This window comes from Tachysurus vachellii, chromosome 26, assembly GCF_030014155.1.
Source record: "Tachysurus vachellii isolate PV-2020 chromosome 26, HZAU_Pvac_v1, whole genome shotgun sequence".
Lineage (NCBI taxonomy): Eukaryota > Metazoa > Chordata > Actinopteri > Siluriformes > Bagridae > Tachysurus > Tachysurus vachellii.
In genome coordinates this window covers 7,561,501-7,687,499 of record NC_083485.1, presented here as the reverse complement: position 1 = coordinate 7,687,499, position 125,999 = coordinate 7,561,501, and the positions used below count along the sequence as shown (strand labels likewise).

The following is a 125,999-nucleotide window of genomic DNA, read 5'->3' as shown; positions in this document are numbered from 1 at the left end:
AATTGAAACAGAAACGGCTGTGTAGGAGGTTTAAAAGTAGGTGAAGTACAGTCAAACTCTGCTACTAAGGTGATGTTGTGGAAGACAAGTCCATATAACTGGTCATACACCATAGCAAGTCTAAGTACAGCAACAAGACACAAGGTACTGTAGTAATAATGCAACCCCTCACCTCCCTTTATTTGATTTAGATCTCTCTACTGTTCATGGTTAGAACTTGTATGTCTTTAAAGTGAATACTACAGTATATGTCAGGTCTACAGTCAAATTGAAATAAAATACTAGTGGCACAAAATAATTCCAATTTTAACTTGTTACTTTTAAACAAACCAAACTAGAATTGCGGGTTGTGGAAAGCACACATCATAATAATGCCTTTATTCTTTGATCCGTCAACTTAAATCAAGTCTTATGCTATAAAAGTCAAATTGTTTTTGGCTTGCATGAAGAGCTTTGTTAATATTCAGCAGGCAGAGAGCTGCTTTCTTTCTTTGTCAGTTACATCAGCTGTTGCTAGATAGGAGTGGACATCATGTCCTTGAGCACTAAACCATTGAGCAGAATCTGAAAATAGAAGATTCATCATACTTCAGAGCACCTAATACTTTACATACAAGATGCCCTAACAAATAAAAAGAGACATTTCATTGACCCAGTCTCATTTGAAATAGATTGATTCAGAATGCCTCTGTATTCAATCTGTCTAAAATTTTCTAAAACAAAACTGACCTAAGAGCCAAATTCCCAAAGGCACTGCTGTCGTCGATTCACTAATAACTTTATTCAAAGCCATAAATATTAAACAAATATTCATGCTCTGTAGTAGTTTACAGTTGGTCCTTACTAGGTTCTTACTGATAAAGGTAATCCTTTGTTTTTATTACCTTTGACTGTGTTAAGTTTTGGTGTTAAGAAAGAATAGATGTTCAGAAACAATTACTGATGTTATAGGGGGAGCATGAAAAGTTGAACAGTAGTTGGAGCTGGAAGCCTTAAAAAAGACATATCAAATCTTGACATAGAATAACAGAATTGAATCTTAATTAAAGAAATCAAAGTGTCAGCAAAGAAACTGATTGACAGTTGGTCAAATTGTTCTTTTGGGTTTGACATATTTAATCACTGAGTATTGAGTATAGACATATAGGGTCATATTGAGGTCAGTTTCAAAGTTTAATAAGAACAACCCAGGCTTTTTTTCTTTTGCTGTAATATCTTTCTGATTCAATTGTATAGAATCAGCAACTGGAAGAAGGCTGATATGAGACTTCTCTCATATGCCAGTTCATTTGAAGACGTCCTGTACTCTTCTTGTACTTTAACAGTATTTCAACAGTCTGTGTCTGGGTACATTATTTCTTACATTTATGAGCAAAAACATAGGATCCCAAATGACATCATCACTACAGTACCTTCTGTAGAGTATGTACTAACACATAAACATAGTTTTGGTGGTCAAATGCAAAAACTGTCTAAGCCCACAGATAGAAAAAAGGAAATCAATTAGATGGGTTTGTGGTAGCCCGGGGTTAGGGTACTAGACTACTGATTATACTGTTGTGAGCTCAAATCTCAGGACCACCAAACTGCCACTTCTGAGCCCTTAAGCAAGGCCATTAACCCTCAATTGTTCAGTTGTATAAATGAGATAAATGTAAGTTTCTGTGAATAGTAGTGTCTGCTAAATGAATAATCATAAAGAAGGCCTGCCCTGCTCTTTTTGTCAGCCAGAGACGAGCAGACTGTAATTTAGGACCAGTGAAAGTCACAGGAACCACCACAAAATGTAATACCCTATGCTAGTTAATTAAGGAAAACCTAGAACTGCCACAGAAAAGAAAAATTATATGACTGGAAAGTTGAATCACACCAGTACAATTCAAGTGATTAGGTTTTGGTGTTGTTGCAACATACTGTAGCTAATTTTTGTTGTCCTTATTCTGCTGTTAAGAAGGTATCAGAACAGAGCTATATGATTGAGATGCCATTCTTAAGCCATATCATGCTTGTGATGTGTCTTTGTATTTTGAAGTTTCTTTTCATTTAGGTGAACCAACAGTGTCTGGTAGTCCCATTTTTTGGCCATCTGAGCACCATGCTACATGCTGGAACATGGCATGGCTAAGTCATCTTCTTCTGTCTGGACTTCTCTGTTGGTCAAAAAACTTTTTCTAGAAATGAGGAGTCTATAGATTATTTTTGTGCAGCTATATTTGTCAAAAGGTTTGACCACCTCTTAAGGTTAACAGAATTTTCTTTGTTCTTGGCTGGCATGAAAAACATCTGGTCATCTAAATTTGTTCAATTACTTTGCTTGGTTTATATTCATAAATAAAATATAATTCTGTGAAATAAATTTTCTAGCATAGTCTGCTAAGTCTGCATGGGGGCACGTGGCTTAGTGGTTAGCACGTTCGCCTCACACCTCCAGGGTTGGGGGTTTGATTCCCACCTCCGCCTTGTGTGTGGAGTTTGCATGTTCTCCCCAAGCCTCGGGGTCACACCCTGGTCCAAAGGCATGCATGGTTGGTTGATTGGCATCTCTGGAAAATTGTCCATAGTGTGTGATTGCGTGAGTGAATGAGAGTGTGTGTGCCCTGCGATGGGTTGGCACTCCGTCCAGGGTGTATCCTGCCTTGATGCCCGATGACTCCTGAGATAGGCACAGGCTCCCTGTGACCCGAGTAGTTCAGATAAGCAGTAGAAAATGAATGAATGAATGAATGAATGCTAAGTCTGCTGCCACCAACAGGTTAAAGGAAAATTTGCAGCATTTTAGTCACCAGACAACATACATTCTAACAGTGAAGCCTGAGCCATGCTTCTGAGTCTACCTTGCTGCTTCTCTGCACCTCCCGCACAAATCCATCACCCGTCACTGCCTCCAGCACCACTGCTGGCACCCTCACCAGCTTAGCTTGTGCTTTTTGCTCAACCCTGTTAATAAAAAAACACAGTTTTCCCGTTCCAAAACTCTGAGCATTTTTCTGTGCTTCCCTCACAGTGGCAAATGTCACGTGTATGCGGTCAATCTAGACAAATTAGACCTTGGTGGTACAGACGAACAACAAATGGAATTAAAACACTGTCGATTAGGTATACTGATGTATTGGCTATCGATGATGATGACCTAGGCAATGCTCTTAAAGTAGTTATATGAATATAAGATATGAGAACATGAGAGGTTTGCATGCATCTCCAGTGGTTGTTTTTAGGAAGACTGATGGAAGCCATCATTTCAAAAATGCTGTGTCTTAAAGAACAGCTGGATTTTTATCTAATAACTTTTCATGCTATAGAATACTGGAGATGAAGACACATGTGTGGGCATTAGCATGTGTGGGAGAAGATTTTGGTAGACAAATTTTGTCAAATACTATTTTACTAATTTTATTTATTTTATTACTTTTTTCAAATCCAAAATCCCACATTGGGATCTATCAGATAAATAAACCCAAATACTTAATTTTGTTGATTTTGTGTGTTCCCCACCAACATATATTTTACATACAGGCATCCCGTGGAACCCCGTAACGAAGATTCAGTGAAAAGACATACATCAAGGCTCTGCCAAAACATGCTTAGTTGCTGAGTAGTGAGAGTTTCATCACTGACATTATTATTATTATTATTATTATTATTATTACTATTATTATTATTATTATTATTTTAACAGAAGCATTGCATCTGTATGACAACTGTTTTTATAAGCATGAGACTTGGCACAAATATAATTGCAGAGAATTTGCTTCCACCAAATTTACTCTGTTCAGTTCCTTTCCTTGTAAATAAATCATGAGGTATGTCCCAGGGGTCACCTTGCAGAGGACAAAAACAGTCAGACTGCTTCCATAAATTCTGAATAATTATGGTCAATAAGTCACAGGTGAATTCTTGTCAGAGACAATTGGTCAAGGAATGTTTTAGGGTAATTTAATTAATTTAGGAGCAGATTTGGTGTCTTGTTTTATAGAGGCAATGTCAAGTTGTAAAGTACAAATCCTTTCCATAGAGTCAAATAAAACCATATTTCTAAAACAAGTCATGTTTACATGACTGCTATTACTAATCTGTGCACAGTGGTTGGCCACCATTGCATTCTCTGTTAATGGCCCTGTTCTAAAGCCGTATAATATTTTTTCAAACTTTGTGCATTCAAAATAAAAAAAAAGCACTAACATTATTTTTATTTTCCAAACTCTCAGTCAAGACTAAGACCTTATCTAACAAGACCAATGCCCAAGACAAAGTGCACATCCAGACTCTAGAGAGGGTTAGCAACAGTGAAAAAATCTGGATGCCTTAGGCATTAGTAAGTTAGTAACAAATCTGACATTAGAGCCCTCACTGCCAGGCAAATGGGTGATGACTCAGCAGCGTAGTCGCTAAGCCAAAGCTAACATTAGGGCTCACCCACAAGAGTACCAATCCTTTACACTTCACACTAACAGGTTTGCTCTCCTCAGTGAAGCACCCACTAAGAGACCTGAAAGAGCTTTAGTTATAAGAGATTATAAATGCCCCAGCAGCATTGACTAGGTGTATTCCAAGATTCAGGGCACATAGCAGGTAATTGTTGGGTATTAAGCAACCATTGGTTCTCTAAAGTAGTTGTTCATTTTCAGTTAAAGACTATCAGTGTAATATTGTAGATGTGTATAAATTAGCAATGGCAATTTCTAGTGCTGTAATATGCTTTGTCCCCATCACAATGTACTGTGACAATGTAGCTTACAACAGATTATGGTCACTGAACTGCTGGATGTCTAGGTGGTGCTATGAAAATGACAGATATGAGGTAGGGTGGAACAGTGTCCATCCCATTCAGAAAGTTAATGCTCACATTTCTTGCACGGCAGCACATGGTCTCAGAACAGACCCAGTCAGCAAATTTCCTTTGGCCCAGATTTGGGCCAGATAAACAGCTGAGCTGTGGCCCAGATTAGTTTGTGTTTGTCGGCCCAGAAATGGCCCACATCTCCTTTGCCAAAACTGAACCAAAGCAGTGCCATAAGTCCACCAAGCATGAGCCAAATGTAATTTATATGGCCCAAATATGGCACACCTATTCTTTGCCATAACTGAACCAAAGCAGTGCCATAAGTCCACCAAGCATGAGCCAAATGTAATTTATATGGCCCAAATATGGCACACCTATTCTTTGCCATAACTGAACCAAAGCAGTGCCATAAGTCCACCAAGCATAAGCCAAATGTAATTTATATGGCCCAAATATGGGACACCTATTCTTTGCCATAACTGAACCAAAGCAGTGCCATAAGTCCACCAAGCATGAGCCAAATGTAATTTATATGGCCCAAATATGGCACACCTATTCTTTGCCATAACTGAACCAAAGCAGTGCCATAAGTCCACCAAGCATAAGCCAAATGTAATTTTATGTGGCCCAAATATGGCACACCTCTTCTTTGAAAGAACTGAACCGAAGGAGTGCCATAACTCCACCAAACATGAGACAAATAATACAATTTAATGTGGCCCATATGTGAGCCTTATATGCAATTTTAGTATGGTTGAGTTCTGTTAAAATCTAACGGCCCATACGTGCCCCACATGCAGCTGACAGTATGTAAAAGTCTTATTAACTTAAAGGTGAATGAAACACTCAACAACAAATGTACTCAAAACAATTTACTTCAAAACAAGTGTTTAAATAATTACAGCTTTAAGAGTAAACATAAGAATACATTTAAGAATGTATTCAACTCAGAGTAATTGAGTTTTGATGTGCAGAGACGTTTTGATGTGGTTTTGATGTGCCCAATGAGGGTCGGCAGTGTTTTGTTGGGCCTTGTGTTTCTTCATTCGCTCCCTCCTACCCCCCTCTCGGTCTCCAGGGAGGTGCAACCATTTATGTTGATTTCAATGTCTTTATTTGAGGCTTTTGCAGTAAGGGGATTCTGCCTGACTGCACCTGCAATAAAGATGAATTTAAATAATGCTAGCAGCAATACAACCTGGAAGTTAGAGCTGGAGGATAATGGGGGGAAAAAAATCATTTAATATAAATTATTTCCTTTAATATTTTTAATTGCAATAATTCACCACCTCTGATTGACCAAAAAAAAAATTCCAGTATATTTTCGAAAGGAATTGCAAATTGTATTTTTAAATATGTGGGCCATAATAATACCATAATTTCTTATGACAAATTATTTAGATTTTGTTTTTAGAATATATTTTTAGAATACTTTTTCACCAACTGGTTAAAATTGACAACACTGGATGTATTCTGCTTTAAAAAAGACATGCATGACTTTCAGTGCATGAGACAGAATCCAAGGGACCGTCTGCAAAGTGCAAATCCCGAAAAGCGAATACTAAAAAAGTCAATAACGTCACTGTAATACACTGTACTGTCACCAGCTCACACATCACTGAAATACACTGTACTGTCACCAGCTCACACACCACTGTAATACACTGTACTGTCACCAGCTCACACATCACTGTAATACACTGTACTTTCACCAGCTCACACATCACTGTAATACACTGTACTGTCACCAGCTCACACATCACTGTAATACACTGTACTGTCACCAGCTCACACTCCACTGTAATACACTGTACTGTCACCAGCTCACACATCACTGTAATACACTGTACTGTCACCAGCTCACACACATCACTGTAATACACTGTACTGTCACCAAATTCAGCTCACACATCACTGATGTCCTGATAGTTATACTACAACACTTATTTGGGGGAAATGTGTGTTACTTTTGGGGGAAATATTTTCATATAAAAAAACATAAAAATTATACAAAAAGACATTTCTCCCAAGTTGACTGTTTTTAGTATTCGCTTTTCGGGTTTTGCACTTTGCAGACGGTCCCTTGGTTCGCACATAGAGACACACATGTGTATTTTGTCCACCACGGAGGAAAGCTGATTTTGAGGAAAATTGGGTTGTAGCTGTGTTTCTACATTACTATGATAGAAAAGAGGTGTTATTTGTGTAGTAACAGCGTTTAGCTCAGGAGTTATTGACTCGGGAAACTCCAATCTGTGAATATGTGCCAACTTTACTTAAGTACTGTTGATTTATAGTCAAAAACATCGGAATTTAAAACGGCAAACCAGCGGACCTAGCATACATTAAACTGTTGTTAAACTGAGGAAAATATTAGCTAATTTGACCCCTTCCTCAATTAAACTAATAACTAAACGCTTATAACATGTAATATTGACAAATAATGCTGAATATTTCAATTATATGACTTTAAAGTGTCAATCACTTACCTGAACGTAGCCTACAGAGTCGTGAGGAAAGCAGAAATGCCGCCCGCTGCCCGAGTCTCAGTAGAATTCGCGCCGTAGTCTCACTCCAGCAATAGGAGGGAAGATGCATAGCAACCTGAGGTGTGGAACGGCGGATGTCTGCCGCACTTGATTTCAGGATTCCTGTGTTTTTCCACGTATAAGCCAAATGTTTACCACAAGTCGTGTTTCTCACTGTGTGCCATAGCTCAACCACATATGGTTCTCATGTGTTCGTTGTTATCTGGGCCATATACCTCAAAATGAGTTGTGAACCAAGAGAGCATTTCCCGCCGATTTTAAAGTTATGGCAAAACAAATATGGCTACAATTTGGCCCATATCTGTATAGCCACGCCACATCTAGGCCATATGTTCCAGATAATACCCACATGTGGCCCAAACGTAATTGCTATCTGGGGACCTAGTTAAGCAGTGACAATCCTGGCAAGCAGGCAAAAACTGACCATCAGGCAAAACTGACCATCTTGATCATAATTTGAGGATATGTCTGTACCCAGAGCTAAGCATTAATGAAGAAATACTCAAAATGTTGTAGTCTGATGCTATCAAATACTATTATATGGTCTCATTTAAAATGTGTCTTAGACATGATATATGCACTTTCTCACATTACTGTGTTAAATATACATTTACATCTGTTACTACAGAGAGATTCACCAATAGATTCCCAAAATTATTATCCATAATTGGACCACCACCTAACCCCACAAAACAAGTTCAGGTGACTGATTACTTTAACTTAATTCTGGTCCATTCTGATGCCTTAATTCTGGTTTATTTGGCCACTTATTGCTGCTTAAGGATGGCCTCATATGGAGAGTGTGAAGATACATCTGAATGCTGTGGATTGAGCATGGGTGGCTTTTGGACTGCAAATGCTTTGATCAGTTTTGTGCTCAAGTATCAATCATTTATTTTTGTATAGCTTTAGTAGAAAAGTTATGATGAATACAGGAAAAACGTCAAACTAATATTTCATATTCATATGTTGCTCAGTACCTCCTGATTACACAATTGCACAAAAGGGAACCCATTTTTATCTGGGTGACAAATTGCCTCATTAGGGCTAAATAGAAATAGTAAATTTAAAATGTTATTTTCCTAATGAGAACTGTTATATAACTGAAAAAATGCTTTGTGAGAATGGCCAAAAGTGCTATATAAATACAATTGAATTGACTTCAATTGAGAACATGACCAATGAGAAAATGTTCAAAATTCTGGAGCAGGGTGCATTCTGGTGGTGTGGTGTTGAAAATTCTATAATAGATGTGATAGAGGTGTTTAATTTGATCATTGGGTGGTGAGCACAGACTGGCATACAAATGTAGATGTACATTTTAGGGTAGCAGTGCAGTAAGGTGTGCAGCTACATTACTATACTGCTACTTCTTAGTCTGAGAGAACTAGTGGCAGGGGGTAAGACCCCAGTGGTCAATGAAAGGCCACAGGCTGCAGCAGGAGGAGTGGACCGACGAAAAAAGCTAACTGCTAGTTCTTTTTCTATGCATTTTCCTATGACCTGGGTCTCAAGGATAGAAAGTAAATAAATCCAACTCAGTGGCTGAGGTGTTCGGTAACAAATCTATAGCACAGTCCCAGGGCCTATGTGGGTGTAGTTTTGCAGCCTGTTTCATCTCCGTAACATTGTATTCCTCTTTTGGTGGGGTGGTAATATGAGAGAGAAATACAAAATTCTACACTCATAAACCTTTATGCTTTGATAATAGATACAGACTATGCCATCCAGGATTGGTTACCCAGGAAAATACCAAAAGATAACCCCGTTCGACTTCTCACAACAAAGACCAGGAGAAGTGGATACTTGAATAATAAAAATATGAATCTTTTTTTTTTTTTTTTACAATTAAATGGTTCTAAATGGTCCAATACAATAAGGTAAGCATAAAAAAAATCAGACATAACACACCAACAAGCAGAGCTGGGGCTTATCAATAGAGAGGCAGGCTAGGCGCAGAGCTGCAATAATGCCTGTAAGGCTAGGTACTCACACATTCACCAAACCACACTCACACAAACACACTCCAGGCAAATGCACTACCACTACCAACAATGCATCAACAAAAACAAATGTCAGCATCAAAGCATTAGCCCGAAGCATTGGTACTGATTAGCAGTGGTGTAAAGTAATGAATTACAATACTCTTGCTACTGTAATTGAGTAGTTTTTCTTAGGAATTGTACTTTATTTAGTAGTTTAAAAACAGTGTACTTTTACTTGAGTAAATTTTAGGGCTGTATCGGTACCTTTACTGCGCTATTTTCCCTCAGCCTACCTGTCAATGAACTGGAAATAATAGAGAATAATCAGTCACGTGATTCCCGTCTAATCAAATTGCGCATAGAAACCTTGCATCAGACAGAATTCAAGACACCTGGTGCCGCGGTTGGTGTTAATTTAGTTTAATCATGGAGGAGGAGGGAGGAAGTGTGGTTGGTGATTCAGCGTGCAACACCTCAAATACAGAACTTCTGAATCCTTGACCTCACCTGAAGGAGTTTTATGCAGTGAAGGCAAAGTAGGGCAATTGTGTCATTATGTCATGTCACCTTTGCCTGCTAAACCAGTTGAAATATCAGCATTCAAAGTTGTTCCTCTAATTTTGGCTGCTCTTTCAGTGCTAGCTGGTGAAAATAAAACTGTTAGAGAAATATATATATATATATTTTTTTTTTCTGCAACATCCATAAAAGAGAATGCTACTGTAAGCATAATACTCACTACTCTTGAGTACTTTTATATGGGCTACTATTTACTCATACTTTGAGTAATATTCAGGACGGGTAATTTTACTCTACTCACACTACATTTTTTGGGAAGTAGTAGTACTTTTACATGAGTATGATTTTCCAGTACTCTTTCCACCACTGCTGATTAGAAACAGATCCACAACTAAAAGAACAGGATCAAAACAGAAGCAAAACAGCAGTGTTGAAGCTATAAAACAAGCTGTATGCTATGCAAAGCCAAGGCCCAGAAGAAAGGCATACTCACAGGCTGATTAAATACCAAAGAATGTAGACTACATCATCTATCTGGCAGGCAGTGCTTTTGCAGATACTGTACATGCAGGCAACAACAGTTGTCTATGTAGATACTAATTAATAGAGTGCGCATATATTCAGTCCAGACAAGTGCAATGGCAGCCAGATGCTTGACCATCTTGACCATCAACCTCTGATCATCCAAACAGAAACCACACAGGGTGATCAACTTCCAGAAATGCAACCTAGAAGTGAACTGACGCAGCACCCAGCTATTCTTGCAACAGCTTTTTATATCATCCCTAACTAGGGCCCAATAATACTGTAAGTAACGGTGGCATGGCCCGAAATGTAAGCGGACACAAACAGTGAGCTTCATTTCACCCCATTTAGATAATGTTTGTGGGTTCTGGATGGATCTGGTGTCACATGGGAGGCTGAAATTCCACTTCATACAGTGAATAACACAAAATCACTAAATCAATGGCTTAGCAGGAAAAGAGATCACAAACAGAACTACATCTTCCATGTGGAAGAGGCTGTCTGGAAATGTTATAGGGATGAGTAATATATAGTAATAGATGCCAACTTGCCCTTGTTTAACTCTGACAAGACATAAGTGCTTGTACTAGGATCACATGCAGCCGGAACTAAGTTTTCTGATTACAGAGTAATGCTGGTTAGTCCAGAATGGAGCCACTAGTGTCCTAACTAGAACTGGGACATATGAACAGGTTTTTTTTTTACAATGCCAAAACGTTTTTTTTTTTTTGTTTTTTTTTTTGATTTTCTTATGTAAAGGAACAGCTCTGGAGGTTTCATGGGCTGGGATGTTTTTCAGTTAAGTTCATTTTAACTTCACTCCATTTAGTGAAGTTTAGTTAAGTTCCATTTCAGTGTAAAGTAGCATTAAGAGTGTACAGTAGCAAGTAAGTGAACAAAAGTGAAAGTGTACAAAATTCCTCCTAACTCCTCCGCCTGTTTACTCCTCCCTCAACCGCCTTGTGCATCTTCCATTAGCTCAAGTCGTCTGATCTCCAAGGTAAATAATACACTTTATAGTAAAACCAGTTTATTTTTTTAACATTTATTACTGTATGTTTTTATACAATATTTGTCATTTATAAATACAGGTACGGTACATTTTTCATATTAAAAACACATAAACAAAACAACTGAAGTGGAATTTTGCAAGCTGGAACGGATTAATGGGATTTCAATCAATTTAAATGGGGAAAATTGCTTTGAGATACGAGCAAATTGAGATACGAGCAAGGTCACGGAACGAATTAAACTCGTATCTCGTGGTATTACTGTATAGCTGAAGCAGTACATATTGAAATAAGTCAATGTTTCTCCAGGACCATGGTGCTACATAGAACAAAATGAGAGCTACATAGAACAACACAGAGCTAAGGACTTAAGTAAGTTAATCCTAGCCACATAAAGTGCATCTGTGCAACCTAGTGCAAACAATCAATACAAAGCTATACAAGACAATACACAAAAGACAATACACAAAAGCAGCACTGACCAGTGTACATACTGTTTATTCTACAGTACATGTACAAAAATGAAAGGTATGAAAGCTTAATATAATAGCAGCAGTTATTGTAATGCATTGTGCAAAACAGCAATTGAATGAATGTGCAAGACAGAATGTACAAAGATTAGAAAAACAGTGAGCAAAAACAGCTTGTAAACAGTTTGATATGGGTGGTGCTGTAGACATGGATGTACTGTCTATTAGAGGAGTGTATATTTGGTGCAGATCAGTGCAGTCCACGCAGTTGAGTGTGTGGGTTTGTGTGTGTGTGTGTGTGTGTGTGTGTGTATGTGTGTGCTTGGTTCAGTTCAGATTTTGGGGGCTGTGTGGGGTCATCCACAATGCTGTTGGCTTTTCGGATGCAGTGTGTGGTGTAAATGGCTGTAATAGAGGGAAGAGTTGATCTTCTCAGCTGTCCTCACTTTGACTGTCTTGCGATCCGAGATTCCCAAATCCCAAACCAGACAGTTATGCAGCTTCAAAACTTGAGAAAACAGGGGGGCCTTGTAGGAAGCAGAGATGCTCCTGGGCTTTCTTGGTGATGGAGCTGGTGTTGAGTGTCCAGGTGAAGTTCTCCACCATATTAACACCAAGGAATTTGGTGCATTTGACGATCTCTACTGAGAATCCGTCAATGGTTAGAGGAGAGTGGTTGCTCTGTGCTCTTCTGAAGTCAGCAACCATCTCTTTAGCTTTATTAACATTCACACACAGGTTGTTGGCTCTACGCCAGCCAGTTAGCTGTTGCACCTCCTCTCTGTATGCTGACTCGTTGTTCTTGCTGATGAGACCAACCACAGTCGTGTCATTGTCAAACCTGATATGTTTTAAACTGAGCATTGCTACACATTTACATTTACATTTATAGCATTTGGCAGACGCCCTTATCCAGAGCGACCTACATAAGTGCTTAAATCTCTAACATTGACTACAATAATGCTGGCTCACTAGGTTACATACTTAAGATACCATGAGTTTAAAACATTTGTTCAAAGTTACAATGAAAAAGTGTCAAAGGTTGTGTGTTTGGTTTTTTTTTGTTTGTTTGTTTTTTTTTTTAATGCAAAAGATAAGGAAAGAAGTGCTAGTTGAAGTGTTTCCTGAATAAGTAGGTCTTCAACCGCCGCTTGAAAATAGCCAGTGACTCAGCTGTCTGGACCTCTAGGGGAAGTTCATTACACCACCTTGGTGCCAGAACAGAGAAGAGTCTTGTAGTATACTTGCCTCTTACCCTAAGAGATGGTGGAACCAGTCGAGCAGTGCTGGTAGATTGGAGGGTGCAGTGCGAGGAGCGATGAGGGCTTTGAGGTAGGAGGGAGCTTGTCCATTTGTGGCTTGGTAGGCCAGCATCAGTGTTTTGAATCTGATGCGTGCAGCTACCGGAAGCCAGTGGATCCACCATCATCCCGTCCCAAAGAAACCCCAAATTACCGGACTTAATGACTACAGACCTGTGGCTCTAACATCTGTGGTCATGAAATCATTTGAAAGACTGGTTCTGGCTTATCTGAAGGACATTACTGGACCCTTACTGGACCCTCTGCAGTTTGTCTACAGAGCAAACAGGTCTGTGAATGATGCAGTCAATAGGGGACTGCATTATGTTCTGCAGCATCTGGACAGACCAGGGTCTTATGTGAGGATCCTGTTTGTGGACTTCAGCTCTGCTTTCAACACCATCATCCCATCACTCCTTCAGCCCAAGTTAACCCAGCTCTCTGTGCCCTCCTCTGTCTGTCAGTGGATCACCAGCTTTCTGACAGACAGGCAGCAGCTAGTGCGACTGGGAAAACTCAAATCCCCCAGGGCTGTGTTCTCTCCCCACTGCTCTTCTCCCTGTACACGAATGACTGCACCTCTAATGACCCCTCTGTCAAGCTCCTGAAGTTTGCAGACGACACCACACTGATCGGCCTCATCCAGGACGGTGACGAGTCTGCTTACAGACTGGAGGTTGAACGGCTGGCTGTCTGGTGCAGCCTTAACAACCTGGAGCTGAACACACTCAAGACAGTGGAGATGATCGTGGACGTCAGGAGAAACCCCCCTGCTCTCCCACCCACTCACCATCATGGACAGCATTGTTACAGCAGTGGAGTCATTCAGATTCCTGGGAACCACAATCTCCCAGGACCTGAAGTGGGACATTCACATTGACTCCATTGTGAAAAAGGCTCTGCAGAGGTTGTACTTCCTTCACCAGCTGAGGAAGTTCAACCTGCCACAAGATCTGCTGAAACAGTTCTACACTGCTATCATTGAATCCATCCTCTGCACCTCAGTGACTGCTTGGTTCAGCTCAGCCACCCAATCCGACCTCAGAAGACTACAGAGGGTAGTCCGGACTGCTGAGCGAATCATTGCCACAACTCTCCCCACTCTCCAAGACCTGTACTTCTCCAGAGTGAGCAAAAGGGCAAAGAAAATCACTCTGGACCTCTCACATGCACATCTATATTTGAATTTGCACATCTATACTTCAATTTGCACATTCTTTTTTTCCACTGTACATACAACTGTCTATTATATATGTGTTCATTTCTTATCATTGCCATTCTGTTTACACTGTGGCACTCCTGTACTAGAAAAAATTCCTCGTATGTGAAAGCATACCTGGCAATAAAGACCTTTCTGATTCTGATTCTGATTCTGAAATGACAAGAGACTGAACAAGTACCTGAGTAGCCTGTGTGGACAAAAATGGTCGAATCCTTCTAATGTTGTAGAGAAGAAACCGACATGAGCGAGTCACATTAGCAACATGAGAGGAAAAGGACAGTTGATTGTCCATGGTTACCCCAAGGTTGCGAGCTGTGGCTGAAGGGGAGATCAGATCGTTGTGCAAGGATATAGCAAGATCATGACCTGGTGATGAATCACCTGGGATGAACAGCAGTTCAGTTTTGATAGGCTTTAACTGATGAGCAGTCATCCATGATGATATTTCTGCCAGACATGCTGAGATCCGATCAGAAGCTGTGGAATCTGAGGGTGGGAAAGAGAAGATAAGTTGTGTATCATCAGCATAGCAGTGGTAAGAGAACCCATGTGAAGAAATAACTTCACCAAGAGCTACACAGTGATGAGACCAGCAAAGTGAACAGCAGTGTACTAAGCATGCAGCCCAGATGCTGTTGCCAATCCGGACTGACTGAGATCTCCCAGTCAGGAAGTCCAGGATCTAGTTGCAGAGGGAGGGTGTTCAGTCCCAGCAGGCTCAGCTTCTGAATCAGGTGCTGAGATATGATTGTGGTGAATGCTGAACTGAAGTCTATAAACATCATTCATACTTAAGTGTCTTTACTGTCCAAGTAGGTGAGGGTTAAATAAAGAGCCATGGGAAGGGCATTGTCCATGGAGTGTTTTGGACAATATGCAAACTGCAGCAGGTCCAGTGAGGGTGGTTGCTTGGTTTTGATGTGCCTCATGGCAAGTCTCTCGAAGCACTTGATTACAATGGGTGTGAGTGTGACGGGACAACAGTCATTGAGTAGACACTGTAGACTTCTTTGTCGTGGGCATGATGGTGGTCAACTTATGTCATGTAGGAACAACAGCACTGCTCAGGGAAATATTGATGTCAGGGAAGACATTCCCTAGCTGTTCTGCACATTCCCTGAGCACCCTGCCAGGAATGTTGTCTGGTCCAGCAGCCTTCTGGGGGTTAAAAATGCATAGAGTTCTCCTCACCTTGGCCATGGATAGGCAGAGTACCTGGTTGTTGTGTAACGGGATGGTCACAGGCGTTACTGTCACAGGCAGGTATTTTGTGATCACCTGGATGCTCTGCCACATGCATCGGGTGTCTCCACAGTCCTGGAAGTGGATGTGGATTGTATCAGCATGGACGTACTTTGCTTCTCTAATAGCACGTGTAACCCAGGTCACTAACAAGATCATTAGTAATAAATAAATATATTTTATTTTATTTTTATTAATATATCTTTATTTATATGAAAATGCAGATTGAAGTTAATACATAATAAATCTAGAAAAAGGAAATCGCTAAAGTTGAGTAGTGAGGTGAAAGGTTAGCGCCGCCCCCTGTGAAAAGTTAGCGCACTAGCAGGCAGAATGAGAGTGAACTTGGACGAGACAGACGCAAAGGATTAAATCAGCATTTTTTCTTGGGAGAATCTATTTTATTTCTTTTGTTTTCTGAGTTATAATTTTCCTTGGTGAGTACAAATTTCATTGTAAGAAGTGTATTTGGTTGTTTTGACCATGAATACTGTGAATTGTAATGTGAAAAAAAAGGAATCTAAAGGGTAATACGTGATGTAAAAGTTAAAAAAAATTCCTTAAAAGTGTTTATATAGTGATGTTTGTAAGATGTTTTGCGTGCTCGACAAATAAATTCGTAATGTGGAAAATGCACCATGCGGTACTAGCTTTGCTAACACTGTGCATAGGCCATAGTGTTAAATTGAGCACATGGTGATTAGCATGTATGTTTTCTCATGTATGTGCAAATGATTGAGACAGAGAGTTTGATTTAATTTAAAATGCTTTATTTAAACAATGATACTAATGTTCAATTTGGCTTTGTTGTTACAAGGCCGGGTTTTTTCCCCTTTTGCTGGAGAATTGTGTTCCTGAATCGTGTCCTTGCCCGAATATTCATAGTCCGGCTTGGACTGGTGAGCCATTCCACCAACTCGTACCTGAAACCAAAGAAAAGAGTGTGAAATCTGCCGAACGGGTAGGATCAAACTATTTTTTTTTCCCTTTGAGTTTTTTCCTTTTTTTCAAGTTTTTCTGCCTGGATTTTCAGTGGATAGAACATTGTTTTTTTCTCTCTTGGATTACATTTTTCCCACCTGTGATGAACATTGGTTTATATTTTTGAACTTGAAATAGAGACACTGAGCTTATATTGAAACTCAACTGGACGCTAAGACTGAGCTGAACAAAAGAAAACTGAAGCCTATTGTGAAACTGGTTTAAACTTTTAATTTCTTTGAGGAACTAAATTCAAGACTGAGACACTGATCTTGAAATTTAGTGTGTGGAAATTATTATTGCTTTCTGTACTCTGAATTTGAACCTTTTATTTGGGTTTTTGAATTTTCATACCCTTTTGTTATTTTGAAGTCTTTATTATTAAATTTACTCATTGTTATCGTTGTTTTGGTTCTGTCATTTCATTGCCAATTTAAAAGTGACTGAAGTCAAAGAATAACTAATCAGAAAAAATACACCATATTCTTTTCATTATAGGCCATCTCTTTTTATCTTTATTTTAGTTTATTCTGTGATTTATTGATTATTTCCTATTCTAGATTACACTATTATACTTATTACTTACCTTTGCTCCAGTGAGACGATCTTCATCTTCTGATTCTGGTCCAAAAGCATCCCCGGTAAAAAAAGTTTTTTTTTTACAGTGATAATTTATAGAGTTTTACACATTATTAAGACCCCGTTACACATGGGATGAATTTGGCCCTTGAATTCAATTCAATTCAATTTATTTGTATAGTACATTTAACAATTCACATTGTCACAAAGCAACTTCACAGAAGTATAGAAACAGAAAAAAATGAAGTTTAAAATGAAGTTACTATATATCTCTAACATATATCCTTATCACAATTGAGCAAGCCAGAGACGATGGTGGCAAGAAAAACTCCTTGAGATGATATGAGGACGAAACAGGAGGAAATCCATGCTCATTTGGGTAACACTTGACAGTAAATAATGCAAATGTAAATAATGTCCTTTTTACAACAGTTTATAGTTGCACAACAGAGAGCTGCTAAGGAACTAATTTTCAACATTGACCCAACATTAATTGTAATTCTTTTTGCCAAAGTCTTTAAATGATTGCTGACTGATGCAGCTGACTGATGCAACAATGGTTCAAAGATGGCATGACAGTCTCTGGGCGGCCCTATCCACAGCAATCCCGTAAGTCACTGATTGAACATGCAGATTAATTTCTGGCAGTGTGCGCACCGGCAATGAGATTCCAGCAAGAGAATGTCAGGATTGATGAAGTAGGTCCGAAAGAAGAGGCAATCAGACTAGGAGCTTAGAACACTGGGAGCTTGGGAGTGGCATGTATAGCTCAACAGAGAGAAAGAAAAAAAGAAAAAGGTTTGGTATGAATGTAATAATGTGATGGATAATGTGCATTTTGTGCAAAGTGCAGATATGCAGTTCACCAAACATTCTATGCCCATGAACCCTCCAGATTTGCTCCTTTAAGAAAAGCTATTCATAAAAAGCTACAGTAAACAAATGTGTTTTGAGGCTGGACTCGAACAATGAGACTGTGTTTGAGTCCTGAACACTAATTGGAAATCTGTTCCATAACTGTGGGGCTATGTAATAAAAATCTCTTCCCCCCCCACTGAATCCATTTGTACTTGAGGTTCTACCAAATAGCTTGCAAGCTTCAGGTACTGTGCTGTAAGACCATTAAGTGCTTTTAGTATTTTATAATCAATGCAAAATTTGACTGGGAGCCAATGTAATGTGAATAAAATAGGAGTGATGTGTTCATATGTCCCAGTTCTATTTAAGACTCTAGCAGCTGCATTTTAGTTCCGGACTAACTAAAGCTTTTTTATGCTCCTTCTAGAGCATCCAGATAGTAAAGCATTACAATAATAACCTAGAGGTAACAAAAGCATGATTTCTTATCTCAGCACTATTTCTGAGATAAAAGAAGTCTACCCTTGTGATATTATTTATGAGCTTCAATGATCATCATTTCTGTAATCAGAAAGATCTGGCTGCCTGTGGTCCTAGTAAAAGCACTTCTTGTCAGAAAACGGGGGTGTCTTCAAGGATAAAATCCAGACCCAATTTCTGGGATAACAAGGGATTTATTAAGAAAATAATAAAAAAGGTAACTGAAATAAGAAAACAGGAACCAGGACAAATGACATGGCACAAGACAAAACAAAGCCGGCCAGAATGTTCCCCTGGTGTTCAGACAGGGAACAGTCCAAGCCATCCATGACAATTCAGTCTTGTCAGAGTTAAGGAAGTAAGTTAGTAAGCCTCCACTGTCTGATGTTCAACTATTATTCTGACCATTAAAGACAGATTCACATATAACCTGCCTGATCTGTCTCTACTTCTTACTATACCCTTAAACACAAACAATCTAGATGAAAATGCAAATGCAGCCTCTTCTGTTCTGCTGACTCATGGGGCAGAAGACAGTAGGAATGAGGATGACTGGACAACCCGCCATCTATGGACATGCCAGGGGGCGATTGACAGGGCCTGCAAATCTCCCAGCCTTTCGAGAGGGGCCAAGGCTAGGAACAGAGCCAACGTTAGGGTCAGAAACTTCTCAGAGGCTGACTAAATGACCACAGAGTGGTCCCAAGAAGGAAGCTGCGGTCTGCAGATAGGTCTTAGCCACCTGACACTGTGCAGAAAGCGAGAGACCAGAAGGTGCCTACCCAAAAAAGTCCAGAAGACAGGTTTATGGTTTGTAGTGATAGCAACCATCACTGCTGGAACTCCAGAACTGTAACGACTGGGCAGTGAACTGGATCCTTACAGCGTTCATCACACCAAAGCCTCCACTTCAGAGCATACATCTTCCTAATGGAGGGAGCCCTAGCATTCAATAGAGTCACTCCCTGGGCCTAAGCACCTGCCTTGACAGGAAGTCTGCCTCCCAATATACATGCCCTGGGATGAAAATCGTTCGATCGAAAGAAATCTGGTCTCTGAGCAGAGCAGAAACTGCTGCACCAACCTGAACAGGAGGACTGAACGCAGACCACCTTGATGATTGATCTAGGCAATTTATGTGCCATGAGAGATAAGGGCCCTCCCATTGACATAGGCAGGGCGGTCATCCAAGGTCACTCCCCAGCTCGAAGTGAGGCACCTGTCGAAAGAATCCTGCAATGGTGACATGCCCCTAGAGTGGGACCCAAGGCCAGAAACTGGGGTCTTTCCACACATAAGAAGGGTACAAATTCCAAGGCATGTAACCCTTATGAACATAAGGGGATGTCTGTGAGGATGAAAGCTAGCACCCCTGACCCAGGGTCCCATACTACACCCAGAAAGGTGGTTCTCTGAGAAGGAGAAAGCACACACTTTCTGGGTTCAACCTGAGACCTAGAGACATTATAACAGCAAGCACAGCATCTCGATGACTGGCCACCATAGCCTCCAACTGGTCCAAAATGAGCCAGTCATCCAGGTAATTCAGTATACAGATGCCCTCGAGACACAGTGGTACCAGGGCAGAATCCATACCAGGGCAGAATCCATTCACCATGCACGTAAATGTGCATGGTGAAAGGGCTAGGCCAAACGAAAGAACACAATACAGGTAAGCTTCACCCCCAAAAGCAAACCTGAGGAACTTCCATGTGTAATTAAGCATTTTTGAAGTCTATCATCAAACCAGTCCTCTGACCTGATCTGGGAAGCAATAAGTGTGAGCATGCTGAACTTGTAAGTTTTCACAGAACAGTTCAGAGCATGCATTTTTGTGCAAGGAAAAGGAGCAGGCATGGACCCCACTGCTCCCCGAAGCACCAGGAAGTAGGTCAAGCCTTCCTGAAAAGGACACTCCACATAAGGAGCATGGGTGGTAATATCTAATCCCCAAATCACATGATGTGGCCGGTTAAACAGCAGTAGATATGCCAAAAAGGGCATCCTTGGAAACCCTAGCCCTTGGGATTTAGGATTCCTTCTGACTGCAGATGAGCTTCTATAGCAGGTCAGCTTGGTACACCTGCAAATATGCGATTGTGTGCAGCACTGCACCAGCATAACCTACAGGATTGTACTGTAGGCCTTCTGTAAAAGGCTGAGGAGAATAAAGCAGGCAGAATATGGGTCATTCCAGAATATATGTCCAGTCTAAGCTAAGCTTAGTAACAGCACATGTGATCACCTCCAGGAGCTAGTCGAACACCAGAGAATGTGCTGGCAATCACATTGCCACTTTTTCCTCATTGCTCACATCGAGCTCCTCAGAGTCCGATGTAGAAAAAACGTATTAATGCTTCCACACTCGTATCAGGAGAAATCAACCAAGCTGGAGTACAGCGGTCTCTCGTTCCTTTTCCACTAGCTTAACCTGCAACCTCCATGACCAAAGCTGACTCGCTGCCTCAACAGATGTGGAACTCCAGCCTGGAATGCAGCCAGCGAGAGCGGAGACTGCAAAAAGCTTTCGCTCATTGGAGTACAGCCCACCAAGCGTGGATTGAACTTAATGAAATTGCACAATAAAATTTCTTTGTTCAAATCAGAGAAATCGCAAAGTGAGCTCCCGGGGTCGAAGCGAAGATATCAGAGTCAGCGGAGAGGATTAGAAAAAGGGCATACCCATCTCTCTTTCCTTTTCAACTAGCTTAACCTGCAACCTCCATGACCGAAGCTGACATGCTGCCTTGACACACACAGCACTCCAGCCTGGAATGCAACCAGCAAGAGCTTGAGATTGCAAAAAGCAATCGCTCATAATGCACGCGAGTGGCTCCCTCAAGGGCTCAGACACACTTTGTTTAAATGTGGATCAAAGATATATCTCTTTATTCAGGCTTTTGCTCTAGTACATCTGATTAAATGCACATTATCATCTAATTCATCTCCACTGCTTTTTTATTCTACCCATCCCGAGGCATAGAGATATTGTACCAGCTCCAATTGTGTTCTGTTTCATGAAGATTTTGGACATTCACTGAGATGAGGCCAACCCTGTGAGTATCCTGAGGCATCCTGAGATGTACCAGCTACATTTGGACTCGTGAAGTATTTGGGCATTATAAGAGGAGGCCTCTTCATGAAGTCAACCTCCTAATCGATACACAGTTGCGGGACTGTATATTTCAAATCAAATCAATCAAATCAAATTTTATTTGTCACATACACATACATACAGGGTACAACATGCAGTGAAATGCTTTTTGCATCTGTCTGGTATTTAAGCATAAAAGGAATGCAAGGGATAAAAAAAAAACCAAAAGGAGATAGATGAATAAAAAGTATAAACTATATAAAAACTATATAAAATATGAAAATCTGAAAAATATGTGAAAATATAATGTATATACTGTACAGATACACAAATATATGCATAAATGCGTATGGTTTTTAATGATTGTCCTAATGTTTAGTATGGTGTGTATAGAGTATATAAAGTGGCACTGTGCTGTGCTAGTCCAGAGTTAAAGTGACGGTCCAGAGTTAAAGTGTCATAGTGCAAAAAAGGTGCAAAAAAGATGTGCAGAAAAACAGTGAAGATGGAGGGAGAGGTCCAGTACTAGATCCGGGGTGTTTTCCTTGTTTAAACTCCAAGTGGCCTGCAGGAAGAAGCTTCTCCTCATTCTCTCTGTGTTTGCTTTCAAGGAGCGAAAGCGTTTCCCCGAATCCAACAAAGAAAAGAGTCCATTGTTGGGATGGCTGAGATCCTTTACAATCTTCCTGGCCCTGGTACGGCACCGCGTGCTGAAGATGTCCCGCAGGTCTGATCAGCTGTCACGTTCAGCTGGAGGGCTTGCCTGTCCTGCATGGTGCTGTTCCCGAACCAGGAAGTGATGCTACACGTCAGGACGCTCTCAATGGTGCAGGTGTAGAAAGTCTTTAGCACCTGAGAGGGTAGCTTGAAGTCCCTTAAGTGTCTCAGATGGTACAGACGCTGCCGGGCCTTCTTCACCAGGGTGTTGGTGTGACAGGACCAAGACAGGTCCTGTGTGATGTGGACACCTAGGTACCGGAAACAGTCCACTCTCTCCACTGGGGATTGATGTTTAGCAGTTGGTATGACCGCTCCTGCTTTGTACTGAAGTCCACTATCAGCTCCTAAGTCTTGCTGACATTCAGGAGAAGATTGTTCTCATGGCACCATCTCTCCAGGTTTTCAGTCTCTTGTAGGTAGACTGACTATAGATTTATAATCACACCCTCCAGTGTCACCCAAATCAGGGAGCCTGTGCCTATCTCAGGCGTCATCAGGCATCAAGGCAGGATACACCCTGGATGGAGTGCCAACCCATCGCAGCAGAACAGTGTGTATGTATATGTATATATATATATATATCTTTTTTTTGTATCATGAACATAGCTGCTGAGAATATTGCTGCATTTCATCAGCATAATAATGGAAGCTAATAGCATGTTTATGAATAATTGCACCAAGGGGTAGCATATATAGAAAAGCAATAGGCCTAAAACAGAATCTTCATCGATATCAAAAAGTCTATTTATGCTAACGATTATTGCTATGTTTAAAGAAACAACTAGGTTTTAAATGAAATCTGCAAATTCAAAGAGGGTATTGTTGGCTCCCAAACTACCTTCAAGTACCTATTAACCTAGGACCCTAAGATGACTTGCTATGTCCCGTTCCCTAGCTCCCAGAATACACGTAACCAGTGCTGCTGGAGCACCTAAAGGCCTAGCTAATTTCACATGCCTTATGCCTTTAGAAGATGGAGTCTCCTATAACCAGAGGACTTTCAGGCTTCTCAGCAGGTGCTTCACTGAAGAAAATTTCATATCATATTTTTTAGATTTGAGCTAGCAGTTGTCTCACCAAAGAGATCATTTAAAGATGTCTATTTTCGTTCGATGACTGAGTCAACAGCAAATCATTTTGCAGAGGTGTATGCAAATAGCCCGATCTCATCCTTACTAGAAACTGCTGGACCTTTGATGGACACAGATAAATTGACTGTTGCTTTTAATTCTGTCTGCTTGGACATTATAAACAACATTGCTCCAATTAAGAAGAAAAAGCCTAAATCTTTGCCTCAGCCTTGGCTTAATGATGACACAAGGGCTCTCAGACAGGTTTGCAGACAGATTTCTTTTGAAATATTACAGGTATCCCTTAAGAAATATCAGTATGCTGTTAAAGCTGCTAGAACTAAATATGTTTCATAGTTAATAAATAGATCTCCTCACTGCCCCAAAACTTTGTTTAGTACATTAAATTCAGTACTCAATCTATCTATATCTACTTATACTGATTCCTCTCTTTACACTTGTGAGGACTTTTTGACTTTTTTCCAAAGGAAGATTGAATTCAGAGAAGATATCATGCCGTCATATTGTGTTCTAGCAGTTTCCACCCCAATCTCCTGTACATTTGATCATTTTGACTCGGTCTCTCTTCCAGCTCTGGAGGATATTATTAGACACATAAAAATATCATATACTCCCCTAGATCCTATACCTCCTTGCTTTTTAAAATATCTTTTTGATATTTTGGGCCCTAGCATTCTATCTATTGTAAATAGCTCTCTGAGAAATGGAGTAGTGCCTCCCTGTCTTAAGCAAGCAGTGGTCTCTCCTTTACTCTAAACTTTGCTGTAACCCTACAGAGCTGAAGAATTATTGACCAATTTCCAAATTACCATGTCTCACAAAAGTATTGGAAAAAGTTTTTTTTTTCTCAATATACTCCTTTTCTAATTGAAAATGACAGATAACTTCCAATCTGGTTTTAGAGCTGGCCACAGCACAGAGACTGCATTAGTTAAAGTAGTAAATGATCTGCTAATGTCAGTTGACGCTGGGTTGGGGGTTGTTTTAATTATGCTGGATCTCAGTGCTGCCTTTGACACGGTAGATCATTCAATTCTTTTGAAACGCCTGGAGGATGAAGTAGGAATCAAGGGGACTGCTTTAAAATGGTTTAAGTCATATTTGCATGAAAGAACATTCTTTGTGAATTTTGCAAATAACTCTTCTTCGCTGGCATCTTTAAAGTACGGTCTTCCTCAGGGTTCTATTTTGGGGCCCATTCTATTTTCTTTGTACATGAGCCCTCTTGGCTCAATTTGTCGTCGTCACGACATCTATCATCACTTGTATGCTGATGACACTCAATTATATTTTCCTTTTAAAGTTGGAAATTTGAACTTGCTACAGCCTTTAGTACTCTGCCTGGATGAAGTCAGACTCTGGTTATCGCACAATTTTCTTCAATTAAATGAGAAAAAATCTGAGATAATTATCTTTGGTCCATCAAAACTTAAGGAAGCGATGTCTAGTGCTATTGCCCCACTTGATATACCTATAAAAAATACTGTTAGGAATCTGGGTGTTATTATTGACTCTTCCCTCAGCTTTGACAACCAGATTAAGTCAGTAGTAAAAAAGTAGTTTTTATCAACTTGGACTGATCTCCAGGCTGAAACATATCCTTAACACTAAAGACCTACAGGTCATACTGCATGCATTTATCCCCTCAAGACTGGACTATTGCAACTCTTTGTATGTTGGGATAAGCAAACACAATCTATCTCGTCTGCAATTAGTGCAGAATGCGGCAGCTAGGTTTTTAACTGGCAAAAAAATTAGAGAACACATAACTCCAGTATTATCTACTCTTCACTGGCTTCCAGTCCAGTATAGAATTGATTTCAAAATTTTATTGATGGTTTTTAAAGCATTTCACAACATCACTCTGTTATATCACCAACCTCTTAAAGGACCATACTCCAATCAGGTCTCTGAGATCAGGAGATAAACTTCTACTGGTAGTTCCCCGTTCCTCAAAAAAATCTAGGGGCGATAGAGCTTTCATGGTCATCGCCCCAAAATATTCAGCAGGCCTCAACTTTAGAAGGTTTTAAGTCTCAGTTAAAAATTTATCTTTTTAATTTAGCGTTCGTTGGGAATAGACCTTGTTTAGAGAGAGTTTCTTGATGTTTTTATATATTTTATTTCATTTTATCTTTTACCTGTTTCATTTTTATGTATTTTATTTTCATCTGTTTTAATTTTCTTTGTATTAATAGGTCTGTTATTTATTGCTTTTGTAATATTGTGCAGCACTTTGGGCAATTGAAATTGCAGTAAAATGTGCTATATAAATGAATAAAGTTGAAGTTGAAGTTGAAAGCAAAGCTGTTAGATATGTGAAGTGGAGAGGAGTGGTGGTACTGTGGTTTAGCCTTAGTGCTAGCTTTGGCTTTGTGACTATGCCGCCAAGTTGTCACCCCTTTGCCCCACTGTAAGGGCTCTAATGCCAGAGTTGGGGGTATACTAACATCTCCTGAAGGCATGTAGATTTTCCCCTACAGAAAATACACTACTGTTGCTATTGCTAATACTCTCTAGTGTCTGGACGCACACCTCTAAAACTGAAATCTTCTCTGTCAGAAAACTAACATGCACTTATCACAAGTAAAATTAACACTAATGAGGGAAAATTGCTGAACATCCTGCAGCTCACAAACTGGACAAGCTGAATGTTTATCCATAAATAATAATTATGTACCTTTAACTTGAATGAGAATATTAAAAATATCCGAGGAGCATTTTCTGCTAGCTGTTTAAAGAAGGAAACAAAAAGTGTCTCCCAAATAAGAATAAACTTAACTGCAATACTATAGTAAAAAAATAAAATAAACCAAAGTGATAGCATAAAATAGTAACCAAAAAGAGAAAAAGATACATGCAGAGGATGTTTGTGTAAACAAGATGTTCGTTCGTTCGTTCCTCTAATTGCAAAGTCCACATACTGTTGAAATTTACCGATCACTGATTTGAGATTTGCATGATTGAAATCTCCAGCTGTAATAAACAGTCCGTCAGGGTGAGCATTCTGCAGATTGCGAATATCCCCATAGAGCTCACATAGAACTTCTTTAGCATTAGCGCTGGGGGAATGTACACTCAGACAATGTAAACTGTGGTGAATTCCCATGTTAAATAAAATGGCCTGCATCTAACAGTCACAAATTTCTCTACACAATGATCATTAACTAGAAACAAGCACAGAGTTCTTGCACCATTCCGTGTTGATATAAACACACACCACCTCCACCACACAAACCTTACCACACAGAGCTGCATTTGCAGAACTGTCACTGAACCATGTCTCTATGAAAACAAAGACCCTGCAGTTTCTAAACTCTCGCCAAGTGGTCCGCTCAAGCTGGATGTGGTTGAGTTTATTGTCCAGGGAGCAAATATTTGAAAGTAGAACGGACAGGAGAGGCATGGACACCCGCCCGCTTGCCACACTTCTGCTTCTCAAAGCTTTTCCAGCACATAGTTATGCAGGTTAGTTGTTGCACGATTTCTGTACTGTAATAACATCTCATCAAAAAAATTAACACTGCTGTCTCTAGTGTCCATGTATTATGAATAGTCAGGCTAAAAATCTGTAGTGGCCAATGCGCCGCCTTCACACCGCCATCTTTGTCTTTAACTATCACATGATTACAAGCATACCTTTTGAATGTTCTCTCTCTTTTTTCTCTCATTTTCTCTCATTTCTTGTTTCTCTCTCTCTCTCTCTCTCTCTCTCTCTCTCTCTCTCTCTCTCTCTCTCTCTCTTTCTGTCAGTGAGGGTGAAAAGGACCCAAAAATGGGTCCTTAAAAAACAGATGATTCTACAAGAAGTGATGAAGAATGGTACGGACAGAGCATGGGAGAAGATGAGTGTCATCTAGGTAAACAAAGACGTACCAATTAAGCAACTCTCCACAACACATCATTGACAAGTGCCTGAAATACTGCTGACATACTGCTGACATGTTGGCCTAACAGCATGACCAGGCACTCATAGTGGCCAGTGGGAGCATCAACCACTCTCTTCCATTCATCGCCCTCCCTGAAGCGCACGAGATGATAAGCGTTAGAGAAATCGAGTTTGGACAAGGTGGTGGCCTCCTGGAGAAGCTCGAAGGCTGATGAAATGAGTGGCAGTAGATAATGGTTCTTAATAGTTATGCCATTTAAAGCCCAATAGTTAATGCAAAATGGATCTGTCCTTCTTTTTGACGAATCCAGAAAAAAGAATCCAGTTCCAGCAGGGGAGGAAGAAGGTCAAAATAGACTGAAGGTCGGCGGATCGAGGATACTGTGGGATTGGCAATTGGATCGCCACCCAAGGACATGGCCACTGCAGATGTGTCATCAGAGCAAATTCCTCATACTGCAGCATTTGAGGAGCTGCTTGAAGTTGTGACTCATGCTGTGGCCTATATCTCCAATTCTTCCCTGATCTCCACACCAAGGGGTCATGAACTTGGAGAAATCCAATACACACCCTTTCAACGTCAAACTATTTTCTCTGTGGTGCTTCATGAGCATGAGTATGAGGCAGAACTGAGACCTGTATCTGTATAATCATGAAGGATACCCACCTTGTCTTCCAAGCTGTGCAGAATGACATTTACCTTGGTCAGTAAGGTGTATGCAGTGGCAGGTCAGGCTGGTGTGTTCAAGCACTTGGACAAAAGCAAGGGACATAAATACACAGTTTATGCAATTTATACAATTTATACAGTTTATACAATTCCATCACAGTTTAGTAGTGACGATTTTATGAGATTCTTCACTGATAAAATCAAAAGTATCAGGAATAAAATAGGTGACGCTCAACATATGAGAGCAACTAGCATCCCGGTCTCACCTAAGGTTCTAAACACACAACTACATTGCTTTACAAGTACAGGTCAGGAAGAGTTAGTTAAACTTATTACTACAGCTAAATCAACAACTTGTTCACTAGACCCCATTCCAACTAAATTACTGAAAGAAGTGTTATATAAAGCCGGTGAGCCTCTTCTTAATATTATTAACTCCTCGTTGTCTTTAGGTCACGTCCCTAAATCCTTCAAGTTGGCAGTTATTAGGCCACTCATTAAGAAACCTAATTTAGATCCTAATGGACTTTCAAATTACAGACCGATTTCACACCTTCCGTTTATGTCTAAAATACTAGAAAAGGTTGTGTCTGTTCAACTGAGCTCCTTCTTACAGGAGAACAATATCTTTGAAGAGTTTCAGTCAGGTTTCAGGCCCCATCATAGCACAGAAATTGCACTTGTTAAAGTTACAAATGACTTGTTCTTAGCTTCGGACAAAGACTGTATGTCACTATTAGTTCTACTTGACCTTAGTGCTGCATTCGACACTATAGATCACAACATTCTCCTAGATCGCTTACAAAATTACACAGGTATTCATGGACAGGCTTTAAGTTGGTTTAGATCCTACCTGTCTGATCGATACCATTTTGTAGAATTTAAATGGTGAATCCTCCAGTTTATTACCAGTTAATTATGGGGTCCCTCAAGGATCAGTTCTAGGACCTCTGCTTTTCTCGATATACATGCTTCCATTAGGGAACATTATTAGAAGACATGGGATTAGCTTCCATTGCTATGCTGACGACACACAGTTATACATCTCATCAAAACCAGATGAAATAACTAAATTGTCGAAATTAACTCAATGCCTTAGAGAGATAAAAGACTGGATGAGCTGTAACTTTCTGTTGTTAAACTCCGATAAGACAGAAACACTACTTATAGGCCCAAAAACTAGTACACAGAAACTCTCACAACTTAATTTCCAATTAGAGGGATGTACTGTTACTAGTAGCTCGACAGTGAAAGACCTGGGTGTTATATTAGACAGTAACTTGTCTTTTGAAAATCACGTCGCCCAAACCACAAAAACAGCCTTCTTCCACCTCAGAAATATTGCCAAGCTGAGAAACATCCTGTCTGTATCTGATGCTGAGAAGCTAGTTCATGCTTTCATGACCTCTAGACTGGACTATTGTAATGCATTACTAGGTGGTTGTCCTGCATCTTTAATAAATAGGCTACAGTTAGTCCAAAATGCAGCGGCCAGAGTTCTCACTAGGACAAGAAAGTATGACCATATAACCCCAATTTTATCATCTCTACACTGGCTACCTGTTAAGTTTAGAATTGATTACAAACTGCTGCTACTTACGTACAAGGCTCTTAATGGTTTAGCTCCCATGTATCTAACTAGTCTTCTAACACGTTACAATCCTTCACGCTCTCTGAGATCACAAAACTCAGGACTCCTGGTAGTCCCCAGAATATCTAAGTCTACCAAAGGCGGAAGAGCGTTCTCTTATTTAGCTCCCAAACTTTGGAATAGTCTTCCTGATAGTGTTCGGGGCTCAGACACACTTTCACAGTTTAAATGTAGATTGAAAACTCATCTCTTTAGTCAGGCGTACACATAATACATCCCATAAATATTGTGCACTATCACACTAGACTTGCACATTCTTATGAACAGCAGATATGTTAATCCCTATGCACTGCTCTTCTCTTCTCTTTTTCTACCCATGCTGAGACACCCATGCTAAGATCGTCTTCCGTGCGTTGAAATTTTTGGACCTCCACTGAGACAAGGCTGACTCTGTGAGAACCCTGAGACATCTACAGATCTACCGGCTCCAGTTGGACTCTGTGATACTTGTATATTTGTAACCACACCATTTAGTGTCACCCATATGAGGATGGGTTCCCCTTGAGTCTGGTTCCTCTCAAGGTTTCTTCCTTTACCAATCTAAGGGAGTTTTTCCTTGCCACTGTTGCCTGAGCCCTCAGACTTGCTCATTGGGGACAAATACACATACACACATACATACATACATACATACACACTGTGAACTGTATATATCTTGAATTTTTATTATATTAATTCTTTATACTTCTCCTTATGTTTATCTTTTGTTTTATGTTTATGTTCTGTAAAGCTGCTTTGTGACAATGCCCATTGTAAAAAGCGCTATACAAATAAACTTGAATTGAATTGAATTGAACATAAATACAGTCCTCCCTGCCACTAAGCAAACTGCCCATGACATTGGCTGTTCCACAGCCCTACTGGGACAAAGGAGGGGAACAAAGGAGGGGGGCTTCTTCCTAGATGACCCAATTTTCCCCTCTGGCCTGCTTGGTAATGCACTTAACACCTTTGACAACGGGTATCAGTAAGCTAAGTGCCAGTGGGCAGCATTTAAAGAACCACATCTGAGCATTTCCTCACATCTGAGAACCAGGGGACTTTTACAAGCCATTCCTGGCCAGTGCCCACAGGGAGGAGCAGAAGGCTGCTGAAGGCAGAAGTGGCCACCAAAAGATAGGGGGGCCAATCACTAAACTAAATTGTCCTCCAAGTCCTCGGCGGTCCGATTTGAGAACAATGAGCTCCTAAAAAGTGGTTAAAAAGAAAACCTGACAATTGTTCGGGCAGGACTTTGAGAGCAGGCCCTTTTGAAGGATTCTGAGTACACCATTACATCATGTATCTGACCCCTCATATCATCTCCAAGGTCCCAATTCCTTATGTGTTGATCGAGGCCTTTCTGCATTCAGCAGCTTGTCTGTCGTCATTGATGTTACCCTAGTGTTTATTGGCCCTGGCATTGGACATGTTTCCACATGTGCTTCAGACACCCGTCTCATGGAAGCATGCTAATAGAGTCAAAGCCATGATGCAGCACCCTTTCTCAGCAAACCAGTTTATATGTAGCCTGAGATTATTGTTTGGATGAAAAAATTTTATTTCATAGTCTTTTCATGTCAAATTGTCAGTTTATCATGGGTCTCCAGCTGATGCTTAAAAAAAGCATAAAAACTACACAGAATATAATACAAAACTGGCTTATCTTAACACAAATAATTATTTCTGGTTTTGTTCATTATAGTACCACTGACAAATCAAGTTTGTCTGCAGAACAGACACAAACGTCTGTTCATTTAATCATGTTAAATGAGCATAGTAACAATTAGTCCTCAAATGGATGGGTTGATCCCTAATATGACTATGGAATTGCACAGGAATGCTAAATGAGTTATAGTAATATATAAAACCTTTGTAATTCTATGCAGACACTAAAGGGGTTTGCAGTGCTCAGAACTAAGGTCAGGAAAACAGAGCTGACAGTAAACAAGGATAAGCAAGGACACCGCTCACACTGCTACAGTGTTAAGAAAAAGTCCACAAGAGGATACTAGTCTGTGGAGCACACAATTTTAGTCTGTGGTATTTACTGCAGAAAACTGAACTCACTTTTTACCTAACGCTGTCAAGTACTCAAGTAATAAAAAGAAAACTTTGCTAATATGATGGTGATATTAAAATGTGACATACGTAAATAACTTAAAATAACAGTTACTTGAAATACCATTAGTCTTAGCAAGACCTGTACTCAGTGTTCACATTAACATCAGAAGGGAAGAAAAATGTGGCGTGGTTTTCATGACCCCCTGAGATTTTTATGTACAGCAGTCTCTAGAGTTTACACAGTCTGATGTGAAAAACAAAAACATCCAGTGACTTGTTGATGAAAGAGGTGAGAAGGGAATAGCCCGAGTTGTTCAAGCTGATAGGAATTCTACAATAACTCAAATAACCATAGTTTATAACCATGGTGAGCAAAAAATAATATCAGAATGCAAAACGTGCCAAACCTTGAGGTGGGTACAACATTTACATTTACGTTTATATTTATGACATTTGTCAAACACCCCATATCCTAAGGGAGGTACAGTAGAAACATGCTATGAAGTCTCTATCAATGAATAAATTAATACTGGTTTGCTAGGTTACAGATTTAGTATACCCCCAAACTAATTAATCTATTCTTCTCATGTTAGCTAATAACAGGAACTTAAGGCTACAGTGGGCACAGATTCAGTGACAATGGGCAGTCAAAGATGGATTGGCTTGCCTGCATTAATTTTCAATTTGCTGACATTTCAGTTCAAAAGCTTAGGGCAAAATTACATTAAACAGAATCTTATAAATATTTGACATTTGTTCCTTTATCACTGTGTAATTTAATCAAGATCGTACTGCGCATCTTAATGACTTGTGCAAAACATTAGGATAGGCTAATGTTATTTTACATTTTAAGATAAGATAAGATAAACCTTTATTTGTCCCACAATGGGGAAAGTTCTCTGTTACAGCAGCAAAGAGAAAGAAATGCAAATATATAAAAAAAGACATAATATAATATACAGTATATACACAACACAATGTATAAATACAAAGAAGAAAAAAACAGACCATGAGTAAGTAGTTACAAACAGGTAATATTGCATGTTTTTTTATTTCTGTTATTGCACGTGTTGTTTAAAATACTTTGTTATTGTTATTATTGCAGTTACAGTAATACATTGTGTAATTATGGTGACTGGTTCACTGGGAGCAGCTTTGATTGTAAAGTCTAATAGCAGCAGGGAGAAAAGACCGTCTGTATCGCTCCTTCAGACACTAAGGATGTAACAGTATGTCACTGAAGGAGCTGCTAGATGATTTAGAGGTCATAAAAATTTTAGAGGTCATAAAAAGTTTCAGAAAATGTTTTAATGCAGCATCATGTGCCAATCACAAGAGAGGGGATTTAATTACATTATTTTATACTTCTTGTTCCTCGTTAATGCTAAATTTATGACTCTTATGAATTTGTATTGAATTATTTTGACAGTAAATGTTAATCTCTGTATCTGAATGAAAGATGTTTGATAAACACAAATTATTTTGGGGCATTTACTTGCCTAGATTATGATCCTAAACCTACATGTAAATATGCATGATTAGATGTGTGTTGCATGCCCTCAATTATTAATTCAAAACACAAATCCATGGATACTGCTACATATATTCTTTTGGGCATCAACAACACTTTGAGTTAATACACTAATTCAAATAATTTTCTAGAGTTATCAGACCATTATGAGTGTGACATGGCTGGATACTTGACTACTATTACTGGGTACTATTTCAGTATACTTTTGGGTTCCATGTCAGTGTGCTACTAATCAACAGAAGCCTTAGGATATCACAGCATATTTACTTGCAGTTTTCTACAGTGGCCAGGTGGAAGATATCAAGCAGGTTGGCACTGTGAGACAGAGTGTAAAGAAAGGTATGATTGAAGCACACTTAACTGCACCTTTGGTTAAATTTTTTCAGTGGTCTCAAAAGAACTCTGCTTTGTGTAAAATTCTATATAATTTTAGAGGTCATATTATTTAACAAGTGTCAAAACGCCACTTTAAATGAGTTACATTCATGACATACAAATGACATACATTCATGACTCACATACAGTACAAACATGCAATCTTAAATATAATCGTGTTAAATGTATGTGCTTATCCTCGCACATGTAATCCTGGAACAGAATGCTTTAAAGAAAGTTCACACACCTTTTAAATGTGTGTGAACGCACAGAGACCTGGGTGCATTTCAGGAGAGGGCTGTGAGAGTGCAGTCAAGACGCACTGAGTCCCCTTCAGCGTCAGGGTCAGCATTATAAAGTCGATTGCCAGCGCTTTATTAGGAAATCACTGTAGCCATGGCGGTGTTTTCATTGTATCCAACATTGAAGAACGTATTTAAGACGGCTGATGGAAAAACTTCATTAAACCTGGTTGTCGGGAACGATTCCAGCAACTCGAACTGCAGTGACTAGAGGACTACCTGTAGGATTTCGGCTGTTTAGGAGAAAAGAGCTATATAAACAGTGCACTTTACGCGGTGTCTTCGATGTTCGTCTTTTGATTTAATATGTCTAGCTGCCTATACGTTTACAAAAAGACAAAAGCCGTTATAAAAACTGGACCTTGCTAATATTCGACCAATGCTGCGCACGTTGGAACCGGTTGCTTCTCAATCCTAATCGCACTGTGCGATTCGCCATTTTATCGGACAGAAACCTGAAGGATTCACAGAGACCAGCCACTTCCATGGAGTGAGCGTGACTCGATGCGTTTTCTCCTCATCAAAACGCAGTGAGTAAATCATTGTTTAGTGTGATTTCAACGGATCGTAAAATAAAAAATGTAGGGAATCTGCAGTGTCCAAAGCACGGCGCACTGTGTGAAGTCCGAGCTATTGTCATCGCAGAGATGCCGGTGCGCGCAGTGCCCACCAGGTTCATGTACAGGGGACCGTGCTCGGTGCCAGACATCCTCTCTTACGGGACTCCTGTCAGCCTCCCCGATGATGAAGTGGAGGGTAAGTGCCTTTATTTTTTGGAGGAGATCCATAATCCCGCAGTCTATTCAAATGATTAACATTAGATCGAAATTAGTATTAACAGAAACTCCCTGTTAATTGATGCATGTAGTTAACTACATAACAGATACCTCCATCCTTGACTAAAGTAATTTTACACTGGCTCTATACACTGATCTATTTTTGATAGTTAATTCTAAAAATTCGTTAGCAAATATGGTCTGATGGTTACCATAGTTTACACAGAGGCAAAGAATTCTACCCGGCTGCGTCAAAGTCATGGGGACTTTTTGGTCAAAGACATATGATTTTATGGTTTTACAAATCTAGCTGATAATATTCTAACTTATTTCTGCCTTTCATGTGTTTTATATCAGCCAAGCATTCAAACAGATGCAAACATTTTTCAGGTGGAGTTCATCAAGTTTGCACATTGTTTTGTTGAATTCGATAGGGTGATTTTGCAAACAGCATAGGAAAGGAGTTACACATATTCTTGAGAAATATTTCAGTTGTCCACACTTCAATCATATGTTTGTGAATTCAAGGAAAGGGTGTTCTGGTAGTCTAATTTTTCCCCTGTCATAACCTGTTTGATCTGTACCGTGTGCCTTTGTGAACGATTCCATTGACTTCCACTGAAAATAATTTTTTTCAAGGCTGTCTTCAGTGTACTGTTTGATCTTTAGACTCCTTATGATCTAAACCCAGAGGAAGACCAAATCTCCAGTAAATCTGTTCCCAAAGCACACTGACAACAACCAAAATACATATATCAACCTTGTGCTATATCTGTGTCACGTTCTGGACACCACACCAAAGGAATCATTATTTTCTTTTTTCCTGAAAGGAAAGAATTCAGTTGGATTGCAATATTTGCAAAGCTTCTAGTGAATTATCTACAGAATTTTCACTTTGTGCAGATCGGCTATACACCGTTCTCTTAACCAGATGCCTAGATAAGTGATCTCTGACTTAAGCTATTGGGCTTTCTTTGGATTCAACTCCTGATCCTTCCAATAACAGAAGCTATTCTTCACTGTGCAATAACAACTCATCTTCATAATGAATCAAGTATTCATGATTGGAAAAGTATCTTTGCTAAATAAAATTGGTTAAATCCTAAAACCTTGCAGAAGGACTTTCCAAGTGTTCTATGTATTTTTTAACTTAGCAGATTTGTATTGACATTCTAGGTAGAATAGTAATGACCAGAAACTATTAGACATGTCAAGAGCCAAACAATAGCTAGCCTCTTGTAGAAGACATGCTAATACATCAGGGATAGAGACCACTACAGGTTCACAATTGGGTGTATATTTGTAATTTCTAACCCTGCTGGACAGATGGCCGTACATTTGTCTCAAGAATATTCTTGTATCATTGTCTCATTGAATACAAGGTCATGTGGCTGCAAAACAAGACCAATTCATCACCCTGTCCCCACCCCATGTCTGTGTACTGTGTATGATGATCAAACATTCCCACCTTAAATCCAAAGGACACTGATTTCAATTTAACTCAGTTTTATTTGTGCAGCATGTTTAAGAATGGTTCACAGGAATATTATAAATTATAGCATATTTAAAATGTTAACCTTGATAGGAACCAGACACAAAAGGGAACCTATCTTCATCTGGGTCAGACGGGATAGTACAATTATAAAATTATTTTACTGTGTAATGTATCTAAAACTGATATTTCCTGATCCAGTAGAGGTGATTAATTAGTTTAGGCCTAAAACATAGCCTTACAGAACACCAAACTACATTAGTATGTAGAGAAGTCACCATTAATAGCTACAAACTGATAATGATCAGTCAAATAATATCTGAGCCAGGAGAGTCTTGTTACCTTAACTCCAAAAAATCTGTCCAGCCTATAAAGTAAAATAGCATAAGTGTTGTCAATATCTGCACTAAGGTCAAATAACCCCAGCAAAAAGACACAGCCCTAGGCATTGCCACATACCCTAAGCTACGCTTAGTAAAAGATTAATATTAGATATATTTATGTGTATGTATCTATCCCCAATGAGCAAGTCTGAGGTGACTCAGTCAGCAGTGACAAGGAAAAACTCCCTAGAATGGAAGGAGGAAACCTTGGAAGGAGCTAAGTCAAGTCAGGAAGCTTTTATTGTTATTTTAACCATATATAGCTGTTCCAGTACACAGTGAAATGAGACTAGGTTTCTCCAGGTCCATGATGCTACATAAAACAAAGACAGAGCTAAGGACTGGACTTAAGTAAATAGGCATAGCCACATGAAGTGCATCTGTGCAACCTGGTGCAAACAGTGCAGGAAAAAGACAAGACAAGACACAAAAGCAGCGCACACCAGTGTAAATACTGTGTGTACTGTACTTTTTACTGCATGTGCAGAAATACTGGAATTAAGACATTCGTATTATACCAGCAGTTACATTAGGTATTGCAATGTATTGTGCAAACCAGCAATCGACTGAAATGTGAAAGACAGCATGTGCAAAGAGCAAAAACCGATGTGCTTTTCTCAGACTTTGTAAGAAGAAGAAATGCTGCTGGACTTTTTTGGTGATGAAGCTGGTATTTAGTGACCAGGTAAAGTTCTCTGCTAGATGAACACCAAGAAATTTGGTGCTCTTTACGATTTCTACAAATGATGCATCAATGTTCAGCGGAGAGTGGTCACTCTGTGCTCTCCTGAAGTCAACAAAAATCTCTTTAGTTTTATCAACATTCAGAAACAGGTTGTTGACTCTACACCAAGCAGAGTTGTTGGCTGTTGCACCTCCTCTCTGTTTGCTGGCTCATCATTCTTGCTGATGAGACCCAGCACGGTTGTATCATCGGCAAACTTGATGGAATGATAATGCGGCACAATCATGAGTCAGCAAGGTGAGCATGCAGCTTTAAGGGGCTCCTGTGATCAGTGTGGTGGTGCTGGAGATGCTGTTCCCGATCCGGACTGACAGTGACGTGACATACATCTACAAAGTGACGTGACATACGACTAAGTACGGTGACCCATACTCAGAATTCGTTCTCTGCATTTAACCCATCCAAAGTGCACACACACAGCAGTGAACACACACACACACACCGTCAACACACACCCGGTGCAGTGGGCAGCCATTTATGCTGCGGCGCCCGGGGAGCAGTTGGGGGCTTTGGTGCCTTTGGTGCCAGTTGGGGGCTTTGGGCCCAAGACGCAAACCTACAAACTCTCAACCATTAGGCCAATGAGGTCTCCCAGTCAGGAAGACAGGATCCAGTTACAGAGGGAGGTGTTCAGCCCCAGCATGCTTCTCAATCAGGTGCTGAGGGATGATTGTGTTGAATGTTGAACTGAAGTCTATGAACATCATTTGTACATAAAAGTCTTTATTTGTCCAGGTGGGTGAGGGCTAAATGAAGGGCCGTGGCAATGGCATTGTCTGTGGAGGGGTTTGGACGATACTGTACGTGAACTGTAGGGGGTCCAGTGAGGGTGGTAACTGGGTCTTTATGTGCCTCATGATGAGCTACTCAAAGCATTTCATTACATTGAGTGTGAGTGTGACTGGATGATAGTCATTGAGGCAGGACACTGTAGACTTCTTTGGGACGAGGACGATGGTGGTTGTCTTGGACCAGGAATGTTGCCTGGTCCAGCAGCCTTTCGTGGGTTAACTCTGCATAGGTCTTACTTGCCATTACGTACAGTAGTTCACCTCAAACCAAGCATAGAAGTCATTCAGTGCATCTGGTGCCCCTTTTCCACCAAGGCAGTTTGAGTGCTGGTTCAGAGCCAGAGCCTAATTTAAAATCAGTTCTTTCTTTTTTGACACCCAAGGCACCAGCTAAGAACTAGAAAAATATGTGGTTCTTAAGTAGCACTAAAACATTGCTGGTCTAGGCTTAAGAATCGCTTGTGTCAGGGGCTGGGACAGGGTTACTGTGACCAACAAGACAAAAGAGAATGTCATTAGCGCCATTTTTAAATCATTTTAAATCAGGATTTGCCGCATTTGGATGCCAGTGTAGGTTCGCAAAGCCGTGAGCATTAACAGTAAAGCATTCTTGATGTTGTGTTTGCCGCTGCTGCGCTAATGTTGCTGTATAATGTTGTATACAGTGACGTAAGACTTGGCTCTGTGATGGTTTGCAAGCCCATGGAAAGGCAAACCGGTTCTTAGAAGGCTCGCCAGTGGAACCAACTTTGAACCAACACCAGTACTAGCTCTGTTCTTTCTGGTCCCTGCTAAAAAAAAACAGCATTGCTGGTCCAGCATAAGGTATGTTTTGCATGCTGGGACCAGCTTGGGATGGTGGTATGCTGGTCCAGCATTAGGTGCTGGTTGCTGGTGTGCTGGCCGACCAGCCTGGGATGGTGGTATGATGGTCCAGCATTTGGTGATGGTTGCTGGTGTGCTGGCCGACCAGCCTGGGATGCTGGTGTGCTGGCCGACCAGCCTGGGATGCTGGTGTGCTGGCCGACCAGCCTGGGATGCTGGTGTGCTGGTCAACATATGTTGTCTTTTGGATGCTAGTATAAGACCACAACAAAACCCATTTGTTACATATCACATTTCTTAGTGCATATTCATAGTTAAATAAAGACCAAGACAATTTTCTAGTTTTCACTTTTATATATTTTTAATAAAGAAAAACATTCTGGATATTCCTATCATTTACATGGGTTTCTTATATACATACATACATACATATATATATATATATATATATATATATATATATATATATATATATATATATATATATATATATACATACATACATACATACATACATACATACATACACACACATATATATATATATATATATATATATATATATATATATATATATATATATATATATATATATGAGAGAATTGAGTGAAAAGTCGGAATATATTGAATGAAAAACTCGTACTTCAAGTAGATAGTATGAAGTACTTCAGGCAGAATGAGTGAGTCAGCGAGAAACTTAGTTGCTGCAATTTTGAGAAATGAAGAGATGGTTAACACGTTGGTGAGTGCGTGTACGGCTCGTAAACCACACTCAGTATCGGACTACGGATGAAGAAATGTATTCGCTATTTTACCGAGGAAGGCCAAATGCAGTGGGCCTCAGCCAGCCTGCTCATGTCCATCTAACGGGTAGTACAAGTAATGCTACTGAAGGAAACATCCCTGACAGTCCTCAGGGGCCGTGTGTATCAACCCCTGTCTACAATCTGCGTCCGTTCACTCGGAAGGGCCCAAGAAAGAATAGGTGAGTAATAAGGGAATAATGGGAGGGTTGTGTCAGGAAGGGCATCCGGTGTAAAACCTGTGTGAAGTAGATGTACATAGTTCACAACAATATTTTGAGTCTACTGTAATTTCATCTTATTTACACTCAATGAGAGAGAGAGGATATAGGAAAGTTTGTTTTTGCCTTGTTTACGCTAAGTTGTACTTCTTTCGTCGTCAGCCAAATACACTCCATCACATCAAAATTCAAGTGTATCACTTGTGCTGAAAATATGAACTAATTTCAGTAAAAATATATCCAGTTTAGCTTTTATAATGGATATCTGTTGGTGCAGGTGCTTGTTTACATTGAGCAAGTAGCTTATTAGTAGCTCATTTTAAAGTAGATTATTAAATCTGGCACTTAACTGTTCATAACATCACTTTTACTAAACAGTTTGATTTCACTTAAGGTGCAGCTTAAACTTCAGGCAGATATCTAAGTACTGTGAAGGTTTCATTAAATTCTGTCCAGCCAGTTTTGTGTGATGTGATAAAAACTAGCTGCACATACAGACATACAGTACATTTTTCTGAGACTAGTTTCTGGTTCTCCAATGTATGAAACAAAGACAAAATCTTTTATATAGAGTCACAATGTTATTACTGTTACTATTATTTACTGTTATACACAATGTTATTACTGTTACAATTATTACAACAGAAGCCGGGTGTGCCAAATGTACCAAGTCAAATAAATGCAAGAATTCAAGAATGCATAAAACCGTCAAAATTCTCACTGTTAACAAATTTGCCTGTACATAAACAGTGAAGATAACTACCTAAACACTACAAACCGTACTAACTGGCTATATGCTGATTTAATTTTCTAATATTTCTAAGGTGTCATGCAGATTCACATTCGGTGGATCAACTTTTCACAAAAGAGGTGGTTCTCCTGCCAGACCATACATATATGCATGTGCCAAGGCGTGCCACAAAAGCTTGGCTATTTGAAAATGGACACATTAAGTCTGCTTTGGAACTTAGCCGCAACTGGGACTCTACCAAAGTAATGCAGGCAATATCTGAGGCATTCCAGCCGATTGTGGGTGCATGCAGGTGAAAGTATTTTAAAAATAATCATACAAGTTTTAACCTGCCTTGTTAACTGTTTTTCATGTTTACTGCTTTTGTGTTAGTACAAATTATTATTATAATGGATGGTTTGCCCAGTTGGTGGACCTCTGTGAACATCATTAAAAGAATATTCAGGCAGTTAACCTATTAAATTAAAATTTAATAGGTTAAATTTGTTAAAAAAGAAGCCTATTAAATTAAAATTAGCCATTACTGTCTACAGTACATTTCAAACTCTTGCATCTCTTTTTTTATATAATAGATCTGTCCCACAATCAAAATTCTCAAATTTATTTTCTGCATAAGTAAGTCTTGTTATCTTTATGTAAATAACTCGAACCATCCTTTTGAATTTCTATTCTAAATGTAGCATAATTGACATAATGTAAATTTCTTTGGGTGCATAAAATTAAAATAATCTTATTAGCTGTCACAAATGTTTGACTTGCAGTGATCTGTGCTTCTTTTCCCCTCAGGTTACAGATTTTGTTACCTTGTCATAACAAACTGGTTGAGCCATCCCTTAGCTCCAAACAGACCTTGACTGGAGCGCTTGTGAAAAAACTCTTTCATCAGAAGTCCATTTATGTCAAACCAGACAAGGTGCTGATAACAGAGGAAAAAGAGCTTGTAAGTAATGTTGAAATGAGATAAACACACACACATACATGCATACACTGCCTGGTCAAAAAAGAAGCACCATTTTAGAAGGTTATAATTATTGAGTTGCATCAAACAAAGAAAACAAGAGAATTGAAATTACTAGAACTAGGGCAATGGATATGTGTCAAGTGGTCTGATGAGTCCAGATTGACCCTGTTCCAGAGCGATGGGCATTGAATGAAACCAGCAGATTATATAGCTATCCCATTTCCTGCTCAGATTAACACAGTCACATGGTATACATTGCAGCTACTAATTTTGTTAGTATGTTATTTTGGATCCAGTAACATTTCTCACCTTTACTTATTTCAATTTATAGTCAATTCAAGATGGAGACAGTCAACATACAAACAGCAGTGAACCCCAAGAAGTATCAGATGACATAAATGGTATTTCTATCTACAAATACATACAGTGCATCTCAGAAAATAAGAATATTGTGAAAAAGTTACTTTTCTTTCTTTGTTAATATAATTTGAAAAACAAAACTCTAGATTGATTACATGTAAAGTGAAATCTTTCAAGCTTTTGTTGCTTTAATTTCAATGATTACAGGTTATTATTCTCATAAAATAAAAAATGCAGTATATCAAAATATTATAATATTTAATTTTGAGTTTGAATAAATTAAGGCTGTTATCAAAGTAACCTGGTATTTAATAGTGCTTCAGCAGTTTCACAGGCTGATTCCCCATTCCGTGCCATGCTGCACTGATCATTTTTAGAAGTTACATACATTTCTGTATTGTACATGATTTCTTTGATTGATCTGAGAGAATATTTGGATATTTTGAGATTTTTTTTTATTTTATATTCTGAGATTTTTTTATTTTCATGAAATAGCATCAAAACTGGCATGTTACACATGTTCAAGTACAATATGTTTTCTTATTTAACAATTTAAATGCCTTTGCCTGTACTATAGCTGCTGCAATATATACGTTTCTTTACTCATCTCGAAAATTGTTGCTGTCTCCACAGATGCCACACGGTCTCTCCCCAGTGGTGATCAAATCATCTGGTGTGCAGCCACCCAAGCTGTTCTTACAGATGCACCTAGCATCTCAAAAGACAACAATGCAATGTCTAGTTGTGCTGCTGTCATCACCATTGATGGTATTCACACCTTGCCCAGTCAAGCTTCTGTCATCTCCAGTGGTACCACAGATGATTTTCCCATTGTATCATCTGCCATCAACAGTAATCCCACTAATGGTTTGTCCTGTGGCACCAATTTAAATTCAAGTGATGACAAAGGTGACTGTCCTTCTACTAACACCTCCGCCGTAACCAGTGACCATTCCCATCTCTGGTGCTATAGCCTCAACTGTCTCCAGTGCATCCAGCAATAATGTAACCCGAACCCCTTATAGGTTAACTGTTTCCATTGTTCTGTTTTTAAAAATCGTTGTGTTTTTAGATTGTGTTATTTACAAAACTGCAATATGCACAAAGTGAAATAGTATCTTGCAAACATACCCTGCAAACATGTTTCAGTTTTTATGTTATTCCTTTTGTAGTACTTATCTGGACCTATTTGAGGAAGAATATTTCTCTGATGATCCTGATCTCCAGGAAGCCATTTCAAGATCTGACTGCTAGAACCAATCAGAGGTCAGAAATATTTTAGTCTTTGAATAAAATACAATTCTTCACGTTTTAATAGAAGTCTTTAACTGACGTAAGGATAAGTTGTTCGAGCAAGCAGCTGCACATTACTGTAAACTCAACTTCAGCAATAGGCTGCAGTGAAAACCAGAGAGGTAGAGGTGAAATTAAAAGAAATTTGCAAAATAAAAAAAGCCTAAATATTATTAAATGCATAATATCAGGGTTTTCCCCTATATCATTTTTGTTCTGTGTTAAAGTTATATATTACCTTGACACTAAATACATATTATTTGTATTATTTTAGTGATTCAAAGATAAGTTTGAAGGGAATAATGGAGCAGATCACTTCGAGAATAAATAATGATGAAACTGTTCACTTTAACATAATAAGAAGGAATGTGTGGGATGGAGCTTCCAGAGCCATGGGCCGTTCCAATTTTGCACCAGAAAAGAACATGGATATAAAGTTCACAGATGATTACGGAATATCTGAGGGTGCCATTGACAATGGAGGGCCTACCTGGGAGTTCTTCAGGTTGTGTCTTTATGAAATCAAGGACAATATTGGAATCGTTGAGGGTCCACCTAATGCTAAAGTCCTCACATGCAATTGGTACTACTGTATGTATTATTATTTTTTTTTATAATGATTAGAATAATGTTTTTTTTATAAAAACAATAGGGCTTCGCACCATTCGGTGCTCAGGCCCTAAAAAACATTAGGGCCTGAGCACCGAATGGTGCGAAGCCCTATTGTTTTTCCTCGGGAGTATTATTAGGGCCTGAGCACCGAACGGTGCGAAGCCCTATTGTTTTTCCTCGGGAGTATTATTAGGGCCTGAGCACCGAATGGTGCGAAGGCCTATTGTTTTTCCTCGGGAGTATTATTTATTTATTTATTTATAATAAATAAATAGACCCGAACAACTTTCGCGCTCTAAACTATGATCTCCGCCCAACAGGAAGTCGGCCATTTTGGATTGTTTTATAAGTGCATACGGTGAACTTTTATATACTCCTCCTAGGGAATTCATGCGATTGACATCAAACGTTGTGAACATGTTGCCGAGACATTGCACTTGCTAAATTGCGAAGGGATTTTTGATATCTCGAACGGTGCTGCCATGGCGAGGCGACAAAGTTATGGCGAATTCAGAGAAACAGAAAGTGTCTAATATCTAAAGCAAAAAATGTCTTATTGGGAAGACACGCGGTGTGTATGTTCGGCCAAGGATTCCGATCGCATCGATGTGCCTATTGTGAATCTCGGACATAGCGCCACCAAGAGGCACCAGGAAGTGTCAGTCACAAAGGTGGATTTTTTCACAGTTGTATGCAATGGACTTTTAAATACTCCTCCTAGAGGATTCATGCGATTGACACCAAAAGTGGTCAACATGATGCTTAGACGTTGTAGATGATAAATTGCGTAGGGATTTTTGCTATCTTGAACGCTGTTCACATGGCAAAGCATCAAACTTTACTTTCTTTTTCAGGCATATTTAAGGCTTTTGGTGTGCTTAGATTGACTTGAAATTTGACACATACATCACATTTGTCGGCTGTTAAGTGTGGACAAAAAGGTCAGACAAAGGTGTGTCTCTTAAGTGGCTCAATAGCGCCCCCATTTGTCTAAAATGTGGGGTTTCATTTACCTACAGTCCCCAAATGGGTCAGTAACAACATAAAATAGTCCACTGATATTTACCCACTTGATGCACTTGCCCACCGTGCATTGTTTTCTGGAAGGCACTGTATAGCGATGAACAAACGTGCGAAGGCCCGCCATCGCTGCTTGCAGCTATATTTTTATTTTTTTTTCCCCACACATTGGCCAATTGGGGTCCCTTAACATGCTCGAAAACTCTTGAAATTTGGCACACACGTCAGAGTCGCGCGACACTAGGATTGGACAAAGGTTGGAATACGGGCGTGGCAGGGGGTCTTTGTAGCGCGCCCTGTAATGCAAAAACAAACATTGGTGCACAGATCGGGAAATTATGTACGCACATGTACGAGAGTTGGCACGCATATAGATCTCATCGACCCGAACAACTTTCGCGCTCTAAACTATGAGCTCCGCCCAAAAGGAAGTCGGCCATTTTGGATTGTTTTATAAGTGCATGCGGTGAACTTTTAAATACTTCTACTAGAGAATTCATGCGATTGACATCAAACGTTGTGAACATGATGCCGAGACATTGCACTTGCTAAATTGCGAAGGGATTTTTGATATCTCGAATGGTGCTGCCATGGCGAGGCGACAAAGTTATGGCGAATTCAGAGAAACAGGAAGTGTCTAATATCTAAAGCAAAAAATGTCTTATTGGGATGACACGCGGTGTGTATGTTCGGCCAAGGATTCTGATCGCATCTATGTGCCTATTGTGAATCTCGGACATTGCGCCACCAACAGGCGCCAGGGAAGTGTGTCAGTCACAACAGTTGCATGTGGTGAACTTTTAAATACTCCTCCTAGGGAATTCATGCGATTGACATCAAACGTGGTGAACATGATGCCGAGACATTGCACTTGCTAAATTGCGAAGGGATTTTTGATATCTCGAACGGTGCTGCAATGGCGAGGCGACTAATTATGGCGAATTCAGAGAAACAGAAAGTGTCTAATATCTAAAGCAAAAAAATGTCTTATTGTGATGACACGCGGTGTGTATGGTCAGCCAAGGATTCGGATCGATATGCTTATTGTGAGTCCCGGGTATAGCGCCACCAAGAGGCCCCAGGAAGTGTGTCAGTCACAAAGGTGGATTTTTTCACAGTTACATACGATGAACTTTTAAATGCTCCTCCTAGAGGATTCATGCGATTGACACCAAAAGTGGTCAAGATGATGCCGAGACGTTGTAGATGATAAATTATGTAGGGATTTTTGATATCTCAAACGCTGTTCCCATGGCAACGCGTCAAACTTTACTTTCTTTTTCAGTCATATTTATGCCCTTGGCAAGCACTTTGGGTGCCTTAATAAAATGCTTGAAAACACCGGAAATTTGGCACAGACGTCAAAGTCATCTGCCATTAGGACTGGTCAAAGGCTGGAACATAGGCGTGGCAGTAGGGCTCTGTAGCGCCCCCTGAATTGGAAAAAGTAAATATTGGTGCACAGATCGGCCAAACATGAACGCACATGTACAAGAGTTGGTATGTATACTGTATAGATCTCATCGACCCGAACAAATTTCACAATCAAACCTATTAGCTCCGCCCAACAGGAAGTCGGCCATTTTGGATGGTTTCAAAAGTGCCTGTGGTGAACCTTTAAATACTCCTCCTAGGGGATTCATGCGATTGACACCAAAAGTGGTCAACATGATGCTTAGACGTTGTAGATGATAAATTGAGTAGGGATTTTTGATATCTTGAACGCTGTTCTCATGGCAACGCGTCAAACTTTACTTTCTTTTTCAGGCATATTTAAGGCTTTTGGCGTGCTTAGATTAACTTGAAATTTGACACATACATCACATTTGTCAGCTGTTAAGTGTGGGCAAAAAGGTCAGACAAAGGTGTGTCTCTTAAGTGGCTCACTAGCGCCCCCGTTTGTGTAAAATGTGTGGTTTCATTTACCTACAGTCCCCAAATGGGTCAGTAACAACATAAAATAGTCCACTGATATTTACCCACTTGATGCACTTGCCCACCGTGCATTGTTTTCTGGAAGGCACCGTATAGCGATAAAAAAACGTGCGAAGGCCCGTCATCGCTGCTTGCAGCTATATTTTTTTTTTCATTTTTTTTAATGTATTGTACTGAAATTGACTAGGCCACTGATATATTTGTATTTACATTTGGGATAAATAAGGACTTTTATACTTTTTGTATTAGGCTTTATTTTTAGATTATATATTTGTTTAATATTTTTAGTCATGAGATTTGGCAAAATAAGTGATCTTGTAACCTTGGGAAAATGTAAGCAACCTTTTAATCTAGTGTTATTAAAAAGCATTTTATGTCATTAAAGTCTTTTTATATAAATATTTTTCTCCTTTAAATTGGGTTCCCTATGTTAACATGAAAGCCAGCTGTACTATCATTAGTCTCACTTAGATAATTGGTCATAATGTTCAAGTTTATTTGCAATCAACAGCTATGAAAGACAATGGATACTTCCGTGCTGGTCAGATCATGGCTATGTCACTTGGCCATGGGGGACAGAGTCCATGCTTCCTATCCGATGTCTTGTATGAATCTTCAAATGTCTTCAAAAGGGTCCAGACAATGTAAAGGCCAGAATCGAACATATTAATGATGATGACAGGTGCAATGGGTGAGTTTTTTTCCTGTATAATTTTATTTAATTACTAGTTTACTAATAACCATACACATTAATTTTTAATACTGAGTCTCTCAGTAATTGCTATGTACTGTATTATGGTTATGTTAATGTAATATTTTAGATTTTAGAAGCTGAGACAGAATCACAGCTGGAAGATGCAGTTGCTAGGGCAGCCAGCTTGATTAGTCTTGCAGGTCATAATGTGCTTATAACACTGAAAACCAAAGAAGAGACTGCAATAGACTTGGCTCATTGGTATGTCCTCCAGCGGACCCGTGCACCTTTTGAAAGGTATTCTTATTTCTTGCCACATTCTACAGTTTCCTAGTAGAAACATAAATGTGGTTCTTAACTGTTGCTAATGTTGTGGCTGTGTTATAAATTATTTACCTACTTTACTATTATACAATATAGGATGCACAGACTGTCCATATCATATGCTGATTTACTCATTTTGCTATACGCAACTCCCCAGGTTTTGGAAGGGCTTGAGAGGTTTTGTGCTTTTATTTTTTGCTTTTTTGCAATTCTGAAGTAAAAAAAGATGGATTGCAGTTTCTGTTCAGACCATTTCGCATATTTATTTTTTCTGTAACATAATATTTGAAAAATTCAACATCATAAGCAAATGTTCAGTTCAAACGTTGCTGGGTACTAACCTTTAGTTAAATTAGTTTAATGGTGGTTTTATAGGAACAGTTATTTTTTTGGGAAACAGAAATGTTTAGTATTGTGACACCTTGATGTGTAAATATTTCATAGGCCTCCTGTAATTACTGAATCAAACCATGCAAATAAATAGTTTGTTGTTTCTATTTTGAACATGTTCATTCATTGTCCTCAGAGAATCTGTCCGTAAATGACAAACCTGGAGCCCACTATAGTCAAGCGTTAAATGAGTGAAATGTCTGATCCTTGAAAATCAATGGATAACTTGCTGCAAACTTGGGGAAGAGATGCATCTGTAAGAACTCTACAGTACATCATTCACGAACACCACTTTCACATTAAAGGAATTCAGCTGGTAGTTATTGCCATATCCCCTCCCCTGTATTGACCTTATTCCAATTAATGCAATTAATATTTTGCAAATAAATAACATCTGACTTCAGCTGTGTGATGGGGTGTACAATATCGAGAACAATCTTTTTTTAAGCTAAGGTTATTCGCTCATTTGAAGCACGTTACAAACTGTGACAAAATGTTCTATGCCACGATTTCCGTCATCAGTCAAGGGATTTATTGGCCTTAATTCCATATCCTGTTGGTGTTGAACTTGAGAGTGTGGCATTTGTACAAGATGTAGTTGTCTTTGGTTTTGAGGAAGATTTAACATTCCAATTGTCCAGAGTTGCAGCGGGGACCTATTCTCCATTGTCCTCAAGCTGTGGTGGTTCCACTGGGTTATGAATTCAACAGATCTGTTGATTCTTGGAAGATAAACATGGTGGAGTGCCCTAATGTGAAGTGGGTCTGTGCTATTTAAAAGTCCAACATTTTCCATGAAGAGGAAAAGGTCTTTAAAGTATGCTGACACAACCCTGTTCAATTCTCCCCACAGACTTTCAATTCTCTGGTTGTGTACACTACGCCCAACCATGAAACTACCCCTGTTTCCACCACGATTCTCAATCATAAATCGCGCAATATTGATGTTCTCGCCACCAGCATCACCCCGAAATGATGCGGAAGTCCAAATCGATTGACTGCATCCTGTAAAAGTTGCAGAGCAGTTGAAGCTCTGTTGTCTGTACAACATCTCAGGTAGGTAATGCAGCGACTGTATCCATCCACTCCACCATGAAAAACAAATCGCCATGGATTTAACTTGTGATTTGTGTCAGTATGCCTGGAATGAGAAGAAATTTTAAACCAACTTGCATGTAATGTAGTGTTTAATTTAAACACTAATGACAAACTATATGCATTTAATTAATTGTTTTCTTTTGGGGTTTATTGTAAAACAAGTCTTTTTAAAGACATTAAAATAAAACGAATGTTATAAATCTCCAGAAATCTTTTTCTTTTTCAGAATTTTCTGAATGTATTGAATATATAGGAGATTTTGAAATTAACATTAATGTAATTAAGTAAAACTCATTCAATTGTAAAATAATTATCCATCCATTCATCCATTTTCTACCACTTATCCGGGGCCGGGTCGCGGGGGCAGCAGTCTAAGCAGGGACGCCCAGACTTCCCTCTCCCCAGACACCTCCTCCAGCTCTTCCGGGGGAATACCGAGGCGTTCCCAGGCCGGCCGAGAGACATAGTCCCTCCAGCGTGTCCTAGGTCTTCCCTGGGGCCTCCTCCTGGTTGGGCATGCCCGGAACACCTCCCCAGGGAGGCGTCCAGGAGGCATCCGGAACAGATGCCCGGGCCACCTTAGCTGACTCCTCTCGATGTGGAGGAGCAGCGGCTCTACTCTGAGCTCCTCACCCTGTCTCTAAGGGAGCACCCAGCCACTCTGCGGAGGAAACTCATTTCGGCCGCCTGTATCCGGGATCTTGTCCTTTCGGTCATGACCCAAAGCTCATGACCATAGGTGAGGGTAGGAACGTAGATCGACTGGTAAATAGAGAGCTTCGCCTTGCGGCTCAGCTCTTTCTTCACCACAACAGACCGGTATATCGACCGCATCACTGCAGAAGATGCACCGATCCGCCTGTCAATCTCCCGCTCCATCCTTCCCTCACTCGTGAACAAGACTCCAAGATACTTAAACTCCTCCACTTGAGGCAGGAGCTCTCCACCAACCTGAAGGGGGCAAGCCACCCTTTTCCGGTTGAGAACCATGGCCTCGGACTTGGAGGTGCTGATTCTCATCCCCGCCGCTTCACACTCGGCTGCAAACCGTCCCAATGCACGCTGAAGGTCCTGATTTGAGGAAGCCAACAGGACAACATCATCTGCAAAAAGCATAGACGAAATCCTGTGGTCCCCAAACCGGACTCCCTCCGGCCCCCGACTGCGCCTAGAAATCCTGTCCATATAGATAATGAACAGGACCGGTGACAAAGGGCAGCCCTGCCAGAGTCCAACATGCAGAGGGCCCCGGACCCCATACTCCCAGAGCACCCCCCACAGGTCACCACGAGGGACACAGTCGAATTGTAGTTCGAACACACCATCCGGTCCCCCTTCTTAAACAGAGGGACCACCACCCCAGTCTGCCAGTCCAGAGGCACTGTCCCCAGCCTCCATGCGACGTTGCAGAGGCGTGTCAACCACGACAGCCCCACAACATCCAGAGACTTGAGGTACTCAGGGCGGATCTCATCCACCCCCGGTGCCTTGCCACCGAGGAGCTTCTCAACTACCTCAGTGACCTCAGCTTGGGGGATCGACGAGTCCACAACTGAGCCCTCGGCCTCTGCTTCCTCAGTGGAAGACATGTCGGTGGGGTTGAGGAGAACCTCGAAGTACTCCTTCCACCGTCCGAGGATGTCCCCAGTCGAAGTCAGCAGATTCCCACTCCCACTGTAAACAGCGTGAGCAGGGCAATGCTTCCCCCTCCTGAGGCGCCGGACGGTTTGCCAGAATTTCTTCGAGGCCAACCGATAGTCCTTCTCCATGGCCTCACCGAACTCCTCCCAGACCCGAGTTTTTGCCTCCACAACCACCCGGGCTGAAGCTCGCTTGGCCCTCCGGTACCTATCAGCTGCCTCCTGAGTCCCCCGAGCCAACCAGGCTCGATAGGACTTCTTCTTCAGCTTGACGGCATCCCTTACTTCCGGGGTCCACCACCGGGTTCGGGGATTGCCGCCAAGACAGGCACCGGAGACCTTACGACCACAGCTCCGAGCGGCTGCGTCGACAATGGAGGTGGAGAACATGGTCCACTCGGACTCAATGTCTCCAACCTCCCTCGGGATCTGGTTGAAGCTCTGCCGCAGGTGGGAGTTGAAGTTCTCTCTGACTGGAGACTCTGTCAAACGTTCCCAGCAGACCCTCACAGTACGTTTGGGTCTGCCAAGTCTGTCCAACTTCCTCCCCCGCCATCGGATCCAACTCACCACCAGGTGGTGATCAGTTGACAGCTCCGCCCCTCTCTTCACCCGAGTGTCCAAGACATACGGCCGGAGGTCAGATGAAACAACCACAAAGTCGATCATCGACCTCCGACCTAGGGTGTCCTGGTACCATGTGTACTGATGGACACCCTTATGCTCGAACATGGTGTTCGTTATGGACAAACTGTGACTAGCACAGAAGTCCAATAACAGAACACCACTCGGGTTCAGGTCGGGGGGGCCGTTCCTCCCAATCACGCCCCTCCAGGTGTCACTGTCGCCGCCCACATGAGCGTTGAAGTCCCCCAGTAGAACGATGGAGTCCCCGGTTGGAGCACTTTCCAGCACCCCTTCCAGAGACGCCAAAAAGGTCGGGTACTCTACACTGCCATTTGGCCCGTAAGCACAAATAACAGTGAGAGACCTATCCCCAACCCGCAGGCGCAGGGAAACGACCCTCTCGTTCACTGGGGTGAACTCCAACACATGGTTGTTGAGCTGGGGGGCTATGAGCAAGCCCACACCAGCCCGCCGCCTCTCACTGCGGGCAACTCCAGAGTAGTAGAGAGTCCAGCCTCTCTCAAGGAGTTGGGTTCCAGAGCCCAAGCTGTGCGTGGAGGCAAGCCCAACTATCTCTAGTCGGTATCTCTCAACCTCCCGCACCAGCTCAGGCTCCTTTCCCCCCAGCGAGGTGACATTCTATGTCCCTAGAGCCAGATTCCGTGTCCGGGGATTGGGTCGTCGAGGCCCCCGCCTTCGACTGCCACCCAATCCACATTGCACCAGCCCCTTACGGTCCCTCCTGCAGGTGGTGGGCCCACAGGAGATCGGCCCCACGTCGCTCCTTCGGGCTGAGCCCGGCCGGGCCCCGTGGGGTAAGACCCGGCCACCAGGCGCTCGCATGTGAGCCCCAACACCGGGCCTGGCTCCAGAGTGGGGCCCCGGTTGCGCCATACCGGGCGACGTCACGGACCTTGTTATTAACTCACTCATAAGGGGTATTTGAACCGCTCTTGGTCTGGCCTGTCACCCAGGACCTGTTTGCCTTGGGAGACCCTACCAGGGGCAGAAAGCCCCTGACAACATAGCTCCTAGGATCATTCAGGCACGCAAACCCCTCCACCACAATAAGGTGGCGGTTCGAGGAGGCGTAAAATAATTAAATAATTGCTATTCTTAGGAGATGATAAACTGCACAGCCAAAAAAGGAATTAACTAAGCAAATTGGTAAGAGCCTTCCATTGGTTAAATACTGCAGTGGTTAATATGGTTCAGGTAGCAAAAAGTTATATAACCCTAACTGATGCAGTGAGTAGCTTCTCATTTCTTAAGACATATCATGTGGTCGAGGCAAAAATGTTACTCTGTTTCAGAAGGGTCAATTTACAATAATTACCAGACTTGGTTAGGAGCAGAGACATTGTAGACTCGCCGCTGAATCTTCCCACTGGATCTATTATTCTTATGCGCTCTCGAACCCGCCACCGCTGAACTCTGATTGCTCTTCCTCTCAAGCTGCCAGAGATATAGGTCTCTCCTGACCCAGGGGTTTGCCTTAGAACCTCAGCAATAAGACAATCAAGATCTGTGTTTGAAATGTTGCTGAAACTCCCATAGTCCACTAAACCCAGTTGTGTAATGTGGTTGTAAAGTGTTCGAATGTTTACAGACAGCATTCGAGATATGGCCATCCAGCTAAAGCCCAAGTCACGCATGTGAATCAGCTGAGCTGCTGATATTTGGTACCTTAAATGAGAGAAAATAATCAACATAATATGGATAAAGCATATTCCGTTTTTAAAAAAATGACAAAAATGCAGCATTTTTAGGTGATTTAATATGTCATCAATTCTGACTTGATGCTACTTTATCTTAAATCAATTGATTACCCTATGAAATTGTTTCCATAGCCATTACCTACCTTGGCCTTCCTCTCTGAGAAGTAGAGTGTGTGTCATCTACTTGTCTGACATCTTCAAGTGTTATTTGATCCAAAATCTCACTTAGACACTCATAAATTCCTTCAAGAATGACATGCAAATTTCTTTCTGCATTGTTTGGTTGAATATGATTACTCATAGCCATAAGGAACATTGCAATAATAGAAATATGATCCTCAAGGTGACGTGAGAAATGTTCCAGATGGTCCCTTGAATTACAATCAGCTGTTGCAAAAAAATCTTCCAGTTCAACAAAGTATTGAAGTATTTCTGCGAATGCCATTTTGAAAAACTGAAAATTTTATTTCCATTCTCATTGCTCATATATTGAATTTTCATTCAATATATTCCAAGTTTTTCATTCAATATATTCCGAGTTTTTCATTCAATATATTCCGGGTTTTCATTCAATATATTCAGAGTTTTCATTCAATATATTCAGAGTTTTTCATTCAATGTATTCAGAATCCATTCAATATATTCAGGACTCATTCAATATATTCAGGATTCATTCAATATATTCATTCAATATACTGTATATATGCCTGGACATCGCAAGATACAGAGTCCTATGTAAACCTGACAGCCCATCACATTACAGATGACTGGTATTTGTCTTCTCACGTGCTCCAAACCAGAGCCTTTCATGAGAGTCACACGGGGCAAATCTTGCAGAGCTGCTTCGTGGTGTAGCCATTGAATGGAACTTAACGGATAAAGACCCTTCTTTAGTCATAGACAATGTGTCTAATAGGGTTATCGCTGCCCAATTAACCGGCTTTCTCCATATTAAATGCCACGCGCACACTCTCAATCTGGCCTTACAGCGCGCACTGAAGCTGCCCGCTGTCGCAAAGTTACTCGGAAGACTACAACACATCACTGGATATTTCCATAGAAGTGCTACAGGACTTCATGCTTTGCAGGAAAAACAAAAGTTACTGGAGCTCCCTGTGCAAAAACTTAAAACAGACGTTTCAACGAGATGGAATAGTGCCTATGACATGGCTGAACGTTTTCTGGAGCACCAGGCCGCAGTAACAGCTGCACTGTTCTCACCTGAGGTGAGGAAGATAGAGAAGGATAGTAGCACCTTGACTGAGTTGGACATAACCAATGCAGAGGAGTTCATTCAGGCCCTAAAGCCAGTGAAAGTAGCTACATGTGTTATGTCAGATGAGAATAACCCAACACTCTCTGTCATTGCCCCACTACAGTACATGCACAGCTCCTGCATGACACCCAGAAAAACCTTGAGGATCCTCTGTTTGTCAGAGAACTCAAAGATGCCATTCACCAAGACCTCAGTAAAAGGTATGCATCTGATCTGGAAAAAAACACTCTTAACCTGGCTTCAGCAGTTGATCCAAGATTTAAAGCACTGCCGTTTCTGTCTGTTGAAGAAAAAAATGAAACATTTGCAAAAATGGTCACAGAAGCTGCAGCCACAATGTTGGAGCATAAGGTAAAAAATGTCTTAGTTCATAATAGTGTGTGAGCTTGTGTGTAAAATTGTATATTACAGTAAGTATTTGTGTAACTTTTTTTTGCTTTTCTGCTCAGTGTTAAACTATGCATTGATTTGGTACAATGTACAACTATTTAGTGTCAAAGATGGAACATATTCACATAAAAAAAATTAAATACAGTAGTATTTTTTTTTACCAACATGTTTTATTCGTTGTACTTTTTAGGGAGAAGTGGCGAGGCAGGACCTGAGTGAAAATTGTGCACCAGACAAGGAAGATGATGATCACAATAACTCTCCATTGGCTAAAAGAAGAGTATCCTCCTGTGCGCTGGCTAATCTCCTTGGTAACACTTTTGGGGATGCCAGGCAGCCATTATCAAAGTCAGCCTCTGACATAGCAATAGAGGAAGTGCAAAAGTACAGAACTGCTGATTGTCTGCCATTGTCTGAATGCCCATTGGGTTGGTGGAAAGATCATCAACATGAGTATCCTCTACTTGCAAAGATAGCTAAGCAATACTTATGTGTACCAGGGACAAGTGTCTCTGCAGAACAGGTTTTCTGGCTGGGGACATTGTGACTGTACAGAGAAGCAGCCTCACCACAGAGCATGTTGACCAGCTCTTGTTTTTGCAGAAGAATCTTAACATTCCCAAGCATTAGTTAAGTTTGTAGCACATTTTAGTTGCAGTCTAGGGTTTAAAATTTAAATAAGTCTAGTTCAAATTTAAATAAATTGTTCCGGAGCTTTTTTATTTATTGTTATTTATTGGAACAGTTTAACAGCACTTTTATTTTATTTCAGAGAGTATTGTTTTTAGTTATTTTGTTGCACATTTAAATATTATATTCAAGTTATTGGTACTTGAAAGTTTTATGGTTCAATGTTCTTTATGCACTATGTATGTGTATGCTCCTGAAATAAAAATTCTGAAAGATGTGATGCTTTGTTTTTGTTAATATAACTCATATACAGTCTCTTTAAGGGTATGATCAAGTATTTGCCATTGTCTAATCTTTATTAAGCAAACAAAAATCACAATTTAAACAACAAATCCCAATAGCTACAGAATCGCAATATGTATTGAATTGGCACAAAAGTATCGGGATAGTATTGAATCGCCAGATTAGTGAATCATCAATAGTTCAGAATAATATTATATAAAAAGTGAACCAGTGCAAACATTAAATTACAAATGCTACATTCAGTGCAGATGGAAACATTAACTTTACATAAATTGTACATTAGTGGACAAGTTCAAGAGCCACAGTTTGAGTTAGGAAGGTAAGGTGCAGGTACAGTATGGCCCATTTGAAGCATGTGCGTTAATATAACACTTACTGTATGATCACAACTAAGAAGGTTTGTGCGTCTATGCATTAGTACAACTGCTGGTGCACTTTTTTAAGTCTATGTGCAGCACCCACTTAAGATCCTTTGATGGCTTGATTGAAGCAAGCAAAGAAGTGGTTGAGCTCGTCTGGGAGGAAGGCATTTCCAGTTGGAAGAGATTGTATAATAGGCTTGTGATGAGTGACAGTCTGGATACCTTTCTACATGCCTCTGGGGTTGGAGTTGCTGTGGAAGTGCTCCTCGATGAAAAGTGTATGTGCATTCTTGGCTTTAATAATGACCCTTTTAAAGTTGGCACTGGCTCTGTTATAGTTCTCTGCATCACTGGATTTAAAGGCAGCATCTTTTGCTTTTAGTAGGAACCAGACCTCAGAGTTCATCCACTGCTTCTGATTAGGAAAGTGTTTCATGAGTTTGACAGTAGTGACGTTGTCAATGTGTTATTGTCCAGTATGGTCCAGTACAGAGTATGTATAACTGCTGATGTCTGTGTATGGGCCTGAGATGGCCTGTTAGGCAACCATGTTACAGTAAGTGTCAGGAAACCATTACTGTAGTGAGGAAATGTCCCTATATGGCCATGCCGACACAGTCTTCTCTGAGAGTTTCAATAGAAATATGGTTTTATTTTTTATTATTTGGATCAGGCACCTGCGCATTTAGATGGGGCTGGGAATTTAGATGGCAACCTTTCCATAGGTCCCATATTTAAATGAATTTTCTTTTATTTTATTGACCTTGTTTTGTTTTGTGAAATCATGATATACACAGTTCAAAGTTCTTTGAATCTGCAAAACAAAGCAGAAAATCACACTCAGGTTGTGAACCTCACATTCTAGCATATACCGGGGTACCCTATATAATTATAAGATAATTAACAAAAGATTTGGTTCAGTAGGTGAATGTTCTACAATGAAAGTCTACATACTGTATGAGTCCTTCTAAGACTCTGTGGCACTCCTTGGAATTTGCAAAACAAATCAGTGTGAAAAGCTGGTAGGGACTTACACTGACAAACTTACAGCTGTAGTTGCAGAAAGCAATAATTTTAATTTTTGAATAATTTTAGTCCGTAATTTCAGTCAACTTAAGCACTCCAGTGAAGTTGTATTAAATTTGAAGGCCAAAGGTCAAGCCATGTTGGCCACCATCCGGTTGGCATAACCCAAATTCATTACATGCTGAACTAATTGTAGGTTAATCAGTTTTAAAGTTATAGTCAGAGATTTAGACAAAAGTTCTTGAATTTCTTTTATAGCTTACTTAAAATCTATCATTTTGTAGCTGATATATGACCCTTAGGAAACTTTTTTGAAGCAAAAACCTTTTTTAGAGCAGTTCAAAGTTATGTGCAGTTTTTCCAATTTGCAAATTAAAATGACCTAGAAGTGAACATTTATTTGGAGACTCTTAGGATGAGGTCATTGATTTTTCTAGTTTTGTTCACAGTACATCAAAATACATCCCAGTTCTAAGCTATGCTCTCACTTCTCACATTTAGCAGCTTCATCATCAAATTAATTTCTGCTGTATAAACCACAATGCTACAAAATATTACTTATTGTTAGTGAAGATTTTTCAAAGCTGTAACTATGACTAATAATAATATGTGCCACAAGTACTTTTGTTGGTAAATTGTGGTATCTTAATAATTTTCTCCCTAATAATTTTTTTTTAAGTGACTGAATGGTAAATTTGGAAACTGAGGGAAAGTTGGGTCTTAATCTTATATTTGTGCAAAATTTAGCCCCATGAAAACCTGATGATAGCTGACCTCCTGCATACACAACATACAAAAACAAAGACTTAGATTGTTTACTTCTACTTGAGTAATGAGAAGAGAAGCAAAATCATGTTCTTCACCAAAGAATATTTCACAAGACAGCATAACAATCCAAACCATGTATACATATTTCACTGAATGGGCTACCCATATACATACATTCACCTGAATCCTTATGACACAGTAAAAATGTACTTCATCTGCATGCCTCATTTGAAGCTCATGCAGAAAAATAATGTATATGCTGTTAATATCTTATACCTTTTTTATTGCATTCCAAACTGTGAAATCTAGTGAACTACATGCATCACTACCACAACTTAAAATGGTTAACAAACATTAATGCAGACAATATCCAAAAGTTTCATGATGCAGCACACTATTCCAAACATAACCTGTGTATTTATTAAGTAACCATATTAGACACAAACAATATTTGTATCGCAAAGAATTGCAAAAAAAAAATAGAGCTTTGCATATGCAGCAGTTAAAAATATATTTGTTTATGCTCATGACCATATATATATATATATATATGTCTAAATTCTAAGTAGATTTGTGCACTGTAGGCTGAATATTAAAATATATTAAATAACAATTGTCTGAATACTTATTTCCTCTCACTATTTTCTGTATGTATGTATACTATGTTCTTTTAATTTAGTTATTATCTTAGTTTAGTTATTATTATATGGAGGATAAATATATACAGAGAAGTTAATTCTTTTGTTGAAAATTTAATAGCTGATAGTGACAGGTTGAATATGTGGAAGTCACTGAGATTTGCCCTGTTCATTTTGTGTAGATTGTTTCAGAACAAGGGGGCACGGTGGCTTAGTGGTTAGCACGTTCGCCTCACACCTCCAGGGTCGGGGTTCAATTCCCGCCTCCACCTTGTGTGTGTGGAGTTTGCATGTTCTCCCCGTGCCTCGGGGGATGATGTGAATGTTTCAGAACAATTTAACATTTTTTTTCCAAATATGGACATTTATTTATTGATCATAACTTGGCATAGGTTAAGTTTAAAATGCCTGCACATGCAAGGAAAAAGGTAAATGCATCATTTAAATGAACAGTGACAAGGACAGGCACTCCAGAAGAGTGAAACTGATTATTTGTGTGACACTTCCACAGAGATCCGAGAGGCATTTAAAGTGTTTGACCGTGATGGAAATGGATTCATCTCAAAGCAGGAGCTGGGCATGGCCATGAGATCTCTGGGCTATATGCCTAATGAGGTGGAGCTGGAGGTCATCATCAAGAGACTGGACATGGATGGTACATTGTTACATTGTTTTTAATATTTTTATTTAACTCATACTGGAATTCAACTTAAGATGTTGAAAACAATGGGAAATAGAAGAGGGTAAATGTAATAGTCTTTTTAACTCAAGTCCATTTTTTTCTATAGTGGTTTTAACGATTGGCACAGTGCACCTTTGCTGAAATCCAGATGCTGATCTAGTGGATTTATAAAACATTACATTATACTGGTGTAGAGGTAAATCAAAATATTAAATGTGCTTTGAGCATATTCAGAGTACAGGAGCACAGGAGAGTCTGTATTATTACAGTAACAGTTTAAATGAGGTATAAATATAAAGTTTAATGAAACTCTCTGCTAAAGCAAAATATGGTCTTGGGAATAATAAATTGACTTTTGGGGAAGTTGAAATTGTTTTAGAAATTTTAGAAATGTTTTGGTGCAGATTTACATTTTAATCACAGAGGAGCCAAAAGACAGGCTTGTTTTAGGTCTCTTTAGTTTATATAAATGCCTGAACCTACACCTACGCCTTTCTGTATGATTGTACACTGCTGCTATATGCCCTTAAACACTGTAAGAAAATGCTGGTCATTCTAGTGCAAAGATGAAAAAGTCTTGATTTGTAGCATATCTGTGACAAGTCATGAAAAAGTACCTTGGGTTTAGTATTAGAGTTAGATTGAACCGCTTAACATTCAAACACCAAACCTTAAATACTGTTTGAATCATAGCAGTTTGAATCACAAGCTTCTAATGTTAATGAGGTTGTGCCAAACTAACTGGAATGGTAAAAGTAGAATCCATATGCATATGGTAATGACAAAGGTTATGTTCTCAATGTTAATGAGTGTCTGAAACTCCTTTTGTCTGTGATGGTTGCAATGGCCCATTGCTGTTCCCATACTATAAATGTTGTAATTTTTCTTTCGGCTGATCACCTTAGACTTAGGTGTAGTTATCTGTAATTTGGTGTCTTAATACAGAACAAATGCAGCATGATATAAGGCTGCACCTAATGAGGATATTAAATGTCATATCCCAAGTTAAAACTAAATAGGCAATCGCTAAACCCGCAAAACCTGTTGCCCAAGAGAGGCCTTAAGCTTGTTTGTTTTTTGTGGAGTTCTTGTCTACTAATTAGATATTCCTAGAAATATCCTGGTAGCTCTTCGATAACCCAGGGGGCTTCATGGGATGCTATTGCACAATGATACCTCAGCAATGCCTTTGTCAAAAGGTTATACATTCTTGTCACACTTTTGCCAGACCCTGTTAATCTATGCCTGGAGACCACACCATCAGATTCACTAGGTTTGGAACATTGATCCATTGAATGTTGTTGATAGGGACACCATAGCTGATTGTTGCGCTGGGCTCTCTTGCATCTTTACTGCTGTCACTAAGGCCACTATCCTAATATATTACCACTTCTTGACTTATTTTTCACTGGTGGATCTGACAAACACAGGAAAACAGAGTGAATACCCCCATCCTTTTATTACAACACAACAATCTAGATAGTTAATTGAGAGATGGCAATAAAACATTACAAAGCACATTACAAATCACATGCTTATATACATGGCTCTTTAAGCTTTCTATCAGATTCTTATAGTTTTAACTGATTTAATTTAATCATTTAATTTAACCATTTTCATCTTAACCAACATCTTGTCTCTTTTTAGTCTTGTGGCCAAGCTTATAAACTGAGTCTCCATATTTCATAATCACGGTGTATAGTCCCACCCATGGCCATGGCCTCATCACCAAGGTAATTTATGATGGTGTACATCCCTATTATAATATATCTTGTATTTATGGCTAAACCCGGTTTGCTGAGGGGCTTGGGGATACATGGCAGAGGGCAGTCAATCCTATCACTAGTGGTATCCAGGGCCTCATCTTTGACCCATCTTGGATGATCCAAGATGGCGGCGCGGCAGTAGCACGCAGCGGCCTCTCCGGATTCAATACGGTGCTATTTACATTTTCTAAGTTTTTATTTACGGTTTTTAGCCCGACCATTGCTTCTACATGGATGCCAGGCACAGCGGTGTTCATGTATACCACCATCAGGACCTAATAAAGTACAGAAATCGTGTAACAACCAACCTGCACGATGATGTACTGTATAGGCTACGTGACCTCGGCTTGCTGCGGAGACCAGGCCTCCAGTCCCCGGTACCGCCTGATACCAGAGACCAGGAGAGGGGACGCCGAAAGCGGTGCGCGAGGAAGCGGAAGCGCGGTAAGCGGGCGGGGGTCCGTGCTAGGCTAAAAACAAACCCTAGCCGGCCGGCTCTCCCGTCCAATCTACTAGCCAACGTTTGCTCCCAGGACAATAAACTGGACTACATCCGACTCGAACGCTCTACACGGAGAGAGATTAGAAACTGCTGCGTGTTTGTTTTCACGGAGACGTGGCTCAGCGACAGAGTTCCGGACGCCGCCATTCAACTGGACGAGCTAACTTCATTTAGAGCCGACAGAAATGCAGCTCTGTGCGGTAAGACTCGCGGTGGTGGTGTGTGTGTTTATATCAACACGGATTGGTGCAAGAACTCTGTGCTTGTTTCTAGTTACTGCTCATCGTCAGTGGAGTTTGTGACTGTTAGATGCAGACCATTTTATTTACCACGGGAATTCACTACTGTTTACATTGTCGGAGTTTACATTCCTCCTAGCGCTAATGCTAAAGAGGCGCTAAGTGAGCTATACGGAGCTATTAGCGACCTACAGAATGTTCACCCCGACGGACTTTTTATCATTGCCGGAGATTTCAACCATGCAAATCTCAAGTCAGTGCTCCCTAAATTCCATCAACATGTGGACTTTGCTACGAGAGGTGAAAACACGCTGGATCTTGTTTACACAAACATTCCCGGCACATACCGTGCGGAGCCCCGCCCCCACCTCGGCTACTCAGACCACATCACTGTTATGCTTCTCAAAACCGGTTATGAAGCAAGTGAAAACCTGGCCAGCAGGAGCCACCTCTGCTCTTCAGGACTGCTTTGAGTGCACTGACTGGAATATCTTCAGGGAGGCTGCAACCAACGGTGACTCTGTCAACTTGGAGGAGTACGCGTCATCAGTGACCAGTTACATCGGCAAGTGCATTGATGACGTGACCATCTCCAAGACCATTACTACACGCTCCAACCAGAAGCCGTGGATGACTGCTAATGTGCGTGCTCTGCTGAGGACTAGAGACCTAGCCTTCAGAACAGGGGACAGGGCGGCCCTAAGAACAGCAATGGCCAAACTGTCCCGAGCCATCAGAGAGGCAAAGCGCGCACACGCCCAGACTATCCACAGCCACTTCCAGGACAGCGGAGACACCCGGCGCATGTGGCAGGGCATACAGGCGATCACAAACTACAAGACAGCTTCACCTGCTTGTGATAGCGACGCCTCCCTCCCAGACGCGTTGAACGATTTCTACGCTTGGTTCGAGGTACAGAACAATGTAACGCAGAGGAAGTCCATCCCTCCCCCCGACGACCAGGTACTCTGTCTATCCACGGCCGACGTGAGGAGATCTCTATGCAGAGTTAACCCACGGAAGGCTGCTGGACCAGACAACATTCCTGGCAGGGTGCTCAGAGAATGTGCAGAACATCTTCAACATTTCCCTGAGCAGCGCCATTGTTCCTACGTGCCTCAAAACTACCACCATCGTTCCTGTCCCAAAGAAGTCTACAGTGTCCTGCCTCAATGACTATCGTCCCGTTGCACTCACACCCATAGTTATGAAGTGCTTCGAGAAGCTCGTCATGAGGCACATCAAGACGCAGCTACCACCCTCACTGGACCCCCTACAGTTCGCGTATCGTCCAAACCGCTCCACAGACGATGCCATTGCCACAGCTCTCCACTTAGCCCTCACCCACCTGGACAATAAAGACACTTATGTACGAATGCTGTTCATAGACTTTAGTTCAGCATTCAATACAATCATCCCTCAGCACCTGATTGGGAAGCTGAGCCTGCTGGGACTAAACACCTCCCTCTGCAACTGGATCCTGGACTTCCTGACTGGGACCTCAGTCAGTCCGGATCGGGAACAGCATCTCCAGCACCACCACACTGAACACTGGAGCTCCTCAAGGCTGCGTGCTCAGTCCACTGCTGTTCACTCTGCTGACTCACGACTGTGCAGCAACGCACAGATCGAATCATATTATCAAGTTCGCCGATGACACGACCGTGGTGGGTCTCATCAACAAGAACGACGAGTCAGCATACAGGGAGGAGGTGCAACAACTAACTGCCTGGTGTAGAGCCAACAACCTTTCTCTGAATGTGGATAAAACTAAAGAGATGGTTGTGGACTTCAGGAGAGCATGGAGTGACTACTCTCCGCTGAACATCGACGGATCATCTGTGGAGATCGTCAAGAGCACCAAATTTCTTGGTGTTCATCTAGCGGAGAACCTCACCTGGTCACTCCACACCAGCGCCATCACCAGGAAAGCCCAGCAGCATCTCTACTTCCTACGAAGGCTGAGGAAGGCACATCTCCCTCCCCCCATCCTGACCATGTTCTACAGAGGGACCATTGAGAGCATCCTGAGCAGCTGCATCACTGTCTGGTTCGGGAACTGCACCATCTCAGATCGCAAGACCCTGCAGCGGATTGTGAGGACAGCAGAGAAGATCATTGGGGTCTCTCTTCCCTCTATCACAGACACTTACACCACACGCTGCATCCGCAAAGCCAACAGCATTGTGGATGACCCCACACACCCCTCACACACACTCTTCACCCTCCTGCCATCTGGAAAAAGGTACCGAAGCATTCGGGCCCTCACGACCAGACTGTGTAACAGTTTCTTCCCACAAGCCATCAGACTTCTCAACAACTGAAATGTACTGCACTGAGCACAACATACACACACATCATCTGTATGGACTGCATAGACCCTCACAAAACACACACACTGACACAACATACTGTTTACATGTTGCTTACAATCCAGCAAACTGTTTACATGCTGTTTTGCACACCTTGTCTGCTGTTTTTTGCACAAACTGTCCCAACATTTCAGCCGTTTGTGCACATATTGTACAATATCTCAGCCATTTCGCACATACTATATTAACACATACAGTATTAACACTGGTCGGTCGGCGCTGTTTCTGTGACTGTTTACTATTTATTGTCTTTTGTGTACTGCATTTTTTGTACTTTTTGTATTGTCTTGTAACTTTGTGTCTGCACTGTCATTGTCCTGCACTGTCATTGTCCTGCACTGTCTTTTGTCCTGCACTGTCTTTTGTCCTGCACTGTCTTTTGTCCTGCACTGTCTTGTCTGTCTTGTTTGTCTTGTCCTGCACTGTTTGCACCAGGTTGCACAGTTGCACTTTATGTGGCTAAGACTACTTACAAGTCTTTAGCCCTGTCTTTGTTTTTATGTAGCACCTTGATCCTGGAGAAACGTTGTCTCATTTCACTATGTACTGCAACAGCTATATATGGTTGAAATGACAATAAAAGCTTCTTGACTTGACTCTTGACTTGACTTGACTTGACTTCTAGGAAACTCTGCAGCCTCCATTCTTTTCAAGCTTTCATATCAACTGTCACCCAGTTTCTTTTGTTGGGCATGTGTCAAGACACAAAAAGGGAACAGAGAGGAGTGCTGGTCACTAGCTTACGAAGTAACATGTTTGCAATGACATGACCCAGATCATGACAACAGAAACAGTTATGAGACCCAGCTGAGGAATTAGCCTTGGTTTTATTAGCGAGCTCAAAGGAACATGCAGATGCATCTTTGTGAGATGAAGGTGGACCAACCACAACCTTATGAGTTAATACAAACTCGTCTGAAAATATAACAGCTTTAGACAGGGTTTAAATTTTCTGTTAATTTAAATGCAATACCAACTGTTCCAGCAGACATGACTTAAATTCTTCCAACAATATTAACTCTTTAAGCTAGTCAAAATATCTTACCCCACTAGCTGAACACCATTTATCGAGCAGTGTGGTTTTTCACGCGCAAATTCAACATAAGTCTGGTGAAGAAACTTAACAGTGTTCGTAAAATGTTGTCTGTAGGCTTTCAGCATGTGCTCATATGCATGGAGCACTGTAGCTATAACAGATTCAAACTCTGCTCAATAATGAAGGCAGAACACAGAAGAGTCCAGACGAGGACTCTTCTGGAGCAGGCAGTGGCCTGGAGCACACAGCTGCAATGGGAGATGGGGAGGTTGCTGTAGAGGAACTGAATTCCGTGGCAGTGGCACCGGCTTCCACAGCTGAACTGCCAGATTGAGCTTTTTCCCTTCAATAGTCAACTCCTGTTCACAAACTCTCAAGAGCTGCATTTTGTACTCTTGCCACTTAATCTCCACTTCAAGCTCTTTTAGCACTGCAACCTGGCTCTATCAGCCTCCTTCGGCTCGGTCATAGCCTCCATTCTGCCAGAAATGTAAAGAGGTTGGGTAGGCTGTGCAGTGCTTTCCTTAATGCTGAGTGCTAAGTGTCTCATATAATTCCCCTTTGACTACCTTTTTGCTAGCTGTTAAGCGGCAAACTGACATTTGAAAAAATCAGCAATGAGGAGCAGATCATTTACATTTACAGCATTTGGCAGACGCCCTTGTCCAGAGCGACGTAAAGAAGTACTTAAATCTCTATCATTGGATACATTAATGCTGGTTCACTAGGTTACATACTTAAGATACCATGAGTTTAAAACATTGTTCAAAGTTACGATGAAAAAGTTTCAAAGGTTTTTTTAATGCAAAAAATAGGGAAATAAGTGCTAGTTGAAGTGTTTCCTGAATAAATAGGTCTTAAAAAATGTCATTTGCTGTCCGGACCCCTAGAGGAAGTTCATTCCACCACCTTGGTGCCAGAACAGCAAAGAGTCTTGTATTATACTTGCCTCTTACCCTGAGAGATGGTGGAACAAGTCGAGCAGTGCTGGTAGATCGGAGGGTGCGGGGTGCAGTGCGAGGAGTGATGAGGGCTTTGAGGTAAGTAAATGTGCTACAATAAGATCATCCTCAAGTCAAGTCAAGTCAAGAAGCTTTTATTGTCATTTCAACCAAATATAGCTGTTGCAGTACACAGTGAAATGAGACAACATTTCTCCAGGATCATGGTGCTACATACTGTAAAACAAAGACAGAGCTAAGGACTTGTAAGTAGTCTTAGCCACATAAAGTGCATCTGTGCAACCTGGTGCAAACAGTACAGGACAAGACAAACAAGACAGATAATGCTGTTGGCTTTGCGGATGCAGCGTGTGGTGTAAGTGTCCATGATGGAGGGAAGAGAGACTCCAATCATCTTCTCAGCTATCCTCACTATCTGCTGCAGGGTCTTGCGATCCAATATGGTACAGTTCCCAAACCAGACAGTGATGCAGCTGCTCAGGATGCTCTCAATGGTCCCTCTGTAGAACATGGTGATGGTCTTAGAGACGGTCACGTCATCAATGCACTTGCGGATGTAACTGGTCACTGCTGACTTGTACTCCTCCAAGTTGACGGAGTCTCCGTTGGTTGCAGCCTCCCTGAAGATATTCCAGTCAGTGCACTCAAATCAGTCCTGTAGAGCAGAGGTGGCTCCTGCTGGCCAGGTTTTCACCTGCTTCAGAACCGGTTTTGAGCATCTGACGAGTGGTCTGTATGCTTGAATTAGCATAACAGTGATGTGGTCTGAGTAGCCGAGGTGGGGGCGGGGCTCCGCACGGAATGTTGGTTTAAACAAGATCCAGCGTGTTTTCACCTCTCGTAGCAAAGTCCACATGTTGATGGAATTTAGGGAGCACTGACTTGAGATTTGCACGGTTGAAATCTCCGTCAATGATAAACAGTCCGTCAGGGTGAACATTCTGTACGTCGCTAATAGCTCCGTATAGCTCCCTTGGCGCCTCTTTAGCATTAGTGCTAGGAGGACTGTAAACTCTGACAATGTAAACAGTAATAAATTCCCGTGGTAAATAAAATGGTCACAAACTCCACTGACGATGAGCAGTAAGTAGAAACAAGCACAGAGTTCTTACACCATTCCTTCCTGCACCTATCAAAATCTTACAACAAAGGAAACACAATATACCGACACACCATACACTGAATATAAAGATATACCAGATGAGTCCCCAAATCTGTTTCAACCCAGTCTAGGGTTAAGCTGCACAGAATTCTAGCCTGGGTTTCAGTGATTTAATACCGTAATAAATTGGGTCAAAGACCAAAAAAAAAAGACACGAAAGAGAATTTCTAAAAAAGGTGTCGGTATATTTTAAAAAAGGGAATATATATAATATATATATAAACAACTGTACAATGGCGTCTCTTCAGGGTGGGCTCAAGCAAAGTGAAAAACAAAAAGAATCTAATAGTTTGGGTAACTATTCTTACCTTAAAGGAAAGAAAAGAAAAACCCACTTCTGGGATCACGGACATTTAACCGTGATGCAAAGTATTGCTAGTTCTACTACTTTACTAAGTTCACTCTGTTTTTCTGATCCTGTTTGGATCTGAAAAACATCAATTGTCTCTGTTTCTCTCGGATTTTGCATTTTTGGATTGTGCACTTTCGATTTTGTTTGCCTCACTGATTGCATCTCCAATGTGTTTGTACCTGTTTCTTTGACTATGCTTTTCTCTGCCTGTTTCTTGATTGTTTGATATGTTTCTTTAATAAACTCTCCACATGGATTCAGTTGGTTTCCAGAGTGGTGCTGCACAACACAACCCCCAGATGAACCCTTTTTTTTTTTTACCTGAAACAAGAACTAACAAGCACCTGACATTAGCACCTAACAAGCACCTAGACAACACAGAGATAATCTAGTATGGATAAAATAAGTATAAGGCTGTTAACATTTCTGGTTCTAGGAAGGACTGTGGTTGTTTGGCAGTGGCACAATGCATAAAATACTGTGACCTCAGAATCCATAAAAATTGTGATTTCAGTGAATGGAGTGGAACCTGATATTCTTCTGTTCATCCACCTCAATCGTTGTGTTCTGAAATGCTTTTCTGCTTACCACAGTTGTAAAGAGTAATTATATGAGTTACTGTAGACTTCTTGTCAGCTCAAAACAGTCTTGACATTTTCCTCTGATCACTCTCAATGTGTTTCATCCTGTAGACCCTCAACTCAGGATGTTTTTTTTCCCCACACTATTCTAAATTCTAGAGACTGTTGAGCGGTAGTTTCTGAAATACACAAAGATCAGCCTATTCTGATATTTGATGTGAACATTAAATAAAGCTCTTGACCTGTAACTTTTACCTGTAACGATTTGCTGTGGCTGATTGTATACTTGCATCATTACTATGTATTAGTACACAGACCACAGACATACTGTATATCATTCAGGAAACATCTTCATAGAAATTTATAAAAGAGCAGTCACATTAAAGGAAAACAGTGCACATAAAAAGACAATCATAATTCAAAACACACTTCTTAAAGGACATTCTCTGCTTGTCACTAACTGTTAGGCACCCTAAAAAAGTACACCTTACTGTATATTATTGAGGCAGGTAAAGGACAAAGGTTCAGGTTGGTTTTTATATCACAAGGAATCGTGGATGGAAGATCCAAGTGCACGACAGGTTTATTTACAGTGCATAAAAACTGAATCTAGGCTAGTCACACATATGCACTGATATAGAGAAGACAAAGTCATGTTAAGACACAGGGGCTTAAATTAGGTAGCTAATTACACAATTCAAAAGAGGTCAGCATAATGGACAAGGAAAATGGAACATATACCCAAAGAAGAGTTCAAGCAAAGTTTGCAGGATTGCCCTCTGATGGTCTAATGGGGAGTTGGGTGAAAGGAACACACTGAGGTCAGAGGTGGAGCGATAACAGCAAGGCAAGGATGCCAGAATGACATCCACTGCTGAGCAAGAGGTCTGAGTGTTATCTGCCTCTGTGCAAAAAAAAACACTGGATCTGTGTTTGGCTTTGAGTGAGGGGGGAGAATCCCGACATATATAATGTTTATAATATCTTACTTCATAAAATCAGTTGATACATTAAAATCAACTAGAATATTTCATTTTTAAAAATAATTTTACATTCGCGTAATCTCTACAAACCCAACAATAGCCCTGCTCAGAACAGTCATGATAAGTATGACTATGGCATGGTATATGGTTACTTATACCATGGTTTTACTTGACAAACTCTTTCAACGATGTTTGTACTATATATATATATATATATATATATATATATATATATATATATATATATATATATATATATATATGTACTACATATTTATACACTCTGCATTGATGGCGGTTTTTTTTATGATTTTCCCCTAGGTGTGCATTATTTCTGCAAAACAGCACCATCTGAAGTGTCATTCCTAGCTTATCTTCTTGGGGATTCCATATACTATAATTGGAGCACTTTCAGGCGGTCTTGTGACTATGCTGAGTTATCACCAATTCACTCAATTGTGGGCTTTATTGTTGGAGTTGTGTGGTCACTGTCTCTGCCAAAGACATGCTCTATAGAGTATCTCATAGAGTACTGCACATTTGAACAAAATTCCTGATGATTCTATTTAATTATGAATGCATCTTTAACTTAGAAAAGTATATTAATAATATCATTTGTATTAATTATGGTGTGTAAAGCACATGGAAAACACTAAAATGTGCAGGATAGGTAAAGCAGGACCAGAGGGAAGCTGAGGCCGAGAACTTGTGGATAAGGGCGTCTGCCAAATGCTGTAAATGTAAATGTAAATGTAAACTTGTGTTCACGCCCTGATGGAACACATCAAAAGAGAATATTCCCCACATTCTTTGGAAGGGAGAAATGCAGCAGATGATAAAAAAGCACAGATATTCTCAGCATAAAAAATGTAGAAACCAACAAAAATATCTGAAAGTTTCTAAACACCAAACACAAACATATACACACAAATGAAATCTACATAAATGGTGCACATATTTAACCATTGTGGTCAGTCTGGTGTGTTTGTTTTGTCTGAAGGCAATGGCCAGGTTGGTTTTGAAGAGTTTGTAACTCTGCTTGGCCCTAAACTGACTGCACCTGGCATGCCTGACAAGTTTCATGCTACAGACTTTGACTCCATGTTCTGGAAGGTATGGACTCCTACATCCTTGAAGATGAATTCTGTTATGTTAGGGTAATTTTTATCATGCATTAGCTCTGCTTTATTCTTATTGATCATTATAACATGTAGAATTTGTAGGTCATTCTTACATTATACACACCATGCTAGTTAGTTATATAGCACTATAATACTGCTAATTCTGTCACCAAAAGCTTTTTCCTTTGTTATTGCATTTGAGTGAAAATACATTGCTGCTTAAATTATGATTATTATTATTATCTTTACTTATTTATTTTACTTTATTTGTACTGTAAGCTGTTGGTCATGTTTCTTTTTTGCATTTATTTCATCAGTGTGATATGCAGAAGCTGACAGTGGATGAGCTAAAGAGACTGCTATACGAGACATTCTGTGACCATTTGACCATGAAAGACATTGAGAACATCATCATGACCGAGGAGATCCATATGAACAGCCCTGAGTGTCAAGTTAACATTGACAGTAAGACTGCACACACCAACAGTTCCCCTAAATGTGAATGTGATTCATCTGTGTCCACACATAGGTATTAAGTATATGTGGAATTGTGGAATTAGTTTCCACTTCACACATGTACCATGAGTGGCATGGGTACACAGTAGAGTTGAGGTGCCTTGTGAGATTATGGGGTTAAGAAGCAGAAAACATAAGAAAACATACAGAAGCAGTTAAACAAATATCAAAGTAAAAAAGCATGGTTAGCAATATGAGCTGCAGAAAATAGACAGCTCCAATAGATGCTATTGCTAAATGCTAAATAGATGCAAGTGGGTATGGTGAAAAGCCATGTCATGATTTTTGCCAATCACTTTTTTTTGCATTATGCCCAAAAAGTTCTACCTTGGTCTCATTAGACATAACACATTTACTACTTGATTCGGAGTGATTTAGTTAGGCTTGGATTTTTTTTTTATGAGAAAGGGCTACCTAGTCGCCCTACTAGAAGTCAAGTCAAGTCAAGAAGCTTTTATTGTCATTTCAACCATATATAGCTGTTGCAGTACACAGTGAAATGAGACAACATTTCTCCAGGATCAAGGTGCTACATAAAACAAAGACAAGGATAGGACTTAGTAAGTAGTCCTAGCCACATAAAGTACAACTGTGAAACCTGGTGCAAACAGTGCAGGACAAGACAGACAAGTCAGTGCAAGACAATACAAACAGGACAGAGCAGGACAAGACAGACAAGACAAAAGGTTACAAGACAATACACAAAATACAAAAAAAACAATACACAAAAGACAGTAAACAAAAAACAGCACCGACTGACCAGTGTCAATACTATATGTAAATTCTGTAAGTTCAGACAATATTGCGTGCAGTAATATTAGAATGAACACAGTTTCTTAGCAGCAGGTCCCTGAGATAGTGTATAAGATTGTGCAAAAACAGCAACAACTGAAATATTGTACAGTATGAGCAAAATGACTGAAATGTTAGACAGTGTGTGCAAAGAGCAAAAAAGTAAAAAAGTGTGCAAAACAGCATGTAAACAGTACTGTATGTAAACAGTAAGCATGTAAACAGTTTGTTGAATGTAAGCAACATGTAAACAAGTTGATAGATGTATATTAGAATTGTGTGTATGTGGTGTAGGTCTGTGCAGTCCATACAGATGATGTGTGTGTATGTTGTGCTCAGTACAGTTTAGTTCAGTTATTAAGGAGTCTGATGGCTTGTGGGAAGAAACTGTTACACAGACTGGTTGTGAGGGCCCGAATGCTTCTGTACCTTTTTCCAGAGGGCAGGAGGGTGAAGAGTGTGTGTGAGGGTGTGTGGGGTCATCCACAATGCTGTTAGCTTTGCAGATGCAGCGTGTGGTGTAATTGTCCATGATAGAGGGAAGAGAGACTCCAATGATCTTCTAAGCTGTCCTCACTATCTCCTGCAGGGTCTTGCGATCCGAGATGGTGCAGTTCCCAAACCAGACAGTAATGCAGCTGCTCAGAATGCTCTGGGATGTGCCTTTCTCAGCCTTCGTAGGAAGTAGAGACGCTGCTGGGATTTCTTGGTGATGGAGCTGGTGTTGAGTGACCAGGTGAGGTTCTCCGCTAGATGAACACCAAGAAATTTGGTGCTCTTGACGATCTCTACCGATGATCCGTCGATGTTCAGTGGAGAGTGGTCGCTCTGTGCTCTTCTGAAGTCCACAACCATCTCTTTAGTTTTATCAACATTCAGAGACAGGTTGTTGGTTCTACACCAGGTACTTAGCTGTTGCACCTCCTCTCTGTATGTTGACTCATCATTCTTGCTGATGAGACCCACCACAGTCGTGTCATCGGCGAACTTTAGGATATGGTTTCATCTGTGCGTTGCTGCACAGTCGTGAGTCAGCAGAGTGACAGGGTTTCCACGGGGTCATAAAAAGTCATAAATTTAGCAATAAGAATTTAAGGCCATAAAAAGACATAAAAAAACGTCCGGATTTTCCATACAAGGTCATAAAAAACATTTAGCCACGTCTTAAATTGATATGCTCATCTATTAATTTGTTCCTCAATCAAAATGTGCTCGCGGCGGCAATGGCATTCATTTGTTTCGCCTGTTGTAGTTCTGTATGAGGAATCTGGGTGGTATCACACTGGTATCACAGCGTTCCAGAACTACAAGGTCCATGCGGCAGCATCTGTATTTGTCGGAAGGACTTTCACAGAAACGTGAAACGATCTGTGGTTCGAAGACGGTGCGTTTAGTAGCTGGCTCAAGCCCGTCGCTAACAATCGGTATCAAGCCTATTGCACTCTGTGTAAGAAGACGTTGGAGCTGTCTAGTTTAGGCATAAAAGCCTTGAAGTCGCATGCAAAGTCGGAAAAGCTTATCGTTGCTGTAAAAGGCCTGCAGCGGGTGCAGGCGATCCGTCAGTTTTGTTCGGCTCCGTCACTAACGTTGCCCGGTCAAGTACAGCGCGGGATTCCGTTTCTGTTGCATCCAGTGCCACACACAGTGGTTTCGGATAAACCTCCACACTGAAAGCGGAGGTCCTGTGGGTGTTGAATACTATAATAATAGAATTACTCTTTAAATAATAAAACTTGTTACTTTCAATGAAAGTCAATAATAAAGACTTTTGAAAGGAATTTTAATGACTGAAGTTATTTATCGTAATTCGTTTAGGTCATAAATTCAAATCATAATGGTCATAAAAAAGTCTTAAAAAGTCTTAAATTTGACTGATTAAACCCTGCAGAAACCCTGGAGTGAACAGCAGTGGACAGCACGCAGCCTTGAGGAGCTCCAGTGTTCAGTGTAGTGGTGTTGGGGATGCTATTCCCGATCCGGACTGACTGAGGTCTCCCAGTCAGAAAGTCCAGGATCCAGTTGTAGAGGGAGGTGTTTAGTCCCAGCAGGCTCAGCTTCCCAATCAGGTGCTGAGGGATGATTGTGTTGAATGAAAGACATAGGTGTCTTTATTGTCCAGATGGGTGAGGGCTAAATGGAGGGCTGTGGCAATGGCATCATCTGTGGAGCGGTTTGGACGATACGCGAACTGTTAGGGGGTCCAGTGAGGGTGGTAACTGGGTCTTGATGTGCCTCATGATGAGCTTCTCGAAGCACTTCATAATTGTGGATGTGAGTGCGACGGGTCGATAGTCATTGAGGCAGGACACTGTAGACTTCTTTGGGATGGGGACAATGGTGGTAGTCTTGAGGCATGTAGGAACAACGGCGCTGCTCAGTGAAATGTTGAAGATGTCCGTAAAGACATCCGCTAGCTGTTCTGCACATTCTCTGAGCACCCTGCCAGGAATGTTGTCTGGACCATCAGCCTTTCATGGGTTAACTCTGCATAGAGATCTCCTCACGTCGGCCGTGGATAATCAGAGTACCTGGTTGTCAGGGGGTGGGATGGTCTTCCTTGACGTTACGTTGTTCTGTACCTTGAACCGAGCGTAGAAGTCATTCAGCGTGTCTGGGAGCTCCGTATAGCACTTATAGCTCCGTATAGCTCACTTACTGTAGCGCCTCTTTAGCATTAGCACTAGGATGTTTTCCGACAATGAAAACAGTAGTAAATTCTCGTGGTAAATAAACTCCACTGACGATGAGCAGTAAGTAGAAACAAGCACAGAGTTCTTGCACCATTCCGTGTTGATATAAACACACACACCACCACCGCGAGTCTTACCGCACAGAGCTGCATTTCTGTCGGCTCTAAATGAATTAGTTTATTGTCGAGGTCACGTAGCCTATCCAGAACAGCAGGTTGGTTGTTACACGATTTCTGTACTTTATTAGGTCCTGGTGGTTGTATACCTGAACACCGCTGTCTCTGGCATCCATGTAGTAGCAATGGTCGGGCTAAGAACCGTAAATAAAAACGTAAAAATACGTAAATAGCACCGAATTGAATCCGGAGAGGCCGCTGCGTGCTACTGCCATGCTGCCATCTTTGGATAGCTCAGAAGTTGTTCAAATGTTCAGTCATGAGATCTTTTTCTCAAGAGCAATAATGAGATTAAGCCACTAAACTGGTAAAAACCCCTAAGTTTTCTTGATGCATCATACAAAAACTCTTGGAGCTTGTCTCTTATAGTTTCTCTGGCTTTTCTGTGCTACTTGCTTTAAACAAAATTAATTGCAATCCTCCAGCACTAGGTACAAACCCATTGTAAGGGGACCATTGGTTTTCCACTCTTTGTATTGCTCCTGACCAAAGTTTACCTCGGAAGGCCAATCCCCACTTCAATAAGATACTTGGTTAAGCATTGGATTTGTTTGTGGCACAGTATGTAGCACCCTTTTCTTTCAGACTCTCAGAATTTGAGTCTTCCTGTGGGCCAATCTACAAAAACTCCATTGCGTAGAAATGTGAACAATTAGATGGTTCTCACATGCAGTTTGTTACCAGTACTTGCTAGATTCCTTCAGCAACTTTCAAATCCTTGCATCACTTTTCATGTTTCAGGTTACCAAGGTTCCTTGGCAGCCTCCCTGATAAGATTTCTTCTTATGCTCTATTCTCTACTTTGGCCTACGTGGTTTTCTATCATACAGCTAATCTTTTAGAATTTTTTTTGTACCCCTCTCCTGATCAATAACTTTTGACATATAGATCCCATTGTCAGAGGCAGAGCGACAATTTTAGTAGGGCAAGGCCGGGACATCCTCCACATGGCAGGGGAGCAGAGCAGCATACTTCATGGAGCAAGGAGGTGTAGCAAAATCCCAAGAAATTGGAGCGACATCCCCAGCAGGGCAGGGAAGCAGTGTGACATCCTTAGTGTAGCAAGGAAGCGAAACGATTTCTAAGGTGGGGTCAGGAGGGTTTTTTAATGGCTCTTAGTCCATTACTAAGTCCTTACTTAAAATCCTCTGAGGAGGATGCTGACCTTGGGCTTGGCCACGAGATGATCCAGAAGAGCGTCAAGCCTGTTTAATAAATTCTGTATTTCAAGAATCTGCTTTGTGAAAATGTCCATTATTTAAAGCACTATACAAATAGAATTTAATTGTTGGTTGACATATAAATTACATAAAAGGTGGAAAATTATCTGTTTACATAACAAAAATGACTACAAAAACGATTTTAAATACCATAACAGACACAACATTAAACCACTGAAAGGTGAAGTGAATAACATTGATTATCTTGTTAGAATGGCAAGCAAGGGGTGCAGTTAAGATGTGGTATATTAGTCATGGAGGTCAGAGTTAGTGGCATCTCAAGGGGGACCTACACAATATTAGGCAGTTATATAAGGCAATATTATGGTCTAAAGAATTGGGCTGATTGGTGTATATAAAATGTGTCTGTTTAAAAAAATGCATAGATTTTAAATATTTGAGGTCTCTCTCTCTCTCTCTCTCTCTCTCTCTCTCTCTCTCTCTCTCTCTCTCTCTCTCTCTCTCTCTCTCTCTCTCTCCTCATAGCAAGCCCCATGCAACAAGTCAAGCACACATGTGTAAGAAAGAGCTTGATTTGTGCCTTTGCCATTGCATTCATCATCAGCGTCATGCTTATTGCCGCCAATCAGATGCTCCGAAGAGGGATGAAGTGAGTCAACCACCCCATCTTTGTGCCCATCTTCTCCCCTTTTACTCATTAAATTTAAAATATCCATTTTTATGTTTCCCTATGTTAGTATTTGTAGCTAACATACTGACACTGGTGTATAAAGTAGAGATCCAAGGATAACTGTAAGCTTTATATAACCTTTAGGCCTTTATTTTGTGTCATTTATTTGTGAATATTAATAATGTTTTACTACATTTACCAGACACCCTTATCCAGGGTGACATACGTTTTTATTTCAATTTAAACAAATAAGCAATTGAGGGTTAAGGGCTTGGCTCAGGGGCCCAGCAGTGGCAGCTTGGTGGACCTGGAGTTCAAACCCATGACCTTCTGATCAGCAGTCCAACACCTTAACCACTGAGCAACCATATCCCATAGTTATACTCATATTAAATACAGATATAATATTTGTACATCCTTGATATAATATTTGTACAACTCATGAAAGAGAAACACATGGATTTTCATGGATTTGTGGAATCTCTGACAGCTTTTCCAAAAACCCTGGTCATTGAGGTCATTTTACTGGCAGGCAAGGTTAGCAAGGAAGGATCCATCTATTTTAAAATAAGCCAGGGGATAAAACCAGCAAATACAAAATACATACTAAACATTATAAAATGATGTATATAGAAATCAACTATAAAAAAACAAAAACAATTAATGGCTCAGAGTTTCTACATAAATAGATGCTCAGTTCCAAAATCAAATGTAAACTTAAACAGAACCATGCAAATATGTATATGTTAAAAAGAACACAAAAATCAAATGACATTAAACAGGTGTTAATCATAATTAGAGACAATGAATTTGAAGGGATCTTCGGATGTGAGGAGGCTTCTGGTTCCAGTGAGGGCCACAGAAATGTAAACCTCTCTTTGCATAACATTTAGAGTGCAAATGTTACATGATTAATATAAAATACACGAGAAGATCATATGTACTGTTTCCGTATATATGCATTTTTACAGTAGCAACAGGTCTTTGGCCTAAGGCTGGAGACTATGAAAACTCTTCCATAGGGAGAGTTAAGAGTTAAGGGCCAGAGAAGATGGTCTTCACAGTGGAACTAGAAATTCAGAGGACAGATAGACCTGATCTGACTGGTTGCACCCATGTCAGTTTTTCCCATGGGTGTGTGTTTCTGATCTAATTGCAATTGTTGAACACTGAAGTTTTTAGGTTTTGCTATGAACTGCAAACAAGCAGTTGTTACACAAATTGTTATTGATATTACCCTCTTCTGGTTTAAAATATGAATTGGGGCCTTCACAATGCATCACATTCTTACATATGCAGTATTATTTTAACAAAATAATTTCTCCAGTGTAGATTCTAAGGTTTCTTATTTTCATGTCTAACATTTATGCTACACATGAAAGGTTAAAAGCACATTACAAGCAACATATAGTATAAGGGGAAAACATTCCATTTTAAATATATTATAAATCATTGATTGTAATTTAAAATAATGAATTTGAATGTTTTGTGTTGTGATGATGTTTTACAATACTTAGCATTAAATAATTAAATTGTTGAAATTCTACAATATATTAGGAAACACTGCTTTATATTATACATAATTCATTAATATTTAGTTAAATGTAAATAGAAATACATCGCACTTGAGTTGCTGATTCAACTAGACTAAATATTTATAGTAAAAAGAACATTAAAATGTACTAAATTCAGATGTTTTTGTTTATGTTTAACCTGTCAATTTTGTTTGTCTCAAGAAACATTTCAGAATCATGCCAGACTAATATAAATGAACTGGATGAAGTCAAATTGTGTTTACATTTGGGATTTTATGACTTATTGAAACATTTCCTAAAATAATCTAATATCTGAGTTTGTAAAGATCAGTGGATGTAGCATAAGTACAGAAAATACATACGAACCGTGAAATTGTGATGTTATTAATAATTTTGTTGCCATGATGTTTTTGATGATTATTAAGACAAAAGAGAAAGGTTGTGAAGCCAGGCATAATACAGTTTACTTCTTTATTATTAATACATAATGCATTCTTGTTGAACTGTTTTATAATGCAGTATACAATAAAACAGTATTTATGATCTGTATCATAGGTGAAATCTAAATACTCCTGTTAAAATGGAAGGATTGGTAATGTTAAAAATTGTAAACACTAAATAACATCAGAGCCTTTTCTATAATAACTACAATACCCTGTCTGCATAAGTGTGCACACCCCTAAACTAATAATGAGTTAGAACCTTTAGATTTTATCATGACATTCAATATTTTGGCATAAGGGTCAGTGATATTGGCACATCTTGATTTGAATATATTTTGCCATTCTTCTTTGCAAAGACATTCTAACTGGGAATCCCCTATGCACAGCCCTCTTCAGGTCACCCAGCAGAATTCTTGTATTGGATTTAGACCTGGACTCTGGTAGGTCTATTCCAAAACACTAATTTTGTTTTGGGGAAGACATTTCTTACATGACATTACTGTAAAATATATCTATATTTAATAAACTTTACAAAAAAGTTATCAGGACATCAAAAACAGAATTTGACAGCAATAATAGTGTTTTTACTCACCAGTTTGAGCAATATTATGTAACATGCATATATAAATTATACAATGAGACAGGTGAAGTAAATCTTTAGCTAATAAATCATGCAGTGACTGAAAATTTTGTTTACACTTAAAATAGTTTTGTTTAAACTATATTTTTTTAGCTGCAAGTGCAATCAAGATTTATACATATTTAATTTTTTAGCATCTTTAACAAAATATCACCATCTGGTCACCAAGAATAATAAAATAATATGAAATGTTGTGTATGTAAACTGTATTGTGTATATACACTATATAAGAATATACCAATAATGTTAGAACTATAGTGTGCTAAAATGTGCTAGATATCATGTGAGCAATTGAATTAAATTAGTGGTGTTCATCGGTTGTTTTTATGTTTTTACTGACTGAATTGGTGACTGAATTTGTGTTTTGTTCTATTCAGTCTCTAGTGTGCCTGTAGACTGTAAGAAATTCCAGTCTACTATGTGTGTGTGCACGTGTGTATGTTTTCAATGAATTGGGGTGTGATATGATGGTCAAGTTTCCACAAATCTATGGTCATACAGTGTTAAATGACTGTATTTTGCACACAAAGATTATTTCAGCCCCAGTCATTATGGACTTTGCCTCTCCATCCTTCAGCATGCAGGAGAAGAAGTGATGGAGGAAGATCTGGCATGGAAAGCAGAAACGTTGGAACTTCAGTATCTTTAACTTCAGTTTCTTCTTCCAGTTTTAATACACTAAAACACAAAAAGACCCAGGTCATGTTATGGAAGCCCAAACAGATGCAAATCACCTATGCTGAAACTAAGTGTGGTTGAAATACATGTCATGCTTATACATCATGTATCCAATAAAATGAACTTAAATGATAATGGTTTTACATCCGTGGTTCCTATAGGTAAACAAACAAATAAGGAAACAAATACCTGTATACGCATTTATACATTTTAATCAGATAGAATGCATGTTAACAAGCCTTCCGAATACCATGTCATGACTACCACTAATGTGAGTGAAGCCAATTTGACTTCTGAATCACACTGAACAGCAAAAACATTTTTTACATTCTATCAGTTCATACCTGATTCATAAAGGTAAAAAATTGAGTTTTAATTGGTCAGATTTTCAACATAACTGTAAATGTGTATTGTGATAAAGTGACACCCAGTTTGTTGTTGTGCGTTCTGACTCATAACAACTATGGCAATATTGAGTGGCTAAAACTACTTAATTTGTAATTTTCAAAGTAAACTCTGCTCTGCTGGGGGTTCAACAATTGTGTTAATTTTATTAATTAATTCATAACACAGGGATGTTAAAAGTTTAATTCTAAAATGTTGAAAAGTGGCTCTGAGAATAATGCCATGTGTAATACAAATCACAGGAAAACGAGCTGCATTTTGTTAATTATTGATGTCAAGACAGAGAAACTAAGGAAGAATAAAAAACAACTATTTATAGCATTTTAACCTAAATGAACTAACTTGCAAACATTTGTGCAAAATGATGCCATTCATTAATAAAAAAAATTTAAGGTGTCTCTTGTACTGAAAAAGTTCAAATTATAAATGCTACCGCTAAATTGTGTACTGTTTTGACATCGTTAATGCTTTTATCCAAATTAATTTGTCTTGCAATTTAAACTTAATGATCAGCTTAACCTTTCTTTACCCTGTGAGCTACCACTGCCTATTATATATCATCCATCATCATGCTTGCATAGTTAAAGGTGCCAAATTAGATACAATCTGAATCTCAAAAACCTGATTGGATACTTACCATAGCAAAGTACTAGCTTATAAAAAGCTAGAACAAAATTAAAATGCGTACGTTTTCTCAAAATTGGCTTTATTAGTTAAACCACAATTTTACATTGACATTTTCAGACATGACAAAAAATTATGCTTTTCTATGGATTCTATACAAACCTTTCAACCTGTACATTTTTTACATTTGAAATTTCAATGAAATTAAATATTAGCATTAAGATTCCTGGTTGTAATAACTATGATGCAATATTTAATTCAATTATTACAATTTTTTTACACCATTCACAAGGTATGCTGGTATTAATTAAGGACTCTGACATTTGTAGTACAAACAATAGGTCTTTTCACTTTGTGCTAATTAAACCAAATCAGCCAAGTTAGTGATCCACGAATCCCATATGATGTTCTCCACACACTGATGAGATTATGATGATGTTATTTTATTGACTAAACTTCATAAAAAAAAGTTATCAGGACATCAAAAACATAATTTGACAGCAATAATAGTGTTTTTACTCATCAGTTTGAGCAGTATTATGTAACATGCATATATTTACAAGTGAGACAGATGAAGTAAATCTTTAGCTAATAAATCATGCAGTGACTGAAAAATCTGTTCACACTTTTTAAACTGTATTTTTTAGCTGCAAGTACAATCAAGGTTTATATATATTTAATTTTTAAGCATGTTTAAAGGTGGGGTTTCCGATTTTTGAAATCCAATGTTGACATAAAATCACCAAAACAAACACGCATCTAACCCAAATGGGTCCCACCCCTGTATTGATAGCTCCACCCACACATACATACGTAACCCAGGCAAATAATGGAAAGAAATGTGTCTATCATAGCTGAAGGGAAGAACAATACGATTGCAGATAAACAAACAAGCAAAAATGACACACAAGCATAATCATGCAAAGGACGGCATATATTAGTTCTGTGAAACAAGGCAAAACCAACGTTACTCACCTATCGAGAAGGAAAAAAACAACCTTGGCGTCTTAAGTAAAGTTAGCCGCATATTCACAGATTGGAGTTTCCCGGGTCAATAACTCCTGAGCTAAATGCTGTTACTAGCAAAACACGGTTGTAACTGCCTCTCTACATTACGATAGAAAAGGTGTTATTTGTGTAGTAACAGTGTTTAGCTCAGGAGTTATTGACTCAGGAAACTCCAATCTGTGAATATGCGGCCAACTTCCCGCTCCTTCAGTTCTCTCCAGCGCTGGAAAGCTGATCCTATATTAACACGGGTCCTACTTCTTTCCTTATCGTAAGCCTTTTTTCGCATTCTTTCTTGTTTTTATCCTCCATGTCAATGTTAAAACCGCTTTCTGCTAATGTCACACATGCGCACTGAACACTCTCTCCGCCGCATATTGACAAGACCCGCCCCTTTCTGCTCATTGGCTACATGTTTTTTTGTTTTTTGTTTAGTACTCGGCCCGACTGTTTTCTGAAGCATTTCTCAAAAATCGGAGACCCTACCTTTAAATTAACAAAATATCAAGAATAACAAAATAATATGAAAGTATTGTTATACAATTTACATGTTGTGTATGTAAGCTGTATTGTATATATACTATATAAGAATATACCAATAATGTTAGAACTAGTGTGCTAAAATGTGCTAGATATCATGTGAGCAATTGAATTAAATTAGTGGTGTTCATCGGTTGTTTTTATGTTTTTACTGACTGAATTGGTGACTGAATTTGTGTTTTGTTTTATTCAGCCTCTATTGTGCCTGTAGACTAACAAATTCCAGTCTACTATGTGTGTGTGCAAGTGTGTGTGTTTTCAATGAATTGGGGTGTGATATGATATTCAAGTGTCCACAAATCTATGGTCATACAGTGTTAAACGACTGTATTTTGCACACAAAGTTTATTTCAACCCCAGTCATTATGGACTTTGCCTCTCCATCCTTCAGCATGCAGGGGAAGAAGTGATGGAGGAAGATCTGGCATGGAAAGCAGAAACGTTGGAACTTCAGTACATTTAACTTCAGTTTCTTCTTCCAGTTTTAATACACTAAAACACAAAGACCCAGGTCATATTATGGAAGCCCAAACAGATGCAATTCACCTATGCTGAAACTGAGTGTGGTTGAAATCAGATATGAACTGATTCATAAAGGTAAAAAGTTGAGTTTTAATTGATCAAATTTTCAACATAACTGTAAATGTGTATTGTGATTATGTGACACCCAGTTTGTTGTTGTGCGTTCTGACTCATAACAACTATGGCTAAATTGAGTGGCTAAAACTACTTAATTTGTAATTTGCAAAGTAAACTCTGCTCTGCTGGGGGTTCAACAATTGTGTTAATTTTATTAATTAATTCATAACACAGGGATGTTAAAAGTTCAGGAAACCCTACTGCCTTAACTAAGTCGTCCAAAAAAATTAAATTCCGCTGCACAAAAGGCTGTCAAGTGCATCTCGGAGAATAGTGCGGACGCGCTTTACACTGCGAGCAGGCACGCGCACCACACGGCCGAAATGAGAGAAAGATGTGGTCCGTCACTGTCTGGAGGATAACTAGCCAGTTGATAAAACACGTGTCCGCAAAATTTTTAATGTTGTTTTGCACTCTTGTTATTTCAATTTTATATTTAGTGTTAAATAAATAATTGTTAAATGTAGTACAGAGTCTGTGGTCTATCTCACAAAGAAGCGCCGCCCCGCCCCTAGCATACCCTACCACCTTAACTAACAAATTTTCTGCGGGAAACCCTGAAGTTTAATTCTAAAATGTTGGAAATCAGCTCTAAGAATAGTGCCATGTGTAATACAAATCACAGGAAAACGTAGCAAAGTACTAGCTCATAAGCTATAACAATTAAAATGCGTATATTTCCATAAAATTGGCTTAAATTAGTTAAACCACATTTTTACATTGACATTTTTAGACATGACAAAAAATCATGCTTTTCTAGGGATTCTATACAAACCTTCCTGATGACAATGCTGCCCTTTTCTCTCTCCTGGAAAGCCACTCCTCTAGTGAAGGTTTAATGGAGGGTTCCTCTTGGTCCAAGTCCACCTCGTGCAGTTTTTCTTCTGCTAACACATTGAGGGACTGCTTATTTATTGTTCTAGTTCAAGTTTTAAAGAAAATAGAAGTTCTGCCCTGCACATTTACTATGCATTTGTCCTGCACATTTACTATGCATTTGTTTTTAGCAAAAAATGTCTTGTGAATTCAATCTTGTGTGGGCTTTATCAAATACTTAAATTGGTGGGTAGCCTAGCAGTGCAGAATTCTATTATTCAGTGTGATTTATATTTTTTATATGGTTATGCTGGGCTCTGTCCCAGACCACCACTAAATTTTTATCAATTTATTTCTCAGTTTGAAGTCACATACAGAACTCAGCTTACATGCAAGCCTGTGTGACATGCTATAAATCAATACACCAAGCTTACATCCAAGCTGGATAACCATCTGGGCCAATTACTAATTTATTCATGACCTGCCAACTTCACTAAATGAGTTAAAGACTCCGGTTGGTTAGTTTCATTCTTTTTGCAATGACAAATCTTGTGGACTAGGAATGTGTGCTGGCAGAAGGACTTAATCAGGCAGAAGCTACTGAGTGGCAGATACCAAAGCCTTAGTATAGATGCCAAAATTGTATAGACTAAGAATGTTGAGCGTGAATTATACTATAATATTGGTCTCCTCCACTTGAAATAAAAGGCTTAACATATGCATGACCACACCCTGTGTACAAAGAAGGTTTATAAAGACATGTTCTGCCAAGATTGATGTGAAAGATGTGGCCAGCACAGAGCCCCGTTCTCAACTCTACTTTTCACTTTTGGGGTGAACTGGATCAAGGTGCCAGGCTTTCTTGCCCAACAGTATTGGACTTTGTTAATGCTTTAGTGGCTGGCTGAGCAGTGAAATCGCCACAGCTATATTACAAATGTAGTGGAAAGAATTTCCAGAAGAATGGAGGTTATTATAAATTCAGAGGGACTAAATCTGGAAATGTATGTTGAAAAAGCACATGATGGTCAATATATAAAGGATCTTACCATTAATATGTTGCTCCAAATTCTTCATATCCTGTTCAGACATATGTGAGTACCGGCAGCTGGGGCCAAATACACACTGACCTGAAAGTGAGGACTATTTTCAGAATGCAGTCAAACACAAAATATAGTACAGTGATAACACAATTCCTCCCACCACCTTAACCCCAAAGGTAATCAGCCAAGACTTTGTTTTGTAAACAACCCTGGAAAAAAATCCATATGCCTGCTAAATTTGCAAGCTGTTTGATATAAAAAGGTTTTGAACAAACATAAATCAGCACTTTCCAACCTTAAATTGTATTGGTTGCTATACTATATTAAAGTAAAAACAAATAATAATACTAAAATAAAAGCTAAAACTTTCAATAACCCGGTTGCACAGAATGGGCACACCATTTTATAATTAAGGGTATTGAATCACATTCAAACTTGTGTTCATCAATTAGGTAATTCTGATTAACTCCAAATAATGGTCAGTTATTCCCAACATATTTTTTACAAACTTGGTTTCATATGACTACTGAATCCATGGCCTGTAAAGAACTTACAAACTTTGTACAGGTTTTCAGTAGTGAAATATATTGGTCAAGACAAAGGTACAAAAGTATTTCCAAAGCATTAGCCCTGTTATACTACAATATATTAAATTCAATATTATTAGTATAGTACTTTTAACAATGGACATTGTCTTAAAGCATAAGGTAATAATGGCAACTAAAATCTCCCTGAGATGATATAAGGAGGAAACCTTGAGAGGAACCAGACTCAAGTGGATGACACTGAAATGTCTGATAAAAAATAATTTCCTTTCTACAACTGTGGAAAGTCAGGTTGGTTTTATGTAACCAGGGCAATTTATCATTTTGAGCAATTTATCAATCAGCATAATTTCTAAGCTCACCATAGATTTCACACTAATTTCTTCCTTGATTGCCACAACAGAAGTTCAAAGCTGGTGCCATAGTCACAAAATAAAGGCCATCAACAACATTTGGAAAAACAGGACACCACAGTCAAAAGGAAAATTTTTTTACACAAAAAAGACAGCTTATCACCTTAGCTTATCACCTAAGCATCAAAATGAAGCATTGTGGTGGCACCATAATATGGAAATGCTACAAGTCAACAAAAGAATGTCTTTAGATGATCAACATTTTGGAATGGCTCAGTAACAGCCCAATCTGAACCCAAACCAAGTGGAAGATTCCAATTTCTGGTCTGGAGCGTTAAAACGATGGATAGATTTAAATGCATTCTATATTACTAAAATCAAGAGATACTATGTTGAAAGACTTTTACTTAAAAACAAAACACAGTGCTGTTTTGCAAGCAAAAATTATTTAACAGATTAATTGTTAAGGGGTGTACAGACTTGTGGGTGTAATGGGTTACTGTTTTTTTCTTTGTTTGTTTTTAAACCCCCTAAAGATTTTCACTTCAACATTGTTAGTCATTAAAGGTGAAGATAAAAGAAAAGAAAGAAAGAAAGAAAGAAAGAAAGAAAGAAAGAAAGAAAAGATAAGACATTTTAACAGTTTAGATTTTTAGTATGTCTCTGTCTAGTCACTCGATCCGGAAGCGATACCTGTCTGCAGAAATTTCCTGCACGCTTGTTTTGCTCTCTCGTCCTGGAGAACTGCAACTGCATCTAAAACACAAATATCAGACGAAACAGCTAAAAAAATCTCGACCTTGCCCAACACACTGACGAAATGCTTATTACCTCGGAAGCTAGCCCAACATACTGACGAAATGCTTATTAACTCGGAAGCTAGCCCAACATACTGACGAAATGCTTATTACCTCGGAAGTTGTCGAACCAAGCTTTTTTTGCTCTGTGGTGCTGGACGCCATTCAGATGTTTCTTTCTGTTGTGCAGTGTGTCTTGGAAGCTGCGATTACAGTAATCGCAATGATACCGCTTTCCCATTTCTCTTTAAACCAACTTTAGAAACCTCTGCAGTGGAATTTCTCAGAAAGATCTATTAACAGTTATCTATGATCACCATTGGGTTCTAAACGCCTTTACAGCGCTCCCTACCTTTAAATGAGTTATAATAGAAATCAACGAACAGATACATTCGCTGGGTAATATTAAAAATAAGTAAATAAATTCAATACAGTTCAACGTTGGCTAGCTAGTTGATAAAGAAGGGCGGACTTTGTCAAGCCATCAAGGTCAAAGTGCGCATGTCCGATATACCCGCGTGATGCTGTGGGCGGTGTCCTCTGTTGGGTCCATAAAGGCATAGATATCTATGCCATAATCACGTACACTTAAAACAACCTGAAGTGTTCTTTTATTTATAATGCTATATGATTAAGGCATTACGATTCTTTTAAATTATTGCAGACAAAATATACTGTAGATAAAATACACAGAGCAACAGTACAATACAGTACAGATATACTCACTGCAAATATGAGTATACACTTTTGCAGATAAACTCACTGCAAAAGTGTATCAATGTACAAACATACAAACTCGCAGAAAACATCAGAAAAGAACATAACGTATATAACATATTTGTGTAAATTAACAAACAAATGAACTAATAAAATATCACACACACACACACACACACACACACACACACACACACACACACACACACAAAACATACAAAAATATACATTATTATATATAAACCAGGGGGGCACGGTGGCTTAGTGGTCAGCACGTTCGCCTCATACCTCCAGTGTTGGGTGTTCAATTCCCACCTCCGCCTTGTGTGTGTGGAGTTTGCATGTTCTCCCCGTGCCTCGGGGGTTTCCTCCGGGTACTCCGGTTTCCTCCCCCGGTCCAAAGACATGCATGGTAGGTTGATTGGCATCTCTGGAAAATTGTCCCTAGTGTGTGATTGCGTGAGTGAATGAATGAATGAGTGTATGTGTGTGTGTGTGTGTGCCCTGCGATGAGTTGGCACTCCGTCCAGGGTGTATCCTGCCTTGATGCCCAATGACGCCTGAGATAGGCACAGGCTCCCCATGACCCGAGAGTAGTTCGGATAAGCGGTAGAAGATGAATGAATGAATGAATATATAAACCACAGCTGCCCAACCAACATTTGATGAAAATGAAAATAAAAGTCAACATCTCCCAGATCTGTATATTATTCAGCCACTTGGGTGTTTGGTAGGAGTGAGTCAGGAACCATTTCCTCCACCAGCATCACATAGTGCACACTGTGCAGGAACTGTATGTCATTTCCAAGACAAAGCCAATTTGTCTTATACATACATTTCAGTCAGGACCACTTGAGTCAAAATAAAGTCCATTCTTTTCGACGTATTTAAATTTTTATTTGCAAGCTTGTTAAAATTACATTTGGCGGTATGGCTCTGTTCTGAATTCCCCATCCTTTTCATGAGCTAGATGAAAGCTAGTCAGGGAACAGCAGCAGCTTCTGGGGACAAACTCCCATTTAAAACTGGGAAAAGCAGCAAGACAAAATCCCCCCCAAACAGACTATACCAGGCAATCATCCCTGGCTCTTCCTGCTAAACCGAAGAGCCAGCAGAGGATTAAAACGAGCGTTTCACTAAGCCAATCTTATTAGTAATAATAATAATTAATTAATAATAATAATAATAATAACAATAATAATAATAAATAATAATAATAAAACACCAACAGACCTACATAAAGTTAGCAAGAGAAATACAGCTAGAGCTAATGAATTAGTAAAAAGCCCATTAGTTACTGAATACCTTTTTAATGTCGATTTAGACCGCTACACATTGGCTTGGCAGTACTTGGCTGCTGAATTGGCAGTACTTGGCAGTACTTGGCTGCTGAATGCAATAAGATTGAAGGGTCAGACCAAGCTGGCTGGCGCTGAAACCGGACACAGGAGGTGGAATTTCTGAAATTCAAATCGAGAAAGAGAATCAGCGATTTGATTATTTAAACCTGGAATGTGAACAGCTCGAAAATTAAGTTATCCATGACAGATAGCCAAGTAAGGTGCCTGACGAATCTGTTGATAAACGGAACTGATGAGCGACCTTTGTTGATAATATTAACAGTTGCCTCATTGTCACAAAAAACAGAATTAGTTTTCTAGACCATTGTTTTCCCCACAGAATACAAGCTATCACTATGGGATATAATTCCAACAGAGCAGTGGACATGTTATTATCAGGCACGGAAAGCAGTTCCTTTGGCCATTTACTAGCAACCACTGACCATTAAACCCCCACAAAACCAACGGAAGGCGCAGCATCTGTATACCATTTAAGGCTCCAGAACATCATGATGAGAGAGAGAAGAAAAAAAGAGAAATGCCATTCCAATTTTTCAAAGAGCAAAGACCTGAACCTTTTTTAACGTTCCACTCCTGGTTCAGCTACCTTTAGGGACAGCAGCAGAGGAGAGCTCGTAGCAGAGGAGAGCTCGCAGCAGAGGAGAGCTCGCAGCAGAGGAGAGCTCGCAGCAGAGGAGAGCTCGCAGCAGAGGAGAGCTCGCAGCAGAGGAGAGCTCCATTTAATGCCAAATAAATGCCACTGCGATGGATGTAAAGGTATAACTTTGAAGGCATCTGAAATATCTGCCTTTACAAGCAATGCACCCCTACCTGCTAATCATCCTAATTGTGTCCTCAACGGTTGCATAAAACAGAGAAACCGGAGCCAGAGGAATAAGACTGTTAATACTCTGCATCATTATGAGGTGCGGACAAGTCAAAAATTAAGCACTTCTTTCCTGAATATTTTTTGAGTAGCTATCCCTATAGGATTAATCCAACAATTTGAGAAAGGAGATTTTTCAAAAAGCCCAATAAGAAATCCTTTCCTACAGTAACTTCCTTTTCCAATAAATAATCGACAATTTTAGGTTCTTTAACAGCAGAAAGCAAATTATTACAGGAAAAAGAATGAGTAGCAACCAAGACAATCCTGCAAAAACCTTAGTTAGTAACCTTAGTCCAGTTATTAAATAATTGATGAAGCAGCGGTTAGGATGCTTTCTCAGTGCCTGTCCCAGCTTTGGAAAATTGATTTTTATTTTATACAACAAGCATGTTGCATATCCACTAAGCTATAGTGGAGACGGCAGGGGAAGCGTCACCCTGTCTAAGCATAAATACAACAAGCATGTTGCTGGGAACTTATTTTTTACTCTAGAACAGAAACACAATACAAGCAGAGCCAGATTATCAATCTGCCAGGTCACTATTTTTCTTTCGCTGGACACTGCTGTAGAGCTTCTACAAGGAGAGAGATTTAATCAAGCTTTTTATTGCTGGCTAACATTTAACCATTGTCAAGTTTAAGAAGTTAGACCATTTGTCAATAAATATTTCCTGACGGATTTCCTTTAGTATATAATACATGAAAAATGGACTCAGTTGAACAGAGGAATCAGCTGTTATAATCGCTAACTATTTATACACATTTTGCATTCTTTTCAATGAATCAAAATCTTTTATAGCATGCATTTGGCAGCATTGTGAGTAACTTATGAAATCGCAATGTGATATTTGAGGCTCCCTGTGCACTGCTGCGATCTGTTCCACTTCCAAGCCCAGTAAACTAGAGCTGCAGATCAATTATTGCCAGGGAAGCGTCACCCAGGGTGACTGGAAGCATGTGAACCGAAGCATAAAACAGGAAAATTGGGGCGAGGAATAACATAACCTAGCATGACATAGCATAACATACATAACATAGCCTAACATGACGTAACATAACCAAACGTAACTTACTGTACATAGCCTAACATGACGTACCATACCTAGCTTAACCTGATGTAACGTAACATGGCCTAACATACCGTAATATAACATAGCAAGGCATAGCATAACATAACGTAACATAATGCCTAGCGAGGCATAGCATAGCATAACGTAACATGACGCCTAGCAAGGCATATCATAACGTAACATAGCCTAGCAGGGCATAGCATAACGTAACATAACATAGCCTAGCGAGTCCTAGCATAACGTAACATAATGCCTAGCAAGGCATGGCATAATGTATCACAACAGCCTAGCGACCTTAAAGAGTATTTCATCAGAATCAGAATCAGATTTATTGGCCAAGTGTGTTGACATACACAAGGAACTTGGTTCCAGCAGTCTGTGACTCTCAAAGGTACTGACAAATAACAATACTATACAAGAAAACAATGCAGACGATGAGATGCAAGTTAGTTCATTAACTAATAAGCAAAAGCTGTGTGGAATGGAAAGCAGCGCTCATGCTGCAGGTAGAGTACTGAGGTGAGAGAACGTTTCTCTTATTATTAGATTCACAAAAAAGGATGCAGCAGAGAAATTTAGCCTTTATTCTGCTGCTTCAAAAGGAAGACAATATTCTGAGTTGAATTTAATCAGCCTATAGAATAAAAGTCTGCATCCAAATATTTCCAAAGAAAACTGTCATGCAAAATTACAGAATAATCAAAGTTATAAAATAAAATAAAATAAAAAATTATTTATATACTGTATACGTCCAATGAGGTCAATGAGGGATGTTACATTTGTGAAGAAAATATGAGAAAACTCTTGTCACCCATTCTTGAGACCATTTATAGAGACCACATGGAAAAAGTTCCTGAGCACTAGAGATTTTAGCACTTATATAGAAACAAGAGCCCCTATAAACATGAGACACTTTTCTAAATGCCCAATCTCCATGGAAACCAGAGCTAAGGCTTATTCAGCACAACATTAGAAGTCATCTAAAATACTAACCCTCGCTTGGCACTGGCTACACAGACAGGCGGCAGGGTCCTTGTTGAAATAACAGCTGTATGGGTGGTTGTGCTTGTGTGTGAGAGCACGTGTGTGAGACTAGGGATCAAACAGCTGTCGTGTAGTTATAGGCAAGTTGAAGTACATTCAGACACCGTCATAACTGAGAAAGCCACATCAAGGAAAAATATGTATGATAAACATCCTTAAAATTAAGCCACAACAATGAATATGTTAAGGATTAATTAGCAATAATAAAATCATTTATTGACTGGGTGAAAATAGAAATACTTTCTTTATTTTAAGCTCAAATCACCAAATACCATGAAAATGTTTGTGTCTTATGCATGTCTGTCTCACCTGCATCCTCATTCACAGAAAGTACCTTAAAATACACTGGGTGCATGAGGTTTGATCAGCCGCTACAGTTGAACAGGAGCGGAAAATTATTAGCGTGATAAAATCAAAAAAGAGAAGTAGGATTGGGAGAGTGGGAAAAGTGGGATCTGGAAATCTGTCACTGCGGCCATCCCCCAGAGCCAGCCAACCTCAGGCCTGAGATTTAAGGGGAATTAAACCCTCGGCAAACAAACTCACTCTTACAAACACAGACCCCCCAGTGAGCTAGAAGGGCTCATGTCTCACTGTACACACGGGGTGAGAGACAACAAGGCATGCCATCAGGGCCTGGCTGATAAAAAGCACATGCCTGGCATAGCAAGGCATAACGAGGCATAGCATGGCATGGCATGACCCATCGTGACGTGCATAGCAAAGCATAGCATAACCTTATCTTATAACATAGTGTAACATACAATAACATAACCTAGCATAGCATAACATACATAGCATAGCGAAGCGAAGCATAACCTAACGTAGTGTAGCATAACAGACTGTACAACACGCCAGCCCTTAGGTCGCTTCCGGCTCAACAAAACGCACCATTATACACGAACATGCACTCCGTATCGATTAACCGTAAGTTCAAAGCGTATTCAAACTTCCCTTTCGGCTCGAGTATACTAATAGTAATAAATACCGCTTATAGTTCCATATCGCGAAAACAGGAGATAGCTTGCAGTTTAAATTCTAAATAGCCGCCGAGTTTAAATCGCAGCTGCAGCAATGCAGAGGAAACAGCCAAGCAGACAGACTGAAAATGCATTTAAATAGGGTGCCCTGTTTGAAAGGGACCAATTGCACGCTTAGGAATCAGATCAGCTGATGGGCTGGGTTAGAAATCTTTTGACAATCAGCTGATAGCCGAGCTTGACTATGTGGCCTGCCTGAACTGAAGCTGAATGCTATATAAATATACATATATATAATTCATACATACATACAGTCATGTGAAAAAATTAGCCCATCAAATTCTGAGTATTTCTTTTTTAAAATAGCTAAACATATAGGCATTTGATCATTATTTTAACAATATTAGAAGATTTAAGTAATATAACTAAACAAATAATACCAATGAAAAGTCTTTGTTCAATGATCTATAAAATATAATTAAAACAAATCCAATTTTTGGTGAAGAAAATGTAAGGACACCCCCACATTTATGTGTACTTAAAATAAATAAAATTACCTACAGGTGTTTCACATGAGGTGCAAATTATTAGAACATTGTTACAGAGCATTTGCCTTATTTAAACATCAGATATTTAGTTTGGTTTGCTCTTAATTGTTGAAGTGAGAGGTATCACCATGGTAAGATCCAAAGAGCTCTTTGAGACCTTCAATAAAGAACATGGTTTATGCTTATGAGTCTGGTAAGACATATAAAAAGATCCCAAAAGAATTTGCAATAAGCCATTCTACTATCCAGAAATCATTTACAAGTGGATAACATTTAAAACAACTGCCAACATGGACAGGTCAGGCCATCTAAGCAAATTCTTCCCAAGAGCAGACCGCAAGTTGCTTAAATAAGTCTCCAAAACCCCTCAAATATCACCATGGGACCTACAGCAAGCTCTTGATGTCAAAATGCATGAATCTACTATCAGAAAGCGACTGCACGACTTTAATTATCATGGGAGGTGTACAAGGAGGAAACCTTTGCTGTCTAAGAAAAACATGAGGGCAAGACCACAGAGACAAAGGCCAAAACATCTGGAATAATGTTCTTTGGACAGATGAGTCTAAAATTTCATTATTTGGACACCATGACAGGGCACGTTTGGCATAAACCGAATACCATTTCATGAAAAGAACCTCATACCAACTGTGAAACATTGAGATATGTGTGTTATGGTTTGGGGATGCTTTGCTGCAGCAGGACCTGACCAACTCACCATCTGACCACTGAATATGTGTGTGCATCTCAAAAAAAAAATTCCACATCCTTTAATACACTTTTTTCAGTTTGAAATTGACTTGATTTCCCCACATTAAACAGTCTTGCAGAAGAGTTTTGCTCTTTTTAGGTAACTTTTGGTGTTATTGTATTCTCTGTTGGAGGAATCATTCCTGTGGACACCATTGCCATTTCTCAGCACTGCACAAGCTTACGATTGTGATTGATGAGGTGAGCATCTACAGAGTCCTTCATATCCTTGTGCAGCACAAGCAGTGGCAAACAGAACAGAACTCAGAGCCCCTCTCAGAGGCGACACATCAGCGGGTAGGTTAAGGTTTCAGCCAATTAACAATTGTTCATGATATCCACAAATGGAAACAGTGAAAATTGCAAACAGGTTTGTTGAGTAACATATTTTGTGAGCAAATACCCATGGCTATGGAATAGTGCAAAGTAAAGTAATGCACTTTCAGGGCTAAGCCCTTATCCAAAGAATCCATGCGCCATTGAAAAGAACCATGTTAGCATAGGTAAACATGGGGGCCATGGGACGGGGGTCATCCAACAGCGTACTGTATGCCATGAGTAACGCTCAGAGAGTATTGGATAGGAGCATGATTAAGGATGGGCACAAAGTGAAGTTGGGGACCATAAGGACTCCATGGCACATGCCTCACCAATCATGGCTCTGCAGGCTGATCACTGGAAGTGGGTCGGTGGCAACAAGAACAGGACACCTCCAGGGTAGGGTTCAGTGACGGCACATGTAGGGTTGAAGTGTTGGCGGCGACAGATAGGGGACTGGGCATATCTGCACCTGCACAAAACACTTAACAGACAGACAAATGGCATACACAACAGTGCACAGTTTTAACTTTTCATAGCAGTCTTCTTTCAGCGGCAGGTTCTCCAAGGTGGACTCGGAAAAAGAGTCAGTAGCACGTAATTGCACATATTGGCCAAAATGTCATGAATAGTTTTGTCAAGAAGGCTGTGAAACAGAGGTATACAGCATGCCACAAAGGTGATTACAGCGAGGATAATGAGAAGAGTCATGCCTAAGTGCATCAAGCCAGCCATCCAGTCAAGTGAGAAAAGCCAGTGGTACCATTCAGGCACATGCTCAGCGTTATTATGGACCATCTCAACTAGTTTTCATTTGGCCAAGAATGATAATTAGAGGGCCAGTGTGTAGAGGAATAATAGCACAGCATTTAGTTCCAAACAATTTACATACTCAATTAACATTACATTTTCCAGACCGCGTTCTAGCACAAAACGATTCTGTAGTCACAATAGTCGTAGTATGGAGTTGTTCGGAGAGTAAACCAAGTGCAGCTATTGTGTGATTAATAAACCTTTGCAGATTATATCACAGATAGTTTATACACTGTAGGTTATGGTGGATCTGAACATGCGATATGAGAAGCTTGACAGATGCTCAACATAGTTGTGGTCCAATACCAATACTGTTAAATGGCCTTCTAAAACTACCAGGGCACATATGCCATGCCACAACTGTGGCAGAGTCTGGTACGCATTTACTCCAACACAATACCAGAAAACCTCCGAGATGGGCACTGTGCCGAGGTATAAGGATGGGGTACGCATTGTGATCAGTGAACTATCATGACATGTATAACTGTCAGAGGCGCAGGGTACATGGACCAGGGGAAAGATGTCAAAGTAGTGTTACATGGAGCTTTGGGCAGGTATCCAATTTCTTGGGGTTCAGGTGACTTAAAGCAGTATGGAAAGCGAATAGCTCATGTGTTAGTGTGGAGTACGGTTTGCAACGGTTGATAAGTACATGATGAACTCAGGGTGCAGAGCCAGGCTGAGCCATGGGTTTTTGCCACTACACCTAGCAAACATAAAGCAGGGCAGATGTGGGTGCTATGAGGAATTGATACTTTATCTCCCCAGGCAAAACAGCACATCGCACCACATTGTCCCCAAAATGTCTATGTCTATCTGAGTTACATTGCCATTAGCATCTTGCTCAACCAGTATATGTGCCTCAGTTAATCTGTTGTAAGCCACTTTAAATGGGGTCCTGGAAAAAGCATGAGCCTGATAGTATGTGAATGGAGCAAGATGTCTGCATGTGTCACTGGGCTTACACGATCCCACAGAGAGACTGAATGCAGGCCCTGCTCGATCCACAATACCAGGACATTTCAGGAAAATGTCAACAAGAGTGATGACAGGCCTCTGATCAGTCTGCTCGTCCAAGGGGCTATCTGCACTAATTTCTGCAGAGTACAGCAAGGAGTACATGTGGTCTGGGGAAGCAAGTTGTTTTTGGACAGCCTCGGCCAGATATTCTAGGGCGCATGCCATATGGGTCATCAGTAAATCAGAAATTGTTGTGCTATATCATATTTATCTACTAGGTTATGGTGCCCTGCATTAACATCCTGATAATAACCGCTTGTAGAGACGGAAGATTGTGTGACTGGGTGACTCCTTCAGAGTGTGTTCCCTTTTGGCCCGAGATTGCGTGTGTCGGGCTGGACCCTCTCTGGGTGCAGGTTCCTCATCTGGGTCGTCGGATTCTGTATCTGGTGCTGCTGCTGGATCTTTATCTTGACCTAGACCGTTTGCATGCCAGCAGTGATTTAGATGATATCAGTGTTCCTTACCCTCCACCTTGACTGCAGTGGGTGTGGCTAACACCACTTTAAAAGGTCCTTCACGCTGTGGCTATTTCCAATGTTTGCGTTTCAACACCCTGAGGTACACGTAGTCTCCCGGCTCCGCCTGCCTGCATGGATCAGCTACTCTTTCTCCATGAGTGGCCTCTTAGACCTGTGAATACAAAGTTCTGTGGTTTTGGGTTAAATGCCTTACATAACTGGACATTTCTGCCTTAGGTGAGTGTTACTATTAGTCTCTGATCTCATTTTCATCAAAGCTAGGGGCAAAGCTTGAACCCAATTAAGTACCCAATCTTCTTTTTCAGCTCACCATTCGCTCGTTCGACCATACCCTGCTATTGCGGGTGATACACACATCCCATTCTCTGTTTTATACAGGGTGTTTGTGTTATGGCCTTAATTACTTCATTCACAAAATGGGATCCATTGTCCAAACTCAATTTATCTGGTTTCCCGAATCACTATATCATAACATCAAACTTTAACCCATCGACTAAAGCAATCTACCGGTGCATCTCAATAAATCAGAATGTTGTGAAAAAGTGCATTTTTATTTCAGTAATTCAACTCAAATAGTGAAACTTGTGTATTACATAAATTCAGTATACACAGACATCAGTAGCTTTTTGGCTCACATTTAACAAAAACCCACCAGTTCTCAAATCTCAAAAAATTAGAATACTTCACAAGATCATTAAAAAAACATTTTTAGAGAATTGTTGGCCTTCTGGAAAGTATGTTCATTTATTGTATATGTACTCAATACTTGGTTGGGGCACCAACTGCTTTAATTACTGCCTCAATTCAGCGTGGCATGGAGGTGATCAATCTGTGGTCCTGCTGTGGTGGTATGGAAGCCCAGGTTTCTTTGACAGTGGCTTTCACCTCATCTGCATTTTTTGGGCTCTTGTTTTTCATGTTCCTCTTCACAATACCCCATAGAGATTTCAGGTCTGGCGAGTTTGCTGGCCAGTCAAGCACAACAACACCATGGTCATTTAACCAAATTTTGGTGCTTCTGGCAGTGTGGTCAGGTGCCAATCCTGTTGGAAAATGAAATCAGCATCTTTAAAAAGTTGGTCAGCAGAAGAAAGCATGAAGTGCTTTAAAATGTCTTGGTAAACGGCTGCAGTGACTTTGGTTTCCAAAAAGTCCAGACTGTAGGACCTTGGGTTCCAAATGAAATACAAAACTTGTTCTAATCTAAAAAGAGGACTTTGGACCACTGGGCAACAGTCCAGTTCTTCTTCTCCTTAGCCCAGCTAAGATGCCTCTGATATTGTCTGTGGTTCAGGAGTGGTTCAGGAGAGCCAAATTTCTTGACACGTCTGTGTGTGGTGGCTCTTGATGCCTTGAACAGAGCCTCAGTCCATTCCTTGTGAAGTTCACCTAAATTCTTGAATTTATTGTCATTTTGCTTGACAAGCCTTTCAAAGTTGCAGTTCTCTTGGTCGGTTGTGCATCTTTTTCTTCCACACATTTTCCTTCCACCCAACTTTCTCTTAAGATGCTTGAATACAGCACTCTGTGAACAGTCAACTTCTTTGGCGATGAATGTTTGTGGCTTACCCTCCTTATGAAGAATGCCAATGATTGACTTCTGGACAACTGTCAGGTCAGCAGTCTTCCCCATGATTGTATAGCCTAGTGAACCAAATTGAGAGACCATTATGATGGCTCAGTAAACCTTTGCAGGTGTTTTGAGTTGATTACCTGATTGGCATGTCATATTTCTTATTTTTTAGATAGTAAATTGGTGGGTTTTTGTTAAATGTGAGCCAAAATCATGACAATTAAAAGTACCAAAGACTTCAACTACACTTTTGTTTTTGCCCCATTTTTCATGAGCTGAACTCAAAGATCTCTTTCTATGTACACAAAAGGCCTATTTCTCTCAAATATTGTTCACAAATTTGTCTAAATCTGTGTTAGTGAGCACTTTTCCTTTGCCTAATCCATCCACCTCACAGGTGTGGCATATCAAGATGCTGATTAGACAGCATGAAGCTCACTTTTCAATTATCAGCTCCAGGCCTGACAGTATCACATTGCAACCTGTATGGCAAGCGTTTGTTATTACAAATACCTAACTGATTAATAGAACATGCAATGCATGTGAGGTGTATAATGTCACTGGATGACCTATGGTTATAGTCAATGCTTTTTGGTACGTGAATGTGGCTGCTGCTATTGTCGGAACTCAGAGCCCGCCTCCAAGTGGACATATCGCAGGGTGAACCGCACTATTAGATTTTTAGCTGAGTATTATCTAATTTAACTGATCTTTGTTGATAATACTACAATTAATACAAATAAAATAATGAGGAGACTCCTCAGACCTGGATGAGAATGAGCAAACATCTTTATTGCAGTCAATCAGCCAACAATTCCATTGAGCTCAAGGAAAAATCTCCATGTCAAAAGCAAGCAATAAAAAACCCAAAAGAACATCCACATGCAACCCAAAAAGTTTTCGAAGAACCAAAAAGAACTAAGGAGGCACCTAGAGGCGCCAGGGTATATATTGAGGGGAATTTCCTGGGGACAGTTCAGTTCTTTTTGGTTCTTCGAGAACTTTATGATGGGTCCTCTCCCATTATTTCTCCCATTCTCCCATTAAGTTGTACTTGAAACCCCGCCTCGTCATTCACATGACTTCTCTGAATTCCCCTTATTTTCCAGAATTGTCTCATACGCCTACTAAGTGACCAAATATCCTGTTTTCTGAATTCCCCTTATTTCCCAGAATCAAGGTCTGCCCTTTACTCACATGCCCATATATGGATTTTCCTGGCTATTCGATTTCCTATTATTTCCGACCTTTTTTTCATAGTTATTAAAAAATGTGCTCAAGAGAGCTTTACTTCCTTGTTCTTATCACATTTGTCACTCAATCTTTCATGACAGACGTCTTGTGGATTAATCCTCTTTTCAGCTACAATGAGTAAGTTTCCTCATTTCTTCTCCTGCTATTCTATACTGTATATGATTTCTACATTTACAGCTGAATCCGAGGTTCGACTATCGGCCGAATTCTCCTCTGCCAGGGTACTGGAGAGGAGAATTCGGCCGATAGTCGAACCTCGGATTCAGGAGGAACAATGCGGGTTTCGTCCCGGTCGTGGAACACTGGACCATCTCTATACCCTCGCCAGGTTGCTGGAGGGTTCATGGGAGTTTGCCCAACCAGTCCACATGTGCTTTGTGGATCTGGAGAAGGCATTCGACTGTGTCCCTCGTGGTGACCTGTGGGGGGTGCTCTGGGAGTATGGGGTCCGGGGCCCTCTGCTAAGGGCTGTCCGGTCCCTATATGACCGGAGCAGGAGTTTGGTTCGCATTGCCGGCAGTAAGTCAGACTTGTTCCCGGTGCATGTTGGACTCCGGCAGGGCTGCCCTTTGTCACCGGTCCTGTTCATTATCTATATGGACAGGATTTCTAGGCGCAGTCGGGGGCCGGAGGGAGTCTGGACCACAGGATTTCGTCTATGCTTTTTGCAGATGATGTTGTCCTGTTGGCTTCCTCAAATCAGGACCTTCAGCGTGCACTGGGACAGTTTGCAGCCGAGTGTGAAGCGGCGGGGATGAGAATCAGCACCTCCAAGTCTGAGGCCATGGTTCTCAACCGGAAAAGGGTGGCTTGCCCCCTTCAGGTTGGTGGAGAGCTCCTGCCTCAAGTGGAGGAGTTTAAGTATCTTGGGGTCTTGTTCACGAGTGAGGGAAGGATGGAGCGGGAGATCGACAGGCGGATCGGTGCATCTTCTGCAGTGATGCGGTCGATGTACCGGTCTGTTGTGGTGAAGAAAGAGCTGAGCCGCAAGGCGAAGCTCTCTATTTACCAGTCGATCTACGTTCCTACCCTCACCTATGGTCATGAGCTTTGGGTCATGACCGGAAGGACAAGATCCCGGATACAGGCGGCCGAAATGAGTTTCCTCCGCAGGGTGGCTGGGCGCTCCCTTAGAGACAGGGTGAGGAGCTCAGTCACCCGGGAGGAGCTCAGAGTAGAGCCGCTGCTCCTCCACATCGAGAGGAGTCAGCTAAGGTGGCTCGGGCATCTGTTCCAGATGCCTCCTGGATGCCTCCCTGGGGAGGTGTTCCGGGCATGTCCAACCGGGAGGAGGCCCCGGGGAAGACCTAGGACACGCTGGAGGGACTATGTCTCTCGGCTGGCCTGGGAACGCCTCGGTATTCCCCTGGAAGAGCTGGAGGAAGTGTCTGGGGAGAGGGAAGTCTGGGCGTCCTTGCTTAGACTGCTGCCCCCACGACCCGGCCCCGGATAAGCGGTAGAAAATGGATGGATGGATGGATGGATGGACATTTACAGCATTTGGCAGACGCCCTTATCCAGAGCAACGTACATAAGTGCTTAAATCTCTAGCATTGAATACATTAATGCTGGCTCACTAAGTTACATACTTAAGATACCATGAGTTTAAAGCATTTGTTCAAAGTTACAATGAAAAAGTGTCAAAGTTTTTTTTGTTGTTTTTTTTTAAATGCAAAAGATAAGGAAAGAAGTGCTAGTTGAAGTGTTTCCTGAATAAGTACAGTAGGTCTTCAATCGCCGCTTGAAAATAGCCAGTGACTCTACTGATTTATACTGATTATATGTTAATTTTATGAGTTTGGATTATGTTAAAAGTTCTTACTTAAATTGGTTATGTTGTATTGTTATTATTGCTATGCCCTTGCTGCTATAATGTTGCCCGTATATAAGTGGAGTTCTATGTTAACTCCTTAAGCTTACTGAACTTATGAACTTATTATGATCTCAGTCTGTCCTTTCCCAGCCTGGGCTTGCTCATGCATGCTTTAAGCTTTAGTTCCACTACTCCTACTAAGGGTTACTCCCTTTCCCTTTAGATCCTCAACCTCAGAATCAGCAGGTTCGTCCAGCTGGTCGAATGATTCAGCCTACATGAGGCCTGTTCCAGCTGAACTCATGACTGGCTACCGTCGCTTTCAGCTATGTCAAATGAACTCTCTAAGTTCTTGGATCAACTCTGTTCTCCTGAACTTCCTTTCATACCTTCACATATTGTGAAGAAACCTCTGACTCCCACTTCATCCACCCAAACTCCTTTGTCTGACCTAATAGACCCGAGAATCCAAACTGAAGGCTGTCCTCATGCTGAACCTTGCTGTCCTGAGCTTGGAACTCCTGCCTTTCCTCCATCTCCTCCTTTTGCCTATATTCGCCCTCTCTCCCCCGCTTTAGCATCTTCTCCCTCTAACTCTGAACCTGGATCCCCAGATTACACTCCTACTTCTCCTATGCCTGATAGTGCTGAGTCTACTCATTTTTACTGATTATAATAAACTTCTTTTCTTGTTTACACTTTGATTCAGGTGTGGTTATTTATATGCTAGTCATATATTACCTTAAAACTATTACAACACCTGGGGCCTATTCCCATATGTCTTATGACACCAATTATAATATTTCTAAGGCATAACACTTTACTTTGGGGCATTCTTGAGTTCCAAGATTTTTTCACAACACTATGGCATGATAACAAGGAGGCATTGCCTGTTCTACTTTGTCCAGTGATGTGCTAAAGTAAGCTACTGGTGGCTTACCTAGTCCATGCTGTTGCTGCATTAATACTGCAGATAAACCCTTCCTCTCTGACACATATAAATGGAATGGCATACTGTAATCAGGGCTAGCCTGATTACAGGGCTAGGCCAAATCACATATTCATGGTCTATTAAAACCAGCCATGCCAAGAATGGACAACATCTGGATGCTGGACTTGTAACGATCCAGGGCACATTAAATGTGAATGCCCATATGAAGCTCAGAATGGCCCAAGAGGCTGGATGCCCCAAGCACAAGGGACTAGGAGACAGGACAACTGTAATCGACAATTAATGGATTAGGGATATCAGAGCCAGGCCCCAGCACCACAGGGAGGAGACCCTATGGGTCCCCTGCCTGGAAGACAATGAAGTGGCCCAGAGGAGCCTGAGGGGGAGCTAGTGCAGTGCACTGCACCCAGCACATGAACCAACAATGATGGTAGCATTTGGAGGAACAGTACAAGCACCATTTTTGATTGACACTGTTGCGACATTTAGAAGTATAGGCAAAAAATGTTCCAATCTCCCCTCACCCATAAAGCAATAAAAACAAAAGTCTTCTGAGGAAAAACACAGACTTTATGGTTTATAGAACCCCAGTGGAAAACTGTGGAAGGAGTAACAATACAAGCCCCATTACTTAATTCATCAGACACCACAGCCAATCTTTGTGGGAGAGAAGTGCTATGCAAATTAGGAGCCAAAATACCCTGTGGCCTGGCTCCATTTTTCCTTTTCAAGGATCTGTCTTTGACAGATAGGCTTTACACAGAGCATGGTCATACAATGGTCCTTCTGCCATTATTCATATATGTAGGCCTTGTCAAATTTGTCTGTCATTTTTGCTTTTTAAAGAGTCTGAGACAAGACTGCTTTCATATCTCCCACAGCAAGATGCTGGCCTGCAGTCTGTTCCTCAAAATTTGTTATCCATCTTTTGGCTCCATCACACACTAGGGAGTCTGCTAATTAGTCCGGTAACATCCATGAATGTCCCTGGAACATAGATAAGTTTTTTCCCTTTTATTATTAGTGGAAGTGTTTTTGATTTCTTAATCTTCATTGTTTTTTTCCTGACTCTGGCCTTACTGTATTGTTGTCTTGTCTTTCACCCCTTGTTTCTTTCTTTGTAACTTTTTCTGTGTTTTAGCAATTGTTTCTTTTCTTACCGGACTCATTTCTTCAATAGCCTCCTTCTGAGTTGTTTCTATCTCACCCAGCCTTTCTTTTACAATAGAAGCTTATCTTTCCATCTCGGCAAGCTTTTTTATGGTTGCTTGATGCGTGCCATCATTTCTCTTTGGTCTTGTAATTGTTTGCCGCAGAATGGTTTTCCAGCTGAGTCATTTTCACCTCTCCTCTTATGTTCATCCATCCTCCTTTATTACATACATTTTCCTCTTTCACTAATCCTCCTTCTGATGAGCTGTCGTTCCTGTCAGGCTCCATCCTTTCTAATGGCACTGACCACTCTGTTCTGGACTTTGAACTCTGTTACCTGGAACAAGGAAACAGAGGCCAAAGTCCAGAACAGAGTGGTGGGCTTCAGATAGCTCAGTTCTTCTTTCTTTTGCTGTTTCTTTCAGTATTCCTTTAATCTGTCCAGATTATATGTATATATTTACACTTATACATCCCATGCTGTGTCAGAGTCCACCACCATCAGGTATATTCTTTTGGGTTTTATTTCTGGAGCATTTACATTTACAGCATTTGGCAGACGCCCTTATCCAGAGTGACGTATAAAAATGCTTAAGACTCTATCGTTGAATGCATGAACTCTGGTTCACTAGGCTACAGACTTCAGATACCATGAGCCTAAAGTCAAGCCAAGACCGCCAAGCCAAGACCGAAGTCACAGCTCTTTCTTTTGTTGTATGGGGCGGTCGTCCCCACCTCCCATGTTCTCATGGGATAGGAGAGCCATGTTAACCATGTTGATGCCTTTTTTGTATCTGCCTTCCCTTATTGTTCTTTTAGACCTGGGTTTTCACCTGTAGGGGCCACTTTAATTGCATGTTTATTTGTTTTACTGTTAAACAAGTTCTTACTGGATTTTCCCTTATTTGCCCCTCTATCACATCATTTTTATCTACCAACATTGCTAATCCTCTCTTCCAATTTACCACTCTTGGCTCTACTGACACCAATGCTGTCAGTCCTGAGAGTACTTAATCTGTTCTGGTTTAATACACTTAATCTGTTCTGGTTAATCCATGCATAACTTCATTTTCTCTCTCCCTGCCTAGGTTCAATGTCATCCCGAACCTCTCAAAACTCCTGCCGCTTTCACCATTATTAGCGCTGTCAGGTATCAGCAATGGCTGGGAAACTTTCTTACTTCCTGGATCACCATTTCCACACCCATTATTCATGGAACTCAGACACCATTGCATCCATGGAATTACCGATATGTAAGTGGAGCCTTTGATGGATTCAGTGGCCATGACCCAGCTGTCTCTCCTTGTTCCAGCTACTCCCCATTCTTTACGTACTCTAGCCTTGAGGCTGAGATTCCTATGCCTAGATCTCCTCAATCTGACAATTCAGCTATTTCCCTTAATCCTAATTCTCTTACTCCAGGATGTTCTTATACGCACATTGTTTAATTACTTTAACTACTAAAACTAAAACAATTTAGAGCTATTTATGTAGATTAGTTATACATATTATATTTATGTAATACATAATACATGTTGCACACATACTCCTTCTTTGAGATTTTTCTCAACATTCCCTGGTCAGTGACATTTCAATATTGGATTGTATTTCTGTCAGGACCACTTTGTCAAATGAGAATTTATTAGATGATATGCATACAGTTAGTGTTGGCGGTGTGGTTCTGTTCTAGGCAAGAATCCACGCACCCGTCTGTGCGCATGCCAGTGTTGCCAGATTGAACTAAAGATTTCCAGCCCAACTACAGCTTAAAACCCGCCCATTTAAAAAAATACCAGCCCAAAATACATACTGTTATTAAAACTGTTATAGAATAAAACACACAATTTTTTTTTCTTATTAAACAACCAGACTAACAAATCGCACATTGGAGAGCAGCAGGCTCGCCCCAAGTATATCCAGTGCATCTTTTTTCTTTTTTAAATATAAATGATAATTTTAATAAAACACAAGGTGTAAATGACCATTACATTCCCCAACCATTGAAGTGGTTCTTCACCTCCATCTACATGGTTTGCAGACAATTATTCAGTTGAATATGGAGAAAAGACCAAAAAAGGGACTCTTTATTTGTTTTGTTTTAGTATGTGAGTTTCTTTTTGCATACTTTTATTTTGAAGTTCGAGAAAAGAAGTTTAGCGGCGCTGTTTGTATATGGGGGCGGTAACTGGCATTTTGAGCGGCAAGCGCCATTTTGACTAAAACGGATTAAAGAAAGCTTTATAGTGCTCACTGTACATATATTATTCTAAGGATATTGTTCTAAGGATATTGTTCTACCTCTTAGCTCCTGGCTGACGAAGGGCACAAGGTACAGCTTTGATTTCATGTTGTGATAAATTTTGAGACTTTTGAAGTGTTTATTTTATCGGGTATAAGCTAAAGCTATTTGCTAATGTTTAACGGGACGTTAACACGGTTAGGATTTCAGTCATCAACACTTTATCACATTTTGCATAGCAATAATAATTTAAGTCTGATTTCGATTTGAAATGTTATATTTTTCATACATGTTTGTGGTGTATAACACATTGTATGACATGTAAGGATGTTTTTTATTAGTTTATAGGTTTCATGTATATGTGTATACACAGATTGCAGTCATTTTGATTGCTGTTTATTTATTTGTCTTATTCAGCTCTTACGGTGTTTTAAACATCAAAAATAAATCATATAAACATCAGTAAACCAGAGTAAAGTGCATCTGTCCAGCTGGGGATGCTACAGTAAGAGCTTGCCCTTACTTTGGAGAGTAAGAACCTGACCTTACACTGAAGAGTAAGCGCTTTACCCAGAAGGACAACGGCTTCACTTAATACATCCTGCACAAGTTGTTTAAACACAAAGGCTGTTTAAGGCTGTTTAATCACAATCAGAGGACTTGTGGCACTTCTGTAAAGAAAATGGATGCTTCTGAAAATAAGGACCCAGACCAGCAGCTAGAGGCCCCTCATAATGGAACGGAAGAGGAGGAGCTTCACCACTCTGGTCGACAACGAAACCTCACAGAGAAGATGCATGCATATAAAAAGGAGGAGGCCACGAAAAAGGAGAGAAGATTGATTCAGCTATATGAACAATGGAAGGACCTGGCTCGCAACACAAGGGAAGAGCTTAAAACAGACATCAGTGAGAGCCAACTGGTAACGCTTATTAATTCACTGGAGAAGGGAAGGGATGATGTCATGAAGGTTTACTTGGAAATCAGAGATTACATTGCTCCATCCAGTGACACTAGACGCAGGATTGATACCTGTGAAGCTGTAACAAAGGATATTTTGAAGATCATTTTTAACAGAATGGCATGCCTTGAGGACTTTGACAGAGAAAATGTAAAACACAGCCTTCACGAGTTACTCAGATACGATTATGCTCGTTCTGTCTATGGTTCCACGGTTTCACGGTCCACATCATCAAAGTCTACAGTTTCGTCCATTGCAGTCAAGCGGGCAGATGCAGCAGCTGAATTAGCAGCCAAAGAGGCCGAATACTCAATGATAAAGGAGATTGAAGCTCGCAAGTGTGAACTGGAAAAATTGAAGGCAGAGAAGGATCTGAAAGCAGCGAGAGCTAGACTGCAGGCCTATGATAAAGAAATGACACAGGAAGGCAGCATTCATTCTTCAAACTCAAATGCAAGAGAACATGATGTTGACATAATAGTGCCTCAACCTGTAGATCCACTTCCCATGCAACATCCTACTGACATCACAGCAACATTCTCACCTACAACATCCGAGATATCGTATCTCGCATGAGCCATGCAAGATAGCATAACCCTGAACAGGCTGCCTGCAACAGAACCACCTGTGTTCAATGGTGATCCTATTCAGTTTATTGAGTGGAAGACTGCATTTGTGTCGCTCATTGGTGGAAAAGCCATTCCTTTTGCTGACAAGCTGCACTATTTAAAAAGGTATGTTGGTGGGCCAGCTCGCAAGTCTCTTGATGGCATCTTCTACAGGAATGACGATGAGGCTTATAAGGATGCATGGAACAAGCTGAATCAACGTTATGGGCGGCCATTTGCTATACAGAAGGCTTTCAGAGAAAAACTAGCCAAATGGCCGAAGATTCAGCCTAAGGACTCTGAAGGTTTCAGAGAATTTTCTGACTTTCTGAACGCCTGTCATCAAGCTATGCCTCATGTCAAAGGGCTTGAAATACTGAACGATTGTGATGAAAATCAAAAGCTTGCATGCAAGTTACCAGATTGGGCAGCATCACGGTGGAACCGGCAGGTCACACAGACATTGATTGAGACTCATGACTTTCCAAAGTTTGTAGATTTCGTAACCTTTATGTCAATGGAAGCAGAGATTTCTTGTAATCCAGTCACCTCATTCAGCGCTCTTCATGCCTCTGACCCCACTTATGAAAAACGGAACCCAAAGGACAGTAAAAGAAACAAGGCTGACGTCTTTCACGTTCAGACCGCTACAGAAAACAATCAAAGGGACGAAAACGAACAAAAGTCTGCTAAAGGTATTTCTAAAGTGTGTCTCTTCTGCAAAGACAGCAAGCATAAGATTTACAACTGTCCTAAATTTACAGCAAAATCATTAGAAGAAAAAAGAAAATATGTAAGGGACAACAAACTTTGCTATGGTTGTATGAAGCCAGGTCACAGCGCAAGAGATTGCCATAACCGTTTATCCTGCGACCTCTGTAGATGTAGACATCCAACATGCCTACATGATGAAAACTACACAAGGAAAGTCAACTCTGCACCAGTCCCAAACCAAGGTGTGACAGAGATAACTTCCAGTACATCTCACAATGTAGAGAATGTTGAGCCATCCACTAATACTTCCATGATCGTGCCAGTGTGGGTATCAACCGAGAGGAATCCAGGCTCTGAAATACTTGTTTATGCTCTGCTTGACACCCAGAGTGATACTGTGTTTATCGATCGTGAGCTGAGCAACAAGCTACAAGCTGACTCCTGTCCTGTGAGACTGAAATTGACAACCATGACTGCAAAGGATGTTGTCATGTCAAGTGAAAGGGTGTCCGGTCTCAATGTAAGAGGCTACAGTTCCAATGTTGTCCTCAGCTTGCCCCCTGCCTACACTAAGGACTCTATTCCAGTGAACCGTACTCACATCCCTACTTGTGACACAGCACGACAGTGGAAGCATCTATCTACAATAGTGGACAAAATTCCCCCTCTGCAGGATTGTGAGATTGGTCTCTTGATTGGCTACAACTGCCCAAGGGCTTTGGCACCAAAACAGGTGATTTTGGGAGTAGACGATGAACCTTACGCAGTCCACACAGACCTGGGATGGAGCATTGTTGGTCGCCTGTCTTCACACCATGAATCGCAAGGCTTTAACACCATCTGTCATAGAGTTAACATTAAAGAGCTTCCCCCGGTGACTCCAGCAGAAGTTATTAAAGTATTGGAGTCTGACTTCAAGGACGCTGGTGAAAATAGCAAAACTGTGTCACAGGATGACATCCTCTTCTTGAACAAACTGCAGCAAAGCATAAGGAAGAACGACCAAGGTCATTACGAGATGCCTCTCCCCTTCAAAATAAGACCCCATTTGCCTGACAATAAGCAGATGGCCATCGTAAGGCTCAATCATCTCAAAAGAAAGCTGCTAAAAGATGAAAGGTACAAGGAACATTATTTGAAGTTTATGGAAGAAGTCATTGAGAGAGGTGATGCAGAAGAAGTGCGAGATAATGGAAAGGATGGTGAGAAGTGGTACATCCCACATCATGGGGTGTATCATCCGAAGAAGCCAGATAAGCTCCGTGTCGTCTTCGATTGTTCTGCTAAGCACCAGGGGACCAGCCTCAATGATCACTTGCTCCAAGGCCCAGATTTAATTAATAATCTAACTGGTGTTCTTGTAAGGTTCAGACAACATCCCGTTGCTCTTATGTGTGATGTTGAAAGGATGTTTCACCAATTTCATGTGAAAAAGGAAGATCGGAACTACCTTCATTTTCTCTGGTGGAAAAAGGGAAACTTGAATTCACACCCACAAGAATACCACATGAAGGTCCATCTTTTCGGTGCAAGCTCGTCACCTGGATGCGCCAACTATGCTCTAAAACATCTTGCTAAGGAGAGTGAGGCTATGTATCCTCTTGGCTCAAAATACATCACAACAAACTTTTATGTAGATGACGGTGTTACTAGTGTAGCCAGTAAAGAAGAAGCTGTTCAGGTAGCAAAAGAAGCTCGACAGCTGTGTGCCTCAGGTGGTCTTAGACTGCACAGATTTATCTCAAATGACAAAGATGTCCTGAACAGCATTCCAATTTCTGAACGAGCCATTGTAGTGAAGGAGCTTGATCTCAACTTTGATGACACAACTTTAGAGAGAGCGTTAGGGATCCACTGGCACATTGATTCTGACAGATTCAGATTCTCTGTTAACCTCAAAGATCAACCAGCAACACGCCGTGGCATACTATCCACAGTTGCTTCACTGTATGATCCGCTGGGCTTTATTGCTCCTTTCGTGCTCAAGGGTAAATTAGTGCTTCAGGAGATGTGCAGAAACGGAACAGGCTGGGACGACCCCCTTCCTAAAGAATTGCAGCCAAAGTGGGAGCATTGGAAAGCGGATCTTGTGAACTTGGAAAAGATCAGTCTACCCCGCTGCTATGTGCTTGCAAGCTTTGGAAAGGTCATCAAAAGAGAACTTCATCACTTCTCTGATGCCAGCAACAGCGGATACGGCCAGTGTTCTTATTTAAGACTCATGGACAAAGAAGGAAACATCCATTGTACCCTGCTTATAGGTAAATCCAGAGTTGCTCCCAGTAAGGTCCAGACTATTCCCAGGCTTGAACTGACAGCAGCCGTCATCTCAGTTGCCATGAGCAATATGCTTAGACAGGAGCTGGAATATGCAGATCTAGAGGAGCACTTCTGGACTGACTCAAAGGTGGTTTTGGGATATATTAACAATGAAGCACGGCGCTTTCATACATTTGTGGCAAACAGAGTGCAAAAGATACATCTTAGCACTACTCCTCAACAGTGGAAATACGTTCCCACTAATGAAAACCCTGCTGACCATGCATCAAGAGGCTTAAGTGCTGGCGAGATTCTCTCATCCAATTGGTTGACGGGGCCAAAATTTTTATGGAAGAAGGATATACCTCTCGTTGCAGACATTGATACAGCGCTAACGATTGGAGATCCTGAAGTGAGACAGGTTCAAGTACTGAGTGCAGAAACAACAGAAGTTAGCCTCTCAGACCGCTTGTCAAAGCTGTCTTCATGGTCGAGAGCTGTTCAAGCTGTGGCTCGGCTCATTCGCAGAGTAAAAGGGAATAAGTCCAGCTGTCACAGTACAGTAGCTGAACGAGAAGATGCTAAACGCATCATCATTAAGGACCTGCAAAGAAACGTCTATCCAGAGGAAATCAAGGTATTAAGAAAGGGGGCCCGGCTGTCACCTAGTAGCAAGCTGTATCGTCTTGATGCCTTCCTAGATCAAGAAGGAGTACTCAAGGTGGGAGGAAGACTTTGCAATGCACCTCTACCCAACTTGGTCATATACCCAGTGATCATCCCCAAAGATCACCACATAACAAAGCTGATCATATCTCAATGTCATGAGAATGTCAAGCATCAAGGAAAGGGTCTCACAAGTAATGAAATCAGATCGCAAGGCTATTGGATCCCAGGGATGAATAGAGCAGTAGCATCCCATTTGCATTACTGTGTGACATGTCGGAAGCTCAGGAGACCCACAGAGGAACAAAGAATGGCCGATCTCCCATCAGAGCGTACACATCCATCTCCACCATTCACATATTGTGGCATGGACTGCTTCGGTCCCTTTGTCACCAAACAGGGTCGGAAAGAATATAAAAGGTACGGCCTCCTCTTCACATGTTTTAGCTCCAGGGCTATCCATATTGAAATGATAAATGACATGTCTACAGATGCCCTCATCAATGGCCTCCGCTGTTTCATTGCATTACGAGGAGCAGTACGTCAAATCAGATGTGACAGAGGCACAAACTTTGTAGGAGCCAAGAATGAGCTAAGGAATGCATTAGAGGAAATTGATGCAGATCGTCTGTCTGTGTTCCTGGCTGAGAAGCAGTGTGACTTTGTCCTGAACGCACCCCATTCAAGTCATGTAGGTGGGGTATGGGAGAGACAAATCAGAACAGTAAGGAGTGTTCTTCGCTCAGCGCTCTCACTCTCTTCTGAAAGACTGGATGATGCATCACTGCGGACATTCTTGTACGAAGCTATGGCGATTGTGAACAGTAGACCACTCTCAGTTGACAATCTTAATGACCCCAACAGCCTTGCACCTCTCACCCCCAATAACCTGCTTACCATGAAGTCTGTTCCAGCATTACCACCACCAGGCAAATTCATCAGAGAAGACATCTATGCAAAGAAAAGGTGGCGTCATGTTCAGTACCTTGCCGAGCAGTTTTGGAGCCGGTGGCGTAAGGAGTATCTGTCGAACATTGCCATCAGGCAATGCTGGCATTCAGCAAAAAGAAACTTGCGAGTGGGAGATATTGTCATGGAAAAGACTGATCTACCCAGAAATGAGTGGCGGTTGGCCCGAGTTACAGAGACTACTACAGATAAAGACGGACTTGTAAGAAGAGTTAAGATGTGCCTTGGTGATCGAAAACTGGAAAAGGATGGTCGTCGACTCAACAGGCTATCTATCATTGAACGCCCAGTCCAGAAGCTGATCCTGTTGCTAGAGACCGTCTAGCTGCTTCCAAGAGCAACCAAGTGTATCCTTTTCATCATACTACTTAAATTTGTTTACTTTAGTATAGATACTTTCGTCCATTTTTCTGAAATTGTTGAAAATCATTTGTGATTTATATTCCTCAACGTCATACAATTCACTCATGATTTGGTGGGAGTGTAAATGACCATTACATTCCCCAACCATTGAAGTGGTTCTTCACCTCCATCTACATGGTTTGCAGACAATTATTCAGTTGAATATGGAGAAAAGACCAAAAAAGGGACTCTTTATTTGTTTTGTTTTAGTATGTGAGTTTCTTTTTGCATACTTTTATTTTGAAGTTCGAGAAAAGAAGTTTAGCGGCGCTGTTTGTATATGGGGGCGGTAACTGGCATTTTGAGCGGCAAGCGCCATTTTGACTAAAACGGATTAAAGAAAGCTTTATAGTGCTCACTGTACATATATTATCCTAAGGATATTGTTCTACCTCTTAGCTCCTGGCTGACGAAGGGCACAAGGTACAGCTTTGATTTCATGTTGTGATAAATTTTGAGACTTTTGAAGTGTTTATTTTATCGGGTATAAGCTAAAGCTATTTGCTAATGTTTAACGGGACGTTAACACGGTTAGGATTTCAGTCATCAACACTTAATCACATTTTGCATAGCAATAATAATTTAAGTCTGATTTCGATTTGAAATGTTATATTTTTCATACATGTTTGTGGTGTATAACACATTGTATGACATGTAAGGATGTTTTTTATTAGTTTATAGGTTTCATGTATATGTGTATACACAGATTGCAGTCATTTTGATTGCTGTTTATTTATTTGTCTTATTCAGCTCTTACGGTGTTTTAAACATCAAAAATAAATCATATAAACATCAGTAAACCAGAGTAAAGTGCATCTGTCCAGCTGGGGATGCTACACAAGGTCTACATCAGAAACCTCAGAAGGGGACAACATTTTTTATTGTTCTTGTGCTACTATTGTCAGAACTACAGTTCTTTTCTAATAGGCCAATTCTCAAATCATTTCATTATACTTTTCTTTTTGTATTAGTAGGCTACTTACAAATTTGTGCTTAATTACCAACTAATTAATTTTTTTATGTTATTATTATTTAACTTATAGACCACTGGGCGAATCAACATGAATTCTAGTTTTTTCCTTCTTTTAATTTTAAATAAAATAATGACTGAATGATACACTGAATCATCACTAGACACTATATCAGCTATTACGTTTCAGAAATGATCAAACATCAGAATTGTACATCAAAATAAAACTGTAGGCTAATAGCATAAACACGCTTACCTTTTGATATGAAGTTAACGTAGATAATCCCTGCAGAACTGATGAAAACGTCTTTAGTATAGAACAATTCTAGAACTATTTAATAATAGGACCTGCTTCTCCCACTGACACAGTAAAAGTTTTTATACTTGGTGCACAGCGCGATTTGTGTTTTTTTGTATTAGCATGCTCTTTCGAATCATTTAACTGTGCTCTGATTTTTGATTGACAGTATTTACAAAATGCCTTTGTATCATCGCCTACCACAGGTGTAATCTATGTTTTTAAAGACGGGTCGCTCTCCCATTCCTTTCTGTAGGACTTTTTATATTTACCCCACTTTGGCATGATGATGATGATGAATGATGATCACTGATGATGATAATGCAGTTTTGACGATATAACGAATTAGCCTACAACAACCCGCCAATCAAGCTTTGAAGTCTGATTGGACAGGATTCCCCTGAACCTTATTGGCTAACCTGAACCATACCTAATTTAAACGTCATCCTACATTATATAATTTATTTTATAGTTAGTTTTCATAAAAAAAAAAAATAATAAAGAATACTGTTTATAGTCAAAAATAAAAACCCGCCTGTTGCATCAAAAACCAGCCCAAATTTTAAAGACCCGCCCAATGCATTTTTTCCCGAGCAGCAACTAGAAATTAGAATAGACCCCCGTATTTGTTAAATTTTTTTTATCTCTAAACTACTGTCATCAAAAGTTATCGTTTTGTATATACATAACTCCTGAATAAAAATTAAAATGTGTTTGGACTGGTTTGATAAGCGGTTTTATGAAGCGAGTCATTGAGTCGTTCATTCAAACGATTCGTTCAAACGGCCAATTCATCAAGAATGAGACAGATGTTTGTGAATGGGTCATTGAATCTTTGACTCAACCGATTCGTTCAAATCACTGAATCATTGAAAACATTGAGTGTTGCTGTGAGTGTTGCTATGTGTAACAAATCCCTGAATCAAAGGATCCTGAATGTGAGAGCTTTCTGTCCATGCTCGCTGGACTAAATCGCTGGAGAGGTGAGAACATGCCTGATAAACTTGGGACAGTGAGGTGCAATTCCGCTGTCTGTCTTGAGCCTGGCTGTGAATACCTGGTGTGGGGGAGACTATCAAAATCAACTGTTTCATCTCCAGGCAGTGCTGTCATGACAGAACCCACGACTTCTCATTCGATTCCCAGGGGTGTCATGGTGGCCAGGCTAGTTACATCATTGTGGGGTGACGGATGGGTCCCTCTGAAGGTGATCAATATGGGAGACTCGTGCTGCTTAGACGTAACGCAAAACTGGCTGATCTATATCCTTGCATTGCCCTGGAGGACATTGGTAACATGGATACAGTCAAACCTCACCTTGTAAGTTGTACTGCAGGATTGCCTGACTGTAGGGCCCAGTCAATGTCTGCAAGTGAGAGTTTGAAATCCATGGGACTGTCTGACTTGGATATCGAGTCATGTAATGTTTCTGACGAGTGCAGGCAGCAATTAGCCACTTTAATCCTGACATATGAAGACATATTCTCCAGAAATCACCTTGACTGTGGAAAAGCTAAGGGCTTTGTTAATAGAATCCACCTTTCTGACCCCAGGCCATTTCGACTCCCATTCAGGCGGGTAGCCCCTAGTCAGTACCACAAGTTGCGACAGGTTCTGACGGATATGGAGGAAAAAGAGCTAATTCGCCGTTCAACGAGTGAGTACGCATCTCCTCTTGTTTTAGTGTGGAAGAAGAATGGAGATCTTCGGGTTTGTACTGACTTCTGTTGGTTAAACAGAAGAACAATAAAAGATGCCCACCCTCTTCCACACCAAGCAGATTGCCTGGCAGCGCTGGGTGGTAACGCTTTGTTCAGTACAATGGACCTCACGTCAGGGTTTTACAACATACCGTTACATGAGGATGATCGTAAATTCATTGCCTTCACCACTCCAATGGGCCTGTTTGAGTACAATAGGTTACCCCAGGGTCTTTGCAATAGTCCTGGTAGCTTCATGCGGATGATGTACAGTATTTTCGGTGATCAGAACTTTCTCAGCATTCTGTGTTATATAGATGATCTGATAGTCTTTGGCCCGAGCGAGAAAGTTGCACTTGATCGTTTGGAAATGGTGTTCGGAAGGCTACGAGCCCATGGCCTGAAACTTGCTCCAAAAAAGTGTCACCTTCTGAGAGCATCAGTGAAGTTTCTAGGGCATGTGATAGACAAGGATGGTGTGTCTATGGACCCTGATAAGGTGGAGTGTATCTCCAACTTGAACAGTTCTGACCTGATGGAAGCGGATGGGAGGACACCATCTCAAAAAGAATCAGATCATTTTTGGGGATGATGAACTTTTATCAACATTTCATTCCACATTATTCTCTCAAGGCAAAACCCCTCTTTGATCTTCTCCAAGGCCAAAATGTCAGAGGACGGAAGAATAAGACTCGGAATATGTCGTGCCAGAACAGGAAATTGAAACCTGAGGACTGGACTCAAGCACAGCATGATGCGGTCGAGCAGCTGAAGATGTCTCTGGTTGGTAGCGTTGTTCTCGCTCACCCGGATTTCACATGTCATTTTGTAATGGCGACCGATGCTTCACTGGATGGTATCGGAGCGGTGTTGTCACAAGTCCAGGAAGGGGAAACTAAAGCAAGACCAGTGGCTTTCGCCAGCAAGTCCCTCTCACGGACAACAATCGGACAACGGACAACAATCCGCTTGCTCACATACTTACGAAGCCTAAACTGGACTGCTGTGAACAGCGCTGGGTAGCCAAATTGGCCAGCTTTGACTTTGATATTAAGTATGTTCCAGGCCCTCAGAATGTGGTTGCTGATTCCCTCAGCAGAGTTCCTTTTGTTCAGAGTGGGGCTACACAAAGACTTCAAGTGCCCTACAAGTGCTGACCAATATGAGAGGTATGTCAACCAACTCTGTGCAGAATGCTTTTCGATGGTCCTGCGACAAAAATCAGGACGGTTGTGTTTTCCCACAGCAACAATCATGCACAGTCAATGATGTTCTTGACATGAACCATCTTGCTATTGCAGGCTCAGATGTCTCAGCTGTCTTGTCGTCGCATGTGGAGTGGAAACTTGGTGCTGATATGTGAGCTTTGGCAGTTGTAGATCACCTGCCCCAATTTATTCCTACGGGCCAAGACACACTGCCGGCATTTTCCGTGGAGGAACTGCGTGAAAAGCAGATGAATGACAGTGTTGTCGAGAGTCTTGTTTTACATTGAGAGCCGCGGAAGGCCCACGAGAAAGGAAAGGGCAGGAGAGTCCGCAGCGGTGCTTCGTTACCTTAGACACTGGGATAAATTGATTGTGAGGAATGGTGTTCTCTACAGGGTGTCTCATAGCCAATCATCAAGGCTGAAACGCTTCCAATACGTTGTCCCTGACTCGTTGGTGGATGTAATTCTGAGGAGTGTTCATGATGACAGTGGCCATCAAGGTCAATTCAGGAGTGTGAGTTTGGCAAAGCAGCGTTTCTTCTGGCTAAACATGGAGAATAGAGTACGTAATTATGTGCGCTGTTGTTGACGTTGCATCATAAGCAAAAGTCCTGATCCCTCCGGCAATGCTCCTTTGGAGAACATAAAATCTACAAGGCCACTAGAGCTGGTCTGCATTGATTTTTGGTCAGCTGAAGATGCAAAGAATAAATCCATTGATGTCCTAGTTGTGAGCGACCATTTCATGAGGCTAGCTCAGGCTTTTGTTTGCCGAGACCAATCAGCCAATCAAGTTGCCAGGATCCTGTGGGACAGATATTTTTGTATCTATGGCCTGCCAGAACGTATCCACAGTGACCAAGGTGCAAGCTTTGAGAGCCGACTCATTAGCGAACTTCTCAGTTTCAGGAGTAGTCAAATCACATGCCACCCCTTATCATCCAATGGGCAATGGTAGCGTGGAACGTTTTAACAGGACGCTAGGCAACATGATCCGCGTTCTATCTCCTGATGTCAAGAGGGATTGGCCAAGACATTTGCAAACGTTGACATTCCTGTACAATTGCACAACACACGAGTCTACGGGCTATGCGCCCTTCTATCTGATGTTTGGCAGGGTTCCTCGCCGTCCAGTTGACATTCTCTTCCGTTTGGTCCTGGATGATCAGAATGTGGTCAGCTACGACAAATTTGTTGACACACTTGTTAGGGACCTCAAGGAGGCCATGGTGATTGCACAACAGCATTCCACAAAGGAACAAAAGTGGCATGCGGCTCTGTATAACCGTCGAGTGAAGGGGCTCGCCATTGGTGTGGGTGACCAAGTATTGTTGGCGAATAAGGCCGAGAGGGATAAAAGGAAAACTGCTGACCGGTGGGAGTCCACTGTTTACACTGTGGTAGACCACAAGCCTCAGACTCACACTTACAGAATTCGAAACCCTGACACAGGGCGAGAGAAGATTACTTCTGTTACTGGTCCATTTCCTACCTGTGCCTGACGAGATATCTGTAGGTTGTCCAGTTTCCCTAATGAGTGGCCCGCAGGGTGACGTACTTTTAAGTTCATCAAGTCAGTCAGAATGCTTAACACCATGTCGAATGAATCCTTGCATAGCCAAATAGACATCACCTGCAAGCCAGTTCCTCAGGCCAGTCAATTGAATGACACTACTGACAGGACATTGAGTTGGGTTTCTCATTTGCCTGATGAGAGTTCAGAATCTATTTCAACTATAAACTCAAGTGCACCACTAGCTGCACCCACAACGTCCTTTGACACTACATCTGTGAGGTCAGATGAAGCAACAGTTGCTGTGACTGTCACTGATGATGACTGCTGTTCAGATTCAGGAAGCATAGCCACTGCGGGTACTGTTAAGTCGGCTCAAGCACACTCAGGGTCCTCAGGTGTAACTCAGACTACTCTTATGCCATTTGCCTGTAGTTCCACCACACAGGTTAGGTCACGCTTTGGCCGTGTCCTCAAGCCAGTTAACAGATTAATCCAAACGATGTCAGGCCAGGCTGTCATTAAAGACGCTAAGCGTAATGTTGAGGCTGTTTGCAAATCTATGTTTCGGTCTTTTGCTGATTAGGTAATTCTCCTTATATGGGACATTTGGGAAAGGTTTTTTCTTTCTCTTCAATTATTTTCTTCTTACTAGTTTGTCTGGACTAGTTCAAGGTTCTTCGTTCATGTTGGAATAACATACCTGAGGGTGGGAAGTGTCCTCATAGTTAAGTGTTGAGGGGCCCCAATTGTTAATGCGGTTTTTATGCATTTTGTTGTTTTGTTTCCTTGCTTAGTGTATTCTGGGAATACTAGTTTTTGGAAGAATATTGTGAAATGTATGTGGACATTCTGCTGTCGATTGTTGATAGGGGGACTTTGCGCTACTCTCTTATCTCTTCATCCTTATGGGATAATTTGCATATTGACTGTCCATCTATGGGAGATTCTTCTTTTGATGCGACATGCTTGGTGTTTGTTTTTTGTTGTACCTTTGGTGATGCCTAAGTTTCATGTAATTCTGTGGGGGTGAATGTAACGGAGTTAAAAAGAACATTAATACCAATTATATTCATGGTGTTGAATTACATGAAATTAGATGATAAATTAAGTCAAATGGTGTTTTGGCGCCCCTAGTGGTTAACGCATTGCAGACATTTATTATTTTGTCCTTGCGTGCTTACCGTAGTTCAGCAGAAAATGGCTGACACTGCTGCGGGTAAGCGTGTTTCTCTTCTCTCTGTTTATGGTATTTTTATATAGGTCATAATAGTGTGTTTAATATGATTTTCTCCAATATAAACATTTGTAGTAATTATATGAACAAATGTACAGGAGTTGGATGGATTTATGTCGGATGGAAACTTTGTTGAGTAATTATTGTGGTGCCTCGTGTCTCATGCGGCTAAATTAATGTGCTGTGATAGCTGTGATAGCTACAGATAGCTAAACGGAAAACACACAATTACCTTTTGAGAGTGACATTGTTTATTTTATGTTTTTCTTATTTCAGTGGTTTATGTCTGCAGTGTTTTCACCCAGTGTGTTATACATTTTGATGTATTTCTCAGGTATGTGATTTTCATGTTTATTTTTATTTTGTTTATATGGATTTGTTTCAAGTTTGTGGTAGTTCAGCAGAAAATGGCTGACACTGCTGCGGTGGTTTATGTCTGCAGTGTTTTCACCCAGTGTGTTATACATTTTGATGTATTTCTCAGATACGATCATCAGTGCTGCGGCGAATAAAATAAAGAACAGAACCAGAGTTTTGTGTACGTCGTCAATTTCAAGTTTGTGACGGTTGGGTGTCACATAACGGACAACAATCGTTACACTGGTGCCGTGATCTTTGTTTGGATTCATCAGATCTATTTTCTCTGCTAAAATAGACCAAAACAGTCAATATTTCGTCTAAAATGTAAGTGACTTGAACTGTAAAACCTGAGTGTAGGCCTACTTCTTATTTATTTATTTATTTATTTATTATGTTTGCTGTCTTGTAAACATATCGAAATATGACTGAAAAGACAAGATCAGGGCTGTTTTCTTGGTTGTTTTTGTTGTTTAACATCTAGATGCAATTGCTGTACGCCATCTTAACAATGCACTATCAATGCTTTCGGCAAATGCACTCAAAACGAAATACCGCAATCGTGCACAAATCGAGGATGATTTGAGGCTAAGTTTATCAGACACTGAGCCAAGAATTGAGGATCTTTTCAAGGGAAAGCAGGCTCAGGTCTCACATTAACATCACCTACCTGCAAGCTTCTGTAAAAAATGCAGATGATATACTTACTATTAGGCCTAGTAATAATAACAATAAAAAAGCATACATTAATATCAGCGGTCTGGTGCCAATTCCCAATTATAGCAATAGCCTAGTAATGATAATAGGCCTACTGGGGATAATAATAATAATAACAATAAAGCATGTAACCTCATATAATGATATAGCAATAGCCTAGTAATGATGAATGGCCTACTACTACTCATAATAATAATAATATCTATCTATCTATCTATACAAGGTGGTGTGGGGGGCCCCAACTGCAATGAACCTGCTTTAGGGGGTCTAGCTTGCAAAAGGTTGAGAACCCCTGTATTAGATGGTATGCATACAGTTTGTGTTGGCAGAATGGTTCTGTCCTGGGCAAGAATCCACGTGCCCTTCCGTGCGCATGCATTTGCAGCAGCAACTAGAAATTAGAATAGACCTCCAAAACAAAACCATGGCCAAAGGAAAAAACCCCAACGTAACTGTTGCAGTAGAAAGCTGGTAAATCCGGAACTGATCAAGATCGGAGGAGCGTCATCCTGGGTTGAGCAAATGTCGGCATATTTGCAACGAGCATGTTGCTGTAGTCCAGTGGTCTTCACTATTTTTTTCATGCGAGCCACACTGATAGGACAAAGTCAATAGGCGAGCCACTTTCACCGCAAAGTATGCCAAGTTATTCAGTCTTAAATAGCTTATCTGCTTAAATACCATGTACAATATTGCAATACAAGAATTACTTAAAAATCATTCTTTATTATGCACCTGTCAAGGGTTCGATCCGTGAAGGACAAATAAAAATTCATCTGTCCACTTTTCTTGAAATTTTCTATGCTCATCTTGTATGACTCGCACCTTTCTTTTTTAGCAGGCGCGGACTCTCCACAACCTCCGTCTCCGTCTTCCTCTCGAGTTTCGGATGATGCATGCTCCCCATCAGTTACCTCTTTTGTCACTGTCACATTGCTTTGTTGCTGTTTATTTTGTGTGCGGGATTGTTTGATAAGAAATCGATCCATTTTTTTAGTCTGTGTACAGTAAACACAAGTTGTTAACTAGCATGAAACACAAACTAGCTTCTGGCAGGCCGCCAAAAACTGGCAATTGCGCAGAATGCAGTCAAATAATATATAAATATATATTACTATTTGTAATAGAGCACATTCGTTTTTCTATGCTTCCCTGATTGTTTTTAATGTTATTTAAATGAAAAATAAATTTTAACCACATGATCATATCATCGTATTATTTACTGCCATGCGAGCCGCATATTAAAGCTTAGCGAGCCACAGGAGGCTCGCGAGCCGCACAATGAGTAACACTGCTGTAGTCAGTTAAAGCAAAGTGTGAAACAATAAGGGGGAAGCATAATACACCCCTGCAGCAGCGATATAAACAAGCATGTTGTATATCCACTAAATTATAGTGAGAATGGGTAGGGGAAGCATGCGTCCTGTAGAAACTCTGGTTTCTCGTGAAGCTTGATATTCAACATCCAGAGGAAAGAAAACGATGTTGGAGTATGAAAGCTAGTACATCCAGGCTAATCGATGATCAGGGGAAGGTCACCCAGGGCTGAGCGAATGGCGGCATATTTGCAACAAGCATGTTGCTGTAGTCTGTTGAGACGGGTGTGAATCGTAAAGGGGGAAGCATGATATGCCCCTGCGGCAGCGATATAATGACAAGCATGTTGTATATACACTAGGCTATAGTGGGAACAGGTAGGGGAAGCGTGCGCCCTGTAGAAGACTCTGGTTGCTCGTGAAGCTTGGTATTCGAACACACTTTTGAAAGCTAGTTTGTCCAGGGCTAATCAACTATCGGGGGAAGCATCACCCTGGGCTGAGCAGATGGCGGCATATTTGCGACAAGCTTGTTGCTGTAGAAGTTGAGGCCGAGTGAGCAGCGTAAAGGGGAAGCAGAATACACCCCGCAGCGGTAATATGACAACGGCATGTTGTATATACGCTAAGCTAGCGATAACAGGTAGGGGAAGCATGCGCCCTGAAGAAGACTCTGGTTGCTCGTGAAGCTTGATATTCGAACATACTTTTGAAAGCTAGTACATCCGGGCAGGGCCGTGCACAGACATTTTGAGGGGCAGTGGCCTAACCCAAAAAAGGGGCACTAAGGGGGTAGTTGCTTGTTAACACAAATTATCCAGTTATTACAAAATGTACAATTAAAAGAAGATACAAATACATTTTAGACTTTATTGTAGATGTTTTGATAGAACATAACAATTACACATTGCTGATAGTAACAGAAACTATTTGCTGTTTTACATTTTTATATTTACCTGTTCCATTTGCAGCAACACTTTTTTTATTTGGTGCCATGTCCTGAAAGATCTTAATAACCTCATCTTTTATGATTGGGATGTCTTTTTCAATGGCCAGAAGCAAAAGATCAGAGAGTCATTCTTGTCCACACGCATTACAAAGTTTAGTTTTCACCAGCTTCAACTTCGAGAATGAGCGGTCAACAGTGGCTGTTGAGACCGGTAGTGTTACAAAGATTTTCAGCAGCTTAAAAAGTGTTGGAAACACAACATGAGCATCAAAATCCTTAAATGTTTCCAAAATTGCATGGGCACTCTTTTGTGAGCATGTGAATGAAGAGTGGAAAACTCTAAGCTCAGTTCACAGCTGTTCCTCCTCCTCTTGAAATCCGTAAAACTCACAGAGAGTATGGGCAGCATTAAGTGCTTCAGCATCTGCAGTGTCTTTCCACTTTGATGGCTCAATCAAACAATGCAGTGACATCACAATTTTGTCAGTGTTCCCTTTAAATCGCCTGTGGAGTTCCTGAATCAGGGAATCCAAAAAAGTGAAGTACATCCTTCCTCTGTAGTACTCCTCTAAAGTCTGTGGTTGGTGGTCCTCTGTTGCTGATGTGGGGCAGTACTTGAACTTTGTTGGTACTTTTCGCCGCCTTGCTTGTCCTGGAATCTCTTCAGGTGCATCTATCCCTCTTGTCTCTGCTTGAATGGTAGCATTGTGAAATATTTCTTTGAATTGCTCTTCAGTCCTCAGTGTGTTCATTCTGCTAATGACACCATTTACAACAGTGTATGCTGCTGCCAAGTCCAAGTCTTGCCGCTGAAGAGCATTTGAAGCAACTGCTGTTTCCATGAATATTGGAGTTGTTATCTCCAAGCAAAGAATAAATTCAAAGTTAATGCTGTGCAACAGCATGTGTGCATCCCCTGCAGCTAGATCAGGAGGCTCAAACTTGGTCAGATCTTCCAGAAATTGCACAAATGCAGGGAGGCATTTTCTGAGAGTCCTGAGGGCTGTTTCCCTGCAGGTCCATCGGGTGTCTGAGAGTTTCTGTAGCTCAAGGGCACGCTGGCCAGGATTCATGCCTTGCTGTGTTTGAACAAAAGCTGCATGTCGTTTTGTGGAGTTGGCAATGAAGGTGTAACGTTTTTCAACTACTGTAAAAAACTGACAAAGTGAATGCTTGACTTTGCACTCTCCACTAATACAAGATTCAAACAATGAGCATGGCAATGAACATATAATGCCTTTTCATTTTGATTTTGTATTCTGGACTGTAGTCCTTTGTAAGGCCCACTCATGTTGGCTGCTCCATCATAACCCTGACCATGGATGTCCTCAAATCTCAGCTGGTTCTCCTTCAGCAAGTTCATTACCAGGTTTTCAAGCTGTTCTCCTGTTGTTGACTAAACATCACAGAGCTGAATGAAGGGCTCCTTTATGGTCATGTCATGTACATAACGCACAACAAAACACACCTGTTCAATGTGTGATACATCAGTAGTCTCATCAAGTAAAATTGAAAATATTGACACTTCCCTTACTTCCTCAGTATTTCTTGTTTCACATAAATAGGCATTGCTCTAATTAGGTCAATTTGTATTCGATTTGAGAGGAGAGACACCTGAGGTTTTTGACATGATGCTTGTTTTTCTTTGATGTTGTCAAGATGAAGCTTAAGGACACTGTCATATTGGCCAACCAACTATACAAGCTCTAACAAATTTCCTTTGTTTGAACTTGAGAGGCTTTCATTGTCACCTCTGAATGCCATGCCATGTTTTGCTAAGTACAATATAATGTTAATCAGTCGGTAGATAATCTCCCTGTTTTTTGCCTCTCTTCCTTTGGCTGCTTGCATCTCAAAGTCTGCCTTTTCCAATGCTGTATCCAATGCTTTTCTTTTAAAGGCATTCCACCGAATCATGCCTAGCATGTGTGACTCTGTCCTGCTATGCTCCTTCATTTTTCCTTTAGCTTGCTTCCACAGACTTAACCCCACTGACTTCCAACCTGTCCTGCTCTTATACTTTTCATCATTCATAAAAAGCCTGCAGCTGAAACAATACAGTACATTGCATCATTCTCAGGAGAATACTCTAACCAGGGGTGTTCTTCATACCACTGTCCCTGAAACGAATGTCCTTGTTCATTTTTTGGGAACGGAAAAATTGGACGACAGGGTCCTACTGAATTTGAAAATTTTGTGAAGGCCACATTGTATGTTATATTGTATTTCTTTACATGAGCAGGATCTGATGGATTTTGTAACTGAAGCAAAAACTCAAAGTCTTCTGGCTTTTTCTCCCTTGTGTACATGGCTGTGGCTGCCTCACTCTCCATTTCTTCCTGTTCTGCATCTATCTCTTCCCTCTCTGTCTCATTGTAATGCCTTTCTTTCTCATTATGAACTTTTTATATCTCTGGCTCAGTTCCAAGACCTACACTTTTACTCCGTTGAGTTGATTCTGAAGCAGTTTCATCTTAATATAGTGAATGAATAACAAACCTATTACAATCATATTTTAAATACAATTGTTAGGCTTTAGTGCTAATTAAATGTATGTTCTTGTAATATTACTCTTACATTCAAATAATTTAATGACTATTTCTTATCAAACTCTAGCATATTCAGAATCCTTTACTTTCAGCTAGTTTAAAAACACTTACCTGTAAGTGTCTGATTTGGCTGATGCTCAATGGGCTCTCCCTCACTCTCTGAGCCTGCCTCTGCCTCATCTTCAATGGAGTAATAAGTAACAGACATTTAATTTCATATTCACATACAGCATAAATATATATACTATGCTAATATACAACTCATTTAGAGCCTATGATGATTATAGTGGGAAATATACTTACAAGAATTAAACTGACAAAGTGTCTGCTAACTGTTCTATACAGTATGATGATTTACCTGCTGGCTTGCTGGAGCTTTTAATCCATGTTTGCAGTGTTGAACTGCCTTTAGCAGCCTCCCTTCGCTCTTTCTCTCTCTGTCTCTGTCTTCTTTTTTGTGAAGGCATTGTTTTTTTGTTAGTCTTTTTTGTGGGGGGGGGGGTGTCTACAAAGTGTGCTAACAACAGAAAATGTAGTTGTTCAGCTAATCCTCAGCTAATTCTAAGAATGTGAATATGTTGTACAAGTTGTTAGAACTAGTAGAAGACCAAGAGCAAAACATTACCGACATAAATACAAAAAAATTTCGCAGATTCAACCACTGTCTTGCATAGCCTACCTGTTAATGCGACAGCTTTCGTGAACTCGTGAACTTTCGTGTCGTGTTCAGTCCTAGTTTCAAGAGAGCACCGCAGACACATACTGTGAGTGATGCTGCACTTGCGGCGTGCGGAGCGAGCTGGAAAACCTGGAGCGGATTAGCGGAATCAGCGGAATGCTTTGAGCGGAGCTCTGGGGGTGGGGAACAGGGGCACCTCAGTCGATGAGGGCAGAGGGGCAGTGGCTCTGGCTACCCGGCCACCCCCCTGTGCACGGCCCTGTATCCGGGGCATATTTGCAACAAGCATGTTGCTTTTTTTTTTTTTTTTTTAATTTTATACAGGGGAAGCATCACCCTGAGCTGAGCAGATGGTGTTTATTTGAAACAGGCATGTTGCTGTTTTTTCTTTTCTTTTTTGTTA

The 125,999-nt window shown here is 40.5% G+C and overlaps 3 protein-coding genes and 1 long non-coding RNA gene across 6 annotated transcripts; 3 read left to right on the top strand and 1 right to left on the bottom strand.

Annotated features, from left to right (window-relative positions):
* The first annotated feature begins 34,069 nt into the window (after positions 1 to 34,069).
* On the top strand, positions 34,070 to 76,698 carry cabp7b (calcium binding protein 7b). Its single transcript, XM_060863099.1, has 6 exons — positions 34,070 to 34,397; positions 34,513 to 34,623; positions 59,231 to 59,374; positions 70,357 to 70,469; positions 70,795 to 70,942; positions 76,358 to 76,698. The coding sequence occupies exons 2-6, from the start codon at positions 34,515 to 34,517 to the stop codon at positions 76,483 to 76,485; spliced, it is 642 nt and encodes a 213-aa protein (XP_060719082.1). The 5' UTR covers positions 34,070 to 34,397; positions 34,513 to 34,514; the 3' UTR covers positions 76,486 to 76,698.
* Positions 41,492 to 42,661, top strand: LOC132841107 (uncharacterized). The gene is made up of 3 exons (XR_009647864.1): positions 41,492 to 41,594; positions 41,947 to 42,016; positions 42,609 to 42,661. It is a non-coding gene; the product is annotated as an uncharacterized LOC132841107 (long non-coding RNA).
* Positions 76,699 to 78,494: 1,796 nt separating the features above from the next.
* On the bottom strand, positions 78,495 to 87,063 carry zmat5 (zinc finger, matrin-type 5). Of its 3 annotated transcripts, none has more exons than XM_060863111.1 (5): positions 86,683 to 87,063; positions 86,465 to 86,527; positions 84,880 to 84,960; positions 83,790 to 83,901; positions 78,495 to 79,798 (listed from the first exon to the last, which is right to left on the bottom strand). In XM_060863111.1, the coding sequence occupies exons 1-5, from the start codon at positions 86,807 to 86,809 to the stop codon at positions 79,657 to 79,659; spliced, it is 525 nt and encodes a 174-aa protein (XP_060719094.1). In that variant the 5' UTR covers positions 86,810 to 87,063; the 3' UTR covers positions 78,495 to 79,656. The 3 variants fall into 3 exon arrangements, with proteins under 3 accessions (XP_060719094.1, XP_060719093.1, XP_060719095.1); XM_060863110.1 differs by lacking the exon at positions 78,495 to 79,798 and adding an exon at positions 80,893 to 82,867 and having other exon boundaries at positions 86,683 to 87,061; XM_060863112.1 differs by lacking the exon at positions 78,495 to 79,798 and adding an exon at positions 80,893 to 82,867 and having other exon boundaries at positions 83,790 to 83,898; positions 86,683 to 87,060.
* A 21,503-nt stretch (positions 87,064 to 108,566) lies between these two features.
* Positions 108,567 to 112,024, top strand: LOC132841382 (uncharacterized). Its single transcript, XM_060863736.1, has one exon. It carries the CDS (start codon positions 108,824 to 108,826, stop codon positions 112,022 to 112,024), a length of 3,201 nt encoding a protein of 1,066 aa, XP_060719719.1. The 5' UTR covers positions 108,567 to 108,823.
* Positions 112,025 to 125,999: the final 13,975 nt, after the last annotated feature.

Bases quoted from the DNA above. Each gene is read 5' to 3' on its own strand.
- cabp7b (XM_060863099.1), top strand. From the start codon at position 34,515: ATGCCGGTGCGCGCAGTGCCCACCAGGTTCATGTACAGGGGACCGTGC. The intron at 34,624-59,230 runs GTAAGTGCCTTT...ACACTTCCACAG, and splicing joins CCCCGATGATGAAGTGGAGG to AGATCCGAGAGGCATTTAAA. The intron at 70,943-76,357 runs GTAAGACTGCAC...CTCTCCTCATAG, and splicing joins GTGTCAAGTTAACATTGACA to CAAGCCCCATGCAACAAGTC.
- LOC132841382 (XM_060863736.1), top strand. From the start codon at position 108,824: ATGCCTCTCCCCTTCAAAATAAGACCCCATTTGCCTGACAATAAGCAG.
- zmat5 (XM_060863111.1), bottom strand. From the start codon at position 86,809: ATGGGAAAGCGGTATCATTGCGATTACTGTAATCGCAGCTTCCAAGAC. The intron at 86,528-86,682 runs GTAATAAGCATT...TTTGTGTTTTAG, and splicing joins TTGGTTCGACAACTTCCGAG to ATGCAGTTGCAGTTCTCCAG. The intron at 84,961-86,464 runs GTATCGCTTCCG...CCTCACTTTCAG, and splicing joins CAGGAAATTTCTGCAGACAG to GTCAGTGTGTATTTGGCCCC.